Source organism: Medicago truncatula, chromosome 1, assembly GCF_003473485.1.
Source record: "Medicago truncatula cultivar Jemalong A17 chromosome 1, MtrunA17r5.0-ANR, whole genome shotgun sequence".
NCBI lineage: Eukaryota > Viridiplantae > Streptophyta > Magnoliopsida > Fabales > Fabaceae > Medicago > Medicago truncatula.
The window spans coordinates 12,039,210-12,157,927 of record NC_053042.1 but is presented as its reverse complement, the minus strand read 5'-3'; the positions used below and the strand labels follow the sequence as shown (position 1 = coordinate 12,157,927).

At 32.8% G+C, this 118,718-nt stretch overlaps 12 protein-coding genes across 14 annotated transcripts; 5 read left to right on the top strand and 7 right to left on the bottom strand.

Moving 5' to 3' along the window:
- Positions 1–3,669: 3,669 nt before the first annotated feature.
- On the bottom strand, positions 3,670–5,030 carry LOC25482633 (TATA-binding protein-associated factor 2N). The gene is made up of 2 exons (XM_013611220.2): positions 4,889–5,030; positions 3,670–4,071 (listed from the first exon to the last, which is right to left on the bottom strand). Exons 1-2 carry the CDS (start codon positions 4,971–4,973, stop codon positions 3,818–3,820), a joined length of 339 nt encoding a protein of 112 aa, XP_013466674.1. The 5' UTR covers positions 4,974–5,030; the 3' UTR covers positions 3,670–3,817.
- A 6,163-nt stretch (positions 5,031–11,193) lies between these two features.
- LOC25482632 (heterogeneous nuclear ribonucleoprotein A1) lies at positions 11,194–12,005 on the bottom strand. Its single transcript, XM_013611219.3, has 2 exons — positions 11,853–12,005; positions 11,194–11,576 (listed from the first exon to the last, which is right to left on the bottom strand). Exons 1-2 carry the CDS (start codon positions 11,938–11,940, stop codon positions 11,344–11,346), a joined length of 321 nt encoding a protein of 106 aa, XP_013466673.2. The 5' UTR covers positions 11,941–12,005; the 3' UTR covers positions 11,194–11,343.
- Positions 12,006–22,503: 10,498 nt separating this feature from the next.
- Positions 22,504–23,384, bottom strand: LOC120580443 (glycine-rich RNA-binding protein 10). The gene is made up of 2 exons (XM_039834027.1): positions 23,217–23,384; positions 22,504–22,918 (listed from the first exon to the last, which is right to left on the bottom strand). The coding sequence occupies exons 1-2, from the start codon at positions 23,311–23,313 to the stop codon at positions 22,668–22,670; spliced, it is 348 nt and encodes a 115-aa protein (XP_039689961.1). The 5' UTR covers positions 23,314–23,384; the 3' UTR covers positions 22,504–22,667.
- A 13,515-nt stretch (positions 23,385–36,899) lies between these two features.
- Positions 36,900–37,872, bottom strand: LOC120580450 (glycine-rich RNA-binding protein 2). Its single transcript, XM_039834028.1, has 2 exons — positions 37,703–37,872; positions 36,900–37,303 (listed from the first exon to the last, which is right to left on the bottom strand). The coding sequence occupies exons 1-2, from the start codon at positions 37,797–37,799 to the stop codon at positions 37,065–37,067; spliced, it is 336 nt and encodes a 111-aa protein (XP_039689962.1). The 5' UTR covers positions 37,800–37,872; the 3' UTR covers positions 36,900–37,064.
- Positions 37,873–40,864: 2,992 nt separating this feature from the next.
- Positions 40,865–41,646, top strand: LOC25482626 (glycine-rich protein). The gene is made up of 2 exons (XM_013611213.3): positions 40,865–41,043; positions 41,237–41,646. The coding sequence occupies exons 1-2, from the start codon at positions 40,935–40,937 to the stop codon at positions 41,455–41,457; spliced, it is 330 nt and encodes a 109-aa protein (XP_013466667.1). The 5' UTR covers positions 40,865–40,934; the 3' UTR covers positions 41,458–41,646.
- A 10,087-nt stretch (positions 41,647–51,733) lies between these two features.
- LOC25482625 (transcription factor SRM1) lies at positions 51,734–58,925 on the bottom strand. The gene is made up of 5 exons (XM_024775699.2): positions 58,809–58,925; positions 57,783–57,833; positions 56,979–57,077; positions 56,309–56,879; positions 51,734–52,598 (listed from the first exon to the last, which is right to left on the bottom strand). The coding sequence occupies exons 4-5, from the start codon at positions 56,695–56,697 to the stop codon at positions 52,091–52,093; spliced, it is 897 nt and encodes a 298-aa protein (XP_024631467.1). The 5' UTR covers positions 56,698–56,879; positions 56,979–57,077; positions 57,783–57,833; positions 58,809–58,925; the 3' UTR covers positions 51,734–52,090.
- A 7,361-nt stretch (positions 58,926–66,286) lies between these two features.
- Positions 66,287–69,497, top strand: LOC25482621 (annexin D5). Its single transcript, XM_013611208.1, has 6 exons — positions 66,287–66,362; positions 66,834–66,979; positions 67,554–67,772; positions 68,166–68,378; positions 68,905–68,994; positions 69,294–69,497. Exons 1-6 carry the CDS (start codon positions 66,287–66,289, stop codon positions 69,495–69,497), a joined length of 948 nt encoding a protein of 315 aa, XP_013466662.1.
- Positions 69,498–72,387: 2,890 nt separating this feature from the next.
- On the top strand, positions 72,388–76,481 carry LOC25482620 (tRNase Z TRZ1). 2 transcript variants are annotated; one of them, XR_003009493.2, is made up of 8 exons: positions 72,388–72,770; positions 73,028–73,190; positions 73,275–73,345; positions 73,856–73,951; positions 74,457–74,570; positions 75,423–75,529; positions 75,637–75,711; positions 76,085–76,148. XR_003009493.2 is itself a non-coding variant. In XM_013611206.3 (8 exons), the coding sequence occupies exons 1-8, from the start codon at positions 72,426–72,428 to the stop codon at positions 76,157–76,159; spliced, it is 1,008 nt and encodes a 335-aa protein (XP_013466660.1). In that variant the 5' UTR covers positions 72,388–72,425; the 3' UTR covers positions 76,160–76,481. The 2 variants fall into 2 exon arrangements, 1 of the variants encoding a protein (XP_013466660.1); XM_013611206.3 differs by having other exon boundaries at positions 75,461–75,529; positions 76,085–76,481.
- A 565-nt stretch (positions 76,482–77,046) lies between these two features.
- On the bottom strand, positions 77,047–81,718 carry LOC25482619 (RNA demethylase ALKBH10B). 2 transcript variants are annotated; one of them, XM_013611205.3, is made up of 8 exons: positions 80,890–81,718; positions 80,195–80,317; positions 79,711–79,808; positions 79,481–79,598; positions 78,600–78,722; positions 78,369–78,481; positions 78,102–78,259; positions 77,047–77,962 (listed from the first exon to the last, which is right to left on the bottom strand). In XM_013611205.3, the coding sequence occupies exons 1-8, from the start codon at positions 81,446–81,448 to the stop codon at positions 77,293–77,295; spliced, it is 1,962 nt and encodes a 653-aa protein (XP_013466659.1). In that variant the 5' UTR covers positions 81,449–81,718; the 3' UTR covers positions 77,047–77,292. The 2 variants fall into 2 exon arrangements, with proteins under 2 accessions (XP_013466659.1, XP_039689960.1); XM_039834026.1 differs by lacking the exon at positions 80,195–80,317.
- A 2,420-nt stretch (positions 81,719–84,138) lies between these two features.
- LOC112418226 (uncharacterized) lies at positions 84,139–85,134 on the top strand. The gene has a single exon (XM_024774523.1). It carries the CDS (start codon positions 84,139–84,141, stop codon positions 85,132–85,134), a length of 996 nt encoding a protein of 331 aa, XP_024630291.1.
- Positions 85,135–91,554: 6,420 nt separating this feature from the next.
- Positions 91,555–98,482, bottom strand: LOC25482617 (RNA demethylase ALKBH10B). The gene is made up of 8 exons (XM_013611203.3): positions 97,626–98,482; positions 96,862–96,957; positions 96,367–96,464; positions 96,110–96,227; positions 94,348–94,458; positions 94,131–94,243; positions 93,862–94,016; positions 91,555–92,557 (listed from the first exon to the last, which is right to left on the bottom strand). The coding sequence occupies exons 1-8, from the start codon at positions 98,221–98,223 to the stop codon at positions 91,870–91,872; spliced, it is 1,977 nt and encodes a 658-aa protein (XP_013466657.1). The 5' UTR covers positions 98,224–98,482; the 3' UTR covers positions 91,555–91,869.
- Positions 98,483–106,701: 8,219 nt separating this feature from the next.
- On the top strand, positions 106,702–110,988 carry LOC25482615 (anthranilate synthase beta subunit 1, chloroplastic). Its single transcript, XM_013611201.3, has 8 exons — positions 106,702–106,862; positions 106,948–107,111; positions 108,138–108,208; positions 108,309–108,346; positions 108,480–108,590; positions 108,888–108,987; positions 109,347–109,482; positions 110,607–110,988. Exons 1-8 carry the CDS (start codon positions 106,772–106,774, stop codon positions 110,706–110,708), a joined length of 813 nt encoding a protein of 270 aa, XP_013466655.1. The 5' UTR covers positions 106,702–106,771; the 3' UTR covers positions 110,709–110,988.
- The last annotated feature ends 7,730 nt before the right edge of the window (positions 110,989–118,718 follow it).

Genomic DNA, 118,718 nt, shown 5'->3' with positions numbered 1-118,718 from the left:
GGTCAAATTTGGGTCAAAGTTAGGCAAGAATTTGTAATTCCCAAATTGTAAGAATCACTTTTCCTCAACTTATTTTCTCTTTCTTATTCCGCGAAATCACTTATCTTCAGCTTCTCTCCTCCTCCTCCTCATGGATAGAAGATTTTAGTCATCATCTTCCTATACTTCTTCTCCACCTATGCACGTCATCGCCAAAAAAAATCAAAGCATGATGATGAAGGAACATAGACCCCTCCATAAAGAAATTCAACTAAATCCTTCATCCTTTTGTGAAAGGCAATGAGTATAATAAGGAATTCTTTCTTGCAAAGAAATTGATTTACTTTCAATAATTCTTTAAAAGGGATATACTTTGCTGATCACTTACTGAAAATCATGTTTCTGTTGAATGATATTACATTCGGCACATTAATTCACTATCTGTGACTGTATGGTTTAGCTGGTGTTCTTAAGGCTAGAGGGCTCTTGAAGGAATCCGAACTAATGTAGTAATGTACGAGACTGTCATTGACGGTTTTTTTCATATGGCTTTTATGGCCAAATCATATTGTCACAACTCTTGATCTTTACGCCGAAATTATATCCTCTTGACACCTTCCAAACTATTACATATACTTGTATATCATTCATGGTTACTTTGCTTCCCATCAGCCCAAGGAAGCCATTCGTTTTCTAATGAACCTTCTATTTGTTGAACAATTCCACCTAGATATTACTTCGTTCGAATCTGTAATTAATTCCTTTGATTGTCTCTAAGTTAAAACTTGGTTAACAGAAAGATCAAAATCTTGTATGCTAACATGCAATCTTCTTCTGTCTTCTTGGTTGTCTTAACATTTTTTTCCATGACAAGCAGATAGATCATTACATTAACTTTCATTCACCTGAATATAGCATAAAACACATTAAGAATAAGCAACAATACTTTATTAGAGGAAAACTCAAAGCAAAGACTCACGAGTACATAGTTTGAGAGTAGTCGTTACATTTTATTGCTTTAAAAAATAAACGAACATCAAAGAACAAAGATTCGATAGAGAGATTTCATTTCCAGTTTCATTTTCGAAACTAAACACTAAACACCTGACACAATGACTAAGGCTAAGATTAATATCAACACACACCTCTTATTCTTCTTACCATATTTCTCTATTTATTTTTTTCAATCCATGCTAAATTCACTCTTCAGACATAAAAGCTCCCTAGACTTATAACGACCTAGGAATCAACCTTTAACACTGCAAATTATAACTTGCAATAACATATCACATGTTTGATTTATTTGGGGGAACCAAAAAAATGAAATGGAACAGAAAGTTTTTTGTTGATGACCCAATTATTGGTTGCAAAACACCATTGTATTAATAGTACATTGGGTTCAGCCTGTTTTTCGCAATATTGGCGCAATGAACATGCAGTCATTATATTGTGGAAATTGATGCGTTGTTGGAAGGTGTTGCTGCCCGCCATAAAGAAATATCAATGGCAATCGGGGCCAATTGCTGCTGGGACCAAATATATGGATAGGGACTGCATCAAGAGCCAAGAAAGAAACACAGTATTCGACTTTTTGTCATCGACGATTACAAAGAGTGAAGTCTCTACCAAATCTATTCAACCTTTTTCCTAGTTCTATTTTTGATGGTTCGTTTTTCCTTTTCTACTTGAATATTTTGTCATATGATGATTTTGATTTTATTACATATCATGTGCATGTAGTTCATTCAGGTGCAGATATTGAGTATGATACTTCGACTTGGTTAGGCGACAGGAACATATAATTGCCATCATGTTTTACCTATTAGGTGAGATTTTCGTGTTATGTTATTTATTCGAAAACTTGTTTTTGTTCTTTGTATTGTTCTCTTTGTATTTTCAATCAAATTTGAAGTATCGTCGTAGAAATTGTGGTTGGATCTTACGCAATCCTACAATACCGACTTGTTAAATGAGGATTGACCTCACTTATAAATATATGTTCAGTTCATATTTTATCCAATGTGATGGTGGTGGAGGGCTTTACGAAGGGAGTTTGGAGTAAATGAGACAAGTACCACAAATGTTAGTGTCTTATATTTAAGTGACATGTGAATGACATGTATTCTAAGTGATATTTCTTCTAAGGTTATATCTCATGCTATATGTTATAATAAAATATGAGCAGTGCTATATCAAGCAAATCCTTTATTCCTGAAATTTCAAGAACCTTGTTTTATGACCGTAAAATGTGATTGGCAAAACTGCTTTTGTAATTTAATTCCAGATTTCATGGAAAACAACCGGATAGGGGGTGTAAATCCAATAAGAGTTAATTGTGATGGATTCGTGAATTTTTCCTTCTTTGTATCTATCATTTTCCATAAAACATATATGTCCAAGCCCGTGTATTTATGTCACTTGTTTGCATATAGTAAAATATAATGAAAGATCACTGAAGATATATAGTGACATAATTTAGTCATATAATTATTAAGCAACATTAATAAAGTTTATTGCCTTATACATTATTGTTGTTGAATGATAGAACAAGTAGAGACAAATTTTATGCTAGCCGATCCACTAATCAAAGACATGACACATAAGGTCTTTCATATGGTTGTTTTCATTAAGGTTGTCTTAAATTAGTGGGAGTCTCTTTTACTTTATGTTCTATACTTTTGTTTTGGTATTGATACAGACTTTATGTTATGATTTTCTGCATAAATAAAATTCATGAGGTTATTTTGTTATAATCATTTTGTATCATTTTGTGCAAATTTTAAATATGCAAAAAAAAAAAAAAAAAACTTAAGTATGATCTCATTAAAGAATTTAGTTGGATCAGTTGGAAATAGACATGATTTAGAGATCACGTTACATGAAATTTCCATGCCACTCATCCATATCGATCTATGTGATCAAGTGCATTGATATGGTGGTCGTCGGGGTTCCGTCACGTTATACGTCGGTGACGACAGCCGTGGTGGTCCCGTTGTTAATGTATGAGGTGAACCAGATTGTAAAGTTGAAATATAATTAGCATTCAGACGCGCGCCTAAAGATTTCTGGTATAATTATTAAGATATGTAGCCCAAGTGGAAGATTGTTGGAATATTTTATTATTTAATAATATTTCAATATCATTATGTGGGCAAATATCGTAATAATAATTATATTAGTTATTTATCAATTTAGAGCCTTAATTGAGTAAAGGCTAATTAGATTTCTATTTGGATAATTAATTAAATATTTAATTAGTTGATATGGACTCAATATGAGTAGATGTCCGGATGGCCAATTAACGGAATAATGAGAAACCCTAATGGTCCCCAATACACCGTACACAACAAATCTCTCTCTCTCTCTCTCTCTCTCTCTCTCTCTCTCTCTCTCTCTCTCTCTCTCTCTCTCTTCTCCCCATCTAAAAGAGAACTTGAGGCATAAAGGTAGCGGTTGAGAAATAACCAAATCAGTCGCTGGTAACCCTTGCTGTGTGTTTCAGATTATCACCTTCTCTCTCGGTTTACGGTTGATGTTGAAATAAGGTTGCTATGAAAGCTTTATTCAGGTATTCCTAATACTCAAATTCTTAATATCTTGATAAATCAAACATGTCGTAGATCCAATCATAATTATGTTCAATATTTTGTTTGCTTCCACTATTGATTCATAATTATATTGTTGAACATATTTTATGAAATCTATTTTTATTAAGAACTAAATTTCCAACATACACAAGATCAACCGTTTTATTACATTTCTAACTTCATTTAACATGAAGTTTTATTTATTGTGATGCATAGTACAACAAGAGACCACTCTTAGCTGAATTTCTTGCTTAGTTATGAGGTTCAGCATCAGTATTAATATCGCTGTGTTCTTTAGGCCAACCACCACGCCAGCCACCATAACCACCACCCAATCCGCCACGCCAGCCACCATAGCCATCACCAAAGCCGCCACGCCATGGACCTCCCCAACCATAGTCACCACGCCATGGATCACCGTAACCCCAACCTCCACGCCATGGACCACCGTAACCCAAACCTCCATCATAGTCATATTTGCTTTCATCGACCCCATTTGCTTTATCTACAACCAAAAAATAAAAATTAAAAAAATAAATACATTATACATAATAATATGTATCTTTACATGCGATTAGGTCAATATGTTATATTAATTATATATCATTGAGTTAAAAGTGTATATAACAATTGTACCAAAAAAAAAGAAGCATAAATAACAGTAAATACACTTTAAAGTAATGGCTAATAATAAAATTCCCTTAAAAAAACAAGCTAGCCCACAATGGCTAATAATAAAACGTAAAAATATTCTTAAAATAATGGATCAATTTCTTTTTTTTTTATTGTGGCTGAGGTTTGAATCCAGGACCTTGCATATATTATATATTACCCTTACCAACTGAGCTAAGCTAACTAGGACGGATCAATTTCTAAATTTAGGGAATTAACCCTATGTAAGGTCTTGGCTAGACTTGTAAATTAACCCGTATAAAGGCTTGATTAAACTTTGTAATATTCTTTTTTGATCGTAATATTCTAGTTTTATTAAAAGTTGATAAAAATAGTGAAGCCCACTTTTAAACTATGTTCATATTAAACGCCCCAAAATTATATTGTAATATGAATAAATTCTTTTGAAATTTGATCAAATTCTTAAACTATTGAGTAGTCATACAAATAAAAAAAACTACCATCAAGTGGAAGTAGACCAACTAATTATTTTTTATGGAAAAAAATGTATTTAAATTTGAAAAGGAAAATACAATGGATAGTTCACCTAAGCACAAGGAAAAAGTGGTACAACTAATTAAAAATAATTTATTACGGAAAAAAAGTAATAATAATCATAATTAATGGCGTGGAAAACTCGAGAATATTACCATCTTTTTTATCAGATTTCTCAGCAGAGATGAGAAGGATGGAAGCCAGCAACATAGTAAGAAAAAGTAACCCTTTGGAATTCATTTTGTTATAGCTTATCGTGAAACTATTGTATTGATCGATGAAAATGAAGTGTCTGAAAGTTATGTATTTATAGGCAACATGAGAAAGAAATAGAACAAAAAACATTAAATTCCTTCGTTGACATTAAGTGGATCATTCTCGAGTGGATTTGTTCATCGAATTTGTAACAATATTGTTATTGCTATTATTCAAGTTCAAATGCACTTTTGATCTTTCCGTGAGCTTTGCTCAGTTGGTAGGAATATTGCATGTTGTATGCAGAGGTCGAGGTTCGAATCTCAGACACTCAACTTCTCCACATTTAATTGTGTGAGCTCCAGCCATATGGCTACTTGACTAAAAAAAAAAAAGCACTTTTCATCCTCTATTTTAACTATATCGGAATTTTGATCCTCTTATTTCTAAAACTACTATTTTAGTCCTCATATTTTATATTTTATGGGTTATTTTTAATCCTCCTTAATTTTGGTGATTTGTCAGTATCATTAATGATGTGTCAGTGACGTGACAGTGTGTGTTGGCTAATTCAATTTTCATTGAACCCTAATTTTTAAAATCTCGAATTTTCTCAATCTGCTTCTTTTCCTTTGTCATTTTTTATTATGAATTGCTCTTCCTCATTTACACATCTAGTTTTCGAATTCGTTTGTGATTTACATAGCCACGGTCGGTCTAAGGGGGGCTACCACTAAATCAAGGGCTTTAGGCCCCCGAGTTTTTTAGGTCTCGTATTAGGCCTCGTATTTTTGTCTTTGAAAATATTTTCGTACGTTCAATTTGTAAACATATTCACTTGGAGCTCAAGTGGTATGCAAATTTGCAAGTTCGATTACAGTGCTAACTATTTTATTGATTATTTGAACCTTAAATTCTTGTTGCCTTCAGATTCGTATCGATCTAATTCAATTTTGGTTGTTCTAAATATATTAAGACAAGTGGTGTGTAATCAAAGTTTCTAAAAAGTAAAAATTTATATTTATATTTATCATTTCAATATTATTTTGTTATTTTAAGATCTCTAACAAAATATTTTTGTACGTCAAATTTTTTCAACATGCTTACTTAAAGCTCAAGTGGTATGCAAATGAGGAGTCATAGTTTATTTTACAAGTTCAATTTCAATGCTAACTATTTTATTGGTGATTTGAACATTAAATTCATGTTGCCTTCAGATTCCTGTCAATCTAATTTGATTTCGATTGTTCTAAATAAGACAAGTGGTGTGTAATCAAAGTTTGTAAAAGTAAAAATTTAATTTATATTTGTATTATTTCAATATTATTTTGTTATTTTAAGATCTCTAACAAAATATTTTTGTTTGTCAAATTTTTTAAAAATGTTTACTCGAAGCTCAAGTGGTATGCAAATGAGGAGTCATAGTTCATTTTGCAAGTTCAATTTCAATGTTAGCCATTTTATTGTTTATTTGAACCTTAAATTCTTTTTTGCCTTTGGATTCCTATCAATCTAATTCGATGTCGGTTGTTCTAAATATATTAAGACAAGTAGTATATAATCAAAGTTTGTAAATATTATTTTGTTGTTTTATGATCTCTAACTATAATAAATAATGTCTATATCAAATATTATTTACACATCTCGGTTTTTGTAATGTATGTAGAATAAACTGTGGAGAGTAGAGTTATTTATCCTTTCTCAATGCATGTATCTGCAGGAGGTGGCAAAATGTGTTGATGTCACGTTTTTCTTTTAATGAATACTATATAAATTGCCACTTTATAAAATTATCTGCATCACTATCATAAATTGCCTGAGCACTCAATTAAATTTGCAATAGCTATTTCTGTCACAGCAGGTGAGGGTTGATGTAGAAAGAAGAACGACGAAGGGTGAGGGTTTACGAGTGACGGTGTGTTTCTAAATATAATTTTATGCTAAATTGGAGTTAGGGTTTGTTCTTAAATTGGGGAAAAATCTTTCTTTTCAATTTTATTATTTTAATTCTTTTTAACTTAATTGTTTTTTTTATTATGTATTTCTTTTAATAAATAACATGAAAGTACCAATAAGGACATGGAAATTGAATTAGCCAATACACTGTCACACCGTCATACGTCATTGATGATTGTGACAAATCACCAATATTTATGGAGATTTAAAAAACCTAAAGAGTCTAAAATAAAGGGACTAAAATAGTGGTTTTAGAAATAGGAGGATCAAAATTTCGATACAGTTCTCTTATCCATGTTTTAAAGTAATAAGATGACAAGAATTTTCAAAGCAACATTCAAGTGATTAAGAAATCACACACTTTTATTGATATTGGGTTACAGAGAGAATTTAGGAATTACCCACATTAGACTTTGAGCAACAACGCAGATAGAAAGACAAGACACTTTTATCTAAAACCTTAAATATTGGGTTTAAGGTTCAACCTTTACTTTTGTAAACAATAATACTTCTAACTCACATTTATTACACAACAAAAGACAATGTAAAATATTTTATTTGGAGCGTTTTTGCAAAATAAAATTATTTTTGAAAGAGTTATGCCAAAATATTTAACTATATTATAGTTCATTTTGTTTTTGGAAACAAGGGCCTAAGTCCGAGAAAAAATAAACTATAAAACAATTGGACGAGGAGTAGAAACTCCACTAACATCACTGATAACAACTGACTAACCTGACTCGAACAAGACTAGAGCAAACACCAAGACTCCACTCTATCGCATCTCATATTTACTAGAGCTTTTGCACAACAATTGGATTCACGATACGAATGACAAACTTTAACCTTCCAGACATATTCTAACAACCTCTGAATTTTTGGAATTAATCGCCTGTTGGAACCCTAGTTAATTCTAGTAAAAAAATTGGATAGAAAAACACAATGTAAGAACTAGTGTGTGTGACTTAAAAATATCCTACATTGGTGAGCCACGTACACCAACTAGCAAGTGTTTATATAAGGGTGGGGATGACCTGCAAGTGTGTGCCCTTGGGATACCCACTGTTGTGAACGAGTGAGCACTTAGAAAAATATATATATCACGCGCGTGACAACGACGACGTCGTTCGTCCGACGGGCCGGGCTTGGGCTTGGGTCATGATAATTCTTCAATAGTTAGTATTTTTACATTTATTTTTAAGTAGTTTTAAGTTAAGTTGAATCAATTGAGAGTGCTTTTAAAATCAAATTAAGCAAAAAAGAGGATTTTGAAAATATTCATTCTTGTTTCAAATTCTCTGTAACCAAATAAATTCTTGGAGTTTATTTGGGAAAGAAATCAAATTTTTACTCCATTGAACTGATGCGTGCGTTATTTATTTGGGAACTTTTACGGTACACTCGCAAATTGAGGTGTACCGGTACTCTTGCTTCCTAAATCTATAAATTAACGATTAATTTTATGAAATAAATAGTTATTTGCCGACATTTATATTTTAGAAAATATTATTTCATAAAAAAAAACACTTCATTCATTGTTTATACGAATCATAGTAAATTTTTGCCATATTATCATATAAAATAATTAAAGTTTTCTATTAAAAATTCAAAAAAAATCAATTTTATTTCGTTGACGTTTTTGGTGAATAAGATTTAATAATTATAATTATAAATGATCAAAAATAATATTTTTTTTCAAAAAAACAACTCATTTAAACTATAAATTTAAAGGTTTGATGTACCGATGCACTCAAATATATTGGGTGTACCGTATAATTTGCCTATTTATAAACTATTGTTTTTCCTTTTATTTACTAAAATTTGGAATTTACGGTGTCATAAAAGTGCATGGCGGAATATTTATTTTCTGATATGTGGGACCCCCTAGTGAATAACTATCTCTAGCACACTTCGTGGAGTAGTAGGTTTATTAGTCTTGAGAGGAGAGTGGTGTTGAATAATTTGGTGCTGAATTCGAGTCCTACTTTTTTTTTCTCCTACATGAAAATGTTAGTGAAGGTGTGAAAGAAGATTGTTTGGCTCCAATGCTGATTTCTATGGGGAGGATCTGAAGGGCGGCAGGGGGACCAAAGTCTCATATGTCAGTTGGTCGGATGTCTATAAAACTAAAAAATATGGTGGCCTTGGTATTAGGGAGACGTGAGGGTTGGTTTTGATGGTGTTTGTAGTTTGTTATTAGATCTACATTGTTCAAGTTTTCAGCCTGTTGAGCGTATATATAAATATGTTTGAGTACCCTCATCCTTTGACCTAGCTTTTGGGATGAGAGTACAAAGGAAAAACCAAAATAATTCGTATCGGCCTTATGGGTTGCAATTTTGAATTGATTCATGTGTTGATGAATCGTATCAAGCATGATTCGATTCAAACTAATTTGATTCGTATCAATATTTCTCTCTTACTTTGGTTTTTGGCGTAGTGATTCGATTCACATGATTAGTGAATCGTACAAATCTTCATCCTCGGCATTTTGAATAGATTCACTATAGGTCTGAATCGTATCAAAACTACTGAATCATTTGCATATATTCTCCCTAGAGTCTCCTAACCTCATTGTCCATTTGTTCTTCATATTAAACATTTTTTTAAGAATCATTGTGGTCTTTTGAGTCATAGATTGCTAAAGTACTATATGGATTGTAAGTTGATTACTTTTGTTCTTGACCAGTCAAAAGACCAATCACACACTGACACATAGCATAACTTACACTGCCTTAAAGCTCTGCGCCTGACAGAACATGCCAGATCAAGTGCACCGTGATGCAGGCAAGCGCGTCCCCGCACGAGCATCACCCTACACGTGTCCTCCACCATCCCTAATCAAATGCCGCATAACTCGGAGACAGTTATGCCCAATGCGCACCTATATAAGGTTGAACTTGCTTCCTCCTCAAGGTATAATTCACTTTTCACAACACTTTCTACACACTCTTTCTCAGTTCCATTACTGACTTGAGTGTCGGAGTGCTAACGTGCATGTAGGCACCTTTCGTTCCACCGCGATTACTCAACGCCGTCGTACCAGAAACCCTTACCGTCTCACCAGATCATTATCCACCACTCATCCGTTCTCACCGGGAAGATTATTTTGTTCTTCTAATTGATTGCATTTCTAGCTATTGATTCTCTTGATTGATTTCACTTCTCCCCCTTTTGATTATTCTGATTGATTGCACTTCTTTTCCTTTTGATTCTTATGATTGATTGCACTTATGTCCCCATTTTATTCTTCTGATTGATTGCACTTCTTCCCACTTTTGATTCTCCTGTTTAGTTCTCTCTCTCTCTCTCTCTCTCTCTCTCTCTCTCTCTCTTTTTCCCCCTCCCTCCCTCCCTCCCTCCCTCTCCCTCCCATTAGACAATCCTTTGGGTTCCAACACAATTCATAGTATAAGTAAGAAGCAATTTTTAATCTATTCAAACTCCAATACCAAGAAAGCACCTTCACTTGATCCACCATTTCGTTAATCTCCAAAGCTTTGTTGTTGAAAATCCCATCATTAATCCTTATTTTCCAAGTTGGTAGGCCGTTAGATTTTATATATGTTCTCTTAACTTTTTGTAATACTATTAGCATTCTATGAAACCCTAGTCGTCTTTGTTATTCTCTCTTAAACCCTCTTTTGTTAACAATATGATATGAATGGGGAAGGTAAGTGAAGATGGAGAATGGAGAGAGAGCACTGCCACATTTTTTTATTTGCTTTAGGCAAAAGAAAAATCATGTATTTTTTCTTCTTCATAGATAGATGAGATGGCAAAGCCATCATAATTTCACACACATAAAGTGGAGGTACCGGGATTTGAACCCCAATCATGACGTCCGATCTATCAATTTCGACATTTTATCAGTTGAGTAGGATTTATAGGACAAAATCATGTATTTTTTAACGGTACAATACAATGTTGTGTTCCAATATAATTTTTCATGCAAAATAAGGACAAGAACAACTCGATATGATCATGATATAGTTTAGTTATTATTTATTTTTATTTTTGAGATTTATGTGCAAATGACTACTTTTTGTTTATTCAATTATTTTTTGAGGAAATGTTTATTCAATTATAAAAACCACATTAATTCAAAAATATAACTTTTATTTTGCATGAATACTATAACCTCTTCTTCTTTTTTTTGAAAGAATTTTGCATGAATATTATAACGTCTTAGGTTGCTTTATATCTTCAGTGTGTTTTATGATAATCACTTGCACACACTATGTGAAACTTCACAAAAGGCCATATTCATTAAGATCAAGCATATAAAAGTTAAAATGAAAATGAGATATATATGTCTAAATTCGTGCATTTTATTCCTTAATAAGTACAATATAACACAAGATTCTTCCTTTTTATTACATTTCAAGCTATACTTGACATGAAGTTTTATTTATTGTGATAAGTATAGTAACAAGAGCCCATTAGCTCGATTTTTAGCTTAGTCATGAGGTTCAGCATCAATATGAGCATCATTATGTTCTTTTGGCCAACCACCACCCCAACCACCGCGCCAGCCACCATAGCCACCACCCCAGCCTCCACGCCATGGACCTCCCCAACCGTAGCCTCCACGCCATGGACCGCCATAACCCCAACCTCCACGCCATGGACCGCCGTAACCCCAACCTCCATAATAGCCATACTTGCTTTCGTCTATCCCATTTTCTTTACCTTCAAACCAAAAAGAAAAAAGACATAATTATATGTAAAAAAAGAAATTAAGATAAGCAAAAATTTATTGATGGGGAGCACAAGGGATAGTTTGTCCTCGTGAGAGTACAACATGTGTTTAACCAATTAACTTTTTAGGTTCATTGAACAATTAATGTATCTTGTTATAAATATAGACTAGATACATCAGAAGTCAATTGTTTTTTATAATAATGAACGGAGTAAGATCATGCGGTATATAATTAATGTTGGGAAAATTGAGAACAGATTTATTACCATCTTTTTTGTCAGATTTCTCAGCTGCGGAGATGAGAAGAATGGAAGCCAAGAGCATAGCTAGAAAAAGTAACCCTTTGGAATTCATTTTCTTATAACTTACTTTGAAACTATTGTATATTGATCGATGAAAATGAAGTGACTGAAAGTTATGTATTTATAGGCAAGATGAGGAAGAAATAGAACAAAAAGCATTAAATTCTTTGGTTGACATTTTTTATTTAAAATTTCATTCTTATCTTTTCCCTTTGTTTGATCATTCTCGAGTTACTATTATTAGAAAGTAGACAAAAGAATGTTATTCAGATTAGCAATATGGAGGTCGATAATGAAGGTCATATACTACATGATCTTGATTAGTAGCATTCGTATTGAGAACGATAATGACCACTTCTCAGATGCAAGTTTTCAAGTAATATGAAGACAATAATTTCAATTAATTTTCGGTGTACGAGTGCTTGCATGAAACTAAGAGCATGTATCATAACATATCATGACGTAAGAATTAAAATTATCAGTGAGGGATATTTAGTGAGGGAAAACATGAAATCCTTCTCTAATTCCGTCACTAAATTTTGCGACGAAGGAATTTGTGAGGAATTTTATTTTTTCTGTTACTAATTTTTCTTTTTCTAATATAATTATATACAATGTATATAAAGAAACTGCATGGTTTTGCGTTGGGTTTTTTATTTCCAATTATACTCTTAAGCAATTTTGATTATGATACGGTTATTTTGTTAGTTTCATTTAACAAATAAGAATTTATATTATATTTATTATATTGTTGGATAACTGAAAAATGCAAGTATAGTTTATTACAATATAAAAATGTAAAATATATATTATCTATACCTATATTTTTAACTAAAATCAAAATAATTTTAATCAAAATTTGATAAAAACTATTGTTCATAATTTATACGCGTTAATATCGCAATAAAAAGAACAGAAAGACAAACACAAAGTGCTCGTCCTAACACTGGTATATATAATATATGTGACCAAATCCAACCAATATATATATTACTTGATGACGCAACTTTTAAATAGTATTTATTTGTTACAGGATCCTTTAAATTATTTGTGAATCATAACATAACATTACTTGAGGGATCTTTAATCGTCTCAAAAATGGAAGCAACATAACCATTTTGTTCGATTCTATCAAAAAATAATACAAGACGGGGTCATTTCAGAGTTCATAGACGGGTTATTTTTTCAGAGGCTTCTTTGTGTGTTTTAGAGTGTGGCTTTGTGGAGACATCGCAACATTTGTTTTTATCTTGTAATATATATTCGTCGTTATGGCCCCTAGTGCATCATTGGTTGGGCATTACAGGTGTCGACACTAATGTTATAGTCGATTACTTTCTTCAATTCGTGCATTTAACAGGCGGTGGCAGAGCAAAACGGTCATTCCTTCAACTTATTTGGCTATTGTGCGTTTGGATCTTATGGAATGAGCGCAATAATAGGTTTTTCAATAATGTTGTAAGCCCTATTCCCAGGTTGTTAGATAAAGTGAAATATATGTCTTTAGCCTAGATGAAAGCCAAGAAGGTTGCCTTTAGGTTTGGCACAGATAGGTGATGTTCAAGCCCGTTTCAATTGTTGGGCATCACATAATGGTTTGTTTGGTGGTTGTGTAATTGAAACTTTGTTCCTTGAGTAATTCTTTTGGCACATCTTGTGCTAGAGGAGTTGTTTTTTGTGGTTAATATATATTCCATTTTTGTTTGTTCAAAAAAAAAAAAAAGACGGGGTCATTTCCTCGAATACATTTTTGATCCATTTAGCAATTCAAATAAAAAAAAAATAATTAACCTTGCTCGAATTGAATCCTTATATTTATTTGGGTGTGTTGACCAAATTGACTTAATGTGTCTCTTTTGTTAACAATTTTGCGGACTAAATTGATCAACAAAAAAATAGATTTGATGACTAAACCTGACTAACAAAAGACATTTTCGATGACAAAAACAATTAAAAACGGACATATATATATATATATATATATATATATATATATATATAGATAGATACTTTGAAATTGCTATGTGACCAGAGTGGTTCCCACTTTTAAAAGTAATACGATGATTCCATAGTATCTATAAATATGAATAAATTATGGGTCTTGTTAACCAGTGCCCTCAGGGTAATGGTTAAGGAAACTAAAAATAGTAGTTTTGCATTGGAAATTATAACTTTTTGACTTTTACAAAGTTGAATTCAACATTTTTCAACAAATTATTTCTATTTATGTTCACTTAACCAATGCCCTAAGAGCACTCTTTAGCATTTTCCATAAATTATATTATTTTTTTTTTGAATCGGCAAAATATTATTAACCAACAAGCCCGTGCAAGAAGCACTAATAAGCTTGGGTGGAAAAAAAACAAACAAGGGGAAATCGGTTGCCACACAAACATCAGCTCGAACAAAAACCCCTTAAAAACCACCCTAAAACAAAAGATAACCAAAGAATAATGACGTGGGCATATACATATGGCATACCACAGGCATACCCTCACGTCAGCACCCATACCAGCAAAACCAGCCACCTAGCAGCCAACACCTATTGCCCCAACCAAAGTGCACCCCTCACAAACCCGCAAAGCTCCGAAGGGAAACACAACTGCCCAAAAACAAAGTTGCTGTACAGACCATAGCACACCCGCAGCAGGTAGAGTCGCAGCCAGCATGTGCAGAAAAACACAAAACTCAAACCAAGCCTCCATAACCAGCAGCGCAAACCTGCTGTCCACACACAACAGCCTGTCAGCGCATAAGACAATCACGAGGGTTCCATTCCCACTCGTAAAGCTGACACGCCGGAACTTGAAAGCGACCCAACAACCATCTCCAAGACAAAACCTTGATCTCGTCCACTACCTCAACCCACCTAGTGACTTCGTTGTTAAAAATACAATTGTTACGCGCTTTCCACAACACCCAAATAGCCGCATGCCATATCATTCTCAAGCCCTTTCGAATTTTCTTATTCGAAGTTCCACCACTCCAACACTCCCAATGGATAAACAAGTTTGGAGGCATTACAAAGCTAAAATCTAGCCACTCCATTAGCTTTAACCAAATATTCCTTGCCAAGTCACAATGAAGGAAAATATGAGAGGTTGAATCAACCCCTACCTCACACCAAACACAATTTATACCAGAATCCGGTGGCAAACAATGTCGAATCTCCAAATTCAATCTAGAAGGAATTCGATCTAAGAGAGCCTTCCAAAAAAAAGCGGTTACCTTGGACGGGACACCGGCCTTCCAAATGTTACCAAACACCAACTTGTCGGCCTCCGAGAGAGTTTCCTCCACCCTCCCTTCATTCTCCAACTTATCATACAAGGATTTAACCGAGTAAACCTTCGTGTCTCCCAAATTCCAAACCCATTTGTCATCAAAATTGGTCAACGTGAATCCTTCCAAATCGGCCTCCAAATTAGCAAGAAGAGCTTCTTCCCACACAAACAAGCGACGCCTCCAACTAAATCTCCAACTCCCCTCAACACCAAGATCCCCCCACATATCTCTAACCGAAGCATCTTGTTGATTAGAAATAGAAAAAAGTCTATTGTATTTGGCCATAAACAATATCCCCCCTCTCCACCCCTCCCTCCAAAAACTTGTCCTCGTACCATCCCCCACTCGCCTAACCAACTCCTCATTAAACCACCGTTCCTCCCCCCTCTTATCCATATTAACTAAATCCTTCCACCACTTAGAAGCACTATGTGGACATACCTCCACCCCACTTTCCAACTTAGCACGTACATTCGTACCATACCTCTCCACAAGCACTTCCTTCCAAAGAGCATTCTCGCCATTCAACACCCTCCACCTCCATTTGACTAACAAACACAAGTTCATCCACCACACATCCTTCACACCAAGGCCCCCATACTCTTTAGGTTGGCACACCAAACTCCATTTTACCCAATTAATTTTCCTACCACCTTCCTCCCCTCCCCAAAGGAACTCCCTTTGTATTCTCACAATCTTCTTCCGCACTTTAACCGGCATTTTAAAAAAGGAAAGATGAAAAATCAGAATCGCATTCAAGATCGAATTAAGGAGAACTATTGTCCCACCAAGACTTATATACTTATTTCCCCAAGAATTCAACCTCCTAGTTAAGTGCTCTAAGAGGGGATCCCACGTCGAAACTCTACCCGGATTAGCTCCAACCGGCAACCCCAAATACCGGAACGGGAAATTCCCTTGACTACAATTCAAGAAGTTACATGCCATCTCCATAAAATCCGGATTCACATTAATACCCAACAAGCAACTTTTGTGGTAGTTCACCTTCAAGCCCGAAACCAATTCGAAACCACGTAGCATAGCCTTTAGAGTCCAAAGATTCTCCACGGTTGCCTTCCCCATACAAATCGTATCATCGGCATATTGGAGATGAGAGTACTCCTTCCCATCTTCCTTCATCTTGAAACCTTGAAAAAAATTACCGCAGATAGCATTCCTCATTAAACCGCTAAAACCTTCCGCCACCAAAAGAAAGAGGAATGGAGCTAAAGGATCTCCTTGCTTAAGGCCTCTATGAATATTAATTTCTTCTGTTGGGCTCCCGTTAACAAGAATCGACATACTCCCTCCACACACACACGCCTTTATCCAAGCTATCCATTTTTTACACAAACCCACTCTCCTCATCATATACACCAAAAACCCCCAATCCACGGAGTCGTAAGCCTTTTCAAAATCAACCTTAAGTATCAAGCACTCCTTTTTAAATTTCTTAGCGTAATCCACAATTTCATTAATAACCACCACCCCATCCACCAAATTCCTCCCCTTAAGAAACGCCGATTGATTCAAGGAGATTTCACCCAATCCTCCCCCACCCTTAAAGCCTTGATGGAATTCCTACCACTCCTAGACTTAACACACTTATGGAAGTACTTGGATTTGGTATCCCCTTCCTTAAGCCATTTATTTCGCGCTCTTTGGGCCATATTAGAGTCTTTTGCTTTTAAGAGCCTCCATAATTCCCGAAACAAAGTTTTACGCATATCCACCTCTTCCTCACTCAACCATCCTTCCTCCCCCCTTACATCCAAAACAAGGATATCCTCCACCGCCTTACTCACCCTAGCCTCCAAATCCCCATAAACACCAAGATGCCACTCCTTAATGATCAATTTCAAAGCTTTAAGTTTTTCTTTTAAGACAAAACTCATCCATCCTTCTCTATGAACCCCTCTACAAGCATCCTCCACCACCCGCTTAAAGTCACGATTTTCCAACCAATAGTTATTAAAACGGAATGGCGTCGGCCCCCAATCCCAACCGGCTTCTTTTAAAATTAACGGACAATGATCGGAAACATCTCTAGGGAGCACCCAAAGGGATGAGTCCCCCCACAATTGCCCCCATTCTTCGGAAATAAGAACTCTATCAATGCGACTCATTGCCCTTCCATTGGGATGGTACCACGTAAATCGTCTTCCCAACACATTCAAGTCATCCAAATCAATATTCCGCACAAAATTATTGTAAAGGAAGATCTCCTCCCGATGACTAGACGAAATCTCTTCATTCACCCCTCGACGTTCATCGCAACTACCCACCGTATTAAAATCTCCAAGAATGCACCAAGCTCCCTCACCCAACGTCGATTTCAACTCAACAAGCCTATCCCACAATCTCTTCTTAGCCGGTAAATCGCACTTAGAATAGACATTGACGATATAGCATTTATGCTTCAAAACTCCCCAATCCAAACACACCCCCACATAACCCTCTCCAACAAAAATAGAATTAGTAGTATTGTTAGAGTTACTCCAAATAGAGAGAATACCTCCATTGTTACCTTCGGAAGGGAGAAAAGCCCAATCACAATCCACCCCTCCCCATAACTTGTGACAAAAATTATCCGTAACCTCCTCCATTTTCGTTTCTTGAATAGCCAAAAATTCCACCTTATTGTTTCGCATTAATTCTCTAATTTTGTTCCTCTTTGAAGCACCCCCCAAACCTCTAATATTAAAGGTTGTGATGATCATTGATTAACCAATTTACTCTCCCGTAAAGCCTTCTTCTCCACATCTAACTCTTCCATCTTCTCCAACCTACTCTTATTAGCACCTATTGGGGTTGTAAACGATACACCTAGCTCATTTTGAATACCATACAGAGATGATGCTTCCATCTTCTTCAAAGGATCCCCTCCTACCTTCAGCAACGGTGATTCCGGCTTATGGATACCTTCCTCATCAAGTATGAATCTAAGCCCCGAAGATGAGGAATCCACCCAACCATTCACTCTACCCCTATGGTCTAGGCCGCCTTCGTCCTTCCACCCGACCCTCTTCCCACTACCAGCCGCTTCTGCTTCTCCATTAGAAGAACACAAACTAGTCTTGGAATTTTTCTTTCCTTTGCCTTTATTACAACGCAACAGGTCCTCTTTAAGAGCAAAATTCTCAGTGCCTGATAAGTGCTCAAAAGTAACATATTTCATGTGTTAACTTAGGCAAATTAGTGATTTGTTTTGCAAGTTATCTAAGGAAAAGCTACCATTTGAGTGCAATTTTACCATTTATGCTTTACATGCCTGATTCTACCCAATTTATGCAGGAAATGACAAGCAAGGACCAAAAGAAGGAAGCTCCTGAACCAAGGTCCGTTCGCTTAAGCGAACTCCTGTTCAATTAAGCGAACTAATTACAGAGAGCAACCATTATGTTCGCTTACAAGCACGCTTCCAGTTCGCTCATGAAGAAAGGTCAGTTCGCTTAAGCGACAAAGTTCCAGTGAGCTCCAGGAAAGTTCGCTCACATGTTCGCTTGTGCTTCGCTTAAGCGAAGTTCATCCAACTTCAGAAGATAGGGACCACGTGGCAGCACCTCAATGGTCAACTGGAGATTTCCTGGATGTTCGCTTAAGCGAACTGGCACGCAGTCAGCCCATATAAATAGTTATCTCTTCTCTTTCCAAGAATGCTATTACATTTTTATTCATATTTTTCTGGTTTTAGAGAGAGACTAGGGCTTTTCTAGAGAGAGAAACACAAAGCAAGGTAGTTAGGTGTAGATTCAAGCCAAGATTTGTTGAGACATCATGGATCTTGTCATGGAATCTTCACCATTTCTTCATCCTTTGCAAAGCTATCATAGACATATGTAGCTACATCTACTCTTGTAGTTTTGAGGTATTCAAACAAGCTATTATGTAATCTTTTGATCTTTTAATATATGGTTCTAGCTTATTTATTCAATATTGTTGTTATTCTTGCTTTTATTGTTTTATTGAGATTCAAAATAATATTGACACATACTTTTGAATCTAGAAATAGAATAACAATCTATCTTAAGTTATCACTCTAGACATGGATGTTAATATTTGATAATCACTTTTAATCTAGAACTTAATGCTTTTGGGTAATTTAATTGGTTGGGAAATCGTCGATTAAACTACCCAAACGACTTTGTGATCGTTTAAATGTTTGGGAAATCGATGTTTAAACGATCCCTTAGAAATAACGATATCATTTGGACACGAATGATATTGTCGAGTGATTGTGATAATATAGTTTAAAAAGCTAGAATCCGTTAATCGATCGAGAGATTGCAGCTGTTACGCTTGGTTGATGTCTCTGACCGCAAGCGGAATAGCCCTATCTCTTCTCGTTTTACTTTTATGTCTATTAGGAAAATAGTTTTACACAAACAAACAATTTATACCCAAACACTTAACGTGACAAATATTGTGAAAATGTTTATGAAATACGCAACTCCCTGTGGACACGATCCTATTATACTTACGTGTAAATAGTTTTATGAGAGGTGAAAAACCTTCATCAGTGCCCGGCGGAATAGATTTACCACCTCCAGTTTTCTTCTTAAGTCTCCACTTTGCTTTGTGCAAAACCTTCCTTTCATGCTCCTCCCTAAAATCACCTACTGAATCACTAAATTCCGAAAGGTCTGAATCCTCGGATCGAAAACGGACATGACTATTAACTCTTCCCACCTCCCTGTTATTAACTCCACCCTTAGCAAAAATAGAATCTGCCTCCAGACCACAAATATCCACCGAAAGCCCATGAGAAAAAATAGGCCCAGTATTGTTAATATTCCTATCAGAATATTCCAGCTCCACATCAGCTCCTAACTCCACTCCCATTTCAATCCCACGCGCCAAAACCTCTTCTGCACTCCCATCCAGGCACCTTACCTCCTGTGGCCCCACAATTCCATCGCAAGAAGGAGGAGGATTAGGAGATGTTGACAGCTCCTTTTCAGCATACAGAACTTGCTCCTCACAGGGTAGTACTTCACTTTCCAGGTGTCCTACCAAGGTTGGATCCTTACAACAAATATTCACCAAAGAAGCACCTAAAGGTTGGCCCACAGACGGAAGCTCCTCTGAACACTCCAAATGTCTCCTCTGAAGAGAAAAGTGACAATTTGACTTTGACCCATGCAGCTGCAAAACACGTACGGAAGCTAGTTCCCTAGGGCTGACCTCACTACCCCCTTCCAAGAGCTCAGGCAACACGCCACCATCCCCACCGCCATGAGATGACGCATCAGAGACCTCCTGCCAATCGGAATCCAACGCCCTCCTTCCAACCGCCACCGGCACCACCTCTTCCACGACCCATACATCAAAAACCACCCCCATTACCTCCACCCTAAGCTTTTCATTTACGAAGGCCATTGATGAAGAAAGCACATAAATCCTTCCCATATCAACTCTGTTTAAGCCTATGGTTTCCTCATCAAAATCAACAAACTCTCCAAAGAGAGCTCCCATCTTCTTAAAGGTCTTCTCATCCCAAACATGCAAAGGCAATCCAAAACATCTTATCCAAATCAACCTCTGTTTAGACACCAAGTTTGGAGCCCAACGTTTGACTGATTTGAACAAACCTCTCCACCAAGGATCACTCCTACCTTCTGCTTCCTCAATCAAGTGTGGATCTTCAGCTTTCAAAAGAACCATATTTGCTCCCATAGGAATCACACCTATCTTGTTCAACCCTCCCAGCACCAAACTGTGTTGAACCTGTTTGGGCTCTCTAAGAAAAGACAACTCAGCAACAAAGCAGGATTCTAACTCCCTCAATCTGTCTTCTGAAGGCAGCGCCACCAACCTTCGCAAGACCGCCGGACCAACAACATCCTTCTGACGATTTAGCAGCACCTGTTTGAAGGATCTGTCCTTGAAAACCTCCAAACCTCTACCTCCAACTGCGTCCTTCCTCACCGAAATAGAAGTTGGACGCTTCACCTCTCTCCCAAACTTGGCCCTGTTGACCTGCAGCTTCGAATCATCCATCCAGATCTCCCCCAAACGAGACTCGAGCGCCTCCACATCCACCATGTCCCGGTACTTGACGAACCCAAACCTATGTCCCCTGCGGTCAGTCTTCAATGGAACATACACCTCCCCAACATTACCAAACTTGAGAAAATTTGTCCAAAGAACTGAGACTTTGAACCCCTCCGGCAGGTTAGTAAAGAAGAACGACGTGGTTGAGTGGTCGCGGAAGTGCTCCCGTCGCTTCTCCGGCACCGGACCTCCACTCTCATGATTGTCCTTTGAAACGCCTTTCCCAACCTCACTTTCTCTCTCTAGGTCCCTCTCTCTCTCTCATCCTCTCTTTCCATAAATTATATATGATCGATAAGATTTTGATAATGAGCTCTTATATATTTCTTTTAGGGACTAACTCTTATATTTGTACATCCCAAAGTTCTCAAAACTCATCAAACACTTCATTTTTTTTTCTCTATTTCTATCATATTATCACATCACTCATTTTAATTCTTTTTCGCTCAATGTGTTAGAGAGGTGTCTCTAGATCATTTTCCTGTTGATAATACTTGTTGTTAAGTAAGTTGTAGCGAGCCTCTGATATGGTATAACTTTGATACATACCTAATGATACATGCTTGATTGCATTGTTATCACCTATTTCTTCAAATCTCCGTCAGTCTAATGTTTCAGATCACTGGCAGTGACACCCCGACATTGCGGGGGGGTTGTTCGGTGCGTTCAGGTTATTAACTGCTCACTACTCAGAATTCCTCCTTGTTAGATGATTTAGGAAACCTTATTTGGCACACTCAGGTGCCCTTAAAGGTTTCTATTTCAGCTTGGCGTTTGCTTTGTGGCAGGTTGCCAACAAAAATCAACTTACTAAATCATGGCATAATATCTGTCGATGATTCTATTCTTCATCGTTCCTAACAGCCAACAACACATGCCTTGGAATGATTCTATTCTTCTTGTTATCACGAGCTGCATTTCCAGCCAACTCAAGAACCTCAGCAGCGAGATATTCAAGAGAACTGCTGCTAGGTATACTGGAGCACCGGTTCCGACACAAAGATCAGGTTTCAAGTAATCCTTATAGCCTCTAATTTCACGATAATAATTATTGATTTGTTCTTGTTGCAATTTAAGATTATAAATTTTATTGACCAAGTTTAGCACTTTTATCAATTTGTATCACAATCATGATACTAGCGTTGTATATGGTCTCAAAATTTATTTCTATAATCAAAGAAATAAATTGAAACTTTGATCTAATCCTTCAGTTGCCACTGTGTGTTGGAGTGTAGGGTTTAGGGTTATACAAAATAGGAAAACAAGACATTAACACTAAAGAAATATAAACACAAGGTACGTGAGTGTTATTTATTTAGTAAGTACAATACAACACATGATTCTAACTTTTTATTATATATTTTTTCTTTTTTCTATTAAGTACACTTCACATGAAGTTTTATTTATTGTAGTAGTAACCCTAACAGCTCAAGTTCATCCTTAGTTATGAGGTTCAGCGTCAGTATAAGCATCATGGTGTTCGTTAGGCCAACCACCGCCCCAACCGCCGTGACCGCCACCATAACCCCCACGCCAGCCACCACCACCCCAACCCCCACGCCATCCACCACCACGCCATCCACCATATCCACCCCTACCTCCATAACCACCGCCCCAACCGCCATAGCCGCCACCACGCCATGGACCACCGTAACCTCCACCTCCATAATATCCATTTGTGTCAATTTTTTCTACAAATCAAGAAAATATATACAATCAGATTGTAGTAAAATTCTCAACATAAATCACTACTATAAAAAGTTAAAATTAAGACGAAAATTAAAAATGGAAATTTTTTAATTAATCGCTAAATTTTTCATTCTTTTTCTATCTCTAAATTTATGTCGCCATTTCAAGTTTTTTTAAGAATGAAGCTAGCTTATTTCCATACAACGTACAAATAATAAGAGTTTTATTAAACTTAGTAAAGTTAAAATAAATATATAATAATTGGTGGAAATTATACTAAATGTTCAAAACTAGTATTACCATCTTTGTTGTCCAAGTCTTTGGGTGCAGACTCTGCACATATAAGAAGGATGGTAGCCAACAGCATGGCTAGGAAAAGTAAAGCCTTTGAATTCATTTTTATAAAGTACTCTCTATGAAACTTATATGTATCTAGGAAAAGTATTGATTGATGAAAATGAAGTGACCAAATGTTGGGTATTTATAGGCAAGGTGAGGCAGAAATAGAATAATAGCATTAAATTGTTTTGTTCAGATATTTTTAGTTCATTCTTATCTTTATTTCTGAGTTACTATTATTAGTAAGTGGATCAGCAACATACATTCAAATTGTATGAAGAGAATTTTGTTTTGTTTTGAGGATTGTATGAAAGGAATATAGCTGGTCTCATATGATCTTTGTTTGCTAGTATATGTATAGAGAACGAGAATGTTCACTTCTCATAATATAATTATAGCTGCTAATAAAAGTTTTGATGTAACATGAAATTCAATTAGTCTATGTTACTCCCTCCAGTCCTAAACATAAGAGAAGAATTTTTTTTACGTTCATAGATCATTGTGGAGACTGTCTTGGTAAAAATCTACTGATATGCATTTGAACGGTATCTCACTAACTTGAAACTAGGGTTAATAGTATTTTTTACCCTGTAATATATGTCATTTGTGGTTTTCGCTCTTATAAAATTTTCGGTTTGAATTGCACCCTCGTAAAATTTTTATTTTCCGGAAAACACCCCTAATAGGCCATTTTCAGAATTTTTTCAAGAAATTTTGGTTTTTGATTGGCCTATTAAGGATGTTTTCCGGAAAATAAAAATTTTACGAGGGTGCAAATCAAACCGAAAATTTTATAGAGGCGAAAACCGGAAATGACATATATTACAAGGATGAAAAACGCTATTAACCCTTGAAACTATTAGGTAAAGTAGTTTATATTTGGCCAAATTTACCCTCGACTCCGTTCAAATCTTTGCAATAAAAATTAAATTATTATTTATAACTAGTTCTTGGAAACTTAATTATAATTTATTTTTTTTGAAGGAAACTTAATTATAATTAATGATTAATATTTTTGAAATTTCATTATCATTGAAAAAAAAAAAAAAAAAAACTAATCTTAGATATCACATCTTTGAATCAATCTAGGCAAAAACTATTCATTGAGTAAAAATAAAATAAACTTCATACATGCACTAGCTGTAACGCCCCAATTTTTCTATTTACTATATTTTAATATATTTATATATATTTTTCTATCAAATCACTAGCTATTATTTTAGATTTTGTCAAAAAAAAGCTATTATTTTAGATAATTATACATATATATCTGCACTATTAATTATTGTGATATGTTTGTGTATGTTAGATTAATAATAAGTGTGTGCATAATTATATTCTAATTATATTTAACGACCATCTTTTTCTAATTATTTTATTTCATAAATAATTACTTTGGTGTCTTAGTAATTGTGTGATCATTTTTCCTTATATGTGTAATTGTTATGGTGTGATAATTTTATACATATTTATTTGATTTAGGAAGTAATATAAAATGATAGTAGTTTAGCATGAGTACTTTAGAGACTAATACTTTAGTATTGATGAGTAGAACGAGTGACTAATTTTATTTATTTATTTTTTAATCAAAAAATTGGTAGCAAAATGCTAACCAACCCAAAATATATTAAAAAGAATATAAACAAGGGAGGGGACTAGGTCAAAACTCCTAAAAGATCACTTACAGAACCTAAAAATTGGCCATCCTAATTTGTTCTTAACAATTAAAAGATTAATAAATAAAGGAACCTCTTGCCAAACCATACCAGAATCCAAAGCCTTCACAAACTGATGTCTCAGGATTTCCTTTTGAAGCTCCATCTATATTGCATTTGATCCACAAGGCCGGAGGAGGTTGCCAAATAATTTCTTTGATTTGAGGAGCCTTAGGATGATGAATGGACACTTTGAATTGCTTAAAAATAATAAAATCTGTAAGTAAGATGATGAAGAAGATTTGAGGTGAACAAAACATAAATTCATTATATTTGGAGATATATTAGAAAATAAATTTTTTGATTAAAGGAAGATATGAAGGTTAAAATGAAGAAGATGGAGATTCACTACTAGAAAAAGTAAAATTAGCGAGGAAAATTATTGACGGAAAAAATGAAATTCCTCACAAATTTCATGGTCGCAAAATTTAGTGACGGAATTAGAGAGGGATTTCACGTTTTCCCTCACAAAATTTCCCTCACTAATTTTTGTTTTTTTAGTAGTGATTCAAAGGAAGAAGAAGAAGATGATGATGATGAACATATTCATCTTATTTCTGGATTATTTAATTTTTAATAAAATTATATTTTGAAAAATAAAATTATGTATTTTTTAATAAATAAAAAAAGGAGAAAAAGGATTTATGTGTGCTTTTTTGAGAGATAAAGGAGCTAATCGGGAAAAAAAAAGAAAAATGAGTAAAGAGTTACAAATAAATAAGATAAAGGATCCCCAATGTAATTTTGTCATTTATATTTCATTATCGATAATGCACTTGGTTCCCATCTAATTGGGATTATTTAAATTATGATGTTTTTTCATGTCAAGTTCATATAAAAAATAGTATCCTAAATTGGTCAAATATGATTATAAATATGTTGGGAGGTATTGTTTAATGCAAATTTTGATTAAATATTTTCAACTGAGTTAAGTCTATTTTGTTCGAAGTTAAAATATTTGAGGAACATTTATTCCGATAATTATATCTGCAAGTAACGATTATAGTTACTCGAAAATTAAGTTACATATCTTCTAAAAACATTCACGACAAGTGTGTACAAGAAGTCTTTCAATCAATAAGTTGAGGTCCTAAAGTGCCAAATATTCAAATTTAAAGAAAGAAACTTGTAGAAGAAGACTCTTGAGAAGTTATAGAGCCTGACACATATAAAGGAAACATTTCCAAAATATTATTAAAGTTTGAAAAACTATGAGAATGTGATTTCAGGACTATAAACATCAACACATTAGCACCAAGATATTTAAAGCATCATAGTAAGAAATTTAATTGTACATAGCTTGATGAATTGTACAAACAGATTTCGAATGGGGCTTTAGCGAGATGTTTGAGCGAGGAAGATGTTTATGTAACCTTAGCTACATGAAGGAATTTCTGGTTCACATCAAGCTGGTGATAAAAATGACTTGGGTTTTGAAAAGAAAAAATGTATTATAGCCTACAATGGTCAAAGATTGTTTCAAATTTGCCAAAGGTTGTGAAGAAAATCAAAAACATGATAATATTTAATATGTGTCAATATATAAAATAGATGAGGGACCCACCACTAAAAATGTACTTTTATAAAACCACCTATAGTGACAGGTTATAGATCGACCCACCCCTTTATGTGGGACCTATTTAAAAGTGTTTGACCAACCCATATTAGTAATTTCTCATCAACACATGCTTTTAGTTTCAGCAGCTACTTTCGGAATCTACGATTGTTTACCTCTTTTCATCATGGTATTACGGTACATTTATACCTTTATTCCTATCTATTGAATCACGCTACATATATTCCTTGTTGTAGATTTTTCCATGTTCTAATCACGCTTCCTTTATGTGTTTTCTCTAATTTTATTCGTTTCATGTGCCCCACTTTCAACCTTTCCTATGGGGGTGGTGGTTTGTAGAGCCACTATTAATCTTTTCCCACTCCTCATCAAGGAATCACAATATATTTATACATTTATTCTTTTCTATTGAATCACACTACGTATATTCCTTTCAGCAATATGTTCTAATCAAGTTACCTTTATGTGCTTTCTCTAATTTTATTCATTTCATGTGCCCCACTTTCAACCTTTTATATGAGGGTGGTGGTTTTTAGAGCCACTTTTAATCTTTTCCCACTTCTCATCATGGAATCACGATATATTTAAAATTTTATTCCTTTCTATTGAACCACGCGACATATATTCCTTTCTGCAAGTTTTTCCCTATTCTTATCACGCTACGTACCTTAATGTGCTTTATCTAATTTTATTCATTTCATGTGCCCCACTTTCAACCTTTTTTACAAGGGTTGTTGTTTGTAAAGCAACTTTTAATCTTGTACAACTTCTCATCAAGGAATCACGGTACATTTATACCTTTATTCCTTTCTATTTAATCACGCTACATCTATTCCTTTATGCAGGTTTTTGCATGTTCTAACCACGCTACCTTTATGTGGTTTCTCTAATTTTATTCATTTTGTTTGCCCCACTTTCAACATTTTCTATAGGGGTGGTGATTTGTAGAGCCATTTTTAATCTTTTCCCACTTATCATCAACGAATGACGGTACATTTATACCTGTATTCCTTTCTATTGAATTACGCTACATCTATTCCTTCAGGTTTTTCCTGTTTTAATCACCCTACTTTTGTGTTCTTTTTCTAATTTTATTAATTTCATGTGCCCCACTTTCAACCTTTTCTATTGGGGATGTGGTTTGTAGTGCCACTTTTAAACTTTTCCTACTTTTCATCAAGGAATCATGGTACTTTTATACCTTTATTCGTTTCTATTGAATCACGCTACATATATTTTTTTCTACACGTTTTTCCATTTTATAATCACGCAAATTTCATGTGCTTTCTCTAATTTTATTCATTTCATGTACTCCACTTTCAGCTTTTTCTACGGGGGTTGTGGTTTGTAGGAAAAATATATTCTAGTGTAATGAACTTTGTGGTTTATCAAATTGTTCTTATTTCAATTTCTTAAATGTTAAAGCTACTCTAATTTTTTTTCTTATCATAAATACATGGTGCCCTATGAAGCCCATATACATGATACGATACAGAATCGATACAGAAAAATTTTAAATTTCAAGATACGATACAACTGTGATACTTTAATAAAATATTAAATTTAAACTACATATTAAAACTCAAAATACATAATATGGATTAAAACTCTAAAGAAAAAAAATTGGCGCAAAACCTAGACCAAATAGACATAGAAAAAGGATAAGGCACAACAATGAAATTGTCTTCACACAACAATCAATAATAGCATCGTTATCAAACAAACAAATAGACACAAAACAGACGGCGACAACAATAGAAAACATCATTACTTAGTCAATTACATATATACCAAATATAATAGAAACATCAGGTAGCCTGCACATATCAGTTTTCCATCGTTTGTCGCTAGTATCCCTGATGTATCTGAAAAGTATCGGATAATTGTTTTTTAAAAAATAAAATTTAATCTTCGGATAATCTTCTGATATGTATGGAAAGTATCAGCCAGGGACTATTTTCAAAAACAAAAAAATTTGCAGGGACTAAAACCAAAACGATGCATATTTGCAGAGACTAAAACCATATTTTAGCCCTTTTTTTAATTGTAACCTCTGATAAATGCAACTTTATCTCTTATATGTCAAAATTATTCACCTAGCATTTATGATAACAATTAATACAAAAATACTTTATCAGGGTAATTTAGTAAAATATCATTATCTCTCTTTAATTTTTACACTTTTGTTATTACTTTTGTTAAATGTTAAAATAGGACACTTAATATAAGACAAAGGGAGTATATATATTTTAGAAGAGTGCTATCATGACTATCTTTTCAACACCTACACTACATCCACTATATTATTAGGAGAAACTTATGTTGGTTCCGCCACATTATGTGTGAGCTATTTAAAAAGTGTTGGATCTACATTGGTAACAATTCATGTACATGCGCATGTAGTTTCAACAACTATTCTTAAAAGCTACGGTCTAGTCTATCGTCTCATCAGGAAATGACATCACATTACCTTTATTTCTTATTTGTACCCCACTCCTTTTCTCTTGGGGAGATGGGTTTTAGATCCACTTTCAACATTTTCATTTTTCTCATCTTGAAATAACGTTATCTATTTGATAATTGCAAAATTAACTTAATTTCACTTTAATATTTACATAATTTTCTAACTTGTTTTTCAAGTAATCTAATGAAAATTCCTCAATTACTGTTATCAATTTTCTGTTAGAATTATTTACTAAGGATATTTTCTCTGAATATGCCAATTGGTCTAATCAAAATATTAATCCCTGTAAATCAACAATTTACTAAGGCTCAATTAACGTAGGAAGAATTTCACATATTGTGAACTTGCTAGGATTCAACATAGGCTCCCTGCCTTTCATTTACTTTGGAGTTCCAATTTTCAAAGGTAGACCAAAATTTGTTTATTGTCTAACCTATTGCTAACAAAACCAAGCTGAAATTATCTGCTTGGAAATCATCTTTGCTGATTTATGGCCCTTCTGTCAATTCTTTGCTTGTTTTTACTTTAAAAGACATTAAGAGATATAAACTTGAGAGATTGTTTATGAAGTTGCTGCTTTAGAAGCTAGCATGCTAGTCAAGGTTGTTAAAACTTAAAGGGAATGAAGTCATTTGGGTTGTTCAACATCTTTTAGTTCATATCTATTGCTGCATTTAACTTAATAACTTTAGGATTTTGGTTGTGGGTGTCATATTTTATGTTTCACTGTCTATGTAATTTGAATTTGATGTAACATTTTTCACTTGAATCGTTGATGTGTACGTGTACTTGGTTATGTTTATGGGGTTGGCTTTGTGTAAGTTGTGGGTTTGGTTTTGTGTTTGTGTTCTTCAAGCCAAATAAAAATTTCTCTTGTGTGTTGCATGGTTTCTATATTCTACATTTTATCGTAATTTTGTTTCATATAGTCATGCATTTTGTGCCATATTTTAATGTACAGTTACAGTCAATGTGGATATCAGTTGCGCAAGTACTTTAAACTCTTCATAGTGTAATTTACACTTAAGTGATAAAATTACTTTACACTCCAAATATAGTTGTGCATTTTATCATACGTTGCTCTAGATTTACAATAAACATGTGTCCTTTTTTTGATACAAAAAATGTGTGTCTTTTGCTCAAGGAGTTGTTTGGGCCAGAAACGGATATATCAACGAGTCGAACACACTCTAGAGAAATTCTTTTACAGACTCTGTACATCTAAACTAGTTGTTTGTACAAATATTTGGATGAGTTTTATGAGAAACTATAATAATTATATGGGCAATGATCAAAATAGGGGGAGAAGATGAAATATGAGCGGAAAATCATCAGGAGGGAGACCATGATCAAATTTGTCCTAAAATTATGATAATTAGCTTATTATGTTAGTTTTCAAAATTGTACAAATATTATCAAAATATTTATGATTTTTTGCAAAAACAATTTATGGATTGTACGAATATTTTGATGATATGTCGTTTAATTAATTTGTGTCTTATTGAATTAATTTTATTTCTTTTATTAAAATTAAAAGGTAGGAAGGATCACCAAAAAAAAAGTGTGCAATGCATTATTGGCGGAAATTTCTATAAGTAATGCAAATGTGTCTAAACATTACAAAGAGAATATTCCACCAGTAATAATGTGACGAATCTGACAAGAACATTACTGATGCATTATTCCGCCAATAGTTATTGACGTACTTTTCTCCCAGTAATTATTGAGGGAATAATCCCTCAGTAATGCTTTGTCATAACAACTTAACCACTACTTAGGAAAATTCGTCCTATAACATTACTGACGACAATATTACTGAGGGGTTTTTTTTGTCATCAATCTGCCACCAATGTATGTTACTGAGGGATATTTTACATTATTGAGGGTTTATTTCTCCAATAAAAGCCAAAATTCTTGTAATGAATCTTCGTCATGCTGTGTTGTTCCCATTTTCCCTAAATAATGTTTTTTTATATATTCAAGCTATGGCAAAGTTTGTGTGAAGAACTATATAAACAACTTTTAGTTTTTGTACAAAAAAAAAAATTCTAAACTGTTCAGAAATAAGAAATCTAAAGAAAATAAAAAGTACTTAACTTAGCTATCCTTTAGAGCAAGTAGACTTCATCTGGCATGTTCCTAGCTAGCAGGCATGTATGTTAGCTTTTGGGGGGTGGTTTATCACGCATGTATGTTTATTTTTCCGATTCGAGGGAATGCCTACCTTGCTTTAGATATCATGAGTTTTTTTATTTGATTGTTGTTAAATGTGATGATATACTGCACTGAAAATCATGGGTTTGAAATTGTGATTTTGATTGCGGTTACACTGCAAACTTTTATATTGCGGCAAAATTTAGAAATTGTGGTTGTTGTTGGACAAAGATCAAAATCCTTTAGAATGATTCGGCGATTCAAAACCATGTTTGAAAGTTTGTTGCTTCGTGCTTGTAATCATGGGTTTTAAATATATGCTAATGCCTTATTATTTACAGTGTTTTTGTGTTACTGGTATTGTCGTCTAACTTTATTTATTATGTAGAGCGCCAAAGAAAACCAAGAATTAAACATCATACCAAGAAATTCAAAGGAAGTTTAATCTTTTTATCGCACTCACATAACCATGTAATGTTATTAAATTATGGAAACATTGTTTTAATGGTCAAATTGAACTTGAAATCATTATTAGCACAAATACCAAATGATTTACTTGTGGAAGACTATTGAAATATGACCTATTATCAATTGAGTTATCTAAGAAAACAAATTTTTTGACTTTGGACAACATTATTAGACAAAAAGATAAATTTTCAAATAGGAGACTTAGTGTGGAAAATAGTTTTACCCGATGACACCAAGACCGTAGGTTTTGGAAAATGGTCCCCAAATTGGGAAGGACCTTTCATCATAGAAAAAGTACTTTTCAAATAATATTGATATTTGATTCGAGATATTTGTTAGAGTAATCGAGAAATATCAATCAATGGGCAATATTTAAAATACTATAAACAAACTATTCATGAAATCAAAATAAACTTAAGGCTAGAAGACATGATATTACATATTGATTATATGCAAAAGAAAAGAAGAAAGGGAATTCAATAAAATTACAAATCAAAAAGGGATTGTATCCCTTTCCATGCTTCTTCCAAGTTGTTTCTTTTTACAATAACACCATTGACTTCTTTCTTCATAACCAATAACTCAACAAGCAAATGAGAGTTCTCAGCATCTGCTTTTTTGGACTCTGCATCCATCTCCCAGAAAGAGGCCATCTCCATATCAAGGGCTTCTGAAATATCTGCCTTTTTATTCCTAGCAATTTGAAGTTCATGTTCAAGATAACAAATGCGTTGATCAATGTGGAAATCTTCATCCCAAAGTTTAACAAGGTTGGTATTTTTGTCTTTAATCTTTTTGCGAATGTACTTCAAGTGATCATCAGCGAGCCTTTGTAGTTCTTCGGCTTGGTTAAAATTATTGAGGGTCGACTCAATAATAGGAATATCAGAACGCAGATTGTTCAACAAGATCTGAAGAGAGACCATAACACCTCTTTCAGAACTATCAAGATTGGGTTTTAAGTTTTCCATCTCGTCTAAAATATTTTGGAGATTATTCACCAGGTTGGAATTAGAAATGGATGAGGTAAAGTCACAACCTATAATCCCTTTGATCTTGTTCATGACTTGAGGGATGTTTTGAGAACTAATAGTAGGGAGAGAAATAAAAGATGTCTCATGAGAACGACTCATATTTAGGATGAGAGACATAGAATGAAAAAAGAACAAAGAAGATTGAGGTTATATAGGCCTTAATTCTAGTTTCAATACTTTCATAAAACCACCTCTAATGACACGTTATAGATGGACCCACCACTTTATGTGGGACCTGTTTAAAATTGTTGGACCAACCCATATTGGTAATTTTTCATCCACGCATGCTTCTAGTTTCAGCAACTACTCTCATAATCTACGATTTTTTCCCTCTTCTCATCACGCTATTGGACCAACCCATATTGGTAAAATTGTTTATACCTTTACTCTTTTCTATTGAATCACGCTACATCTATTCCTTTCTGTAGGTTTTTCCCTGTTTTAATTAATAAAGTTACCTTTATGTGCTTTCTCTAATTTTATTCATTTCATATGCCCCACTTTCAACCTTTTCTATGGGGATTGTGGTTTTTAGAGCCACTTTTAATCTTTTCCCATTTCTCATCAAGGAATCACAATATATTTATACTTTATTAATTTCTTTTGAATCACGCTACATCTATTCCTTTTTGCATTTTTATGCATGTTCTAATCATGCAGCCTTTATGTGCTTTCTCTAATTTTATTCATTTCATGTGCCCTACGTTCAACCTTTTCTATGGGGGTGGTGGTTTGTCGAGGCGCTTTTAATCTTTTCACATTTCTCATCAAGGAATCATGGTACATTTATACCTTTATTCCTTTCTATTGAATCACATTACATCTAGTCCTTTCTGCGGGTTTTTCCCTATTCTAATCACTACCTTTATGTGCTTTATCTAATTTTATTCATTTCATGTGCTCCAAATTCAACCTTTTCTATGGGAGCTATGGTTTGTAGAGCCACTTTTAATCTTTTCCCACTTCTCATCACAGAATCACAATACATTTATACCTTTATTCCTTTCTATTGAATCACGCTACATCTATTCCTTTCTGCAGGTTTTTCCCTGTTCTAATCACGCTACCTTTATGTGCTTTCTATAATTTTCTTCATTTCATGTGCCCCACTTTCAACCTTTTCTATGGGCGGTGTGGTTTTTAGAGACACTTTAATCTTTTCCCACATTTCTCATCACGAAATCACAATACATTTATACATTTATTCATTTCTATAGAATCACGCTTCTGCAGGTTTTTCCATGTTCTAATCACGCTACCTTTATGTGTTTTATCTAATTTTATTCATTTCTTGTACCCCATTTTCAATCTTTTCTATGGGCGCTGTGGTTTTTAGAGCCACTAAAAAATTAATTCTAGTGTAATGAACTTTGTGGTTTATCAAATTGTTCTTATATCTATTTGGTAAATGTTAAAGCTATCCTAATTTTTTTTAATTATCAATAATACATGGTGCCAATCTAATTAGGATTATTTAAATAATTGAGATTTTTCATGTAAATTTTATTGCAAAAAAATCTTAATATGGTCATATATATAGGTGTGGGTGTGTTGGTTAATGTGTTGTTTACATATTGTCTTGTACTGTTGTTAAACTTTTAAAAATAGTTTAATAACAATTTTATAATTCTTTACGTATTGTGTGGAAATATTTTCAATTGATAAAAAATATTTTAGTATTAGTGTGAAATTAATTAAAAAAGTTACTGCCTCCATTTCAATAATAAGTGACCCATTTGTACCTCTAAATAAAAGTGACTCATTTGTATAATTTTGTATCAGAATAATTAACCCTTTGAAAAAAAAATTGGGTACAAATTAACGCTTTCCATTTTAAATACAATGTTATTTACACTTTTTTTTAATTGTAACCTCTAATAAATGCAAGTTTATCTCTATGTCAATATTTTTTTTTACCCAATTTCTATGTCAATATTATTCACTTATCAATTACGATAAAAAAATGAATACAAAAATACTTGATTAGGGTAATTTAGTAAAACATCATTATCTCTCTTTGATTTTTACACTTTTGTCAAATGTTAAAATAGAACACTTAATATACGGCAAAGGGAGTATATATATTTTATAATCTACATCCACTATATTATTAGATGAAACTTATGTAGGTCTCGCCGCATTATATGTGAGTTATTTAAAAAGTGTTGGACATACATTGGTAACTTCTCGTGTACACGCGCATGTAGTTTCAGCAACTATATTTCTTAGAAACAACGGTTGAGTCCCTCTTCTCGTCAGGATACGACATCACATTACCTTTATTCAAAGAAAATAGTAATGGAGATAATTATGTTTCAAAGAAGCATATGTTCAAGGCACATATTGATCAGAAGCTCCATTAGCCCAAATATGTATGGTCCACAAACATTCCTCCCTCCAAATCAGTGATAGCTTGGAGAATTAAGCAAGATAGGGTCTCCATTGATGAGAAGTTAAAGGAAAAAGGTTGTAATATTCCTTCTTATGGTTAGAAATCCTAAGGCTGCTTATGGTGGAATTTTTAGAGACTGTAACAATGTGTGTCATGGATTTTTCTCTCAGAACATAATTACATATTCAACTTTTATTGCTCAAATAACAGGTACCATAAAGGCCATTGAAATTAATTCAACTTTTACATAATCACTACCTAATTAAAGTAATGCATACTTCACATGCAAACCTTTATTAGTTACGAATTCGATTCCATTATTTTCGGGTGAAGATCTTCTCCATTTGGCAAAATAAATGGAGTTTTGCCAGTTGGAGAGAGAAAGACACAAAAAATAGATTGTGGGTCCTACCACTAAGTGGGTCCCACCATCATTAATTATATTTTACTTTTTTCAAGATTTTATGTGTCTTTATCTCTCCAAATTGAATAAATGGAGAAACACATAAATGGGGAGGATCTTAACCCATTATTTTCGTAGCAAATCACTAATTTTCTTGTAGTGAAAATTTCAGTCCATGTTTAAGGCATCAAATTGCAGAATTTTCTGCATGATTACCATTCTCTAATCTGTGCGATTAAGCAATGCATACTTCACATGCAAACCTTTATTAGTAGAGAATGCTAATTATACGCCATAGAGGTTTTGAGATTTGAGCTAAGATTATATGCCCCATTATTGAAAGCTAGCTCAAAATTTACCTCCTTCTACTTCTCTATTTTCATGATCAGAGGAAGGAAACAAAGGGAATTGGGTGTTTCTTCTATCCTTTTCCTTTTCTTTTGTTGAAAACTAATTGGAAAATGAAAAGTTATGCTCCTCTTCTCACAATATTTGTCGTTTAAGGTTTGTGTATGATTATTAAGGAGATTATTAATTATGTTGATTTCAATGATAAAATTAGTATCATTTACTAAAATATTGTAATTAATTGTAGTTAGTGGAGCAGTTAAGTTGGGTGGAATTCTATAATAATGAAAAATAATAATAAATGCTGCATTGATATTATAAAGTGACAATTATTTTGAAATAGTGAACAAATGCTAAAAAGATAGTTATTTTGAGACGGATGAAATAATTGCGACGCATGACTTGAGAAGTGGTGGTATCTAATATAATGGATGCAAAATCTGTATGTTCCATATTTACAACCAAAAAATTATTATTATTATGTTTGTGTTCAAAATTGCAACAACTCGAACATGTAATCATGAAGATGAAATATGTTGGCTTCCGTTATTAATGAATGAAATGGTCAAGATTATAATAAATGACCGATTGATACCATGTGAATTGTGATTATGAATTGCTTCGTTTTTTTTTTTTCGCACCGGTTTTCGACTAATCCGGCTCGTGCGTAGAGGCATGCATATTGGCTAAGCGTTGTTTCCTCAGGAATCGAACTCGATATTCCTCATGTACGTCCTTAGAAGAAGCCCCTTGCCGTGGAGCCCAAGCAACTTAGTTACTATGAATTACTTCTATATACGAATGGAATCATTAGAAATATTATAAGCACCCGTCGATAGATTTGATATTAACTGAAACTTTTTTTTTTTTAGCAAAATTAACTGAAACTAGTTAATGAGAGAACATAAGATGATTCAATCACCGTACAACGTTGTATACACGGTGTAATAATTACATGTCGTTGAATCAAAGAAATAAATGAAAATTTTGATATAACGATCTTGTAGTTGCTACACCGTGTGTTGTCGTGTAGCTAGGGTTATCCAAATCCGAATGCAAAGACTTGTAAAAGAAAGAAATAGAAAGATTATGTATGTAAGGTTAATTAAGTGTATTATTCATTTAACAGGTACACTAGATCATAGGATTCTAACTTTTATTGTATATGTTTCCTTTTTCTACATAAGTACACTTCACACATGAAGTTTTATTTATTGTAGTAGTACTATGAACCGACTCTAGCTCAAGTTCTTGCTTAGTTCTGAGGTTCAGCATCAGTATAAGCATCATGGTTTTCGGCAGGCCAACCACCACCCCAACCGCCGCGGCCACCACCATATCCCCCACGCCAACCACCACCACCACGTCCACCACCATAACCACCACGCCATCCACCATATCCACCCCTACCACCATAACCACCGCGCCAACCACCATAACCACCCCTACCACCATAACCCCCACCTCCATAATATCCATTTGTGTCTATTTTTTCTACAAACCATAAATAAAAATATAATTAAATTGTAGTCAAATTTATAACATCTCGATTGCACTACTATAAAAACTTGAATGGCATCCAAAATTAGATAAAAAAAAAAAAAAAAAAAAAAAAAAAAAACAATTTACCACTAAATTATTCCACTCTAATAGTTAACTAATTAGAGATGGATTTTCAATTTTTCTATCTCTAAATTCCTATGGTTGTTTAACTTTTTCTAGCAGTGAAGCTATCTTATTTTCATATAACGTACAAATAATAAATACTTTATTTTTTAAACTTAGTATATTATTTTACTAAGTTTATTTTTTTCTTGAAAAAATCTTAGTAAAATTATGCTAAACATATAATAATGGTGGGAAATTATACTAAATGTAAAAAATTAGTATTACCATCTTTGTTGTCCAAGTCTTTGGGTGCAGACTCTGCACAAATGAGAAGGATGGAAGCCAACAACATGGCTAGAAAAAGTAACGCCTTGGAATTCATTTTCAAGAAGTACTCACTTTGAAACTTAATTATGTGTATCGATATAAGTATATGATGGATGAAAATGAAGTTGCTCAATGTTGGGTATTTATAGGAAAGAATAAGAGCATTAAATTATTTTGTTCTTATCTTTTTTCCCAAGTTACTATTATTAGTAAGTGGATCGGCAACATTCAGATTGTATGAAAAGAGTGTTGTTTTGTTTTGAGGATTGTGTGAAAACAATTTATCTTAGATATATAACAACCTGGTCTTGTACATGATCTTTGATTGGTAGCACTAGAATTGAGTGAGAACGATGATGTCAAGAGATCCATGAATGAGTGATTGAATATAAATCATGAATGAGTCGGTGGATAGATTTTGCATTATTTTTGCTAGTGATTTAATGCATGACCATGGTTGTTTACATTATGAATGACAATGAGTATACATACATACATACATTTGAATATCTAGAAATAAAATCATATATGAACATTTGATCAATGTATGTATGTATTTGCGAACATACATTATGATATTTAAATCAGATTGAACTTGAGCATTGATGGTTAGCCTCACATCTACTAATAATGAGTTAAATTAATAATATGTGATGGTTATGAGGGTTATTATAGTCTAGTTCAGCTTAGTGAATCTATTTTATTGGATTCTTGTATCGAATTGTTTTTTACGATGTATTTAGAGAAAAATTGTCATGGACAAATGAGATTTAGATTAAATATGAGGTATGAAATGAAGAGTACTTGATCGATCTCTATTATGTTTTCTCTATTTTAAAATAAACATCGTTTTGTCCCATGAGCTTAGCTCATTTTATAAGCGATAATGTACAATATGTGCAGGGGTCGGAGTTCAAACCCCAGACACCCCACTTATTCATCTTTAAGGTGAATTTCTCTGGACACTAGACTGCTTGACCAAAAAAATAAATAAATATTGCTTTAGTAAAAACAAAATTCTGAAATAAGGATCGTTTTATTTTCCCCATGCAATATTAATTAATTTATTTAAATCTTAGCAATAAATTAAGGGTCTTGTTAACGAGCGTCTTTGGGATACTCTTTAAGAATTTCAAAAAAAAATATTATTTTATGAAAAAGTAAAATATTTTGATTTCCAATGCATTGGTTACACATATTTTCATGATAAGTTACCATTTAAAGACTTTAACTAGTGCCCCTACCCAAGGGCACTGGTTAACATTTCCCAGAAAAAAAAATCTTCTCTTTATGAGTAAAATCAAAGAAAAAATTAAAACAAAGCTAAATAACAGAACAACAACTAACCACCAAAGAGCGGTGATTTAGCGTCAGTTTTTGACCCAAAAATACCACTCTAACTCGTTTTTCTATTTCCTTTTTATTCAAATAAGTGATTTTCACATCTATTTTGTTTTTTCTTTCGTGATTCCGTCGTCTTAGTGTGACTTTGTTTTGTTCGTTGTTTTTGTGCAACATTGTTTGTCTTTCTTGTTTCGTTCAGGTATTTGTTCGATTCAGATTGTCAGATCAACTTCGATCTAGTGCAGATAAAAAGAATGACTTTGGAGTCGTCAACGTTGCAAATCCGGAGACATGGGTATTCCGGAGACTTAAGTATAGTCATATGTGTAGGCTTTAGTACTTTGTCGTTTTATGCTACTAACATGGATGATGTGAGTTTGTTCACAGATTCATCCCTTTTATTTTTAGCGAATTTTCATTGTATCGATATACTCTATCAATTTGAATGAATGAATATCGTCTATTTTTATAAAAAATAAAAAATAAAAAAAATAAAAAAATAAAAAACTAACCACCAAAACAATGATGCTTTTGTGATAATCGTTAATAATCAACTCTTAATGAGGGTAGTTTTATCAAATTGCAAGTATTATTTTTTAAGGAATCATCAAATTGCATGTTATTCTTTCATTTAATATTTTTCATTAATTTCCTGGTAGTGCCATTTATTATTTTTCCTAATCTATGTAAAAAAAACCATGAAATGACACATAATTTATAATGTAGATTATTTTTCATTAATTTCCTTTAACATAATGGGCTACGGCAGCAAAATCACTCTTATTTGAATGTCCTTGTTCAAGAATGTGTTAGTTCCTTTCCTTACTTTCATAGACTACAATTTTGTCACATTATACGTGTCGCAAACCAAGCTGCACACTTGCTATTTCCAATTCTGAATTTGTTTGGACTGAGAAAACTTCAAGTTATATATATGCTTTCGTTATGATGTCAGGCTCTATTTAATGAAATACATTTCCATATAAAAAAAACGTAACACACAAATTTCTTTTTATTTTCTTGTTTTAATCATGCGGTGGCGTGACCGATGATGTGCCTTATACAAAAGATTAATCTTTTTGAGAATGTATTGTAAATTTGGCCGACTTACAAAAGTCAAAAATTGTGTCCATTTCATTTAACAATCCAAATCACCTCTCCAATAATATATCCATATTATATATATATATATATATATATATATATATATATATATATATATATATATATATGGGTAAATTTTTGCATTACGGTTACTTCATGTTCAAGACTGAATTCGAACTCAAGATCTTGATAAAGTTAGAAAAGACTCGTGACATTTTATTTAAGCGTTCTTGGGTTATTTCCTTCAACACTTGTTCCAGTAACTGCAGAGATTTATCCTCAAGTCTTGTGAAACTCAAATGAGCGGCAAACTTTTTTCAAGAGTTTTAACGTTATTACATGCTTAAGGCTAAATTCGACCTCAAGACGTTGATAAAGTTAGAAAAGATTCGTGTCATTTTATCTAAGTGTTCTTGGTTATTTCCTTCAGCCCTTGTTCCCAACAATTGCTCTCACAATTTGACTACATTGACCTACTTACTAATAATAGCAACTCGGGAATGAGAACGTGCAGAATCAAAGGGCAGATTGACATAAGTGTGTAAATATCAATGATCATTATTTTTGCATTACAGCATTTTGTTAAAGATAAGAATGAATTAATTCGAAGTCAAATATTGTATGCTCTAGCTTGTTCTATTTCTTGCTCACCTTGACTATAAATACAACAACATTTAGTCACATCCTTTTCATCCATCCATACGTATAAAATAGATAAAGTTTTCACATTGTGTTAGCAAAAATGAATTCCAAGGCTTTACTTTTTCTAGCTATGTTGTTGGCTTCCATCCTTCTCAGTTCTGCTGAGACTGCACCCAAAGACTTGGACAAGAATCTTGACAACCAAGATGGTAATTAAGTCTATTCATAATTAAGTTTTACCATATAACAATTAATTATTATTATTTGTAACTCGTGATAGTTTGATAGTATCATGCACTTTGAATGTTTAGGTTAGATCAAAAGTAGCTAGCATAAAATATATGTGTAAACCTTATATTTTAATTTCTAGTAATCATATGTTTTGTTTTTCAATATTTGTAGAGTTCTATGAAACAAATGGGGTAGATGAAAGCCAATATGTAGGCGGTCCATGGCGTGGTGGTGGAAGTGGTTATGGTGGAGGTGGTTACGGTGGAGGACATTACGGCGGAAGATATTGTCATCACGGTTGCTGTGATTGGGGCTACCATGGAAGCTGTAGAAGGTGCTGCTATCCTCGTGAACATCATGTTGCTGATATTGATGCTGAACCTCACAACTAAGCACAAAGGATAGAAACTTGTAGTACTAAAAAGTCTAAAAGTGTGTTCTTCTAGTAATAATAATAAGTATGAATAAAACTTCATGAGAATATGAAGTGTATGTAGTTGTAATAGATATGTAATAAAACTGGAAATCTTTGCTTGTAAATTAAACCGTCTAAAAATATACTTGTAATGTTATATTTTCTCTTTCATTTTCCTATATTATAACAGTTAGGCGCTCAGCATCATACTATAATATATATATATATATATATATATATATATATATATATATATATATATATATATATATATCACCCTCTAAATGTCAAAGATAAGGTCAATGGATGGAACTGCAAATACTTTCCATGCCAGAGTATAAAATTCATAATTTTTGGCTCCCTAACTTTTCCACCTCTAATTTTCAAAAACTTACAATTTTGATCTCCTAAATGCATTTTAAAAGTTAGGGCGAAAAAGTGCATTTTAACCTAAAATTTATGAATTTATATATGGTGTATGAAACTCTGGCATGGAAAATGACATGACATAATAAATGATGTCCTTCTGTGTTAGGCTTTAATAGATACTGTGTTAAAAAAAAGGGGTGATGGACTTTTGTGTTATTAATGTAAGGAAACATTATATGTTCATGTCTACATTGACATGTGTGTTTTCATACCTAGCCACTACAAATTCAAGGTAAAACCTACCTTACCCGTTAATAAATTGGGGCTAATTTACCTCTATTGATAAGTAGGATTTGATTTTAGAGTGACAGAGATGAAAATCACATGTTGAATGAATGAGATGAAGAAGTTTGATATTGAGATAAAAATGATAATTGATTGTAAGAAAAAACCAGTTCGAAGAGACCTACGTTACCCCTTGATGAATTGAGGTAATTTATCCATAATGATAAGTACGTAGGATTGGATTATGGAACGAATGATATGAAGAATAGATCACATGTTGAATGAATAAGTTTGATGTTCTTGAAATTAAAATATCAATGGTCCTCCTCCAAGATTCATTGGGTCATCTACTATCAACTTTCTACTATCGGGTCACTCGTCATTTATACTCACACTTCATATGTCCAATCTTGGGCATGAGAGAATGTGTTAAAGAGTCTCACATCATACAAAACATGGGTTGAACATGTGTTTATAACAGGATCAATTCTCACATCACAAACCAATTTTATGAGGTTGTGTGTTAGGGTCAATCACAATTTCTAAGATACTCTAACAATAGAAAAAAAATTATCCTCAATTCATCAAGGGATAAGATAAAAAAAGCCCAAACTCAATAAACTTTTATATGATTATTAATGCTCACCCTAACAATGGATTTAGCTCATAAATATCATATACAATAGTTGGCTGGAACAACACCCACGTCCAACCATATATAAAAGAAAAGAAAACACCTAAATCAACACTAGAAGCCGCACCAAACACCTCATTTGAGTGCTCTTGAATATTCTCTCATATACTTGTAAAGTGGTCCTATTTGATATATGTTTAATGCTTGTCTTTGTTTGTTGTTTATTTGATAAAAACCAGTATTTAACAAATAGGACCCACGATAAAGCAAACATCAAACAAATTGGTAACATTATTTGACACAAAGAATCAAACAATCAACTCACATCAGATTAATTTTGTTGTCCCTTTTTCAAACAAAATAAGATTCATTAGTAAACATTAAGGAGAGACCAATTTGGCCCTTTTTCATGATTCTGAGCAAAAACAAATTAGAGGAATTAATTTGGCAACATAGTATGTTTTGGGTCAGACATTGTTAAGATATTATAAATTAATTTGGATATTTACTTTTCTATTCATAATTTTTAACAATTGAAAAGTAATTGAGAGATTAAAATTACTAAAAATCATCAGAGGGACCAAAATTGCAATGGTTCAAAATAAATTGAGTAAAAGTATAATTAAATTGTTATGCAACTACAATCACTTAAATAATCATGGAATAATTTATATAAGGATCACTGATGTTGTGCATTATTATATTAAATTGAATTTACAGAAATTAACAAATTCTAACCCTATTTTGACCGGTTTTAATTATATACACTAACAATCCATTCCTTTAATCTCTTTATGAGTCATCAAAGCAAATACATAATTTTAGCTTCCTCTTAGTTTTGACTTCCTCTCTTAAACGTGCTCATTAAGCAATTACTATGAATAGTAAAACCCTCAAGAATAACGTCCTAACAGATACAATATCAATCATAAATGATAGACAATACAAAGCAGAGGCAACGAACATGTTCTCCTTCAGACAAGAGGGTGAAGAAACTTGTTGAATTCTTTGATGGAAGATTTTGGTTCCTTTAACATGTTTTGAATTCGTTTGATTACATACACCGGTGGATGGAAGAAGAAGAAAAAAAAAAGATGATAACAAAAAAATAGGTTTGAAATCAGGGATCAAGCCATTAGCGATCGTTGTTCAGCACACACGAGTAAGAAAGTAAGAAGAATGAGAAGTTAAAAGAACGTCAAATGCATCTAAAGGTCTTTAAGTTTTTCATTTTTTCCAAAGTCGTCTTTAAGTTTCAAAAGTCTCAAACAAGTCCTTTTAGTTTTTGAATCGTTTCAAACAAGTCCTATTGTAGATAACATAGTTGGTAATTGCTTCCTTGAACTCATCTTTGGTACCAAATCTGGCTCCTAACACCCACTTAAAATTAGTCATCTTTTTAGGCATGACAAATGGTGGATAATGCTCTTTGTTGCTATCATCTAAATCATCACCATCATCCTCTAAAAGGACTTGTTTGAAATTTGAAACGATTCAAAAACTAAAAGGACTTGTTTGGGACTTTTGAAACTTAAAGAACTTGTTTGGGACTTTTGAAACTTAAAGGACGACTTTGGGAAAAACGAAAAACTTAAAGGACCTTTAGATGCATTTAAACTTAAAAAATAACAAAACAATTCTTTTATGACAAACTTTTAAGTAACAACATTAAATATGTTTTTCTATTTTATCAATCACAATTATTTTTCTCATAATTTCTTATGTATCAATGACAAAAATTTATGCGGTGTATATTTTATGTATATTTGAGATATTTCAAAAGTTATTTATTTTCTATTTATTATAAAAATGGTTTGATTGATTTTAATTGAGAAAATTAACTTTGTTGACTTATTCATTTTTTGTTGACTTATTCATAAGAAGCTCATTTGGCAGAATATTACGTTGCCATGATTTTTTGGAACTTACATTTCAATTACTTTGCCTTGCTTTTACTTGGTCTTGGCATCACTATAATGTGCTTTCCTTACTTATTTTTGTTAGCTATTTTTAAGGCTTTTTATTGCTTATTCAATAAACACTTTTTTCATATAAATTCTGTTGACTAATTTTCAAATGTATTCATGAAAATAGCTTTTCTAATATCCCTGTATTTGTGCTATAACTAGTTTTCAAAGAAACTGATTTATTCTCCCACATTCATTTTTGTGCAAACGAACCTTTTTGTAAATAGCCTATATATTGCTTTGAGCAATACGCAAGGGATCGAAGATTACTCCCTCCATTCCTTTTTAAGTGTTACATTTGCTAAAAAAAATTGTTCCTATTTAAATGTCACATTTAGACTTTAAGATGGTAATATGTCAATTATACCCTTAACGTCTCAATTACTAAATCTGACACATGCTTTTGGAGTATGTGATTATCTTTTAAAAATTCATAAACAAAAAATAAAATTAAAAAAAAAAATAATTGGAGTAAATTTTGGACTTCCCATGCTTTTGACAAAAAAAGATAAGTCATGCATTTATGTTGTACGTGGAGTACCAAGAAAGAAAAAGTTACACTAATGATTGTATTAAGGGTAGAAAGGAAAAAGGAGAGCTGGATATACTATGTCTTTGTTGTAGTAAATTAGGCAAAAGTGACACATATAAAGGAACAGAGGGAGTATCAATCTCCATGTAGTACAAATATATACTCCCTCACTTCATATTTATCTACATACAAATTATTTTCCCTCATCCAAAATATTGAGTTTTTGGGTTATATCTTCTGATATCTTTGATATAAATTTGAGTTGTTCTGTCACCTCTAGTTATGATTCATAACGGGGAATAATTGTTGTATCCTGGGAGGATATGCGCTTATGAGGCGGATAAAATCCTCAAGGACAGTGACTATGTCACGCCTCAGGTTACTTAACGGTGTGTTGTTTTACATGTTTCTTTTAATTTGATTTGTGAAGATTTTGATGAAGATGTGTCGGCAACCAAATTCGATAAGTTCATTTACTTTATTTCTCTTTATCACTGGTCTTAATTATTTGTTATCATATTTCTTATAATTTCTTCTTATACATGATAATTCCACATCTAATTTACAACACTTTTAAGTAACAACATTAGATATTTGTCTATTTTTCTTATGTATCAATGACAAAAATTTATGCAGTGTATATTTTATGTATGTGTCGTAAATAATTTTCCCATGTTTTCTTATTATCAACGACAAGTATCACTCCCGAATTTTTATATTCAATAATGATAATATTTATCTTGTGTTTAATATGTATTTTTTTTAATGGATTGTGCTTAATATGTATTACTGATAACATTTGTCTCATTTTTTTTTTATCAATAATTAACATTTATGTTTTTGTAAAAAAAATAATATTTATGTCTTATTTTTGTATATGTATCTATTACAAATATTTGTCTCATATTGCTTCAACAACAAAAAAAATTGTACCATAGTTTTTATAGTAATGTAAACAAAATTGAAGCATTCCCTAAAAAAAAAATATGAAATTAGAGAGAAAGTAGCGGAGAAAAATAAGGATGAGATAAGGTTATCCACAATGGTGGGTGTTTCACCTATTTAACACTATATTTAATAGGCATCCTTATTGTGGAGTATAATATTTGTGTGCCTGTCGAGAAGGGTGGCTATGGAACCACCCTCTCTCTTCACCTTTTGTGGACCCTATTTAATAAATCATAATGAATTAAATAAATTTATATTGAAATGTAATGATATAAATTATTTGTGGGACTTATTTAGTAATTTCTTTTGTGGTACTAGGTTGGAGAAAATTGGTGCCTAGTAAGTACTATTATAAAATGAGTGATATGGACAAAATGATCCCATTTAAGCACTTAAATCGGGGTGCTCTGTTGTGGATGGTGGTGAGAAAAATAAGGAAAAGAGAGCGGTGGAGTAAAGAAATTTTGAATTTTGAAATTCAGATTCAAATTGAAATAGAAAATGTGGAATTAGATCGATGATGTGGTAGCGTGTGAGATTTAACAATGTACTTTGAATATTTTTTTATTTTTTTTGTAAATCCTAGTTTATATGAAAGGAGTCTCGATAATTCTGAGTTCCATCGGTGTAAGTAAAGTCTCATAAAGAATTGTTTAATTGAGAATGATAATCATACTTAATTAGGTTCTTTTGAATAATTTGTCGTTCTTAATTAGTGAAACTCATTAACCACTTATACTCAATTTTTGACAGGTATTTTCGAATTTTGATTTGTACCTTGTTTTCTTTAATAAATAGTTAATATATGTATCTATCTAAAATTGTGAATTGAGAATGTTAACCCGTTAAATTTCATTTGTGGAGACAAATAATTAGAAGGTAACCATTTTTGTGCTAGTATGTTTGCAAAAGTATACTTTATTTTATGCATATAAAATATTAGATGAAAATAATGTGGGAATAAATAAATAATTGACTTTATTGATATTCTGTCTAATTTTAAAGTGGTGAATGATGCACTTTATAATTTTTTCCTAAAATAATAGAAAAATACTAAATTTTATGTAATTATTTATATTTTGTAAAAAAAAATGTAATTATTTATAGAACATTAATTTAGTTATATGACAAAAAATAGAAACGTAATACATAAATATAATAAGAGTTAAAATTAACAACCTCTTTGTATTTTTCACATGTATAATATTTATTTACACATAAAATGAAGACTCAAAGAGACTTATTTATACATGAAGAATGAGGTAAATATGTACTCTTTAAAAGATATATCGGTGGTTCATGCATGTAGTTGGTGTTGTGATTGTTGTGAATGAAACACATGACTCAAAAATTCATATCTAATACATGAAGAATGAAACAAATATGTATTATTTGCAAGATATATTAATCATATGGTTCGTGCATTCAGTTTATGGTGTTGTTTGTGATTGAAATACATTACTCCAAAGTCTTGTTTAGTTCATAAGCATGAGACAACATTATATGTGTGTGATTTATCTAATATTTAAAATTATTGTTTTTTTAATTTAAAGTTAATTGTACATTGATTTTTTTTGTTATTTCATTATCAAAGCGTGTATTCACAAACTCTGGGTAGGTTTCTAAAATGATTTGCTATGAAAATTAATTCAAGCAAGTTGATTATCAACTAACAACATAAATTAAAAAATTGCACAACAACATTAAATGTTGGCAAAATTACACAATTAGTCCCTTAACTTTATTTTAGGTAACACTTTCGTCCTTTATCTTTTTTTTTGTCACGATTTAGTCCTCTATGTTATAAAATAACATCATAGTTATCCTTTTTTATGAAAAAATAATCAAAAACTCCAAAAAAAAAATCATCAAACTCATAAGCAAACGCAAATCTTCATCATACAAGCCTAGAAAATTAAATTTCTTTGAAAAAAATCTCATAAAAAATGATAAGATATTGTCATTTTATAACATAAAGGACTAAATCGTGACAAAAAAAAAATAAAGAACGAAAGTATTACCTAAAATAAAATTAAGAGACTAATTGTGTAATTTTGCCTTAAATGTTGTAATAGTTGTTTTCATACAAATAAAAAGAAATTAGCCTTCCTCTTAAAACAAACCTCGATTACTAATCTTTTTTTTGAATCTCTTTCCATGGCCAAAAGACTAAGTAATTTCATTACCTAATTGATTCATAGTCGAACTATTTTACTATGAGATTTATTGAAACTAAATAACATAAATTTTATATTTTTTATGTCGATCGATGGAGTCTATTGTGGGAAATGGAGACGGGGTTAAGGTACATTTTAGATGATGGAGATGGAAGTTGGAGAGTATTCATCCAGTTAACATCTCTAAACATGATGTACGTATAAGGCTTAAAAAATTTATCGTGAAATTTCTAAAACTAAATTATTGTTAACCAATAAAAAAAATTAAAATACATCTTTATTAGTGACCCGGTTGAGTGATTTTGCTTTGCTTCTACTTGGAATTTAATCCATAACCATGATTTTGTCCATGATGAATGACAATGAAATGCATTTTCAGGAGAAGCTACATTTCTAGCTAGTCTCGTTACTTATTTCCATATCCCTTTTTATATTGAATCTATTATTATTAATAAAATGCAATTGTATACATTCACCATTTAAATTGTTGATGATTTTTGTTTCAAAATATAATTTCTCCATATTTAGGATATATCTATAACGATGCATATTAATTTACAAAAATGAAAACACCAATATTGAAAATGAAGGCAATATATCAAATTTAAGTCAAATTTATCCAAAGATTTCAACTTTCTTATGTGCAAAAGATTTCACTTATTATTACATATTCATAACTACACTTCTCATGAAGTTTTATTCATATCAATTAAAAGTAACAAAATTTTAGAAGAACATTGTACTTAGTTGTGAGGTTCAACATCAACATTTGTCTTAAGGTGTTTACCAGGATAGCAACGCCTACAGCCTCCATGATAGGTGTAACGATTGCAACAACCAAAAAGACAATAATATCCGTAGCCTCTACGCCAACCACGGTGATGACCATGTCGACCACCACGCCATGGATTGGGATCACCATAACCCCAACCCCATCCGTAACTATATTTACTTAAATCTACACGATTTGTTTCAATGTTATCTGCAAAAAAAATAAAAAGATTAAATAGAAAATTAATGTCAATATTGCAATGTTATATCAATAACAACTTCTACTTCTAGACATCTTCCTTGAAAAAAAACAACTTCTACACATCATTTATCAACAAAAATATAAATAATATACTTCTACACATAACTAGTGATAGCTCACATGAGTTAACATACTAAGAGTGTTTTAAGATAGAGATTTCGAACTTAAACCCTGAAACTAGTATAACTATTAACTTCCCTAACATTTCCTTCTTTAAAAAAATTAACAATTTCTATAAAATAAAACAAATGACTTTTTTTTTAAAGAACAAATGACTTAAAAAAGTTGTTTAAAGGATAGCCCATGAAAAAAATAAAAAAAATGTTACACAATCAAAATGCTACTCTCTGCGATGAACAATATTTCTTGTATCTCGTATATGAGCTGGTAATTTTAACATGATGTTTTTTTTTTTCTTTCAACAATGAAATTGGATTGGATTTCTTGTTTCAACCTGACATGCGTTTTATTCAATCAATTGTTGTTTAATTGATGGAGGAATAGCATGAGGTGTAATGGAAAAGAAGCAGAGGCGAAAGACACGGAAGAATTATTTTCGAAACTTTGGTACAACTTTCATCCTATAAATAGATGATAATACAAGAGTATGAATTTTACTCTTCTCCTTTCTGAAATTACTGAAAAATTATCCCAGAATTGTTAACTATCGTTTGATATTTTTAAGATTGGTTAAACCTGATTTAAAAAATGATTGAACTGCTCTAAAAAATGTCCAACGACACTTAACTACCACCGCAAAAGTCGAACGACAGTATAAATGCTACTATGATAGTTTTTGAATAATTTCAAAAGTGGGAAGAAAAATTTCCATAGAGTATAGTGTAGTAATTGTTAACAAAATATTCAAAATATAGTGGGGCACCAAAAACCACTTCTTTACACCTAGATCCGTCCATGCAGAAGATAAATAAAGTTTAATTGAAAATCGTTTTATTCAAGAGTCAAACTCATGTTCTTTTTAAATCACTTGAGCTCAATTGTTTGATTTATAACGTCTGAATGTTGTTGTTAAAATGATGAATTAATTTCTATCATTTAGTTCAAATATTATTTTATTCAAATTATAAATTAGGATTAAACTCAACTTTAGAATTAGATAAACAATAAAATTATAAATAAAAGAGTTTAAATAAAGGTTAAATTAGAGGGAAAAAAAAAAACTACACCAAAATCATGTATTTCTTTTATAATAGAAGATTTAGATTAACTTGAATATGCAATCATAATTCATAAAAGAAATATAATTCCACCCAAATATCACTTTCAGCATAGCAAATGGACCACTTCTCATCAATCATTCACATTTGTACTTCCTATCCGTCAAATTATCTCTTAACTTGCTGATGATAAAAAAGTTAGGTACCCTTCCATTATGGTTGGTAACTATTTTTCCCTTCAACAACCGTTCAAAATCTTTATAAACAGGAAAATGGTGTTTCTCATGAACATCAACATCACAACTTACAACATAGAGTTTCATTTGGATAATTTTGAAGTTTAGTGATTTCGATGTCTTGTTCATATTTCTTTCTTAACCAAACATTTTCTTTCATCTAAATAATTTATTTTAATTATTTATACATCCCCTAAAAGCATTAAAGTCGCCAAATTCTGTAGTCACCCAAGTGCAATCTTAAACATGTAAGATTACTCAAACTTTACCTCTACCCTCCCATGTTTTCCATCAAGACTTTGAAAGTTCGACTACTCTTTCAAACAAATGACGCATATTGTTTCGTGATCACAACATTAGTGACACATACACATTAGTTTCAAATTTGGAGTTGGTTTCATTTATATGCAAGATAACATGTTTACTGAGGGTGCTCAAAAAATCTCCTATATGATATGATGGTCACTACAACACCATCAACAATAAAGATTTATCCCGCTAAGTGGAGCCGGCTAATCAAACGACCCCATAATGCTCTATCATAAAATTATAATTCTATCCAACTCATTAATCTCTAGATTTTTCTTAATAGTTTCTCCACATCAGCCTCAAATGATTTGACTACTCTCTATCTAATCTACTCTACTTACTACAGAATTCACTTTTCATTTATCTACATGTCCAAAATACCTAAGCCTCGTTTACACCATCTTTTCTACTATAGGTGTGATCCCAACTCTCTAATGTCGTCGTTTCTAATCCTATTCGTTTAGTCTTACCACATATCCAGCGCAACATCCTCATCTCCCCTACGCCTGATTTATTTTCATGTTGGTTTTTGACTGCCCAACCCCAACACACATAATTAAATTTACGTAAATAGAAGAATGTATATCTTATAAAAAAAAAACCAGGACCATGCAACAATAATTTACAGTTTAATAAATCCATAGAACCTTCCTCTGAACGCAGTTTAACAAAATAGCAATTCAAAAGTCTACAAAACAACCATACTCATATGGTTCCTATGTCACAAGGCTGTCACATTTCATGGCAGCCTGTAATGAAACATACATTCAAAATCTCCCTGATATAGTTTATTATTCAAATGACTTGATAAGAATAAAATCCATGCATGCATGCAAATAAATAAAAAAGATATAGTCTAGCAAAAGAATCACATCCACTGCAGCAGCCAATCTAAGTCTTCTATCTTTTGTACATTAGGTCTCTAAACAGCACTTTACCACTTTACCTGTGAGGAGCAGAAGTATGATGAGGCATAGGGTATGTCATAGGGACCATGTTCACTGGTGCACCGGACACAACTGTACCGGGAACTGGTGCTCGAATACCATAAGCCATGTGAGGAGGTGCGGAGAGATTCACAGGGGTGCCAACAGCAGATACTAAAGGTCCTCCTATCGGTTGTCCAATGGTAGGGGCGGCATACATTCCTGCACCTGGTAGCCCGGTTGTCGATGGAACAGCTTGTTTGACTGATTTGCCAGCAGAATTTCCAGATGAACCGTTCGTTTGACCGGTGATGGGTCCTTGAGGCGTTGAAACATCTCCGTTGTTAACGCTTGTAATGTCATGTATGCTCGATCGTCTTCTGTCTTTGTTCATCGAGTTCAGTCGAATGAAGTATTTTTGCGCATGGCTTGCTACTTGTGTTGGTGTTCGGGTTACAACAAAGTTTCTTGAAATGCTTCGCCAGTCGCCTTTTCCGTACTTGTCCAGGCCCAGAAGAAATAACCTGTTGAACAAATTTGAAATTTGAAGCAAAATATGAGAACCATTCCATCAGAAACAGACAGTAGCCATAAAATTGCAAAACTCACACACTGCTGCACTCACTGATCCTCAGATTCTAACTTTTAACAGAAAGATATCAAAATAGACGAAGTAAATTTGCATGTAACGAAATTGGCAATTTGTAAGTCAAAGAAGAATGTAAGGATCAAATCTTAACTACAGAATCCTGTTCTATCATTTTCTGTGTTAGAGAACCTTAAAGAACACAAGGAAATGGGAATAATGAAAATGGATTATGGCGAAGGTTACAGGCCTAATATGAAATATATTTTGCTATGCCAGAGCAAACTAGTGACTGGAATCAGATTTGCAATCAAGTTGAAGCCAATATAGTCGAATATAATGGCGCACATGACTTTTCTTGAGAAATCACAAAGCAGCATACATCACATGTAACCGGTTAATAAACTAGCACAATATACTTATAACTATCAAAGTCATAAATAACAATCATAAAAGTAATTGCAAAAGATCACTTCAATTAAGAATCCTATACAGAGCCTTTAAAGCAGTGGCATATGGTGTATCTGACATGGTTTGTGTGACAGGTTCAATTCAATCCAAATGGTTACAGAAATAAAGGCTCGATAGAAGTTAAAAAACCCATAACAGATAAAAACACAATGTCCAAGGGAGAAAGGGATATAGTAACAACAACCATGTTTTTATCCCACAACTTAAACAATGGAATCTGCATCTTCTAGCAATGAAAAAGTTTTTCAAATTGGAGCAATTGAGAACCAAGAATCAATACTATTTGAGTCAAATAACAGAACAAAAAACAAAGGCCTAAGAAAAAAACAAGAAAGTAGAGGTAGAAACTAGAAACAGACTCGCAGGATTTGTTCCTCTTCATTGTGGGCTCTTTCCAGCCATTGTATAAAAAGGACTATCCAACTAACCAAATTACAAGGATACAGTGGTAAAAGATCCTGTAATTTTTTCATATTAAGTTGATACTTCAGACATGATTGAGTCTTTATCACTCACCTACGTCCCTCTTAACGCGCCCAACAATTTTCCAAGCCGCACTAAACCCATGAGCCTTAACCTATCTTTTCCCTTAATCTGTATGTACAGCTCATTGCAATTAATGGATGCAGGACACCATTTGTAAGAATAGTCGTAAAATATCTATTGCAATTAATGGATTCACTACATAATGATTTTGTTCTTATATTCTAACAAGTCTGTCAAAGTATCTAAATGTATCTCGTCAAATTAGGTTTTCACGACTTGTTTCCTAAAATAAAACTCCACATATTATTAAAAGGAATATAGTTTTACTAGGCCAGGCGTTCCTTTTCGTCGCTCTAAAGCGAAAAAATCAAACCCTATATTTTCAACACTATTCAAATTGGTGGTTTTTCAAAAGAAAAACAAGTGTTAAACCAATTTATAGGTTGAAGATCTCATGCCCTCCTATGCATCAAATTATGTGACAGTTGAAGGAGTAAGATTATAAGATTAATCTTTAGACTCTAGACCATAACTGTTTGTTGAATATTGTAGAAACATGTCAACAAAAGGTGCAGCGTGTAAGCATCTCGCCGTGCTTGAATGTGTCCTAGAAATCAGCGAAGAACATCAGAAGGAAATCGTGAAAAGGGATGAAAAAAACAGATCTGCCAATAGTGAGAAAAGCGGAAAGTATTGTCACAGGACATGTGATGGTGGAGAAGAGATGGAAAAGTGAAGTTGAGATGCCTTGTTTTTTCTTAGTAGCAGTAGCCATGTCTACGGAAGCTGGCATGACTAGTGTAGTGGCATCAAAATGGTGATGATGTCAAAAATGGGGTAAAAGCATATCAAACCAAGAATATCCTTGGAGATAATAGGTTATAAATAAGAGGGGGAAATTATCAGTAACGAGGCCTTTCGATTTAAAAGTTTGGGAATTCTGAGAGAGTCCAAGTTCTTTCGAAAAACCTGGATACTCATAGCAGATGAGGCAGTTCTTATCCGCCCAAGCAGATGGCTTATCCAATAAATTTTGTAAATAGCAGATCGTGAAAAATAACAGTTTGTTCAAGTTCAGCAACGCTATAGTTTTACAGCGTGGCTTATAGCCACTATCTACTAAAAAGGAACAAAAGCGATTATCAAATTTCGCTACGCTATAGCCTCTATTTGACAACACTGCATCCAAGTAGGATAAGTATAAAATTGAATACGTATACCTAGCAGGATATAAGAACCAAATAACACAAATAAGTGCAGAAGAAAAGTAACCATGCCCATGCGGAACACCCTCAAATTCATTTTATAAGTTTGCCACATAGATGTCAATTCAAACAAAGATTATGAAATCAAGATTAAAATAGCCACTCCTCTATCATTTTAACACCATGTTAGGTATCGCGTTCAGAGGTTGATGAACGAGCAATGAATCAACTCTCTAAAAAAAGTTATATCATACTAAATAACTTACTCCCCCTCCCCTTTCTCATTCAGTGTTGATAAATAGCGGCTATAGTGGCACTATAGCGAAGCGGAATTTGATCAAGTCATTATTGTTTTATGATACGCTATTTAGTACAAAGTGTTGTCGTATAGCGGCTAAAAATAATCATATTTAAAAAAAGGTTTCAAACCAATCCCATTTCCATTGATGCAATATTTAATAAATTCAACAATGTCATATTGATATTGACCCTAAAAGTACAGTAGTCTCTCCCTCTGATGAATTTGACTAATTTTAAACTAGACTACTATATTCTAAGCCCATTTCTATGAATTTAATTAAAGAGGAAAGCATATTGACCATATTATCATATTACCTAGGCTATGACCTTGAAACAATCGCGGATCGCAAAAAATAATAGCTTGTTCAAATTCTGCTATGCTTCAGCCTACAGAGTTATAAAACCACTATAGCCCCTAGTTGACAACACTTTGTACTGAGTCGCGTATCACAACACTATAGTGGTTTGTTCAAATTCTGCTACTCTATAGTGCCGCTATTTGACAACACTATTACGAAATACAAACACAAACACAGCAGACACATTTCAACACGTATATGCACTAAGTAATTTCTTCAAAACAAATCAAGGATGACCTGACAAAGTACTCCATAAAAACAATATATAATATAATATATAGTACATATACATATACCACCTTATGATATCGATTCCCAAACAACATCATATCGGAGGAAATCACTGTACTAGCATTTAATAAATACAATCGTTAAGATGGAATTAGCAGAGTACAGAATTGGATCAATTCAGTTCAATACCAAAATCCACTTCTCTCCCCACTCTGTCCTTTACCACTCTTCATCCTTGCCTAAAACCTCAATGCAATGCATCAACTATTTTAAGGACTAACAGATGACAGGCCATGGTTCGGAGAAAAGAACGTGCTAAGATAGTTGTCAATTAATACAGAAAAATGGTACCAAAAAAATGACATTTAAAGAAAGCAGTTAAGAGTTTTTTAAGGTTCACAATCAAACAGTGACTTTGAAAATATCAAGATGTTCAGATTTCATATGACAGGAATAGAGTCAACAATCAAATACAACTAACCTCAAAACTCTAAGTTTAAAACATCATTAGCTTGGAAAGAAAGAATTAAAAGCTAAAAGTAATCAAAATTGGCATAAAGGTTTAATCAAAACAGATAAGCAAAAGATAAACTTGCCTGTGTTCTTCCTCAGTCCAAGCAATGCCCTTTCGTCGTTCTTGATCAGATCTTGAGCCCTTAGTTCCATGGTTAGACTCATCGTTTTTGTGGCCATTGTGACCACCCTTCTTCCCCCCAACTCCTTCATCGCTAGCATGACTTGTTGAACCCTCCGAAGAAGAATTATACGATGGTAAAGGCACACAACCAGCTTCAATCTGGCCAATATCATCAACCAAGAGCTCATAATGCTGCTTAATTTCTTCCATAGTCTTCCCCGGTACATCGACCGCAATCTTCTCCCATCGATCCGAATCATCCTCAGGATACGTCACCAAGGCATTTTCAAATGCCTTGTCTTGCTCCCAGCTCCACTCAGAGCTATTGTCCACTTCATCCATAGTCATAGTTGAAAAAGAGAATAGGTTTCAACTTCAAGATTCTACTTAATTGCTCGAAATCTAGGTTAAGGGCATCTTAAATACCACAGCACAACACAAACTATCTTGATTGAATTATGAGGATTCTGGATCTAGATTCTTTCTTTGGTGATAACTGCCAGTAGTATTAACTTTGATGGTATGCAAAACTGTGGGAAAAGATTTGTTGTACTATAAGATTCAGAACCTAAACTGAAGTACAGCCAAAAAAGGAGAAAATTTGCAGTAAAGTGAACAGAGTTTAATACCAATGAAAACCAAGAAATCTCTGAGATATGTGAAAATTTTGCAAAGGTGGGTTTGCTTCAGAAATCAATAAAGATGGACACTTGTGAATTCCTGACCTACTGATGAATGAAAAGGCAATAAAGTTTCAGTTAGAACATGAGAAATATCCAGAGAGTCTCTGACAAAAAAACAATAAATCATAAATCATAGATTCAATATTTGATGACAATTTAAGAGAAGTGAAAATTTAGAAATTATTATTGTGAAGTTCACTGTCAATGAAATGGTTATTACTAAGCTATGATTTTCTAATATAAGAAAGAGACTTTTCAGACACAAACAAAGAAGGAAAAACCAATATGATTGTAATGGATAAAGATAGCATTCAAATTGCTATTTTCCCATTCAATAAAAACACAAGCTTTAGTAGTACTGATAGGAACAGTTTTCACTGCTCAGGCCCACTGAACTTTCACCAACAAGAGTAACTACTTTAGAGCTCATTTTCACCAAACAAAATCAGTATTATGTAACTGTGCATGTTTGGAATGATGGTGAATTTGACAAAATCATGATGGCATTGTGATTTTGTTCAAACTCTGAAATGTAACTGTTTGTCAAAATCACGATGGCAGACAGTGATTTCGTCAAATTTACCGTCAATCCAAACATACACATATCAGATAGCAATATAAACCAAGAAGACAAATAATAACACTTCTAAGGTTAAAACCTAAGAAAAGTAAACATGATGTAAAAATATATATAAAAGTGATTAAAAAATAATCATAATCTCTACACAGATTTTTGTCAAGAAAACCAACCTCTTCAAAATGCAATGAAGATACTCCTCAAATGTAAATTTCATTCAGCATCTGTAAGAAAATGGTGTACTTAGCAAATAATAATATCTAAGTTTACAAAACAAAAGTAAATAAATAACATTAGATAGAAAATGTCACAGGAACTGTCAAGCTTCTGACACATTAACCAACCATCATATGAAAAAAGAGTTTTCTTTCACTCCACCTAACATATTACATTTACAATTCACATTCAAGTTAAACCTAAGTTTGAGTGTGACAGTAAAAGACAATTTCACCCACCAGAATTTTTTTTCAATCTCAAAATTAAAACCACATAACATTTCATAAAACTCCAATTAAAAAACCTAACTTGATTCAACCCTAATTAAAAAACCTAACTTGATTCCACCCTAATTAAAAATCCAAACTTTAATCTGATTAAGGCATGATAAATTAATGATTAAGAAAACTCCTAACCATTTCAAAAATAAAACCACAAAATATTTCATAAAACTCCATTTACAAAACCTAACTTGATTAAACCCTAATTAAAAATCCAAACTTTATCAATTAAGGGTTAAGGAAGAAAAACCTAAAATTGAGTGTGAAAAATTGAATTAAAGGGGTAAAATTGAGCACAAAAAAATGAAAAATGACATTGATGGGTTATCTTGAAAAGGCACAAAGAAGTGCAGATGGGTCAATTTGGTCCCATCCAACAACAGCTTTGCTACAAATAGGACAAGTTGTGGTTGAAAAAGCCACAACCCAAGTTGCAAATACCACAGGAATCTGCAGCAACCCATTAATATCTGACAGATAAATACAACATCATAGAGAGAGAAATTCAGGAATAAACCAAAAACAAATTTTACACTCACACAGACCCAGATAGAGAAAATCATCAAAATTGCATAAAAATTGAATTTTTATCAAGTTTTTCAATATTCATCAAACCAAAATTAAAAAATAAATAAACTTGTACCAATGGATCATATGATTATTGAATTATTTGATTATATGAAATGGTTAAGTCATCATCACCTTAATCTATGTTCTGCAACAATGGTTTGAAACTTCATTGAGTTGTGTTGTGAGAACTGTTGCATAAACAAAAAGAGTCAAAAATTGTTGTGTTTTGTGTTTATGTATGTTGGACTGTTCTACTGACAAGTCTCTCTCTAGTTTCTCTGTCTTGTTTTACATTAATTATTGTTCAAAATAAAAAATTAATTTTTAATCTTTATTGAGATATTTTCAATTTGGATAATATTTTTTAAAGAAACTTTATCAATTATTTTACTATTTTGAATTAATTCTATGTTCTCAAAGTCAAAGAATTCAACTTAGCATATGAATCACATGATAAAAGATCTCTTACCGTTGAACAAAAAGTTTTTGATTTAAATTCAATCTGTTAAAATTTAACTATGTTAAAATAAAGTTATATGTTTTGTGATTATATATGTTAAACTCTTTTTATTGAACTTGTGTTATTTGAACAACCATTTGTATTGATAACTTATGGGACAACCATAGATTTCCAAAGAAAAGTAGATATCGATGCGAAAATCAAAATAATAAAGAGATAAATAAAAACATAACGTGGTTATGGAGAAAAAATTGTCACAAAAATTGTTATAAAATTTGTTGTACAAGTCAGGCGATTATTTCGTTAGAATTAAAAAGTAATTTTGTATGTATTGATTACTATGTAAGGAAAAGAAAGTTGACCTCTATAACTTATTATATTAATTTTTAAGAGGATAAATATGTTATTAACTTTTTTGGTCAAAAAAAAACCTTCTTTGGTCAAAAAATATATATTATCAATTCCTATAAAATTAATTAATTTTTTTTACTTTATTTGAATATTTTATTCATAATAATAATTTAATGATTAAAATTTTATTTTACTTAATTTGAATATTTTATTCATTATGAATTAATGATTAAAAAGAAAGTATGTCTTTTACTATAAAATGTTTAGTCTTAGTCAAGGCCCGTAAAAAATAATATTAAAAATAGGTTAAATTACATTTTTTATCCTCTAACTATTTAATTGGTATCGGATTAGTTCTCCTCTAATTAAAAATTGATTTATTTCGGTCCTCTAAGTTTCTGACCGTTACTACATTTAGTCATTTCTGTTAGTTTTGTTCAAATAAACGTTAGGGTTTGTGTTATGTGGGTCCTCTAACTTTATTTATTAGTATCATTTTGGTCATATTCCTTGTTAAGGTATTATGATTAAATAGTGATTGATATTATTGGTAACTGTTATGGTTCATATGTGTGAAACAAGAGGTCAGATATTCACATAACACAAATCATAACGTTTATTTGAATAAAACTAACAGAAAGGACTAAATGTAGAAACGGTGAGAAACTTAGAGGACCGAAATAAATCAATTTTTAGTTAGAGAACCAATCCGATACCAACTAAATAGTTAGAGGACCAAAAAGGTAATTAAGCCTTAAAAATACTATGGTTAGTATAGTCTATTTTTTTAGTGTCAGAGTTAACCTTGGCGCAACTCGTAAAGTTGTTGTCATGTAATTGAAAGGTCACGGGTTTAAGTTCTGGAAACAGCTTCTTGTGTAAAACAGGGTAAGGCTGCGTACAATACACCAAATTGTGGGACCCCTTCCCGGACCCTGCATATGCGGGAGCTGTAGTGCACTGCGTTGCCCTTTTGCCCTGTTTTTTTTAGTGTCCGGGGGTTTGAACCTTGCATATATTATGTATTGTTCTTACCGATTGAGCTAAGCTCACGAGAACTAAATATAGTCGGTCTCTTAAAAGTGTAAAATATATTATTTTCAATATAATTTTTTTTTTCTTAACAAGTGCTCGTAAAGGAAAAGTTAGCTTGACTTTTTTTTTTCCTATTTATTAGACATTCAAAAGAAATTGAGTAAATGACACTATCCTCAAAGATATTTGAAATACACTATCCTCCTCTCTTATGTTAAAATATACACTTCTCTTTATTTAAAATATATTAGACAAAAATTCATTTTCCTCCCCTATAAGAGAAGCATGAATTTCATTCATCTCTCCTCTTATGTTAAAATCTACACTTTACTCCCTCAATAATTTTTTTTATTTCAAATAATCTAACACACTTCAAAAAAATAGTAATGCGGGTCTGTTTTAAGAGGACAGATATATTATTAATTGTTTTGGTCAAAAACTTATATCGACATCCCCGTGAGCTTATTTTTTTTGTCATCGATATTTCGTTTACCCTTAGACGATATCATCGATTTTGTACAATCAAAATTCATGAAGATCCAAAATAAAAAATCGTCAAATTACAGGGTTAGAATCTAACTACAAAAAAATTGACGAATCGATAAACACATAGATTCCTAACATGTTAAGTGATTTAACAACTATTGAAAATTCAATGTTCTTCAAACATAAAACCAGTTATTGAAGCTATTAATCACTTAACACATATTCAATTTAAACATATCACAGTTCATCAATTTGCAGGTAATTTAATGTGAAAAGTAAGAAAAATAAGGGATGAGAGTACACCGATGAATATTGGTACCCCCCCCCCCCCCCCCCCCCCCCCCCAATCCTCCATGTTATGGGGTATGTTCACTCATCATGGAAAATTCTACGCCCTTCCACTATGATACAACACTTGTGACTCTTTAAACCTAAAGATCACCAAGACTCTAAAACACTTGTAGCAAGATCACCTCCAATTGATCTGATCCCAAAATCCATGAAATTGTCCCCTTAATCCTTCAAATCTTCAATCCTATGAGATCCTTCCGCAATATTCTTCAAGATTCCTTCTTCTACATATATAATTTCGATTTCTCTCGTGATTGATGAACTAGAAAAACTCCCTATCTTGTAGGGGAGAAAAGAAAGCTTCTTGTATCATTTGGAACTTTAAGCACCTCAAATTTCTTGAAAGAATCAAACCATTACACAACCTACTATTGATCCTCTAGGTCCAAATTCTCACAAAGAACTATAAAGGAAGTGTTTTCTTATGTTTTTTTAGAGGTGAGTAGAGAGACGTAATGAATGAATTCAGTGAATAGGTCAAATGAAAGAAACATATTTTTCTAGTGTGGTTGATTAATGCAAAAGAAATCAGATTTTAAGTGAAAATACATTGTCTCAATTGATTCAAACATATGTTGAATCAATTTAGGGAGTAAATTGGCTCATGGGCAACATAAGAAGAGTGATATGATTCAAACATAACACACTATTTTAACACAATTCAGTAAAAATTGTCACATCTTCTATCATTTCTATTCCATTAATCGGTAACTCATTCTCCAAGTTGTTGAACAAAAGTATCTACAACAAAAAGTTGTTGAACGTAAACAAAAACGGACACTAGTTTGTTTTTGTTCACCCTTTTTCTCCTAGTGACTCACCAATGACCAACATCTGTCATTCTCTTTCATCTTCATCATTCTTTTCTCTTTCATCTATTCATCATTCTTTTTCTATACTACTCCCTCTGTTTTAAAATGAATGTCACTTTAACAATAAAATTTTGTTTCAAAATAAATGTTAATTACACTTTTCAATGTAAAATTATTACTTCACTTTTAAATTGTACCTTTTAATTAATCGAGAGTACACTATCTCCAAAACATAACATCAATACTACCTTCGTTCCTTTTTAATTGTCACATTTTGCCATTTTACACAAATCAAGATAATCAACAATTGATGCTACTTTTGATGCAATAAGTTATACTTTTACTATAATAATCTTATTCATTTAATATCTCATTTCATATATTTCTCTCTCCGCAATAAATAACTAAGGACAATACTAGTAAAACAACATTTAATGTTGCATTGAACTTTGAAAGTGACACTTAAAAAGGAATGGAGGGAGTAGTAAATAAGGTTAATTTAATAAAATCGTCTTGTCTTTTGACACCATCACTACATTTCTTAATATGTGTAAAACCTTAAACGACACTTATTTTAAAATGAAGGCAGTAATTTGTTCACCAATCTTATTCTCTTTCATTCTATCAAATAATTAATACAAGGATTTCCATTAAAATCTATAATTAGAAAGAGGAAACAACAATAAATTTAAAAAAATAAAATTTGGAGATTTAATTATTTTTTTTAAGGAACAACTTTATCTTTCTCGGATACTGTACAACCGGGGGTTCGAGGAAGAAATAAGGAAAATAAAAAATGACAATTTTTTATATTTAACATAGAAATGGACAAATCTCTTTCTTATTTTTCTTCTTCTTTGTTTGATTATTTATGGGTTGAGAAATATGAGATTAAAGCGGTTTTAATTTAACAAATTTATTTGTCTCGCCTTTAAGGATACCAATGCCATCTCTGAAGATATGTGAAAAGTTTTAATTGAAGTGTGTTAGAGTGTGCGACTTTAGCATTTCTCTTAAAACAAATTGCAAGTACTTTTAAGCCGTTTGTAACCAAGTAGTTTTATTTTCATCTTTAAGTTATATTTATATAGTATTGTTCAATCCTATATAAGTTATCTCCTCATAATGAATTAGAATGAAGAATGAAAAAACTCAATATTCTCAACAAGAAAAAGGATGGAGACCTCTCCATAAAATAATATCTTAAGTCTTTCGTTTTACTAGTTATTTTAAACTACCAAAATTTAGGTAAGAGGTTGAGAATAGAAATAGTTATTTTTTTTTAGAAAGATAATGAAAAAAAAAAGTAAGCTCTTCATTTATCAATTTGATTGATCCTTTTGAACTTACTAAAGAAAAGAAAAAACATCTTATTCGTTTATATGACACATGTTGTTCTTCTATATGTATCCCAATTATCCTTTTATCCAACTATAAGAAAACGTCTTATTCGTTTATAGAAAACGTCTTCTATAGAAAACGTCTTCATTTACCAATGTTCTTGAAGTTGTCTGAAGCTTTGTCTTTGACATTTGTCCTTGATGTTTTGTCCGTTCTCTTCAAGACTTTGTTAAATTTTCTACCAAGAAGAGCAATATCTTCTGAGTGACATTCATCGATATCCTTCTCCAATTGATCTTCATTATCTTTAGTGTTGGATACGAAGGCTATGCTTTTATTTTTCTTTTGAGATATGTAATTCATAGCCAACTCAAAGGTTTGTATAGATTCAATAAGTTTATCAACCTTGATGCTGCTTATGTCCAGAGATTCTTCAATGGCTGTAACTTTCATATCAAACTTTTTAGGTAAGGATCTGAGAATTTTTCTTGTAAGCTTTTCTTCAGACATCTTCTCTCCCAAGGCAATAGACGTGTTGGCTAAGTCACGCAGGTGAATGTTGAAGTCAGAGATGGATTCATCCTCATTCATTCTTAGATTCTCGAACTTGGTTGTGAGGATATGTAGTTTTGACATGTGAACTTTCGATGTGCCTTCATGAGCAGTTTTGAAAATCTCTCAAGTATGCTTAGCTTTAGAACAAGTGTTTATCAATCTAAATATATTCTTGCCTACACCATTAAATATAGCATTCAAGGCTTTGGAGTTTCAAAGAGGTTCTTCATCTTTTTCTTTAGACCACTCTTCTTCTGGCTTTAGGGCAGATGTTGATGTTCTTTCTTTAAAGACTGCCATGGGATGTGTCCAACCATTGACAATTACTTTCCGTGTTTTGTTGTCCATAGATTTAAGGAAAAAAATCATTCAAGCCTTCCAATAATCATAGATGGTACCATCCAATAATCATAGTTGGTACCATCCAAGATCTATGGTCTATTGATTGATCCTCCTTCCTTAGTATTGTCCATAAGAACATAATATACTTTTCCCTGGAGCTCACCCAAACAAAACAGGGTGTCTGCTCTTATGCCAATTGAAATTTTTGTTCACGCAGTATAGATGTTAGACATAATGTATGTGACAATGTATATAACATATGAATAATAAATCAATAGATAACAATAAACAATAGTAAAGCGATAAAGAAAAACACACAAAATTGTTAACCCAGAGCGGTGCAACATCACCTACTTTGGGGGCTTTAGCCCAAGAAAGGAAATTCACTCTATGTAGTATTAGCACAAATAGTCTTATATGAACAAAACTTGTTCAAAGCCTCACCTCCTAATACTATCTGTGAATTTCTATTTAGGACTCTCCCTAAATATGAGAACCCATCTCACTTTCTCTCAATCACTAACCATGGCGATCGAGACAAACACAATATGAATAAAGATGTAGGTCCTTGATGGGGACATTGTTCAAATTTATCAAACCCCTTCAACTCAGGTTGGTAGAACATGTATAACATATGAACATAACTCTTTGGTTGTGTTATCAAGCCAAGAAACTGGTAAATATGATCAAGAAGTAGATTTCCATGATGTAGAAAATCAAGATTTTGTTAACCCTAAGTCACATGAGGAAAAATATATTTCTAGAAGGGCCACTCTATTTAGATTTCAAGTGATCTTCACAAACTTTAACCCGATGGTTCATGAAGACATTCGTGTACTTGAACAACTTTGTGGAAATGCAAAACATAAGGGTGTGGTGGAAATTGTTAACACAACAAATTAAGGATGGAGAAGCCGGATTTACAAAATATCTATCGAAGAATCATAATTTTTTAAGATTCTACTAGCCACAAGCCTTGAGATGGCCGTCTCATGTCCCCCTGTCGATGGGGAATCCGCTCCCGGGTCGTCGTTCAACTAGCGATGGTTACATCACTCGTTTTAAGGTTTTTAAATTTCATTCTCTTTGATTGATTTGTTTTATTTCATTGGATTTTGACCTAGTCCCCTAATCTTTTTTCCCCTTTTTAATAAAACTCTCTTTGGCTAAAAAATCTATTGTATTTTCACGTAAATAAAGGAAAAACCATCTCGAAAATTGGCGGTTTAATTCAATGATGTTTCGGTTCAAAATACAAGAGTAGTTTAAGTTAGTTGATAGACAATTTTGAACTGATCTGGACAATAATGAGAATTCTAGATATATGCATGGTGATTATTTTTAGTAGATGTAAAGAACATACGAAATTTCCTATTTGATAAAACTTTTTTTAGTTAATAATAAAAATAGTTATTTCATATAGCTTTCTATTGAAAATCATATTTTGGAGATTGTCTAACATTCTTTTTTTTATTGAACAAATTTTTTCTCTACTACGTATAACAAACCCTAATTCGACCTTCTTCTCATAACAAAGTCTAATGTGAATGTAAACAAATTAGCAAATTAAAAGGATATACGAAACTCTAGAGGAATGTGCATCTCCCAGCCATTGCTCTAGTTTACTATTAATTGATTGTTGCACTTAAAATTAGCTAATGCATATTTTTGTGTCCGAAAGTTAAGCTGATATAAAACAACCATATTAGCAAATTGAACAAATAAGTTTTCCAATAAGCCTTAGTTAGGTTTATTGTGTATTTTATTCGTAATTCCATTAGCAGATAATGATGCATAATTTGCAATAATAACTTAACATTTTTCATCTCTCAAAAAAAAAAACTTAACATTTTTCAGTTAAGTTATTAAGATAAATAATGGCAACCTTAACCGTACCTCCAGTGATACCATCACCTCGTGAAGATGCTAAGAAGCTGCACAAAGCTTTCAAAGGTTTTAATTTTAAATTATAAGCACATAAAATACTCATGCATATTTTGATATTTTAATGTTTTCCAACATTGTGACACCATATAGATCATGTTTGGTGCCATGTAGGGTATTCGAAATCACGGTGTCATCGTGATTTCTTTGAAGCTCTAAACTATAGTTTTTGCAAAAAATCACGGTAGCTCACAAAATGTTTCTGCCAAACTCATCGTAAATTCAAACATGCATGCAATTATGCTTAGATTTTGCATTGAATTTGGAAGAAACACACGGTGACTCCATGATTTTAGCAAAAACTACTTTTCAGCTTCATCAAAAATCACTTACTCAAAATTATTTTATGAGGAAAGGACAGAGATTGAGATCAATGTATGATAATTGATCATTTTTAAATACCAAAAATTAAGTCTAGCTATTTTCAACTCTAATGCAATTTCTATATTTTATTTCTCATTATATTATTTATTATTATAGGTCTTGGGTGTGACACAAAAAGGGTTATTCAAGTCCTTGCTCATAGGAATTCAGAACAACGTAGCCTTATTCAACAAGAGTATGAAACTACTTATTCCGAACCACTTTCCAAACGAATATCTGCAGAGGTTCGTGGGAATCTCAAGGTAAACAATTTTTTTTCTTCCATATTTAATTTTAGATATTTTCCAATTAAAGCATCTTAATTTGTTTGTATCATAAAATTGTTGACGAGTGAATCGTCAATTTAGTCTTTAAAATTGCAGTTATTTGACGATTTAGCCGTTGAAAATTCTCAATCATATAATATTTTGGAGTCTATTAATTTAGCCCTAGAAATAATTAGAAAAGTTTAATATGAATAAAGATTTTCAGTTTTAGGAGCCATTTTAGAATTTCGTTAAATTTCAGAAACTAAATTATCATTCCACTTCAATGAGCTATTTTTGCTCAAGCACATAACCGAAATAACAAACTAACTGCCATAACAGAAAACTGAACTCTATCCTATCAGTTACTTGCGCTACAAGCAAGTTAAGCATTTACTAATTTTGAATTAAACACACAACATTTAAACATTGAATATGACCGATTGTTTGAAAATCGTTGGACCTATGATAAGATCTCCCTCTGATCATGTGGTTATTAGTGAGTCCTTATATCTTCGTCTAACCGCGTCAAACTAGGTTAACTATATGACGTCTTTATGTTTGGTTTCAGAAAGCATTGTTACTTTGGCTGCATGATCCTCCAAGTCGAGATGCTAAGGTAGTAAGGAAAGCATTAACTTCACCAGTGGTTGATAATCAAGCTATTACAGAAACAATATGTTCTCGTACACCATCACAATTAAGGAGATTGAAAGAAGTTTACCTCTCAAATTATCATTCCCCTCTTGAGCATGACATTGAAAACCAAACTAGTGGTGATCACAAGAAGGTGCTTTCTCCACCCCCTATCTCTTTAACAGTTTTTTTTTTTGGTTTGTAAAATCATATAAAAGGCGATATTAAATACATTGATTATGTAAAATCAATTATGGTTAATGTAGTTGAATATAAAGTGATTTATGTTTGGATTCAATCATGTAAAAGTGAGTATGTAAAGTGAGTTGAACGATAAATCCAGGGCTAAAAATCAATTGTAGAGGAAAAGCTTCAAGTTTTTGCTTTAAGTTAAAATCAATTCTTGAGGTAAAATCAATGCTACTCGAAAACATTCAAATATGTCAAAACTAATTCTATCATGATATGTATTTTCCTTTATACCCTAGCCTTAGAAAATAAGTGTAAAATTTTGTATACTAATGTTGGATAATTTTCTTTATAATAGTTGTTGCTTGCATATGTAAGTACACCACGGTATGAAGGTCCAGAATTGGATAGTCTAATGGTAGAAGAAGATGCCAAACTATTGTATAAATCAGGTGAGAAGAGAATAGGAACTGATGAGAAAACATTTATAAGGATCTTTAGTGAAAGAAGCAGCACACATTTGGCTGCAGTTAACTCTGCATACACTTCATTTGGCAAATCATTAGAAAAGGTAATGTGCTTACAACTTACAAGTGATTTGTTTACTTTTCTACTTAATTAATTATTTCAAGTGAATAGGAAAATTAGTGTTCGAAATTGTAAACATCGATCAAAATAGTCCCTAATTTTTTTTAATTTGTAAATACGTCCCCAAAATTGTAAATAACATTCAAAATAATCCATCTCGGTTAACTTTTAGCGTTAGAGGTCATATTATAGCAAGTTAGTTGCACATGTCACATTGATCGTTGATCTCATCAATGTTAGTTTATTATCAACTAATTTACCTATAAAATTTAATTTATATCGAGAAAAATTCGTAAGTGAAAATTAATGTGCACGCCATAAACTTTAATGATAGAATTTATTCGATGTATTATTTTAAATGATATTTTACAATTCTAGAAATGTAATTACCAAATCACAAAAATTAAGGACTATTTTGCCAATGCTTACAAATTTGAGGGATAATTTTTTTTTTCTTCCTATTTCCACTTATTATTTGTGCATAATCCAACTCATATTTTGTCATGAAGGCGATAAAGAGTGAAACATCTGGCTCTTTTATGAGTGGCTTATTGACCATACTACGATGTGCTACTAACTCTCCCATGTATTTTGCCAAGGTAATTTTGTATTTTTCCCATTTGCATTGTTATAATTTAGGGTTTAGGGTTTAGTCTCATGTTTCCCAAGGTAATATACTTAATGGCATTCTTGTTTGCATTCTTGAACAGTTTAGGGCTTAGGGTTTCGTCTCATGTTTATTCTATAACTTTTATTGTTTACTGTCCATTTGATCCCACAAAATTCAAAGGATTAGTCTTCACAAGTTACATGCAAAGGATACCCGGTTTTAAAAAATAAAATAAAATGTTGTTTGGGTTTATATACTTAACGATGTATTTTATGCATACCTTTGCAGATTTTGCGCAAGTCAATGAAGGGTATTGGAACTGATGATAGTAGATTAATAAGGGTAATAGTGACAAGGACTGAGATTGATATGCAACCAATAAAAGCAGCATATTATAGTAGATATAAAAAGCCATTGACTCATGCTGTTAAATCAGATACAAGAGGACATTATGAAGACTTTCTTATAAGTCTCTTAGGTACTGATTATTAGTAGGTGATCACACTAATTAAGCAAAGCAGGGTTCCTATGTATGTACTAGCTATGTAATTATTGTATCATGTTCAATTAAGAGAATTTAATCATTGTTGGGCTAAATAGGAGTAGATTTTAGCCCAATTTATATTTACATCTAGTTAATGAAAATAATTCAATTAAATATAGAAAAGAATTTTATAATTCTTACAAGCTTAAAGAAGTTCATCCAAACATTTTTTTTTTTTTAAGAAAGAAGTTCATCCAAACACGTTTCATACAGTACTAGTTTTTTAAAATGTTTATATTTTTTATAAAATAAAAATTTGGTATAAGGAAAGATCGTGTTAGATATTTGCATTAATATGCACCTATAAGTCTGTCTTCTCGCAGGCTTATAGATGCATATTAATGCAAATATAAACCTGTAAGAATTCCCTAAAAAAATAAAAGCCTGTAGGAATTTTTTACTCCCTTAAAAGGAACTTTATGCAGAAAAGGAATGAATGCAGCAGATGAAAGTATTACCCATGCAAGTTACTACTACTACTTTCTTTGATATATGATGCATCTCAAAACCTGAAAAGTTTATAAGTAGCCAATTTCCTCTCTGATAATTTAATAAGCATTTGGTGAAGGTCCTAATTCCCATATAAAATTCAAAACACACTAATAAAATGTTCGGATTATATTATCCGAGCAAAGGGTATTCTCAGAAGAAAAAATAAGTAGGATTCGCGAGAAGAGCATATGATGGAAAAATTAAACGTCATCCAAAAAATAACAAAACAAATACAATAATAAATAATAACTCCCATCTTTCACATACGATCTCTACACTTCCATGATTTCCCTAAAAACATAAATATTTACCACTAAACTCCTGATCCTGATGAGCTCGAAAGTCAAACTTACGTAAACTTTTTCTCGTCAAAAGATAAGAAAATGGGAGCCAATAAATTGAGGGAAAAAAACAAATTTAAGAGAGAGGTGGTGAGATCGATATTTCTCATTCCTTTTATTTGACGATTGTAACAAGAGAAGACTCTGGCTAATCTACTTTTATTGTTTGTTATTTCATTTTAGTTTTTTCATTTAGTTGTTAGTTTCTATCCCCATTCGGGCTCCAAGCCCATTTTCGACACTGCTAATTATTTTAATCTAAGACATCTCATCTATATGTTGTTTGACTTGCTCAACTCATTAAATAAGTTAGATGAAAGATAGTTTTTAATAATGATAAAAGAAAAAGTCAATAAAATCGCATCTTATTTAAGCGATCGGAAGTTACTTGTATCTTATTTAAGCGATCGGAAGTTACATTCAGATAAATTAAAAGACCTTTGCATAAAACAAAACCATTTCTGATTAAAACCTTCTCAAGTTTTTAGGTTTCCCTCACAAATGAAGGACACATGGCAACAAATAAATCAGCAGTAGTTGAGAACAATCATATTTAATGAATGTGAAGAAGTGGGGTGTCTGAAGTTCGATCTCCAGCCTTTACAAATAAATCAGCAATAGTTGGATTCTTTGTTAAGCGAACTCCAGATCAATTTTATTTTTCTTAAATAAATTAAATTTTATATTTTTAATCCCCAGCTCACACATTATAAATGTGAAGAAGTGGGGTGTCTAAAGTTCGATCTCCAGCCTTTACATATAACATGCAACTAGATTTTTGACCCGTGCTCCGCTCGGGTTTATTGTAAAGGGATTGACATACGAATAATAAAATGCAATATATAATAGGTAACGGTGAACAAAATAAGCTGTAAGGTCACGTCTTTCCATTTGTAAAGCTTTAAATATCAAAATATATGATTTTTGTGTTGTGTGTGAAATTTTTACACGGTTTAGGGGTTTTTTTTTTTCTTAGAGAGAAACACGTTTAGGGCTTGGTATATATAACCAAGTTTACATGGAAATTAGGGTAGCCGAGTTTGCATGGAAATTAGGGTATTTTGTTTGTAAACGTATTAAATAAGTGTAGAAAATATTATCAAAAAAGGCAACGGTAAGAATGAAATAAAGGCATGAAATTGGTTCCAAAAAAAAATGTACATAATATTGTCGGAAAAAAAAAAAGACATGAAATTAGTGCGATGAATTTTTCTATTATTGTGTACAAAATATTGTCAAAAAGAAAAAGACAAGAGGATAGCAAAAAAAAGGCAAGAGGATATGAATGAAATTTGTGCGATCCATTTTTTTAGTAATTAAATAAGTGTAAAAAAAATTTCCTTAAATAAGTGTAAAAAAAAATTGTCAAACAAAAAAAATTCAAAAATAGAAGGCATCAACTATGATCATTAATATGCTCATAGTTTCTAGACCAAACGTGCAACATAAAATAAGTGTAGAAAATATTTTCTTAAAAAAAAAAAAAGGTAAAAGGATATGAATGAAATTGGTGCGATGCATTTTTTTAGATGAAATTTGTTAGGTTAAATAATTCCAAACCTAATAAAGCAAATATTTATAGGTAGTTTTTTTTTTTTTTTGAAATATTTAGATATTTATAAATAATATTTATTAGGCAAAATTACACAATTAGTCCCTTAACTTAATTTTAGGTAACATTTTCGTCCTTTATCTTTTTTTTGTAACGATTTAGTCCTTTATGTTATAAAATAACAACATAGTTATCCTTTTTATGAAAAAAATAATAAAAAATTCCAAAAAAAATTCATCAAGCTCATAGACAAATGCAAATCTTCATCATACTAGCCTAGAAAATCAAATTTCATTGAAAAAATCTCATAAAAAATGATAAAATAGTATCATTTTATAACATAAAGGATTAAATCGTTACAAAAAAAAAAGATAAAGGATGAAAATGTTACCTAAAATTAAGTTAAGGGACTAATTATGTAATTTTGTCTATTCTTATTTTTGTACAAAAGAATTAACCATTCCTATTTTGAACGGAGAACAAAAAATTCAATGTTGGTTAGGTTTAAGCAAGTAGCATTATCAGCAGTGAAGTTAACAATCAGCATTTCCGGCCACCGTATTCTTCCCTGCAAAAAGGCAACGCCGCCGCCGCAGCAGTACCATTCTATTGCGTTGATGGAGCTTAGAACTGAGAAAAGTTCAGAAACAGAGTCAAAGAAGAAATCAAAGGGTTTGAATATTGAAGGATACCAAGTTGAGGGTTTATCAATTGGAGGACATGAAACTTGTGTTATTTTTTCACACTTTAGAGTTGCTTTTGATATTGGTCGTTGTCCACCTCGTGCTGTTTCTATGGATTTTCTTTTGATCTCTCATGCTCATATGGATCACATTGTTAGTTTCTTATTTACTACTTTCTTTATTTTCATTGTTAATGCTATCTTATTTTGATCATCATTTTTGCACTTTTCTTTTACATAATTTTGGATTGGTTGCTTATTTGCTGTTTTTGTATGATATGTACTCATCTATGAAGCACGGATAGTGACACGGACACGACAAATTTTATTGTGGGAATTTGTCATTTAAAATGAATGTATTACTGAATTAATTTGTTGCTGAACTTTATGATGTATGTTTACTTTTGACAGGGAGGATTACCCATGTATGTTGCCACACGTGGTTTATACCGTATGAAGCCCCCAACAATTATTGTACCAATTTCAGTAAAAGAGGATGTAGAGAAACTCTTTGAGATTCACAGGAAAATGGACCAATCTGAGCTTAAACACAACCTCGTAGGCTTGGATGTAGGTAATTGTTTCTCTCAATCAAAGATTAAAACTTCAAAGTTTTTTTACCTGTGTACAGTTGATCCTAGTTCTTGACTTACTGCAGGAGAAGAATTTTCTCTGAGACATGATCTTAAAGTGAAAGCTTTTCGGACTTATCATGTAATACCCAGCCAGGTAGGTGACCAGCAACTCGCGTCTTTTGAGTCTTGAGCTATTCAATATTTCTTTAGACTAGGACATTGTTTGGTTTGAAAAATGTTGAGACTTTTGATTGCGGTTTCATTTGAAAATGAATGTAAAAAATTTGAGTTACTTAAATTGTTTTGATTATACTATTTATGTTATTTTTTTAAAATGTTGTCAAATAGTGGCACTGCAGCACTATGGCGTAATAAAATTTGAACAAACTGCTATTGTTCTGCGATACGCTATTTCGAAAAAAAACCAGAAGGAATGACTTTTTAAGCTTTCATAGATGTAAAAAATATAAAGGATCTGTCTTCTGTTAAACTCTTACTTTTATGCTTAAATTTTATACCTGTCTGTCTACACATTACTAAACTTTTAGTTTTGGAATTTTAGATTATCTAATATGATATTCAACAAACATCTTTTTAATATATGTGCATTATGATGCACCTTTCATCGCATATGGGGCCTAACTGTTCTGCATGTTTTTGGCAGGGTTATATACTTTACTCTGTAAAAAACAAACTTAAACCAGAATATATTGGTCTTTCTAGTGACGAAATTAAGAAATTGAAGTTCTCTGGTGTGGAGGTAAGTGTTATATACTGTATGTACTAGTCAATGATTTGACAAATTTACATCTAGGCATCTTAATTATCTTTTGCATGTTTCATCCAATTTTAGAATTTGTCAGCTGGTAAGTTTTCCATTTATTTTAGTTTGATTTGATGAGCAGAAAATAATGAACTTTCAGCAGGATATAGAATAGTTGCAATGGCCAAAAAAACGGAATTAAACTTGTAATTAACAGCCAGTGTTGTTAAATGGTGGCCAGGGTGCCACTAGCGGAATGGCATGGCAGGTTTTTTGACAACCACCATAGCCGATTTGTGAAGGGATGCCCGCCATGGAGGTGCCTTAGGTTGCAATGGCATGTTTATATGGCAGACTTTCGGCCTTCCACCATCAACAACACTACAGCTGAACACATTGATTTTGCGATTTGTGTTCATAAAATGACTAAATTATGTCTCTTTAGTTCAATTGATAGCTTCGGTTTCACTACAAATGCTTAAATAAGCTGGTCTTTTGGCAGATAACAAACACGTTGAAAGAGCCGGAAATTGCTTTCACAGGAGACACCATGTCAGATTTTATAATTGATGAAAATAACACTGATGTCTTGCGGGCTAAAGTTCTTGTATTGGAGGTAATCCACTTCGTCCAATACTTAAGAAGAAACCAAGTACAAATTAAATTGGAATTTGCACTTGCAAGTTGCAGTATCTGAAATACTGTGTTTTATATAATCTGATTTGTGTTTTATTTTGCCATTTTTTCTTTATCTTATCTCTTCAAAAAACAAGATTTGGAATCATAGACCTTTAGTTTTGTTGAAACCTCTCACTTAGGTAGGTTGTTTGGTAGTTATATCGCTGATAACCTAGAATACATGGCCTTCGTAAAATTTAAATTCCAGGCTCAAATGAAATTATGAATTGATTTTCTTGATAGTTGTTTCTTTGTTCTTGCTGGTTCACATCCTGATCTTATAGTGACCTCCCATTTGGTTCTCCTTAAGGTCATTGAAGCCATTTTGTATGATCTTTGGTTTGCTTTATTTGATTTCTATCTCTGATTATGCTTTTCCTTGGTGATTTATATTCGTAGTGAATGGTAACTTTTTAAAACATTTTTTCAAAAGACTCTTGAGAAAACTTTATCCTTTTGCTTTTGATATTCAAAAGGTAATATTTTCAAGTTCGTCACAGAAAGGTGCCATTAGTTTGAGCATCAAATTCACGATCCTCCCACCTTTAAAGTAGAAATTGTTAAAGAGACCTTGAGCATCTTCAGAATCAAACTACAACCAAACACCTCGCGGAATGTGGCCATGTGCCTCTTTGATTTCAGATGCCTAATCAGTTTTCTCTATTTACTCAATTTTTAGTTAGGCTTTATTTTTAGTCTTTCGCCACTCACTTAGAGTTAAATTCTTATGGGAGTGAAGTACTGAACCCTCAATGAACTGGTGTTGATGGTTGATGTTATGGCTTCACAGTTTACACTCAACCTTATTTTCCTCCATTATTCGTGTAGTCCACCTTTGTTAACAATGAAATGACTGTGGAACATGCCAGAGATTATGGACACACTCATTTATCTGAGGTATGCTACCTGCTGCAATCAATAGCATACAATTTCATGCAAATATCAGTAGTTTTATCACTTTGTTTCTATTTATTGGTTTATTTCTTCTCATTGTGTTATTTCAGATAATAAGTTATGCTGATAGGTTACAGAACAAAGCAATCCTTTTGATTCACTTTTCCGCACGTTACACAGTAGAGGTATGACATTATTGTATTTGTCTCTTGAGAATAATAAACCATCCTCCCAAAACCTTGGTTTTAGTGAGTACATCAGTAACTGCAGTCATGTGATTGGTGTCGATTGATGAAAATCTAACGACTCGTGTCAATTCAGTAAATTAGATTTAAATCACAAGTCAGAATGTGAACTGTCTGATTTTCATGTAATGGCTCCAGTCTGATGACTGTAGTCTGTAGTGACTACGTTTTTTCACATCCATGTGGTGACTGCAGTGACTACGTCATATTTCCAACAAATAGAAAATTAATATCATGTGCTCAATATTAGTTTTCTCCAGTTATGTTTTTTCGTTGGAATGCTGATGCACCATTTTGTGCTTATGATATTCAGGAAATTCAACAAGCTGTTGGTGCATTGCCTCCACCATTAGCCGGTCGTACTTTTGCACTTACTGAAGGTTTCTGAAAATAAGTTGGAAGTTTGATTGAACACATAAATGAATGGAGTTGTTTTTTCCCTCCATCATCATTGTTGGCAAATGTGGGAAAGTGCAATAAAAGGATAAATCCCCTGATGTACTCTTGAATTACCTAATTTTTTTTATTAGGCTATCTGTAACAGTTTTCATCTAGTAACTTTTGATTCATTTCATTAGGCTAACTGTAACAGTTAAAGAAAAATGAAAATGCTATTTGAATGATCCTTATTCACTGAGAAATGAAACTTGTACATATTGACATGTGTCCTCTTTTACAAGGAAAAAACTCAATATCACCCAGGTTGTGTATTTCTGAGTTACTTTTAGAAAATTGATATTTAGTTTAAATTAAGTATTTTTTTTTTTGACCAATTTTAAATTAAGAAGTGAAATAATCCGGTTTGAACAAATATTATAGATACTAGAACAAAACAGGATTTGAAGTAAATAAAATCCCTTTATTTGCTACTTATCCAATTGTAAATATAATAATAGTTAGAATTAAAATAAAATCAATCTCTTTACTACTTATCCAACTGTTCAGTTTCATATGGGATGAGAAATATACATTGGGCAATGCATTTTTGCTAAGAATTTACCTTGATTGAAAGAGTCTTTGGATTCTGACTCGACATTGCATGTATTTATCATGTTAATTATTTTAAAGATTTTTTTAATTTATATTCATTGTTAATGTAAAAATATTTTACATACTCATTGAATAATGTGAAAATACATTATTAGGTTCATGTGTAAAAATATTTTTACATTGGCATTGCATTCAAATTAACTACAAAAATGGTCCAAACAAACATTTAACAATAACAATCAACAGCAAAATGCAGCAAAGAAATCAAGAATGCAAAAATCTGAATTAAGAATGGTTTTCTTTTGCTATAGAAGTTAATATATAATATAACAAGACAACAAAAAGAAGGAATGGAGCAAAGAAAGATGGGATTTTAGACAGAACCAAAATGTTCTACATCCTTCCCTTGTTCTCTTCTTTGCAGTATAATGTTATCTCCAATGTTGCCACTGTTTACATTTGATATAAACTCAAATTTAAGTTCATACCAATCCATCTTTTTTCACAAGCCTTCTATTTCTCTATAATCTTTCAGTGGCTTGAAACAATTTCTCCATTATTTTTCCCTTCTTCCTCTATAACTTTTTCAACTTTAGTTCCATCTGCATTTCCACTGCATTCTTGCATTTGCATATTACCATCCATTTTACCTTTTGACGAACCATTAGTATTGTTGTGATTTGATTTCCCATTTTGTTTTATCGTGGTTGGAGTTACGGTACCTTGCAAGTGCTGAGATGAATTAGCTGAACCAGGTGGAGGGAGGAAGACTCCCGTGCCGGAAACGAGGATACGGGGAGGAGGGTGCCTTGGAGGAGAGACGGACCATCCTGTAGAACCAGGCTGAATCGGCACAGGTGTAGAACATTGCATGGGAAATGCGACTGGCACTGGCACAAACAATGGCTGCGTGCTGTTTGGAGGTGTGCGGAGGGAGGGAGCAGGCGGAACCCCGGTTATTTCAACAGCAGAATAATGCTTGGGGGCTAACTGATGCTGATGGTGACTGATATGATTTGTAGTTCTGATCGGTGCAGCTAACGAATATGATGTCGCGGGCGAACCAAGGCGTTGAGCATCAATTGGCAGGGACTGTTTTGGCTGAGACTTTGCGAAAGTAATAAGTATGCGTTGTTTATGAATAGAAGGAATAGCATGTTTAGCACAATCAGCTGCATTTCCTTGCATCACTATAATGGACCTACAGTTGCTATTCAATTATCAAAAAACCTATCTAGAGTATAACACCTTTGGCTTTTCTTTGCAAATGTGATTAGTATTATTATTATTATAGGACGGAGTGAGTAGCATATAAAACAGACAAGGTTAACGAATATTACCCAGGTATGAGAGAAAGCTTGAGAGAGCCCCTATAATCCCCAGGGTGGTGGCGTGAGACAATTGTTCTCCCAAAAGTTATGTCACATTCAGTCAGAAATAACGTATAAACAGGCCTTCCAAACCAAGACGGCCAACTGTTTGGCATTGAGTAATCACCCTGTAGATAATTGTAATATGGATACAGGGTTACATTAGCAATTTCGTTATTATACCAAACTCTCGATGTACTCACCCCTTTCCTAAAAAGACATACAAGAAGCTACTACCTCGTTATAGAAATCTACAATGCTAGCATCAGGCTTCACAGTCATCACTTGCGAGGCTGTCATGCGCTCAATAATATCTTGAAGCAAGGATGGTATAGATTCTATATTCTTTTCTGTCAGATTCAATTAGCGAAATTTCATCAATCATGATTATAGAGGTAGGAAAAGTCAAATAATATAGCTATCGGCTGCAAAATGAAACAATAATGAACTGTGTAATATAAGACTTGCCTTTGGTCGATGTTGTCAAATTGTCCATATCTGGTGGAGCATCAGCAATTGGAACACCCAACTGAATCATCTCCCTTCCATGCCCTCCCACGGGCCTTCTAGAGGCTACATATGTTTGACTTCCTGTTCATATAAATGTTAGTAACTAGCAGTTACTATAAAGAAAAAAGTACTTGGTACTAGAAAATGCACTTGTGCTGAAGGTTAAATAAAATAAGTCTCTTTTTTTTCGGTACCTAAGGATATGACAACTTTTTCTCATTTTAAAAATGGAAACTAACCTAAAACATGTACTATATCACATTTCGATTTTAAACATTCTTGATACAGACTAATTTTAACCAAAGATTCAAAATATTGTAATAGTTATACTTGAGCATGTTTCTTTTATGGCACCTTATACAAACATAAATACATAGTCCAAAACCTACGATGGTGTCCCGCGTTTCCTGCACATCTTTATTCTATCATCGCTGCCGTGTATTTAGTCTTCCTCTCAAGATGGAACAAAACACTAAGGTTATATCTGGGAGTTGGGTTTTGTAGGGCTATATCTACATTTGACACAATAAAATATTTTTAAAAATAAATTAACTGTGATTGAAGTATCATAAGATCATTTATCATGTTTTTTTGTTAGCTCAATGAATGTCAACTCCCTAACATACCCTAATGGTTCTTGCAAGAAACAATTGCCGCAGGATTAATCTGTAATGTCTACCCTCTCTTTAGGTTTTTTTTTTTAAAAACTCAGTTTTCTCTTTCTTAGTTTCCAAATTTAATTTTGTTCTTGTAGTTATATATTATATCATGTTGGAAAGCATTCCCTAAAAAAAGGGTAGATTCTTGCAACATTAAAACATAGGACACAATACACTTACCTTGAAATTGTCCTCTTCTTCCAGAAACCCTCAGATCATTGACCAATGAAACTAGTTCTGAAACTTCAGTACTATCAAGTAAATGTTCATACAACTTTAGTCCATCAACCACATTCTCCTATAGAGTATAAAAGATGGAACAAAAAGAAGAACATTTGTGAGAAGGTATTACAAATTAAGAAAAAAAATGACAAATTAAGAAAAACAAGCTATCATTTAAAAAACCCTACCTTCTTTCCATCAAATATCTCGTTGCTTATAAAAGTTTTTCCCATTTTAGAATCATTCTTCGTTTGATTTTCATTTTGCATAGAATTTGATTCATTTTCTGAAAACAGATTGCACGAGAGTATAAATATGATGGAAAACAAATATCAAACCAATCTTAACAGAAAATTACGTCTATAAGCCGACCCTAATCATATAAGTTCTTGGAACTCTGTATGTGAGCGAAAGCAAGCAAGAAAGTAAGTAATTGAAGATAGATTGTTAAAAAACATTGCGATGTCAATCTGGAGGTACTCCCTCTGGTTTTCATATCAGTAAAAAGGTGGTCCAAATTGCGTGCCTATGACAAACACATGGATGATAGGGAACAAAATCCACAAATTATTTACTTCATTTCTAAATTTCACGTATACACCTAGCATAAGCTGGTTCCTTCTAGAATTTGATATATATTATCATTCAAATCATATTCAACAGGAAGAAAACCTCGAGGGCTTGATGCAATTCCTTCATTTAAACACACAGCTTCACATTCTGAACTGGAAAGAGATCCATGAGGATTGCCAGATTTCTTCAAAATACCATCGGTTTGATGATTTGTTATACTATCTGTTCAAGCAACCCCAAGATGAAAAATTCAAGATGGCTTAAGTATACAGAATTCATTCAAAAACTCAGACTCTAAAATGTTGCTAATTTTAACAGGGTAAAAGCCCTGAAATCATGTAGATACAAATCAAGTATTCACAACATTGTAGTATAATGCACATCATGATTAGATTGCATTTTGCAAGATGAAACATTGTAGTCAAGGGGCCTATAATAATCTCTACAACCATAATTTAAAACCATAACACAGTCCAATCATATCAAGACTTTGAATGCAAGTTGCGCTCAATGCCATTAGGTTGAGGGCACGCCTTCCTGGGTGTCACATATCGAGAATGCATCAGAAAATAAAGTAAAAATATTGCATAATGCTGCAATAACAGTATTACTTAAAGATCCAAGCTTCATCTTGTTGTGGTATAATGCATATCATGATTTTAAATTGTGATTTACAACAACATTTGTGTGACACTAACATCGTGGTTTCGTAGATTATGAGTTATGACCGTCTTTGCTATCACAACGGCAATTTAAAACTATGACTCAGATAGTGCAACAAACCCGTTATTTACCTTTCTTGTCCTCGGCAATGTCTGAAATCTTATCATCCTTGGTTCCAACCATGCCCTCACATTTAATTTCTTCGATCTTGTCAACAACTCGAGTCTCTTTAACCGTTGAATTCGCTTTGTTACTATGCATTTCAACACTAGAATTACTACCTTCCTTAACATTGGAAGCCTCAAACCTCTGCCATTGCTTAACCTTCCTAAACTCCTTAACAACCGGCTTCACAAACCTCTGCTGCTTCCGCCACGCCACCTGCTGTAACGCATACTCCACCTCATTAACCGAATAGTACTGCTGCATAAGAAGCACTTGATTCCAATTAATTCTCCTCTGCTGAATTGCACCAACAACATGATCATACTCACCACTCTCACCAGCAACACCTAAATGCTGACACAAACAATCTATAATCGCATTCGCAGCTGCAAATTCGCTGCGAAGCCAATTCATAAACCCATCTCTCTCATCCACAAACCATTGTTGCTGCACTTCACCGCCAGTAAACACTACCGGAAAATACTTTATCTCCGGCATTACTGCATTTCCCATTGGCATTGCCATGAAAACTCACTGAATCAAATTAACAAACACCTACAAAGCATACCCAATACAGAAATTTTTAAAAAAATTATTCTTTTTCCTTAATTTTTTTTTTTTTTTAGTTATGATCAAATTCAATGCATTTTAGTTGGATCCTATGAAATGAAATGTGAAATTGGGAGGAATTAATGTGAAAAGGTGCAAAATTTGATGAGAAATTAAGGGTTTTGGGGAAGGGAGTGTGATTGAGGAGATCATGAAAGATGAGAGTGAGATGTTGAATAATGAGAATGGAGGAGGTTGTTGGAGTATAAATATATGGCAAATTCTATGGTACACCCAATATATTTGAGTGTACCAATACACCCACTCTTTAAATTAATAGTTAAAAGAGTTGTTTTTTTAAGAAAAATATTTTTTTTTATCATTTATAATTATAACAACTAAATCTTATTCATCAAAAGTGTCAACGAAATAAAATTAATTTTTTTGAATTTTTATCACTCGTAATTGAGAACATTGATTATTTTTTACGATAATATGTAAAAATAATTACTATAATTCTTATAAACAATGAAATGATGTTTTTTCTGATAAAATGATGTTCTATAAAATATAAATATTGACAAATAACTATTTATTACATAAAAAATTATCGTTAATTTATAAAATTATGAAGCAAGAGTACCGGTACACCTCATTTTGTGAGTGTACCGTAGAAGTTCCCTAAATATATAGGGTTAAAATTACTTTATTTTATTTTTAGTTTAACTCAACCGACAAAGTTGATATTGTTACCAGTGCAGCGGAGTTCAAAACCTAGATCTCGCTTTTATTTGTGAGTTTTGAATAGTATTTGTCAATTCGTCTATAGATGTTATATAGATTATCTCGAAGTTTTATTTGAGGCATGTTGAGTAACAAATGGTATTAAATGCGAACATGCCTTCCAAGTCTTTCCACAAGACCCAACCATATTGAGAGTGTGTTAAACGTTGATTATATGAATGAATGATTGATTATGTTGCGATAAAAATTAATTTTTTAAATACATTTGTAAAAAGAGAGTTAGACTAAAAATCGAGACTAAAACTCATTTTTTTGTTGGTGAAAAAATCACTTCTATCTTATTTTTATTTGATTGATAATATTAAATAGTAATAGTTTAATTGCATGAGCATGAGTACGTCAAATAAGTTAGGTATTTAAATAAGTGCAACGAGTCTGAATTCTAATTTGTGGTAACTTGTTAACTACGCATAACCACTTATTTTCTTTAGTTTTAAATGCACCTAACATCACCCTCTTTTAAAAGGTTTTGATTAATGCTTGAATAATGAGATTGTAAAAAGTTTAAAAGCATAGTACTTTAATTGTGATATTAATTTCAACCACATGCCTTAACTTGACTCTCTCCACATGGAATGTTTGCATAAACTTATGAACTTATTTTAATGTTCCTATTTTAAAAGAGCTCTATTTATATGCAAAAGTACTTATTTAGGTGCAATGGCCAAAAAGTACTTATGTTAACCATGATACATCCTTTTAACTTATTTTCGAAATTCAATGATTTTTAAAAATGAAATTGAAAGTAAATGGTCAATACCTCATTTAGTTTCACTGACACCACTTGTACTAAGTACTTAATTCTTAAAAACAAAAATGAATGCCTTTCAAGAAACAAGTAAACCTAAACAGGTTGCTAATTACATTTACTGGTATGAAATGAAGTTGTCAAATATAGTACTCATTAGTAGAAAGAAAAAAAAAAAATCTATTATAAACATATTAGTGAAAAAGTATACGAGTATACCTTTGTAATGGATTGATTAAGATAATCATAATAATCCAAAAAAATATTTAGATAATCATATACATTAAATCAAAATTCAATATGCATTTATTTGCTTATTTTATAGAAGTGGGTCTTATTCATATTTTCATTTTACTATCAATAATTCCATAATTGAAAAGAGTCTTTGCCATGTGCCAAACAAATTTTTTAGGAAATGCATCTAATTTTCTTAATTGGATCATAATTATTTTATAAATCGTGTTAATCTTTTAATAACTACTCAATTTTCTTGTTTTTCAATTTCTATTTTTATGCACATTTGTAAAGACTAATCTCTTAAGTAAAATATGATCACAATGTTCATTGATGAACTTTTAAAAAGGTTTAATCATTGCAATAATGCTTTAAAATAGTATTTATAGAAACATAATAGTAGATAATTAAAATTTAGATATTTCAGAGCTGCTTTAAATTTTCAAAATCTCAAACATTGTCGGCAGCTATAAAAACAAGTGTGTTTCTCAAACATATTTTAAATTTGTCATTGACACTAAATTACAAATTTTTATTGGATAATATGGTATTCTCAATTTAAATACGGCCACTACACACACACACACACACACATATATATATATATATATATATATACACACTTTTTTTTACTCAAATACACCAAATGTACTAATGGCTTGCAATAGTAATTGTTCAAATTGAAAATACAAATTATTCGCGAAATATAGATTAGGGTCTCACAATGATGGAAATAGATCAAATCAACGTAGATTTACGCCAGGCTAGAATTTTTGTGGCGCTAGTGATTTCCGTTCAGTTATTCAACTAGGAGATTAAAAGAGTTCTGATAGACACTGGAAGCTCGGCGGATGTTTTATATTTCGATGCTTTCTCCAAAATGGGTTTAAGTGAGGAACAGCTCCAGCCGTTTAATGGAACCCTCTCAGGCTTTACGGGCGAAAGAGTTCACGTACGGGGATACGTCACTTTAAAAACAGTTTTTGGCACTGGAGACCAACAAAAATCAATTAAGGTAAGGTACTTGGTAATAAACTCGCCCAGCTCCTACAATGTGATCATTGGTCGTCCCTCTATCAACCTTCTGGACGCCTTCGTATCCACAAAACATTTGTTGATGAAGTATCCGCTCGACAACGGGCGAGTAGGAATGGTGCATGGCGACCAAAAGGTAGCACGCGAATGTTATCACGCCAGCCTCAGACTTAAAAAGCGCAAGGAGTTCGAAGTCCAGGTTATTGACCTCGATCCCCGTGAGGATTTTCCCCAAGAAAGGATAGAACCTATCGAAGAAGTAAAAGATGTTGTTATTGGTCCTTTGCCTCACCAAATCACAAAGATTGGGACATCCCTTAGTGGGTCAGAGGAAGAAATCCTGGTTCAGCTTTTAAGAGAAAATGTTGATTTGTTCGCTTGGGCGCCTTCGGACATGCCCGGAATAGATATTGGGGTGGCCTGTCATCATCTGGCGGTCAGGACATCTGTCAAACCAGTGGTTCAAAGGAAACGCAAGATGGGAGAAGAAAAAAGAAAGGCAGTGGATGAAGAGGTCAAAAAGTTACAGGAAGCACACTTCATTTGTGAGATAAAATATCCCACCTGGCTCGCCAACACTGTCCTCGTGAAGAAAGCATCAGGAAAGTGGAGAATGTGTGTCGATTATACGGACCTTAATATGGCTTGTCCAAAGGATCCGTATCCTCTCCCAAGCATTGATCACCTGATAGATAACGCGTCCGGCTATAAAACCCTGAGTTTCATGGATGCATATTCTGGTTACAATCAGATTAAAATGGACCCGTTAGATGCTCCCAAAACCGCCTTCATGACTAATCAGAAAAACTATCACTACCGGGTTATGTCTTTTGGTCTATGAAACGCCGGAGCAACTTTTCAACGATCTATGGATACAATATTTAGCAATTAGATTAGAAGAAACCTCGAGGTTTATATTGATGACTTGGTGGTAAAAACTTCTGAGAAACAATCCCACTCAGTTGATTTGAAAGAAATTTTTCAGCAAATTAGGAAGTTCAGCATGCGCCTCAATCCCACGAAATGTACGTTCGGAGTTCAAGCAGGAAAATTTTTGGGTTTTCTCTTAACAAAAAAGGGTATCAAAGCTAATTTCAAAGCCAGTACGACCTTCTTAAAGGCGACTGAGACTCAAAGTTAATTTCAAAGGCAGTACGACCTTCTTAAAGGCTACTGAGACTCAAAGATAAATTCAAAGCCAGTATGACCTTCTTAAAGGATACTGAGACTCAAAGCTTGTATGACCTTCTTAAAGGCTACTAAGGTTCAAAGCAACAAGTTTAAATGATTGTTATATGAGCAAAAAGCTTAGTTTCGTCAGAAATTTAAAGGAACGAATCCTTATTAAGAAGATTAAGTCAAATTTTGATAGAGAACGAAAAATTTCCACAAAAGATCTTTTTGACATAAAATAATAAACATAAATTACTTGTCATATCAGAGTTTGCCAAAAGAGGCGGCTATTACAAAATGAAGCGCCTAAATAAAAAACGACAAAATTTAAATAAAAGCTCGGCGACTATAATAAAATTCTCCATTCTGGCAAAGTACATTTAGGGCTCTTCGACTAGCTCGCCATCTTGCACGATCTTCAAAGAGTTCAGTTCCGATAGATCCAAATCTGGATAAAGGTGCAGCACCTGAGACTTCGCTCTTTCAAAACCATCCTCGAAATAGCTAACGAGGGCCATTCTTCCGTTCTCCACGTCGTCTTTAGCTTTATCCAAGTCGCCCTGTACCTTGGCATTCTGAGTCTCAAGAGCTTTCTTCTCTTCTGCCCAGGCAGACTTCTCCTTCTCCGAATCAGCAATCGTCTTCTCCAGAGAAGACTTATCCCTCAGAAGTCCTTCAACTATTTCCTCGAAGGCAGTCGCCTTGTGCTTGAATTTTTCCACATCTTTTACTGAGTCCTGGTATTCTTTTTCCAGAGCCTCGTGTTTTCTTTCCATGGATTGAATATATAGCAGAGTTCGTAGAGCGCTAGTCCCAGCATCTTGCACTAGCTCGTCAAACTTTCCATGGAAAGCAGCATCTTTATCCACGGCGGAAAATGGAACATTCTCCTCCATGTAGCGACGGTAATCAAAATCCCTGTGCCAAAATGAGGATTCAAAAGCCGCATCCGCTTCAGTTGATAACACTCTTCCGCCTCCTTTCCTTCCTGTTTTCCGTTTTTTCTTTGTCGGCGAGATTGTCAGGTCAGTTACCTCGCCGACAGTTGTTTCCACTTCATTCACCTTTTCCGGCTCTATTCCTAAGTCGCCCCCAGCAGGTTCAGAATTAGAAGTGTTTTCTTTCCTTTTGGCTCCTTTACGAAGGATGACCCCAGCCGGATCACTTGCGATATGCTCTCCAGAAGCATTTTTCTCTTTGATAGCTTCCAAATACTTTCTCCTCTCTTTTCCAGATAGAGGCAACATGGGTACTGCGAAACAAAGAAGACGTTATTAAGCAAATGCTAACATATCAAAAATATACAAAACTAAGGAAAGCATGCGTAATAATAAAAGCATAAACTATTTTTTGCAACTCACAAAGGTACAGTTCAAGGTCCTCAGAATCCCCTTCTTTGTTCAAAAGTTTCCGAAGATCGGTGTGAAGCATTCGATCCAGGAAACCAACTACATCTTGTTCGTAAGGCGACATTCTTTTATAGTCGTAGCCGGAAACAGCTACGGGTTTGGTAGTCCATCCTAAAGGAAACCTTATCACGCCTTCCACACTGGCGACGTTCACTAAGGAGTTCTTAGCCGCCTCGACCCTCATAAAACTTTTTTTCCAATCTCTTTTAAAATTTGAGGCAAAAGCAGGGAAGAGTTGTTTTCCGGGATGAGCACTAATAGGAACCCAAGAACCTTTATCTACTCCTTTGGTCCCGTAAAAGTGAAAAAAGACCCCGGCTGTCGGAATCATGTCTAACGCATCACACAGGATCTCAAACCCGCGAATAAATGCCCAGCTGTTAGGATGTATCTGAGTAGGAGCAACATTGAGAAGTCGCAACACATCCATTTCAAAAAGGGTAAAAGGTATTTTTACCCCGAACTCCTCCAAGACCGCGCCATACATATGAAAGATTTCCTTTACCCCTTTTGGGCGAATTGTACACACCTTCTCGCCGGGCGGACATGGTGAAAGGACGATATCTTCTTCTCTCATGGTCGATGAAACCATAATTTTGCTCCTAAAAAAATCAACTTTTGATTGATCGTTGTATGCAGAATCAAATCGCTGAACGTCGTCCGAAAAACATTCGGCATCTACCTCCAGACATGCAAGTTGTTTTTCCTTCCCAGAAACCATTTTCGGAGGAGTAGTTGTTGTATTCCCTTGTCCAAGAGGGTCTCCTGAGGTTGAATATAGCAAAACACAGTCACTATCGTCAGAATCGCTACAGTCACTCTCGCTCGAAATGTCGGAGAAAGTCATGTGACTAAAATAAGTGGAATCATACACTTTCCAATCGATTAAACCATTTTTTCGAGTCGCATGATTTAAACACTGCAAACGTAGTTGTTGCCGGTCTAAAGGATCCGAAGGAATTACTTCTTTCCCACTCTTGTCGCACTCCCTAACAACTACCATGGTTTTGATAAAACAAAGTAAAAAAGGAGGAAAGGAAAAAGCGGATTACCTGAATCTATGCGGACGAACAGGCAAAGGTTGATGAAGCAGGGAAGGAATGTTCTTTGACAAACAGACAGACGTGTACGAAGGACTGAAATGAAAAGTGAAGGTCGTTTTCGCCTCTTTTAAAGGGAAAAAATTAACCTTTCACTTCCTCGAAAAACATGCGCGTTCAGCAGATCATCAACACGTGTTGAAGAATAAACGAAACGTTAGCACGCCATCTGAAACGCAAAGGTCAGTAGAGCTGGACCGTTGGATGAAAATAAAGATTAGGTGGCGATCATCTCGCCTAAAGCCTGAAACCGCCGACGAGGTCTTTTGAGTTATTCATCACTTCGCCTTGTTCCAAGCCTCGTGCTTGGGGGGCTGTGGACCGTCATAATATTCCCAAGGGTTTAAAAGCCCCCCAGAAGGACCAAATCCACCTTATTCATCACTTCGCCTTGTTCCAAGCCTCGTGCTTGGGGGGCTGTGGACCGTCATAATATTCCCAAGGGTTTAAAAGCCCTCCAGAAGGACCAAATCCACCTTATTCATCACTTCGCCTTGTTCCAAGCCTCGTGCTTGGGGGGCTGTGGACCGTCATAATATTCCCAAGGGTTTAAAAGCCCTCCAGAAGGGTTTAGGCGCCCTATAGAAGGGACCCTGGAGGTCTAGGCGGGTCCTCCTCAGGACGCCGTCCACCTCGGCTTCTAGAAACCTTTAGAAGTCGCCCTAAACCGCCTAAATAAGCTGAAAAGACTAAAAACCCTGCTTTCTTGGAGCTTAAGTCACGCAGGAAAAAGCCCATTAGCAGGCTATAAATAACCCTCTTGGGGTCATTCTAAAAGGATCCATGATTCAGTCTAAAAACCCTAGATTAGAACCCTAATCTGCGATTCTTAACCCTAGAATCTTTACCGTACTTTTTCTGCGAGTACATATATATATATATATACACACACTTTTTTTTACTCAAATACACCAAATGTACTAATGGCTTGCAATAGTAATTGTTCAAATTGAAAATACAAATTATTCGCGAAATATAGATTAAGGTCTCACAATGATGGAAATAGATCAAATCAACGTAGATTTACGTCAGGCTAGAATTTTTGTGGCGCTCGGAAGCATCATATGGATCACTTTTTTTTTTTTTTTAGGGAATGGATCACATTGAATGCTTGAATTTTTGAGGTCTTATTCATCCTTGTGCAAAATATGTCTTTTTCATGATCCAAAATCTCTAATCTTCATCATACCAACAACATCCTTAATCTTCTTTCTCATACCAATTGAAACCCCTAATATATTTCCTCATCCCAACCTAATTACTAATCCTCTACCTCATTCATATAAACCAAATCCATAATGATAATGAATCTAAAAATCCTAATTTGAGAGAAAAATGATGAAATTGATTGACGTCTTACGAATTTAAAGATGCTTTTGCATATTTGTAAATTTAAAGCAATAAAATGATAGACAATTTCGTAATTTACTCAGTGAATAATAGGCTTAAATAAGTAAAAGGTCCCCGTAAGTTCGCGCATTTTTGGTTTTAGTCCCTGTATTTTTTTTTCTTGCGAGACAACCCTTGTAATTGCTTAACTTTTTGCAAATAGTCCCTACCGTGATGATCCGTAAAAAAAACGCATCGCTGGCTAACGGACACCGACGTGGCATTTGGTGAGTTGTCAATTGTTGACAACTGGTCTTAGTAGAGGGACTAAAACCAAAAACGCATTTTTAGGTAGGGATGAAATTAAAAAACTTAATTATCAATTTTTGAATTTTAAAAACCAACCTTTCTTTCTTCTTCCTCTCTCTGTTACTTATTTCTTCTTCCTTCCTCCCTTGCCTAGCCTTTAATTGAAACATGAATTTCCTCAATCTCCTTCCTTTGGTTTTTGATTGTAATTGAAACATGAGTTGTAATGTAAGGATGTTTGTTTGTTGCAATTCATATCAGTTTTTGTGATGAATTTTTCTGCAAACATGATTAAATAGTAACAAGCAAATAGATTAAAGTAGCTAGTTATTAATTATAGAATACAAAGTTTCATTCTATATGTTGTTGTCTTTCTTCTCTTTCCTCTGTTTTTATTCTCTGTTATTGCATGCAACAAACTCTATCACGCAGAATCAAACTATCAAAGATAGTTCCACTTTGGTCTCAGAAGGTCTCAAATTTGAAATGGGTTTCTTCAGTTTTAACAATTCATCTTCAAGATACGTTGGAATTTGGTACTACAACGTTACTTCAGCGTATGTTTGGGTTGCAAACAGAGAAAAACCAATCAAAAACAGAGAAGGTTCTATTACAATAAAAAAATGATGGTAACTTGGTAGTTCTTGATGGACAAAACAACGAGGTTTGGCAAGTAATATATCGAAAATTTCGATAAATAATTCACAAGCTGTTCTTCTTAATGATGGGAACCTTATTCTTTCTGATAGAGAAAATAACAAAGAGATTTGGCAAAGCTTTGAAGATCCAACTGATACATATCTTCCAGGTATGAAAGTTTCGGCGAGTGGTGGAAGTGGAATTGGGAAGGATGCTACTTTTTGTTCATGGAAATCAGAGGAAGATCCTTCATTTGGAAACTATACAATGAGTGTTGATTCTGAAGCATCACCACATATAGTGATTATGGAAGGAGAGAAAAGAAGGTGGAGAAGTGGTTATTGGGATGGTAGAGTTTTCACAGGTGTGCCAAATATGACAGGAAGATATCTTTTTTATATGAAGCATTGGAAAATAGGGATAAGATACGGTTTCAGCTTGGGTATGATGGATATGAGAGACAATTCAGGTGGAATGAAGAAGAGAAAGAATGCAATGTGTTACAAAGTGAGCTTAATAAGAAGTGTGAGTTTTATAATTCATGTGGTAGTTTTGCAATATGTGATATGTCTGATTCAAGTTTGTGCAAATGCATAAAAGGGTTTGAGCCAAAGGATGTGAAAAGTTGGGATAGTGGGAATTGGTCAAAAGGGTGTAAGAGGATGATTCCATTGAAGGGTGAGAGAGGCAGTAATAGTTTTGGTGGAGAAGATGGTTTTTTGGTGCAAAGGATTTTGAAGTTGCCTGATTTTGCACGTTTGGTGAGTGCTGCAGATAGTAAGGATTGTGAAGCAATGCCTTCAGACCATTTAGTATGGTGTCTACATCATTGTTTGCTTGTGAAGTTTGTGACAGATTCTGAGTTGCTTGAGAAGGCTGAGACTGATTTTCAGTGGCTTGAGAGGGCAGGTTGTTGTTTCCTTGAGGAAATTCAAGTTTCAATTAAAGGCTAGGCAGGGGAGGAAGGAAGAAGAAATAAGTAAGAGAGAGGAAGAAGAAAAAAAGATTGGTTTTTAAAATTCAAAAATTGATAATTAAGTTTTTTAATTTCATCCCCGTGTAAAAATGCGTTTTTGGTTTTAGTCACTCTACTAAGTCCAATTGCCAACTCACCAAATGCCACGTTGGTGTCCGTTAGCCAGCTATGCATTTTTTTGACGGATCCTCACAGTAGGGACTATTTGCAAAAAGTTAAGCAATTACAAGGGTTGTCTCGCAAGAAAAAAAAAATACAGGGACTAAAACCAAAAACGCACGAACTTACAGGGACCTTTTACTTATTTAAGCCTTAATAAAAACTGGTTGAAGTGAACATTACCACGATAAAAATCGATTGCAAAATGCGCAAAAGAATTATCGAGGGAAAAATCTCTAAGTATGAATTAAGAATGAGTTTTCTCTTACTATAGAAGTTAATATATTAAGACAACAAAAAGAAGGAATGAAATTAACAAAGGAAGGATTTTGAAGAGAACCAAAATGTTATACATCCTTCCCTTGTTCTCTCCTTTGCAGTATAATGTTATATCCACTGTTGCCGCTTTTTACATTTGCTTCAAACTCAGATTAAGTTCTTAATCTATTCCTTTGATAAGCTTTCCATCTCTCTCTAATCTCTCATTGGCTTGCAACAGTTTCTGCATTGCTTTCACCTTTTTCCTCTATAGCCTGTTCAACTTCAGTTGCGCCTGCATTACCATTGCATTCTTGCCTTTCAATATTTCCATTCATTTTACCTTTTGGTGAACCATTAGTATTGCTATGATTAGATTTCCCATTTTCCTTTATCGTCGGAGTTGGAATTCCAACACCCAAGTTCACTTCAGTGAAGGTACCTTGCGAGTGCTGAGATGAATTAGCAGAACCAGGCGGAAGGAATACTCCTGTGCCGGGAACAACGACTCGAGGAGGAGGATGCCTTGGAGGAGCCACAGTCCATCCTGTAGAGCCAGCCGGGATTGGCACAGGTGTAGCAAACTGTATGGGAGTTGCAACTGGCGCCGGCACAAACAATGGCTGCATGCTATTAGGAGCAACATGTAGGGATGGAGCCGGCAGCACCCCGGTTACTTGAACAGCAGAATAATGCTTGGGAGCTAACGGACGATGACTGATATGATTCGGAGATCTGTTTGGTGCGGCTGACCAATGTGAAGTTGCTGACGAAGCAAGACCTTGAGCATCAATTGGCAGAGACTTTTTTGGTTGAGACTTTGCAAAAGTAACAAGAATGCGTTGTTTGTGAATAGAAGGAATAGCATGTTTAGCAAAATCAGCTGATTTCCCTTGCATCACTAGAAGGGACCTACAGTTGTAACAGAGTAAATAATAATAGGCCATAATAATCAGGTATTGAGTTATTGAAATGGGGTAAAGGAAAAATAAACAGTACTATACAGCATAAGCTATCTTTCTTCCTTTAATTACCATAAGCAATGTATTTAACCCAACCATTAACCTCCATGAACATAATGGTACCAAACTTCTAACCTTATTAAGACACCTAGTCTCGAGTAACGACCTAAAAACTACGTGACAATGTTAAATAGTGCCAGTCCCCTAATCATGCATCATGATTCATGGCAGCAAAAACTCCTTGAATACAATTTGACTAAAAGCACGCTTTTCAAGTTACTAGACCAAATTATAAGCACAGTACCATGGTAGAAAACAGATTTCATCGTTATGAAATAAATACTATCCACAGAAATTGTAAATAAATCAAAATAGAACTTATTTTCACTGTCAACAAAAAATTAGAATCCATGGATGATGAAACACAAGGTCTCTTCATGGTGCATGAAACATCAAGTGATATAATTATCAACTAAAAACTTCAACTAATATATTTTTCAATTATCGTAAAACCTTCTTAGAAATTAATACATTTGGCTTTGACCAAGTGCATTTAAAGATGAGACTACCAACGAAAACAACTTACCCTACCTAATACTTGGAGTTGGGACTCAACTAAGTTCTAGAGTATATAGACATTTCTGCAGTGAAATACCATAATTAATTGTCTTCTATGATCCTAATTACAAATAATCATAGTAATGAATTGTGTTATTTTGACACGCAAATTTAACAAAAAAATTGACAGCAATTTGGTTGGTTAATGAAGTTTAAATATGGTGTTAATTACGCTTAGTGGTTTGACACGCAAGTTTGACAAAAAAAAAAACGACAACAATTTGGTTGGTTAACAAAGTTTAAATATGGTGTCAATTACGTTTAGTGGATGATTAATTAATATAATAAGGTGTAGCAACTAATTAACCATCAAGTGAATACAATTGACCATGATTTTAAACATCATCAACCACAATTTTAAATTGTCTATTTGAACACGATTTGGATGATTAATTGATATCGTGTATATTTGAACACCAGACAGTCATGGTTAATTACATTCAGTGTGATGTGAATAGTTAATGAGTTGCGACGTCTTGTCACATTTATTAACCATCCCCCGAACGTCAACCACATTTGAATAGCATTAACCATCCAAATTGTAGTCAAACTTTGCTTCAAAATATCATTTATCCAATAGTAACAACAACAAAATAACAACTAGCATACCAAACAAATAAGGTTAACAAATATTACCCAGGTCCAAGAGAAAGCTTGACATTGCTTTTATAATCCCCAAAGTGCTCTGAGACAAATGTTCTCCCAAAAGTCATGTCACATTCAGTCAGGAAAAGCGTATAAACAGGCCTTCCAAATGAAGACGGCCAAATGTTTGGCGTTGAGTGGTCACCCTATAGATAATTGTAATATGGATACCGTGTTAAGTTTACAAATTTGATATCTAACCAAATTCCCAATGTACTCACTCCCTTCCAAAAAAAATAATAAAGCATACAAGAAGCTACCTCATTATAGAAATCCACAATGCAAGCATCAGGCTTAACAGACATGACTTGTGAGGCAGCCATGCGCTCAATGATATCTTGAAACAAGGAAGGCATAGATTCCACATTCTTATCTGTCAGATTCAATTAGTGAAACTTCATTGGTCATTCATTATTACAGAGGTAGGGAAAACAAATAATGTGGCTACAAAGTGTGTATGTGAGATAGAAAACCTGCCTTTGAACGACGCTGTCACATTGTCCACATCAGCAATTGGAACACCCAATTGAATCATCTCTCTTCCATGCCCTCTTATGGGCCTTTTGTTAACCACATATGTTGGACTTCCTGTTCATTAAAGATATTAGAAAGTAACTAGCAGTTATTAAAAATGAAAGAAAAAAAAAAGTACTGTGTACTAGAGAAGGCATTTGTGCTGCAGTTGAAAAAACAAGTCCTTTATTTCGGTACACATTATAACAAAAAAAATTATATGAAAAATAAAAACATTCATAAAACCTGTAAAACATCAAATTTTAATTTAAGAAGAATCCCAGAATGAATGAAATGAGTGTAATGGTATGTGTATGAGTACACTTCATGTTGATGCTCTGAAATTACTTTTGCTTTTGTTTATAGTGGTATGTCGGCAGAGTAAAGTAAATGCTCTGAAATTACTATTTATTAAAGTTGCACTAATAATCTTTTATAACTATTCTCTTGAGGGTACAAAGCCAAACTATTACTGCTCAGCAGACACCTCATGAATAAAATGTGGCAAACCATTGAATTTGATAGGGGAAAAAAAAAGTTAAATATGATTTTGCTTTATAAATCAAATAATCTCAATATCAGACCTCATAAACCATTAATCCCTCAAATATTTATGATTACCACACTTGGTCTTTATGATGTTAAAAGTCAGGTTGAGATGACTCATTAAAATCCATGTAAACATACTAGTTGACACTCATTGATGCACATGTGATCGGTCAATTTACCATCTCATTGTCATTCCTTCCTCATACTGTCTTCCTCTCCCCCTACCCTAACCCACGTACTGTATAAATGTTCAATTGCATCCCATTTCTTTGTTTCTCCTACATCAAATGAGGATGAGAGGACATGTTGACAACATGATGGGAGCACGTTGACGACATATACAGAGTGTGTGAAAAAAATTATTTAAAAAAAGGTCTACAATACTCTGCCGACACGTGTTGATGGAAAATCAGAATGTGTCGGCTTATCAGAGCATATAGAGTACGGCATGGGAGGAAAAATAAAGCATTGGTGCATCGTAGACGACTAGTTTCCATATTTCTTAATTATCATCATGATTTGTTATCATATTTTATTAGAATTAGAATTAGGAGTTTAGTTCTACCATAAATGGGATTTCAATAGGATAGAACATAGAAGAGAATATTTATTGCTAGTTTGTAAGAAATGGTCCTTTTGAGCTGATATCCTTTTCTTTAAATATTTGTTCCTCCTGTTATTTCACTGCAGTAGGAAGATTTGTTATTCTTCTGTTCTGTATACCTAATCTCTAACTAAAGTACGCTCTTTTTATGGTACCCTAACAAATAGGAAGACTTAATACATAAAGTTTACTGCAAGAGCGAGAAAATACATAATAGTACAATAAATATTTGACTTGGCATACACAAATGTTGAGCTACCACTTCAAAGATGATAGTTAGCATCAAAGGTAATGCCAAAGACCTCCTTTTGATAACTTTTTTTGAAAAAGCCAGAATGACCTCCTTTTGATAACTACTCAACTACTTTAACAAAAGACTACTAAAATAATACATATATACAATCACTATTCAATGAGATGACCAACATTAAAAATATGTGCGGAGAGCCTATCAAGTGTTTGCCACACACATTGGCCATTGCATAACAATCAGACAAAAGTCTTTAAAAAAGAACGAAAACAAATTAGCGATAGATTCTTTCAATATGAAGACGTACAACACAATTCACTTACCTTGAAATTGTCCTTTTCTTCCAGCAACCCTTAAATCATTGACCAATGAACCAAGTTTTGAAACTTCAGTACTACTAAATAAATCTTCATACAACTTCAGTCCTTCAACAACATTAACCTGAAGATTAAAAACAGATGCACCATAAAATAAAATATAAAAGATATAAGAAAAAGAACAATTATGAGAAGGTATTACACATCGAGCAAAAATGACAAAAAGAAATGAGGAAAAACAAACTACATTTAAAATATCCTACCATCTTCCCATCAAACATCTCATTGCTAATAAAAGTTTTTCCTGTGGCGGAACCACTCACGTTCTGTTGTTGATTTTGCATAGAATGTGAATCATTTTCTGAAAACACATTGTACAAGAAGAGTATCAATATGATGGAAAACAATTATCAAACCAGTCTTCATAGCAAACTACATGTATCCTATAAGGTGACTCTGATCCTATAAGCACATGGTGTATGAAAGCTAGTAAGCAAGGGAGTAAATGAGTAAGTAACTAAAGATAGATATTTAAAAAAACCAGGATGTCAATTTTGGGTACACAGCATGCCAGTGACAAACACAGGGAAGATAGGGGACAGAGTCTGAACATTACTTACTGTTACAAACTTGATTAACATTATCTTACATTTTAATATTTACTCTATTCCAAAATTTCATAAATACATAGCATACTCTGGTGCTTTCTAGAATTCAATATATATCATTATTCAAATCATAGTCAACAGGAAGAAAACCTCCAGAATTTGATGCACATTCTGTGCTTGACAGAGATCCTTGAGAATTTCCAGAGCTCTTCAAAAGGCCATCAGATTGATGATTTTTTATAGCATCTGCTCAAACAACCAGTAGATGAAAAATTCAATATGGCTTCAAGCAAAGATAATGCATACAAAAACTTAAACTCTGAAATGTTACTATTTTTAGCAGGCCAAAAGGTCAGAAGTCATGTATATACATATATACAATATTCACAGTAATGTAGTATAATGCACATCAAGATTTTAATTGCAGTTTGCATCATGCAACATTGCAGTCAAGGGTCATACAATGGTCTCCAAATTGCAATTTAAAACCATTAAAACCGTAACACAAAATCCAGATCATATGAAAAATAAATTTTGCATAAAGATACAAATAACTATATCACCTAGAGATCCAAGATTAAACATGGTGTAGTATAATCAGTTTTATCAGTTGCGGATCACAGAAATTATTTGTTTGCTAGAATTGCGCAATTTCACAGCCTATAGCCGCTATTAGACAACACTTTCACTAAATCACACATCGCGGAACAATAGCGATTTGTTCAAACTCTGCTATACTATAGCGCCGCTATTTGACAATACTCGGTATAGTGCATATCAAAGTTTCATATAAGTGATTTACAACAACTATGTGACCCTAACATTGTAGTTTAACGGCCTCCTAAAACTATATATACGATCACAACCGCAATTTAAAACCACGACTCAAATAATCCAACAAACCCATCATTTACCTTTCTTCTCCTCAGAAGTGTCTAAAATCTTAGCATCCTTATTTCCAATTTTGCCACCAGATTTAACTTCTTCAATCTTATCAACTACTTGAGACCCTTTAACCACAAAATTCCCTTCACCACGACGATGATTTTCTACACTAGAATTACTCCCTTCCTTACCATTCCCACCCTCAAACCTCTGCCATTGCCTACCCTTCCTAAACTCCTTAACAACCGGCTTCACAAACCTCTGCTGCCGCCTCCACGCCACCTGCTGCAACGCATATGCAACCTCGTTAACCGAAAAATACTGCTGCATAAGCAGCACTTGATTCCAATTAACCCTCCTCTGCTGAATTGCACCAACAACATGATCATACTCACCACTCTCACCAATAACACCTAAATGCTGACACAAACAATCAATAATAGCATTCGCAGCAGCGAATTCGCTACGAATCCAATTCATAAACCCATCTCTCTCATCAACAAACCATTGTTGTTGATGCTGTTGCTGTTGCTGTGGTGGTGGTCTGTACTGCATCTCACCGGCGGTAACCACCGCCGGAAAATGCTTAATTTCCGGTGTTACTGCATTTCCCATTGGCATTGCCATGAAAACTCAATAACAACAAAATCAAAAACAGAATTTAGAATTCAAAATTCAGAATTTAGTAGTAATAAATAAATAAAAAATTAGGGTTTTTGTGTGAAATTGAAGTGATAAAGTGGAAAAATTTGATGAAAAAAATTAGGGTTTTTTTGTTGTGTGAATTGTGAGATCTACGAATGAAAAAGGAAAGTGTGAAGATGGTGGTGTTGTTGAGTAATGAGAAGAAAGGAGTTTGGTGGAGAATGAAGAAGATCTAGGGTTAAGATTATTTTATACGCTTTGTCATTTTTTATTACTATTTTCATTTTCATTTTATAGATTATAGATTTTAATTGTTTATTATAATTATGATTTAGATTTATTAAGATTATTTTGGTTTATGGGTAAAGTCTTTATTAAATGAAAGCAATTCGATGAGACGATAAGATATCTTGTCGGTTTAATTAAAGATTCTTAATGTGGATTTAACGTAAATGGAGTTATGTTAAATTTCTTGAATAAATGTTTTGTCATATGTTGTAGTCATATATGATTTGAGTCTTTGCAGCTGCAGCCAAAAATATCTAATCACAAAATGAGATTGGTTTAACCAATAATGTTGATATTAGTGGATTGGACATTTTTATTCAATTTGAAACTCGAGACTTTATAGTTGTATGTGTGAGTTTCAAATAACGTGTTAATATATTATTTTTATTTAGACTTTACATTTTGAATTATATGTTGAAAAAGAAAAAGGGGAAAGGGAGGACTTTTGGTGTAAAAGAGAGGATTTTGATTCCCACATACATTAATATAGATAAAATGACTTGTATTTTTTTATTTTTATTTTGGATTTCATCTATTGATATTAAAATGTGAGATGTTTTATCTTTATTTATTGGTTTAGATTTTATGACTACACCAAATTCGTATTTTCGTTGTTGTGTGGAATTTAAAGTTTTAAGGACTATTATTCTTTTGAATTTGATATCTTTACATGTAATTGTTGAGACTAATTAAATCGAATTGGTAGAATCACAGTGAATAACACAATTCTCCTTCAAAAATCTCTATTTAAGTCGGAAGAGATGCATGATCCCTTGCCGTTTTACTTAGAGGAAATGCTTGATTTTTTATTTATTTTTTGTATTTTATGAGTTATAATAGTTTTCACTATCATATGCTAACTTTTAATTTTTCAACCACATGTTGGTGGGGAATAATTGTGGTATTTTGGAAATAATTAAATAACTTTTTAGTCATTTTCTCTATTTCTTTCATTATTATTCATATGGATGCTTAAGTAAAAATGGGCCTAATTTTTCAAGACTCGGTCCCCATGCATTTGCACTAAAGTCTTGATTGTAAAGTCTTTATAGTTTTAAATGCACCCAACCTCTTACTCTTTTGTCAATGTTACTATCAGATAGATTTTCAATGGTGAGAGGTTTTGAGTCCAATTTGAATATTTAAAACAGTAACCACGTTGTGAAAAGTGTAAATGCATGCTTTAAGTGTGATATTAACTTCAACCACATGCCTTAACTTGACTTTCAGCATGACATCATTTTAGTTAGTGCAGATATATTGAGGTGTGTTTGGGTAAACTTGAGAAAATGAACTTACTTTTTTCTTACAATGAAAATGAACTTAATTACTTGTATGTTCTTATTTTTGAACTTGAAAAAAGTTCTTATTTTGAAAGAGTTTATTTTTGGTAAATTATTTTAAAAGAGTTTCTTTTTATATCAAGGTGTGAAAAATACTTATTTAGGTATAAAGGCTAAAAAGGAGTAGTGTATCTTCTTAACTTATTTCCGAAGTCAACAATTATTAATTACGAAAATAAATTAACCTATAGGAATACTTCTTTGGACTTCGGTCAAATTTATAAGTAAATTTTATTTTTCAGATTCATTAAATAACTTCGGTTGTTTAAATGCGATCGGAAGGAGTACTCTTTATATTCATTAAATAACTTTTGCTTTTTCATGATGTATAAATATTGCTTATAAATGTGATGGAAGGGAATACTACTTTACAAAGTACTAATTCTTTGTAACATTGTTTGAACGTCATCATTTTAAAGTGAGTATAGAATATGATTGGTTCGATGAAATGTTTTGTGGAATTCAAATCTTTTTAGATAAACTTCATTGTTTGGATGATAACATGGAGAATTTTCAAAATGACGAAAATTTATGAAATATTTTGTCAAAGTTAAAACTTAGACAATTTCAAATGACACGTAAAAATTATAAATTATAAATTTTGCATTTTGGTCCTTGTACTTTTCAAGATTTTACCTCAATTAAATTTCCAAAAATTGCAAATTGACCTTTAATATTTAAAAAAATACAAGTTGACCCCTCAAATTTTTCAAAAATTACAAATTGGCCCCTTAAAATTTTCGATAGTTGCAAATTGACACCTATTTTAACAGTGAAATTATTTTATTACTCTATCATGTTGATGAAATTCGCAAAATCATTCTTAAGTTGATATTTTAATGATAACAAATTTCATTTAAATAAAGAGATCAATATGATTTTGATATGTGTTATGATCTAACAAGTTTCTCTGAGTGGTTTATGGAGTAAACTATTACAAATGCATAAATATCTAAGAAACATAAATCTTAACAATACCAAGTGATGAAAAGGACTTCAAAACGATCAGAAGGGCTTCATAATGAGATTAGAAGCAACTTCTGAGCTCTAGAAAATTGAAGAACAAAATTGATCAAGGAATATGAGATCAGAAGCTGATTCATGTAAATCTTATAACAAATTTCTCAAATAAAGAAGAACTTCATAATAGACATTAGAAGCACTTGAGATTGAAGATCAGATAGGCAGATCAAAAGCACTTCAGAATGGCAACAAGGAAATTTAAAATTGATTCTCATCAACTGATTTTCATCTCAGAACTTAGGATTAAAACTTTTGAAGTAAGGAATGAAGATCAATTGTACTCGAGGTTACAAATCATGAAGATTATAATTAAAAATCAAGGAATACATAAGATTCAAAATTCAAGGATCAAAAAGGACTTCGAATGAGAAATTCAAAAGACACCAAAGAGAATGATGACAAAAACATAATCATATGTGTACAACAAGATCAGAAGCAAAGAGATGAAGCTGAGACAAATTGCACAGTGTTTAGTTTCAAGTTTTTCTTGGTCAACAAGGCAAAGCACAAAATGACAAGATAACAGCTATTTCTTTACATGCTCACCAAGATTAAATCTCTATATAATACAACATCATTCAAATGAGAACACATCTCTCAACAACAGAATCTTCCATCAAAAAACCTTTTATGCTAAGAACCAAAGGATCTGAAAAAGATAAGAAGCAAAACAGCATGTATTGCTATAAAGGGATCAAATTCATCTTTCCACTTGAGAGCCACTTCTCAAACAATAGATAGAAATCACAAACACACTCAATCGTACATTATATCTTTGGAATATATTTTATAGTGTACTTGAAAGGTTCAGATGCACCTATCTCTCTCTCTCTCTCTCTCTCTCTCTCTATATATATATATATATATAGAGAGAGAGAGAGAGAGAGAGAGAGAGATAGGTAATTGTAAGATCAAATTGATCACTTGTAAGACCAAGGTCACAAGAACCATTGAGTTATCAATTGTAAAGTTTCACTAATCATATTTAAGGTATAAAGGTTAATTGTGTGGTAGTTAAACTCTGAAGATGTTGTCCAAAACTAGTAAGGTCATGTAGACCAGAAAGAAGAAAATAATGTAGAATTTGAGATGGTATCTCAGGTATCAAATTGGAAATAATCACAGTTAGTGAGGACTAGACTAGCACAGTTCACGTAAACCAGTATAATTGCTTTGCGTTATCTTCTATATCCTTTTAACTCTTTTATTTAATAGTTCAGAATCATTAATATAATTTCTTCTTGTATCAAACTCATTTTGATACATACTTCAAATCCTTAGATCTAAAAATCTTCTCAAAATTGAGAAGCAACCAAAATTTTAAAGGGGCGCTATTCAAACCCTCTTCATTGCGATCATTATTTTTACTTCAATTGGCATAGCAGACAAATTACCCTGTACTTTTTTACTTGAGCTATTCCTCTAAGGAATTGAGCACCTAAATAGTGTTAAAGGAAAAAAAATCAGAAAGAAGTAAATGACTGATCAAAGAATTCCACCAGCAGGTTTCATTACAGAAGGAGGTTCTCAATCTAGACCACCTTTTCTTCAGCTGGTCAAACTACACCTTATGGAAAGGAAATATGAAACTCAACATCAAATATCAAGATACAAGGATATGGAGAATAGTTGTTGATGGTGATTATCTTCCTACGATTTCTCAAGAGGATGAAACTCAAATTGAGAAACCATAAGACACATGGACAATGACAAAATAAGAAAGAGTTCTCTTGGATGCAAAAACTCATCTAATAATATTATAACTTGGCTTGAGCATGCAAGAAAGGAAAAGATTGGAAGAATGTGCTACTGTAAAAGAGGTGTGCGATGCATTAATGACTCATCATGAAGGAACTTTGCATGTCAGAGAAACGAGGATATACATGGGATTGATATAGGTTGAAATATTCTTAATGGAAGAAGGTGAAACCATTGATGAGATGTATGCAAGGTTCATAACCATTATAAATGGTTTGAGTTCTCTAAGAATATCAAAAAGATTATGAGAAGTCTTCTCAGTTCTTGGAGATCGATGGTTACTGCTATAGCCAAATCCAAAGATCTCAAAACCATGGAAATAGATTATATGATTAGAACACTGAGAGCTCGTGAAGACAACCAAATCAAGAAATGCAAGATGACTGTTTCCAAAGCTTCTGAAGTTCATCATGAGGCAACTGATGAATATGAAATCATGGAGAATCCTAAAGATCAACATTTTTGTGAAGAAGAAGTTGAAGATGAGCTAACTCTCATTTTAAAGAAGATTCGAAGGATGTTGAAAATGAGAGATAAATTAAAGAAAACATTTCCTTTCAGAAAAGAGTGATTCAAAGTTAAAGTTGACAAGAGTCAAGTAATGTGATATGGATGCAAGAAGCTGAGACTTTGCAAGAAGGAATATTCTCTGAACAAGCAGAAGAAACCAACATTCAAGAAGAAGTCAAGTTAGCTACATGAGATGATGCTGATGAGCTAGATCAAGATCATAAAGAGGAAGCACACATGTGCTTCTATAACATCCCAATTTGAGTCCTAAGAATTTAAAACATTTTCATCTAAAATGAGAATTGACTTTAAAATTTTAACTTGAAACTTCAATTAAAATAACATTAAATAACTTGAATTACAAGATACATTTACAAAATTACATAAATATCAATTTTAAACAAAATACAATAATGTGGAAAGACCCTGAAACTAGACTCTGATTCTCACCAAGTCTTTGATGATAATTTAAAACGGCTTATACTTGAAAAATGGAAATCAACATGGGGTGAGATATGAATTATCTCAGTGAGCTTCCTCACGTGGGATAGAATACAATCTTGTCATTGAACAAGATTTTTCATACGATGTAAACATAGTCAGGAATTTAAACATAATCGGTTGAAAGATATCAACTATTTATTTACAATAAACATTTTTATCCAATCATTTGCTCTTAACATTATACTTATAAATAATATAAACAATCCTCTAGGTTATCGAACATGGGAAAACCTCGATAACCTAAATTATTCTTGAAATCACGGTGCCCTGTTTACCCTTTCTTACATTTCCAACTGTAGACAGAGAATCCATCTAGCTAGGACGAATCCTAATATTCCTACTCAACTTATGAGTCGTCTAACCAATTATGAGACATTAACATATTACGGACAAGGAATACCCAATTTCACATCGAATTCACCTTTAGATCAACCATCATCATTTCATGTAACTTTCATCATTTTAGATCTCTTAGAAAAGCATAGAACATGAAAGTATACACATATTTCAAAAACAAAATTTTCTGCTAAACCCTCTGTCAATCAAAGCCATAAAAGACATATAAATTGAAGTTATAAATTTTTGTACCGATAATCAATACACATACGAGACAATGATTTGGCCCCATATCCAAATTCAAAGTAATCAATTCTAGAAAATTTGTACACTAAAACTGATAAGCAAAAACAAATCCAAAACTACAGTCCATAAAACCTATGAGTAAATGAGGCATATGAAATCAAACATTTTTTAATATTTTACTAGAGGTAGCCAATTTATAAATTGACTTCATACAAACTGGTCTAGTCTAAAAATTTGAAATCAATAAATTATTAAAAATTATGCACTGAATATATTTTATGCAGAAAATTATAGTTAATCCTTAAAGTTTAATTTTCATATGCAACAAGAATCACTTCACCACAAAAATCAATTACTCAAACTATTTGAGTAGTTAAGACTATAAAACTTTAAATCATTACATCGTTCACAAATAAATTTAACCAAAATGCAAAAACTAATTAATGCAGCAACTTTAACTCTTAAAATCTAACATGCGTAATAAACCCTTTACTTTCATCAACTAATTCCAAACCCCATAACCCAAAAGTAGTAAATTCAGATTATGCATGAGGGATGAGGGAAAGGGGAAATCCATCTCTAAGTTTCTATGATGATGCTACTCCTATTTCTATTGCTCATCGATTCTCCTTCAATCTCTAGCTTTCTCCAATCTTCCAAATCCTTTCAAACCCTAATTTCTTCTTCAATCTTCTCTCCATAATACTCCCTAGAATCGTCAGTATCTCAGTCTCCGCAACCGTAGAATGAATTACCCTTGGCCAATATTAACTATTACCTTTCTTTCTTCTTCTCAATTTTGGGCCTAAGTTTATTTGGGCTTGTTTATATATCTTGGGCTACTAATTGGAAATTGCTCTTATCCCTTTTAAAATTGCTCATTCCCTTGACCCAGCAAAAGTTAACTATCAGCATTTTTAAGCATGAGTTAACTCATGCTACCACTTTTAAGATCGGTTGACCCGACTTACAAAGTGATTGAACCGAAAATTCAATGATGCCATTTTTCCAAGAAAAATTGTAACAAAAAACAATCTTAAAAGAATAATTGAAAATGAATGAAGGTATTATCTCTGTGTGCATATGATTGCAAAAGTCTACATCTAGGATGTTATACATTAAATCAGCTTTAATTTGGGAACCAAATTCCAGAAAAATAATTTGGTGTGGACTACGACCCATTCAAAAATTAGAGACATAAGTGTATGTGTGTCGAAATATAAAATATAAAAGAAGGACAAAAACACTATTGTTGTGTTATTTGATGTGAGTCTTTCCACGTCTCATTAGAAATTTACACCGTTTTTGGTATTTGATCTTCTTTTGTACCAAAAATAAATCGAAACATAGAATGTTTCATGCGGGTGACTGAGTTCGACCCCAAATTTTTATGTTTGTTGCTATTATGTTATTCATCTATAAAGAAAGTGATTGGTTCAAAGTTCAAAATTTGCAATCCATATTCTTTTACTTCAAATTAAAATACCAGCAATAATTTTAACAAGTTAGCCATGCCTTCCTCATAGGTTGTTTTTTTTACAATTTTTTGAGCATCGAATCTGTAAAGTACTATACAAGACATTCACTTAAAAAAAGTCAAACACAAAACTTTAAAATTAGTTAATCTGTATAAACAGGTGCAACGTTTTTGTTTTTTTAAAAGGGACATCATAAAGAGTAATTGAAAAATACATTCACTTAAATTAATCACCATTTTTAAATTATCTAAATGAATTGGACTGAAAAACATGTATGGTATTATTATTACTTTTCCTTTTCTAAAATAATAATCCAATGCATAGTATCAAAATATCAATGATATCCCCCATTCAATTTACAATGACATCATTCAAGGGCATTTTCACACATGATAAAAATGAATGAATATTTCAATATTAACTATAACCATACATGTTTTTTTTTTATTTTTACTTTAAAACAATTTTAACTATTAACCACCATACGAATACCTAAAATTCATTTACATATGAATTCAATCAAATCTATCTCTGATGTTATATCTTTACTTTTTTGCCGAAGAAAAAAGAACAAGCTCCAGATAAAAAAAAAAAAAAAAAAACTAACTACCATAACAAGAGTTAGTAAACTTTTCATTTACCAACAACGCAGAAGATACAAAGTTGAGAACATAATAAAAATACGATTGGACAAAATTAAATCAAAACCAAACTTATTAGTAAATAAAACTATAATTCGTTTAATGAAGAATACGTCGCATCACATCTAACACCTCAACAAACGATTAAGAAGAATTTGAGCTGGAGTCAACAACTTAAAAATAGGATGACTCCAATTACAACCAAAATTCAACGATGCCATTTTTAGAATAAGTTCTACAAGATTTCTTTTCTAAAATTATCTGATATCATTTGATTAGATGCATGGATAAACCGTCGTATAATAAAAAATGAAATAATTTTAGATGCAAAGAACCGTTATAAATAGTTAAACAAAGATTCTTTGAAGACAGTTCGGTCAATTGAATTCAAACAAACACAACAATGGCTGCCACATTCATTTCTCGAATCTCCCTTCTTCAACCAAACCCATCTCTCTCTCTTTCACCTCATCAATCTCCTCAACTTTCCTCAAGTACCCTTTTATTCATATACCCTTTTTTGAATAATGTTCATTTTTTTTCATGAATTTTGATGTAAAGTTTGAATTTTTATTGCAGATTTAAGGTTTGAGGCCAAAAGGGCAAAAGGGGTTGTGCTAAAAGCTTCTTCTGGTGCATTGAATGTGAATTCAAAGCAAGGTGTTTCAGTTGAAAAATCCAAATCCAATGATCCAATTGTTGTTATTGATAACTATGATAGCTTTACCTATAATCTCTGTCAGGTTTGTTTTTTATTGTTTTTGTAATTATTTTTCTTTGTGTTGTTGATTATTTCTTTCATTTAATTAATGGTTAATGGATTTGTATTGAAAATAATAATTAAGCTTGATGATTGATGAATGTTATATATGATTGAGTACATAATTTTTGGTGTGAGAAATGTATGAGCAATGCATTGATTATGCTAAATTATTGTGTTTTTTGATGGTGAAGTTGGTTGGAATTGATTGATTTTTGAAGAATTGTTGGAAGATTTGTAGAAATTGTTGAATTTAGTTTAAAATTGTTCAAATTAGAAAAAGTTGTGTGGTTAAAGTGTTTTAAATTGTGGTTGTGGTTAGGTTATGAGTGTTAACGCTGGGGGAAAATCGCAATGCTGCTGTTATTGTGTCTATGACATGATTGCAGAAACCCCAAAATCCTTGAATGTGTGGGGAAATTGCAACTCCGATGTGATTGTGGCGTAACATGGTTACGTAAACCCTATAAACATTGAATTTTGCGTTAAAGTTTCAATGCCGTCGCAATTGTGTCGTGGCATGGTTGCACGCGGAATCCCCTGAAACATCGACTTTGAATTATAATTGCAATGCCACCACTGCTGTGTCATGACATGATTTCGGAAACCTCGAAAACCTTGATGTTGTAGCCAAGTTTATTTTCTGTTGGGTATGAAATCAGCTTTAGCTGGGGCTTTTTTCCTTCACTTTTGATGCTCCTATGGTAAATGGGAAGAGTAGTTAGTTTAACACTTGATTAACATGGCAAAGGAAATGTGGAAATTTTTTGAAAATGAATAGAGCATCATTAATAATCGCATTTCCTAAATTTAATGTGAAATTAAATCGAAAGTCTATCAGACGAGTCATAATTCATAACAATTTTGAGATTGTTCGCGCTTTGTTTAAAGAGAAGTGCAATCAAGAAAAGAGCTAAAGACTTTTGATAGAATCTTTTATTGCACTTGTGGTGCATCTTTTCTTTTTACAAAATCGGTTAATCTAATACTGTATCATTTACGTTTGAAGTATATCGGGGAGTTAGGAGTTCACTTTGAGGTCTACCGAAATGACGAGCTAACGGTGGAGGAGTTGAAAAGGTAATCATTTTCCTTATTGATGAAACTGTTTTTGGGATGATATATACTTTCGTAAGCTCCTGATGTAATAAGAAGCTTTATGTTTTATTATTTTGATCAGAAAAAATCCGAGAGGAGTGCTGATATCACCTGGGCCAGGTAAAGATCGCCTTCTTCAGAATTTTCGATTATTTCTTAATTTTAGACGAATAAAATAGTGAAAATTCTTAAACACGATCAATGAACTATACACGTTGTTTCGTCCTAATGTAACATTGTTTTCTCCTTACAGGAACACCTCAAGATTCAGGCATATCTTTGCAAACAGTTTTCGAACTTGGACCAACTATACCTGTGTTTGGTGTATGCATGGGATTGCAGTGCATGGGAGAGGCTTTCGGCGGTGAGTCTTAATCAACTCCTTGTAATTCCCGGGAAAACTTCTAAAAGTGATACTTTTTAAAAAATAAAAATGATATTTTTTACGAAAAAAGAATAAACTGTAACGAACAGATCCATAATTCAATGTAAAATTTCTTGACATATTTGTGTGTCGTTCATCATTAATTCAGCTTTCTTTTTCAATGTAAAGTGTCTCCTACATTTTAACTTTTACCGTTTCATCTCAATGACAACATATTTATTCCCCTGGCTGGGCCATTACAATAGAATCAAGACTTAGTTCTTTTATCTCGTACAGGGAAAATTATTCGTGCTCCTTCTGGTGTGATGCATGGGAAAAGTTCTCTGGTTTATTATGACGAGAAAGGAGAAGATGGATTACTTGCTGGACTACCAAAGTATGTTTTTATTTTTATTAATTTTTGTATGAAATTTTTGGGAAGCATTATCTGTTGTTGCCTTTTGTTTCATACAAAATGTCATATATATAATTTACAATTGATTTATGATTTTAAATTACATTTGTGGTCGCGATTGCGGTAAAATGCATTTATATTGAGGTAAATGCGGTTGATGCAGCCGTAATTGCGATACCATTGCGGATATCTCATAAATCCCTATATTGCGCTGCAATTGCGGTTGCGTCCTGCAATTTAGAACTATAACTGGTTTCGTAGTCAGCAGCTCGTTCCGTTCATTTTTATATGCTTCTGAGCTTTGATATAATTTGCCTTCATCAATTTCATATCATTTGCAGTCCTTTCTTGGCTGGACGATATCACAGCCTTGTGATTGAAAAGGAGAGCTTTCCTGATGATGAACTTGAGGTAACGGCATGGACTGAAGATGGTCTCATAATGGCTGCTCGTCACAAGAAATATCGGCATATGCAGGTAACAACTTATCTTCCTATTATACTTATCTGTCATGATAGGGTCCAAGAAAGGGTTGGATCCGATTTTGGTCTGCTGTAGGTTGTCTTAACATGCATTTATAATAGGCTTGTTTCACAACTCAAATCTTTGACCTTCATGTAAACACCGCTGACACTTCGGATCAAAAGTGTGTCTAGTGTCTTAACACATGTCAGTGTCGTGTCGGACACTGACTCGACACTGATAGACGTCGTTACATGCGATTACTATTATTTTCTTAAATTATTATCGGTACAATTATAATGATTCTGATATGCGGTTTAGTTAAGTAATAAATCTTGCCATTTTTTTTTTCTGACAGTCAATAAAGGAATCTTCATCCTTTACTCAAATAGTCAAAATAGTTGAACTTGGTTCATTATTGATATGCGGTTTAGTTAACATCTTCCATAGAAGCTACACCACTATACCTACCCTGTTGTATTCGACTTTATTACTTTTGAGAACCATGTTATTCCACCTGCATTATCCACACTTTTGAGAACATATTCTATATAATTTACTTGTTTGCATAACTCCTTTATTGGCTGGCACTTGCTGTAGAACAGATTTAATTTCCTGCTTTGTCAAAATGAATCACATACACCAAAAGCAGTTTTGATTATCCTGTCACCTATCTTATCTTTCACATTGTTTTGTTTGTGCTTTATAGTACAAAATCTTAGCATTCAATGATTTTGGTTTAAAGAGTTGGAATATTAGGGTCTGGACTGTTTACTTTCTGACAGCGTTTTCAGTTTTTACTTTGTATGTGGGTGATTGAACAATTTCAAATGACATTTGGTTATTGATTTTCCTTTTTAACCGTGATAAAAAGGAAGACGGTAGGTAACTAGGGAGAATGCATTTCTGGAAACAATGAAAACGCTGTTCCAAAAACATTCAATCTATTTTCATAAAATATTCCATAATGCCTACTTTGATGTCGGTTTACAATCAAATTGAAAGCTTCACCACAGCAGTTCTAGCTAGCAGTAAATAATTCTGTTGATTTTAAGTTCATCCTTTTCTTTTTGAACATGTAATTTGTCTCACTTTTTCGCATATTAACTTATATTTTTTCCGTTTCTTTGCAACTACAGGGTGTTCAGTTTCATCCAGAGAGCATTATAACCCCTGACGGAAAGACGATTGTCCACAACTTTGTGAAGCTTATAGAGAAAAAGGAAGCTGCTCGTTCTTGAAACAATACTTCATCAATGCTGAATTACTGTTCGAAGTTCGGTAAACCAAATAGAATTAATAAAAAGAAGAATAATAGGCAACTTATTTGTCAACTAGTTTACAATTCTGAATCAAATCATGGCAGGGAAAAGAAACTTGGCTGTTACATATATTTTCCCTTAAAACTAAAGGAATTGTTGAGATGAAACAAGTGTATCTTTCCTCTCATGCATGTGATAATCTTTCAGCAGTTCCCAGTTGTCTTTTGATCTATTCTATACATATTTTACTTCCATTCAATCATATCATGTGGACAGAAAAAGAACACAACATGAGTTTCTGAACGTGAAGCAGGTTCTAAAAGTTGTGAATTTGAAACACTTTATTATTAGTCCATTTTTTAAAATAAAATAAAACTAAATCATTTTAATAAAAAAAATTAACACAGTAAAAATGAAGTCTATGTTACTAGCACGGGGATTTGTGGATTCGACTGCCTGATTCGAGATGAAAATGGTGATTTTCTTGCCGCTGTTTGCTGGCTGAAAATGGTATTGGTTTACAATCAAAATGAAATCCTAAACCTTGAGCAGCAAGAAAACAGCTCGGGGTTTAGGGGTGGAAAAGGAAACTTCCTAAACTTTTTTCATTTTAGGCCAAGGACAGTTAGCTCATTCTTAACTTCAATGACACAACTGGTGTACCCTCGATCCTTTGTGAAGAAAAAACCCTAATATTTCAGCTCCAATACACTCTGCTCTGAGTGCTTCTAGATGGTGATTTGCTTGACTCGAGGATTTGGAGAATCACCATCTGAAAGCACTAGAGAGGAGTGTATTGGAACTGAAATATTAGTATTTTTAGAAACAATGGAGGAAAAAGACACTCAAATCGTCGGGCTCAATTTCCTTATTTTGATAGCTTAGACTTTCATCATATTCATAAGAGTGGGAACAAATTGTTCACATTTTAGTTAGCTTGTCTTATCTAGCTCAGCAGGAATTTTGTTGGATGAGGTCCCCATTTTCCTATTTCTCCATTTGGAGGAATAATTAGAAATTGATAACAAGAATTTGGTTGATTTGGTCCAAACAAGAAACTCTGAGAAGGGATAGTGATAGGAGGAAGAAATGGATGATGACATAAGAAGAAGGCATTATGAATGAAGATGAGGGAAATGCTATTATTTGTGTGCTTTGATAGTTTAGGCATTCATCATACTCATAGGAATGCAATAGTTACCCAAACAATAGGAATGGGAACAAATCAGTCCACATTTTAGCTAAGCATGCCTTATCTAGCTTAGAAGCAATTTGGTTGCATGAGGTCCCCCTTCTCTTATTTCTCCTTTTGTATATAAGTTTTTTTTTAAAAAAAAATGACTTAATTGAATTTTTAAAAGGCTTAATAGCAGTTTTGGCCCCCTATGTTTACAGAAGTTGCGATTTTGGCCCCCTAACTAAAATAATTCGATTTGGCCCCCTAGGTCAATGCTGACGTGGCGCCACATGTGTAATTTTTTATTTATATTTTTTTAATTAATTTTTTTTTTTAAAATAACAAAAAAGTATTTTTTATTTTTTTAATTAAAAAATTTAAAAAAATATTTTTTTAATAATTAAAAAAAATTACACACGTGGCGCCACGTCAGGATTGACTTGGTCAAAATTGGCAAAGGGGGCAAAACATAGGGGGCCAAAATCGAATTATTTTAGTTAGGGGGTCAAAATCGCAACTTCTTGAAACATAGGGAGCCAAAACTGCTATTAAGTCTTTTTAAAACTTAAATGATTAATTACATTGATTTATTTATTTTACTAATAATTGATTTAACCAAGTGATAAGAGATTTAAATCTCTTAAATAAATGGCATGGTTCGATCTTTGACTCTTGCCTTTGGTAATATATGACTCGTGAGGGAGGTGATACTAAGAAATTAGACAGTAAGGTTGAAGAGCCGTTGGATATAAATACAAAATAATTATATTTAAATCTAGTAAGTTGTCTAGCAACCAAAACTTAAAGGAAATATAGAATCTATTAAATCAATTTCATTAGGAATAAGTTTATATTTAGGGTGTATATTTTCTTTTATACACAAAAACTTGCTTATATTAGGTAGAGAAAAGAAAGACAGTGAGTCTAACATAAGAAGATCAATTTGAATCTACTAGCGGGAATCCTCGCAAATACTATTCCATTTTATCCTTTGTAGGTCATAATTCTTTGTGTTAATAGTACTTTTCACCTTTGTAATATAGGTCGTTTTCGGTTTTCACCCTTGTAAAATTTTCGGTTTGATTTGCATTCTTATAAAACTTTTTTTTTCTCGGAAAATATCCCTTCTCCGTCCAACTCATCAAATGCGCATATGTGGCCCTGACTTGGCTTTTTTTTAATTGTTCACATCAGATTTTATTTTTTAAAATATCCAAAAATTAATTTTCAAAAATAAAAAAAATCAGAAAAATATTCAGATTTTTTTCCAAAAAATTTAAAAATAAAAAAAAATCAGAAAAAACGATAAGAATTTTTTGAAATTTTAATTTTTTTTTTCGAAATTATTTTTTTTTTAAAGATTCTAGAGTTTAATTTTCAAAATAAAAAAAGTTAAAATTAGAAAAAAAAATAGTTTTAAAATTTTTTCTGCAAAAAAAAATTCTGGAAAATATTATATTTTTAAAAATCTGAATACAAATTTTTCAAAAAATTCAGATTTTTTTTTTCAAAAATTTTATTCCAGATTTTTATAAAATCATTTTCTACTTTAAACAAAAAATATAAAATTTGGAAAAATAAATTCGTAATAACAAAATTCTGTAAATAAAAAATTTCATGATTTTTTTTTTTTATTTTCAAATTTTTTAAATTATTATTATTATTTTTTTTTTTAACAAGCCAAAATGAAATATATATTACCAAAAACGTAATCGTTGCAGCACAAGGCGTGCTAAACAATCACGGAAGAAACAAAGTCCTGTCAAGAATACACAAGTTATCAATTGATGCCCATACAAACCAAAGGTATTTTAAAATAGGCATAAATTATTTTTATTTCTAAATTAATATAAATGAATTTATATTATAATTTTTATAAAAAAAAAAATAGGCACAAATGCCACGTGTATCCTTAATTAAATAGAAAATAAAAGTAATTATACAGTGAGCATGTCATACAGTGTACCACGTCAGCAAATATGCACAGTCATACGGGGGAGGGGTGTTTTTCGGAAGAAAAAAAAAAGTTTTACAAGGATGCAAATCAAACCAATAATTTTATAAAGGCAAAAATCAAAAATGATATATTACAAAGGTGAAAAACACTATTAACTTTAATTATTTCTATGCGAGGAAGGGAGAGAAAATTCTCCTATATAAAATTTGAGGATGGAGATGGAGATCATGGCTTCACCTTCATAGGGTCTCCAATCCCGAGAATATTAACACGTAATCCTTTTCTAAATTTAAAAATATATTACATATACAATCTCTTTCAATCATATTGACACCGTAACACAATACTTTTTCATGTAAAAAATTCAGTCTCATGGTCCCGTGAGCATAACTCAGTTGGTAGGATAATGCATTATTATATCTAAGGATCGAGGTTCGAACTCCGGACACCCAATTTATTCACCTTATAAAGTAAATTCTAACCACTAGACTATCTGACAAATTTTTTTTTCAATCTCATACATTATAAAAACGATCTCTTTGAATCATACATCTCATACATTACAAATACGATATCTTTGAATCATACGCATCACATTACGCCAATTAAAAAAAAATAAAAAAATACACATCAGATTACTTTAATTTCTATTTTGCATGAAAAAATTGAAACTAGATTAAAATTCATCACAATATAATATACAATTTACAAATTTTTTTAATGGATTCTCACTTAAACTTATGGAGATCCATGAGGATGAGAAAAAAGAAGAAAATCTCTCCATAGCAGGAACGATGATGGGGGAGCACTTCCTGTCTTGTCACATTTAGAAAATTTTGTTATTTAGAATTTTGACAAATTTATGATTTTTTTTACATTTTTAAAAAGCTGTAACATAATAAACTTTTCACAAATCAATTATAATTTGTGCTTCTAATGGCTTAAAATTCAGGGTATTTTTTTGGGACTTTCACATACTTTCAAAAATATATTTATCCCTTATTTTTTTTCCTTATACCAAATAATACTCCAAATCTTTTTTATTTCTCACATCTTTCTCTCTTATCACATTTTATCGTATCTGTTTATTTATTCTCACTTTCTTCCCCAATCACACTTTTTTGAGATCAATTAACCATACTTTTTTTTTTTTTTTTTATGGAAAACAAACATGATACATTAGTTGTTGAACATTGAAGCATAGTTATTTTTTGCTTTTCAATAACTAATCTTTCTGTCAAAGGTGATTGCTTGTATTTTAGGCAAATGGTTTTATGTTGGGTTACAGAAGAGATTATTTTAAAGGAAAATGCTAACCGGTGCCCCCGGGGCACCGGTTAAGGATATGAAAAAGGAAATTATGTAGTAGTTAATGCATTGAAATTGTGTAATTAATTGATAATAAAGTCAAAAACAGTTTTCTTTTATGGTAATAATTCCTTTTTATGGTATGCTTAACCAGTGCCCCGGGGGCACCGGTTAGCAGCACCCTATTTTAAATAACCCAATTAAAAAATTAACACACAAATTATGCATCAAAATGCCCAATTTTTTGGGTGGTGGGTCCATTTAACCAACATGATACTTTTTCTTTGGCTTAATTGCACTTTTGGATCTCTATCTTTCCAAAAGTTGCGGTTATAGACCCCTAACTAATTTAAATACAAAACAACCCCTTATGTTTTGATTCTTTAGCAGTTTTGGACTCCAAGGCAAAAAAATAAAAAATAAAAATTGACATGTGGCACCTCACTTAGGGTGCCACGTCAGCGTTGACTGAGTCAACAATAGACTGGGGGTTCAAAACTGTCAAAGAATCAAAACATAGGGGCTGTTTTGTATTTAAATTAGTTAGGAGTCCATAACCGCAACTTTTTGAAAGATAGGGGTCCAAAAGTGTAATTAAGCCTTTTTCTTTTTGACAAAACCAACATGATGCTTGATTTATAGTTGGGACATTTCCAACTAAAGACGGATCATGTAGTCATCAAGTGAAAGAAATTTCATGTGAACTTGAAAAAATGGAGATCTAATCGAGTAAGTTCCATTAATTTTGATGTTGATGATATAAAGTGTAAAAGTGGAGAGAACAATGGTTAAACCAATCATGAAAGTTGTAAAATGATGTGGTGTAAAAAACAAAGGTTATAATTTATTACATGGTCTTGCTAACTTGTGGCTTAAGGACGCATGATAAGAAATCTAAAAGTTGCAATTTCATATTAAAAAAGAAATATTTTGATTTCTAAAATCGATGTGTTCTATTTATTTATAATTTGTTATTGACATGTCAACAATCCGTGAAGTCCAATCCACCAAATTGTCGAGGGGTAATGATGAGAGTTTCAACCCACCTATTTAAGTTGGGCACCCCGTTCCATTTTAGACGAGATGTTGGCAGGGTGGACAAAAACATAATAGATTGTCCCATTTTACCATCAACTCTATGCCATGAATTTCAAAGGTCCCTCCAACATCAACTCTCTTAAGGGTTCAACCATGGATCCTTGATGTTTACTAATCATAACCAATTGTTTCTAAATATTTTTTTAAAACTCAAGCAACCACCTTGCGTTATCTATTTCAATCCCTATTATTTTTAGGTTTGTAGGAGTGACAAACTCCACTTAAAAACTCACACACACATAAATAGAAGATCCGAAATTTAAATCTAGTTAACCACAAAAAATGGTCTAACAATTTCGATATTCCTGTTGAACTAAACCTTACACACCACAATTTAGCATCATTTTATTTTGAAGATCAAGCACAACAAAAATTAGGTATAGAATTTTGTGATTCCTATTCTTTCTCCCCTACCAAAAAATTGTTATATGTATTTATTTTTAGAGAGGTGTTATATGGGAGAAGCTAACAGTCTCTCTTTCTCCCCGGGTGCGGTTATGGTGCATAAGGAAATTCTTATGCACCCTGCATAAATTCCGAAATGGTTTTGGAGTACAACTCACAGAAACCATTTCCACAGCAAAATGATTTTAGCATAATTAGACTGGAATTTATGCAGAGTGCTGAAAACTATTAAGTACATCTAATGGTTTTGGAGTACAACTCACAAAAATCATTTATAAATTTATGCAGGATGTATAAAAGATTTCCTTATGCACCGCAACCTTTCTCCCCATAATCTTTTGCGGTGGTGAGTGGACCATTGTTTGAAATTTTATTCTGTTGATATATAATAAGCTTTGATTGAGATAACGAAAAGTCATATTGACATTGATTAACGTAGTGATTATTTCTTGTCTTTGTGATCACAAGTCAAATATCAAAATTAATTGCAGTCTTACTGTACTACTGGTGCCCATTTTGAGAAGTTAATTAGGATGCATCCACTATAGACTTTCCCTCCTTTGTTGTTAGTAGTTGTTTTAAGTGATTTCACCGCTGAGTTCGTTCATCTCTTAGTTAGTTTTATTATGTTTATGTTATTGATTTATACTCATTATATTTTATTGTTTTTCATGTTCATTTTCTATACCATTGATTTATACTCATTATGAATCTTGGATCATATGCATGAAATATTGAGTAAGGTTAGTTATAAAAAGTTGTATGAAAAAACAAAATATGATATATAAAATTATACAAAGTTCTATAAAATATTTTGTGAGAATATTAATTTTTTTAATTGTATTTTTAAACAAACCGATCAACCGAACTAATCCAAACGGAATCAAACCGATTAATTTGGTTCGGTTACTTTTTTGAAAAACAGTGAAAACCGAACCAATCCGAACCGATGAAGGTTTCATCAGTTCGGACATTTTTTTGGCTGAAAACCAATCCAAACCGAACCGTTACACCCCTATATATAAATACATTGTTTAAGGAATCTATAGAAAGAAAATTTATCTTGAAATACAAGGCAAATACATGTAAAAATTATAACTATGCAATTTTCTATGTTAAAATTACTTCTCCTTACGGTCTTATTTATAAGAGAAAATTGAGTTGATAAAAGTTGATTTATCAGGTTAAAAATTCAGTCTAAATACATAAATTTTTGTTAACTCAACTTTCTCTCATAAATAGGTCAGAGAAAATACTTTTTTTTTTTTGAGCAAAGAGAAAATACTTTTTAAATGTTTAAACAATGTCATAAAGACACTTGTTAGTATTTTTTTATTTTTAATTGTTAATTCCTATTTTTTATTTTTAATTGTTAATTCCTATTTTTAAGGATGTTTATAGCTTCGGGTGATTCATTCAACCAGTTGTCCAAATCAACCAACTTAGATTTTATCTAAACTGAACCAACATGTAAGACTTTTTTTGTTGATTTAAAATGGTTTCAATTTAATTCAAGTGTTAAAATTTAGCTAAGTGTTTGAATTTTTATTAAATAGAATCACATTTAATTATTATCATTACAGTATTATTTATTAGATTTGGTTGATTTGACTTTGACAAAAAATACACATTTTTGACCTAACTAAAAATGAATGAAATTTGACAGGACCAAGTCTGACCAAAATCAACCTAACCTAACTTACTACCTCAGTCAGTCCAGCTCCTAAAAAAAACTTTTAACAATACTTATTCAGTAAGCATCCATTTTTTGTTCTTGAATGTCCCTCAAAAAAAAAAATTGTTCTTGAATGCATTAATTGATGTCATCATAATTTTTTTTTTCAACTAGTTTAGTGGTTAAAATTTTATCTCTTATGATGAATAAATGAGGTGTATAGGATTTGAACTCACCTCTACATTTATAATGCAATGTTTATACTAACTGAGTTAACGGGAAACACAATATTTAAATGTATCAAAATTACAAAAAAAAAAAAAATAATCATAAATGTATACTCCCGTAATTTTGCATGGGAAAGAGAAA

Excerpts from the sequence above, each read along its gene's own strand:
- LOC25482633 (XM_013611220.2), bottom strand. The coding sequence starts at position 4,973 with ATGAATTCCAAAGGGTTACTTTTTCTTACTATGTTGCTGGCTTCCATC. Across the intron at positions 4,072-4,888 it reads GAAATCTGATAAAAAAGATG|ATAAAGCAAATGGGGTCGAT; the intron begins GTAATATTCTCG and ends TTTTGGTTGTAG.
- LOC25482632 (XM_013611219.3), bottom strand. The coding sequence starts at position 11,940 with ATGAATTCCAAAGGGTTACTTTTTCTAGCTATGCTCTTGGCTTCCATT. Across the intron at positions 11,577-11,852 it reads GAAATCTGACAAAAAAGATG|GTAAAGAAAATGGGATAGAC; the intron begins GTAATAAATCTG and ends TTTGGTTTGAAG.
- LOC120580443 (XM_039834027.1), bottom strand. The coding sequence starts at position 23,313 with ATGAATTCAAAGGCTTTACTTTTCCTAGCCATGCTGTTGGCTACCATC. Across the intron at positions 22,919-23,216 it reads AGACTTGGACAACAAAGATG|AAAAAATTGACACAAATGGA; the intron begins GTAATACTAGTT and ends CTTGATTTGTAG.
- LOC120580450 (XM_039834028.1), bottom strand. The coding sequence starts at position 37,799 with ATGAATTCCAAGGCGTTACTTTTTCTAGCCATGTTGTTGGCTTCCATC. Across the intron at positions 37,304-37,702 it reads AGACTTGGACAACAAAGATG|AAAAAATAGACACAAATGGA; the intron begins GTAATACTAATT and ends TATGGTTTGTAG.
- LOC25482626 (XM_013611213.3), top strand. The coding sequence starts at position 40,935 with ATGAATTCCAAGGCTTTACTTTTTCTAGCTATGTTGTTGGCTTCCATC. Across the intron at positions 41,044-41,236 it reads GAATCTTGACAACCAAGATG|AGTTCTATGAAACAAATGGG; the intron begins GTAATTAAGTCT and ends CAATATTTGTAG.
- LOC25482625 (XM_024775699.2), bottom strand. The coding sequence starts at position 56,697 with ATGACTATGGATGAAGTGGACAATAGCTCTGAGTGGAGCTGGGAGCAA. Across the intron at positions 52,599-56,308 it reads TGGACTGAGGAAGAACACAG|GTTATTTCTTCTGGGCCTGG; the intron begins GCAAGTTTATCT and ends TTTGTTCAACAG.
- LOC25482621 (XM_013611208.1), top strand. The coding sequence starts at position 66,287 with ATGGCAACCTTAACCGTACCTCCAGTGATACCATCACCTCGTGAAGAT. Across the intron at positions 66,363-66,833 it reads GCTGCACAAAGCTTTCAAAG|GTCTTGGGTGTGACACAAAA; the intron begins GTTTTAATTTTA and ends TTATTATTATAG. Across the intron at positions 67,773-68,165 it reads CTAGTGGTGATCACAAGAAG|TTGTTGCTTGCATATGTAAG; the intron begins GTGCTTTCTCCA and ends TCTTTATAATAG.
- LOC25482620 (XM_013611206.3), top strand. The coding sequence starts at position 72,426 with ATGTTGGTTAGGTTTAAGCAAGTAGCATTATCAGCAGTGAAGTTAACA. Across the intron at positions 73,346-73,855 it reads ATCATGTAATACCCAGCCAG|GGTTATATACTTTACTCTGT; the intron begins GTAGGTGACCAG and ends TGTTTTTGGCAG. Across the intron at positions 74,571-75,460 it reads CTAAAGTTCTTGTATTGGAG|TCCACCTTTGTTAACAATGA; the intron begins GTAATCCACTTC and ends TTATTCGTGTAG.
- LOC25482619 (XM_013611205.3), bottom strand. The coding sequence starts at position 81,448 with ATGGCAATGCCAATGGGAAATGCAGTAATGCCGGAGATAAAGTATTTT. Across the intron at positions 79,809-80,194 it reads AATTGCATCAAGCCCTCGAG|AAAATGAATCAAATTCTATG; the intron begins GTTTTCTTCCTG and ends ATCTGTTTTCAG. Across the intron at positions 77,963-78,101 it reads AAGCTTTCTCTCATACCTGG|GTCCATTATAGTGATGCAAG; the intron begins GTAATATTCGTT and ends TAGCAACTGTAG.
- LOC112418226 (XM_024774523.1), top strand. The coding sequence starts at position 84,139 with ATGGGTTTAAGTGAGGAACAGCTCCAGCCGTTTAATGGAACCCTCTCA.
- LOC25482617 (XM_013611203.3), bottom strand. The coding sequence starts at position 98,223 with ATGGCAATGCCAATGGGAAATGCAGTAACACCGGAAATTAAGCATTTT. Across the intron at positions 96,465-96,861 it reads ATGTGCATCAAATTCTGGAG|AAAATGATTCACATTCTATG; the intron begins GTTTTCTTCCTG and ends ATGTGTTTTCAG. Across the intron at positions 94,459-96,109 it reads AAGAAAAGGACAATTTCAAG|GAAGTCCAACATATGTGGTT; the intron begins GTAAGTGAATTG and ends TTTAATGAACAG.
- LOC25482615 (XM_013611201.3), top strand. The coding sequence starts at position 106,772 with ATGGCTGCCACATTCATTTCTCGAATCTCCCTTCTTCAACCAAACCCA. Across the intron at positions 108,591-108,887 it reads CATGGGAGAGGCTTTCGGCG|GGAAAATTATTCGTGCTCCT; the intron begins GTGAGTCTTAAT and ends TATCTCGTACAG. Across the intron at positions 108,988-109,346 it reads TTACTTGCTGGACTACCAAA|TCCTTTCTTGGCTGGACGAT; the intron begins GTATGTTTTTAT and ends TATCATTTGCAG.